At 53.2% G+C, this 101,503-nt stretch overlaps 3 protein-coding genes across 3 annotated transcripts; 2 read left to right on the plus strand and 1 right to left on the minus strand.

The window, feature by feature from the left end:
* The first annotated feature begins 4,374 nt into the window (after positions 1-4,374).
* RHO (rhodopsin) lies at positions 4,375-7,969 on the plus strand. Its single transcript, XM_005443603.4, has 5 exons — positions 4,375-4,867; positions 5,775-5,943; positions 6,061-6,226; positions 6,452-6,691; positions 7,038-7,969. The coding sequence occupies exons 1-5, from the start codon at positions 4,507-4,509 to the stop codon at positions 7,155-7,157; spliced, it is 1,056 nt and encodes a 351-aa protein (XP_005443660.2). The 5' UTR covers positions 4,375-4,506; the 3' UTR covers positions 7,158-7,969.
* A 1,893-nt stretch (positions 7,970-9,862) lies between these two features.
* Positions 9,863-11,112, plus strand: LOC106631450 (histone H1.8). Its single transcript, XM_055706547.1, is given in 4 exon segments — positions 9,863-9,878; positions 10,052-10,495; positions 10,719-10,843; positions 10,845-11,112. Coding segments are annotated over 4 exon segments (798 nt in total). The 3' UTR covers positions 11,058-11,112.
* Positions 11,113-12,840: 1,728 nt separating this feature from the next.
* On the minus strand, positions 12,841-96,666 carry PLXND1 (plexin D1). Its single transcript, XM_055707346.1, has 36 exons — positions 95,194-96,666; positions 75,967-76,143; positions 72,975-73,106; positions 71,056-71,156; positions 70,292-70,421; positions 68,789-68,963; positions 67,197-67,305; positions 66,148-66,250; positions 61,125-61,229; positions 59,176-59,265; positions 58,204-58,297; positions 55,582-55,745; positions 53,707-53,858; positions 53,313-53,412; positions 49,911-50,050; positions 48,953-49,120; positions 46,579-46,669; positions 46,121-46,396; positions 45,050-45,199; positions 41,122-41,236; positions 39,957-40,064; positions 39,158-39,270; positions 37,834-37,941; positions 36,611-36,741; positions 35,991-36,189; positions 30,053-30,199; positions 27,861-28,017; positions 26,685-26,788; positions 25,578-25,641; positions 24,667-24,701; positions 22,904-23,008; positions 21,915-22,078; positions 20,300-20,447; positions 17,313-17,453; positions 16,280-16,354; positions 12,841-15,639 (listed from the first exon to the last, which is right to left on the minus strand). Exons 1-36 carry the CDS (start codon positions 96,520-96,522, stop codon positions 15,523-15,525), a joined length of 5,817 nt encoding a protein of 1,938 aa, XP_055563321.1. The 5' UTR covers positions 96,523-96,666; the 3' UTR covers positions 12,841-15,522.
* Positions 96,667-101,503: the final 4,837 nt, after the last annotated feature.

The raw sequence follows: 101,503 nt of genomic DNA on the forward strand, positions 1-101,503 counted from the left end.
TGTACATTTCATGTAAACCAAGCTACCCTGACAGAAGTACCTCAACTGCCTGCTGCCACGTATGTAATCCTGGTAATGTTGGCATGTTCACCACTGACAAAAGAAACACCACTGAGTTGATGGGCTAAACTTGAGTATATTTGCATAGTTAAAAATATGCCAGGGTGCCAGGCAGGAATACCAAAGCAGCTGATGGCTTGTAGTCAGGCAGTGGTTTCCCACAGCACCTCCTCTGTACCCAGGCTGGGAGAGTTCTGCACTGTTGTCAAGAGACAGCTGTAGCTGATGTAAATTGCTGTGATGCTAATATCATGGGATAGTTCCCATGACTCCTGGTATCCTGTTGATTCTCGTGGCATTTGTGATCTCAGTGTACCTTTGTGGTGTAGGTATGTACAGCTGCCTGAGCTCGTGCAGGCCCCTTGGCTGTCGTGATGACCAGAGGTGATGTACTGAAGGAGCATTTCTGAGCAGTATTGCCCTAGAGCCATGGGCAGACAATGTGAGAGGAGATGACCTGCCGCCTTCTACTGCAGCCTCTTGCTGAGGGGATTGTCATGATGCAGCTGCTTGACCAGACATAGTGGGTCGGTCCCAGGCAGCAACTAAGCCTCCATGCACTCACTCCCTGCCTACCTCCCCACAGGACTGGGAGAAAATCAGAAGAGCAAAAGCAAAGAAGCTTATGGGTTGAAATAAAGACAGTTTAAGTGTAGCAAAGCCGTGCACGCAAGCAAAGCAATAAGGAATTTATTCACTGCTTCCCAGTGGCAGGCACATGTCCAGCTTGCTTCCTGGGGAGCAGTGCCTTGCCATGAATAATGTTACTTGGGAAGGCAAATGCCACAAACACAACATCCTCCCTTCTTCCTCCTTTCCCTGTGCTTTTATTTCTGAGCATGACATTCTCTGGTGTGGAATAGTCCTTTAGCCAGCTGTCCCAGTGCTGTCCCCTCCCCACTTCTTGCCTAGCTCTGGCCTGTTGCTGGGGTTGGGGCAGGAAGAACCTCAGTGCTGTGCAAGCACTGCTCAGCTGTAGCTATGACACTGGTGTGTAACCAATACTGCTTTAGACACAGCTCCAAAACACAGCACCAGGTGCCTTCTATGAGGAAAGTTAACTCTGTCCCAGCCAGACCCCCATGCCAACATACTCCCAGATGGTTGAATCTCCTGAGGGTGGTCACTGAGTGGTTCTCTGGCAATGGGAGCATTTGTGTAGGTAACCAGCTAGGCTGGATTGGAGCTGGGAAGCGATAGGTCTGTTGACTTTAATTGTGCCCATGTTCCCTTGAGTTCTATTGTTGTTATGACAGCCCATCTGTCACAGCCTCCCTTTGTTTTGAGTGGGAAATGATATTCTACTTCCCTGTCTTAAGCTATTGGCTGAGGCTGTTGGGTGCTGGTAAAGCAGCTAGCGTGTTAAACAGCGCTTTGCACATGAAGCCAGTGATGTCTCTGTGTCTGCTCGAGTTCCTCTTGAAAGTGATGCCCTGCAATGGCACTACAGGGTTTCTGGGTCCCTCAATGGTTCCTGACCAAGTTTGCTTAATTTACCACTTCAAAAACATTCTGTTTTAATTACCACTTGTCTGCTTTTGACTCATCTGTCACTGTTTGCAATGAAGACTTTGCTATTGACATGGATAAACAATGCTGTTTGAGATGTGAGCCAGAGAATGGAATTCGGCTCGTTCTCCCGGAACTGAGCTGGCTTCGTAGAGCTGGGGGAAATGAAAAATTATAGAAATAAATAGATCGGGTTTGCTGTGACACAGAATCAAAAAGCCACCTTCTTTTAAACAACTCTGTGAATACAGTGTAGATTTGAAAAGTGTAATGGGGATTTTCCAGGCAAAACCATACTTGACACATCTCATACATTGGGAAGACGTTCTGGTTCCAGACCGCCCTGTGCCTCTGAAACTCTCAGGTAACCTTATCATAAGGAGTCCTGGAGTCCCACCACAGCACCTTTGTCTGAAACTGTTGTGAGTGACTGACCAATGGTTTTCTTTGATTTGCACTGTTCTACCCCATTACTGCTTGCCTGTCTCACTGCTGTGCTCCAGTGGTGACGCATGCTGGGCCCTAAGCTCTGAGCAGCAGCTGCTAACCTCAGCAGTGGCTTATTGCATCACAGCTTAAGGTGTCACATTTGTGTATTGGGAAGATAAACCTCTAATCCTTCTTGTATGCCCAGGTACAAGTATGAAGAGCTGCTTTTGCAATTAGGTAGTGGTACTGTGCTGGCCTTGGCAACACGTGTGAAAAGTTAATTGAGAGGGACTTTGGATGAGTGGAATGTGGTGAGGACTTTTCACGTGGTATTTTCACGTTAATATGAAAGACGACCTTTGGGACTGTCCGGAGTGATCACAGCTTGCCTTTGGCTGCAGCCAGCCAGGTCTTCCTTTGTCTGTGCTGCCAGCACTTCAGTTCTTTCAGACCTTCCCCACTCAGAGTGAAGGTTTCCCAGCTTGGTCTCTTCTTTAAAGAGAGTGCAGTGCTTTGTGCTTTTGTCCTTTAAACTTTTTGTACGTGCTAAACTAACCCATAAGGAACACTGATTAAAACTAGGCCAGGACCAAAGGAAGTTTACCGAGGCCAAGAGGATGTGAGCTTCTGCCCACCGTGAACTCCAGTGGCTCTGGAACATGCTCCTGTGTGGATGAGGCACTCGCAGTTACCTGCTCCTATCCGCAAGGAATGCTCAGCTCAGCCCCCAGCTGCTGGCAAGACAGCAAGGGGAGGGGAGTGTCAGGTCCCCTACCTAGGGGCAGAGCAGGCAGTCCTTGCCTAGCCTCTGCAGGGGAGCCAGCTCGTACCTGCCTGTCAGCTGCAGTGTTACTGACTGCTAATGAGAAAGGTGGGAAATGGTGGTGGGGGGGGAAAAACTGAAGAGGAGATGGGAAAATAGTTTTGGTGTTTAAAAGATGAATCATGATGGTATGAACTGTAAAGGGACCACCTTCTCCAGAAGATAGATCCTCTGCAGTTGGCTTCGTTGTGCTTATTCTGCTGTATGTGTTGTCCCATTGCCTCTGAAAAATTAAGAAAGTATGTCTAACTCAGTCGCTATTCCAAGCACAAGGAACGTTTCAAGCGCAACTGAGTGGGGAGGCAGAGAGACAGGACATGGGAGGCCCAAGCGACGGATTCCCCTGTGGAATTTGATGATCCTGCAAGGTTTCAGGAACACCAAAGGTGTCTGTTAACCAGCATATGAAGCTGAGTGTTGGCTTCAGCTCAGAACCTCCCCTCAGTGCCCTTGTCCAGCAGCCTTCTCAGCACCAGTGCAGAATGCTGCCTCTCCAGGACAGATGGACTAGGTTATTTATTAGGTGTTGCCAATGTAATTGTCATGACCCCAACCAAATGCAAAGCCAGGCACAGAGGAGATGGTACAACTGGAAGCCTGCCAGTGGAGTCAGTGTTTCAATGTGGCGTTCAAACCTCCTCAGTCAAATCCCGCAGCAGAGAAAGAGGTGGCTGAGAGCATGTGGGAGAAGGACTGGTGATGCTCATGGTGCCTGAGAGCACCCTTCTGCAGCCTCCCACAGGGAATGGCAGTCACAGTGGGGATGGCCCTCCAGTGGGGAGTAGCTGGCATCATGGATCCACTTTCCCCTTGTAAGAACAGGCCTGAGACACCCCTCTGTCACTGATAGGCCACACCTGTCCAGCACAGCAACCATCTGCAGCCCCCAAACCCGCAGCTGTGGGGTTCAGAACTGCAAACTTCCCTCCTGTTAGTGCTGGATGGAAAGGAGCTCCTGTTTGTTAGCGAGCCAAAAGCTCAGCCCGGGAGCTTTGAGAAAGCGCAGCCAAGAGAAGGATCTCCATGTGCCTTGTCTTCTCTTGGCAACCTGATGGTAACGCACCCCATTCCCAGTACCTCTCTGGGGAAACCAAGGGAGGTGTTTCACATGGCTGGGCAGCGCACCCCTGAGTGCCCATGGAGGGCGGACTGGGGGTCTTGGGGGGCAAGTGCCTCCCCGGGGTGACAGCAGCATGAGCTGTGGATGTCCAGCTCTGGATTGTGTGGTGCACAGGCTGCCACGGGTGCAGGGCCCAACCCAAACCCTTGCTCCCACACACCGTGCTGAGGAGCGAGGCTGTGCAAGTGGAGCTGCTGTCTGATTTGGGCCCCCCCAAATGAAAGGTGTGTTGCAGAGCTACCTCTTTATATATGACCATGAGCAGTGGTCTCCAACAATGACAGTGTGGGCCAGAAACAGGTGTCACCTTAACGCCTTCCCAGGAAAGCCAATTACCCCTAGATGATTATGATTAATAATTACCTAAGCCCTAATCGCGCTGACACCAATGCCTGGAGCTTACCCCAGGGGGCACTTTAAAAGAGGTGCCCTGTGGAGGTGAGCAAAGCCACCTCTCCTCGGGGCGAAGGCTGAGACGTGGTGGAAGCCCCACTTCAGAGGCAATCCCCCTGCGTGCAAAAGAAACACCTGAGTAAGAGCAAAAGGCACCTCACAAACCACAGCCATGAACGGGACAGAAGGCCAAGACTTCTACGTGCCCATGTCCAACAAGACTGGGGTGGTGCGGAGCCCCTTTGAGTATCCTCAGTACTACCTGGCTGAGCCCTGGAAGTTCTCGGCACTGGCTGCCTACATGTTCATGCTGATCCTGCTTGGCTTCCCCATCAACTTCCTCACTCTGTACGTCACCATCCAGCACAAGAAGCTCCGGACGCCTCTAAACTACATCCTTCTGAACCTGGCAGTCGCCGATCTTTTCATGGTCTTTGGAGGCTTCACGACCACCATGTACACTTCAATGAATGGGTACTTTGTCTTTGGAGTAACAGGGTGCTACATTGAAGGATTCTTTGCTACACTGGGTGGTGAGTTTTCCAAATATTCAAAAATCTTCTGGCAGGAATTGCCCCAGCTTTTATGAGGGGGAGGGAAGACACCCAGATGATCTTGGAGAAGCGTGGTATCTCAAAGGTCCTTGGTGTGCTGCTGATGTGGGCCAAGGCAGTTGCAGTGTTTCAGGGTGGGAAGTGAAGAAAGTGACAAATGACACCTTTTTTTTCTTTTTTTGACCTTATTTTGGTAGCCACCTGCTCAGTATCCTGAGAACAACAGTGCAGCAGTGAAAAACAACCAGTAGCAGATTTTGCAGTTGCTGGATTTGCACATCTTTTTGGCTTGCTTTCTGACTTGAGAGATGACAAATTTGTTCTTCCTGTTTCGTGCGTCTGTCATTCGCTCCGATGTGGTGCATGGTGGCGCAGGCTAGCAAAGCTGGCTCTCCTCCCTGTGCCAGCCAGGCTCTGACCGAAACAGATGTTAAATTGTGTGTCTAAAAATGCTCTCCTCCATTCAGCTCAGCTTTCAGCCACAGGCAGCCATTTTACTGGTGCGGTCCTTGTGGCACAAGTTTCCTGGGAAGCTGTGGGTAATGAGTGGAAATCTTGGGATGATGGGCACTCACTCACTGCACCTAAAAGAGGGACCATAGACTTGCAGGTGCAGGTGATGTCTGGGATGAGTGGTAGGATCCAGCCATGGATCTCAAAATGCAGCAGCAAAGTGGTCACTGCGGGTCAGCATTGCACTGGGGAGGTGTCTTCTCATGCCTTCCTGCTGCACTTGGCAGATGAACCCTTGGTTGAGATTCACCTGCTGCCAGGGGTCTTCCTCAGGAACAACAGTCTGAGGAGGTCTCATGCTGCCATCAGTGTGTTTTTCTCCTCCTGATGCTCAAAGTCCCTGTGTCCCTATCCATCTTTCTCCGTGGCGCAGGTGAAATTGCTCTCTGGTCGCTGGTTGTCCTGGCTATCGAAAGATACGTAGTGGTCTGCAAGCCCATGAGCAACTTCCGCTTTGGGGAGAACCATGCCATCATGGGTGTTGCCTTCTCCTGGATCATGGCCTTGGCATGTGCTGCTCCCCCGCTGTTTGGCTGGTCCAGGTAGGGAGGGTGCCGTGCCCAGCGTGGGGGCTGCGGGAGCCTGGCTGGCTGTGGCCCCACTGGGGCTTCCAGCCGATCTCCTCTGCTAGGCGCTGACCTGCCTGGCTCACCTTGCAGGTACATCCCCGAGGGCATGCAGTGCTCGTGCGGGATCGACTATTACACTCTGAAGCCAGAGGTCAACAACGAATCTTTCGTCATCTACATGTTTGTGGTTCACTTCACCATCCCGCTGTTGGTCATTTTCTTCTGCTACGGGAACCTGGTTTGCACTGTCAAGGAGGTGGGTACCTGTCAGTGGTGGTGGGCTGGGGGCCACCCCGATCCCCAGTGCTGGGAAGGGGCCCATGCCAGGCTCCAGACTGGTGACAGAAAGGCTGGCTTTCTGCAAAGGGGGAAACGGCAAACTCCAGATGTGCAGCTCAACTACCCCGAGCCCTGACCCCATGTCCCACGCGGGTGCAACCCTCCCCAGCTCCATCATGTTTCTGTTCCCTTCTGCCCGCAGGCTGCCGCCCAGCAGCAGGAGTCTGCCACTACCCAGAAGGCAGAGAAGGAAGTGACCCGCATGGTCATCATCATGGTCATCGCCTTCCTGATCTGCTGGGTCCCCTATGCCAGCGTTGCTTTCTACATCTTCACCAACCAGGGGTCAGACTTCGGGCCCATCTTCATGACCATCCCGGCTTTCTTTGCCAAGAGCTCTGCCATCTACAACCCTGTGATTTACATCGTAATGAACAAACAGGTAACCGGCAGGGGGGCGGCCGGCTCCTTGTTGGGGTTTTCCATTGTACCCGCTTGCCGAGTGGTGTGGCACTTTGAGGTGCCAGTGGGCTGGGAGGGGGGCGTGTGTCCAGGTGATCCTGTTCTGATGCCCAGGAGGGCAACTGTGCAGCTCGTCCTGGCACTGCGTAACTCTTAAATGCAAGATGCACTACCGCATAGCCCGAAATGGCCCTGCCGCTGGTTGGTGGAGGAGCTGGGGCTGTGCCCGCCCCGGCCCGGCTGGTGGCCTGGGGCAGGGACCCCAGGGGCAGGGGCGCACGCAGCTCTGCCGGGCCCGCCGCCTCACCGGGACCCCTCCCTTCCAGTTCCGTAACTGCATGATCACGACCCTCTGCTGCGGCAAGAACCCGCTGGGCGACGAGGACACGTCCGCCGGCAAGACGGAGACCTCCTCCGTCTCCACCAGCCAGGTCTCCCCCGCGTAGGCCCCGGGCCGGGGCGCCGGCAGCTGGGCCCGGCCCCGCAGCGCCCGCGCCGTCCCAGGGCGCTGCCGCAGGCCCCGCCGCCCCCCGCCGCCCCCCCTCCGGGCTCTGCCCCGGGGCCGGGCCGGCTGCTGCGGGGCAGCCCCCGCCCGGTCCCCCGCCGGCGTGTCGGCCGCACCGTGGCCCCCCGGGGGACGGGTGGCCCCCCGGTGCCGCAGAGGCGACGGCCGCAGGAAGCCCGGCACGGGGTGCGGAGCGGCCGCCGACGGGGGGGGCTCGATGCCGCCTGCCGCACCTGGCGCACCGCACGCACCCGGAGCCGGCACCCGCAGCGGGCCGCCCCCCGCCCCTCGTAGTCCCACCGCTCATCCTCACGCCCCCCCGGCTCCGCGGGCCGTGCCCCCGCCGCGCCCCCCCCGCGCCCCCCGGCTCAGCTGCCGTCCGCCTGGCATCAGCCCCGGCGGGGGGGCTCGGCCCGCGCTGTGCTTTCGAGGCCGCTCGGCGCATCGCTCAGCTTCCCTCCGCGCTGCAGCAGGCAAGACATGGGAGCATATGGCTCAGAGATGTCGGCATATGTTTTAAGCACTACAAGATGGCATATTGCAATTGTAGCAGTGTTCTTCATTTTTATTTTTAGCTCGGTTATACAAATAAGATGTTTTTCTCGCTGTTCAGTGTTATCAACATTTGAAACTATTTTTGTACATTATTATCCCCTCTGATTTCTAATCCTATGCGGCTTTGCAAGGTCTAATAGGGAACATACAGAACCCATGCAAGTTAAACCTTTAATAAAGAGCAATTTGCAAGTACAATTCTCTCATTATTTTTTTTTATCGATACTTCTGCATATTCAGTGAAATCTAAAGATTGGAGGTTTATGAATAATTCAGTGTTTAGGCTGATGTCTGATTCATGTACTTCAAATCTGGGAGCTGATTTTGGAGGGAAGAGGAGGAAGGATTTGGTGTTTATTTGCTGCCCACGAGGCTGCAATCCATGGGAGCCCTGCGATGCTGTGGTTTCCCTGCACGGGCAGGACTGGCCCCAGCACATGCTGGCCATGATCTGGCCCCAAGCTAGCAGGTGGCCACCCCACAAAGCGCCCAGAACTACAACTGCTGCTGGCAGTGGCAGGGGCAAGCAAGGCTTTGGGACCCTCCTCGCCAGCCCAGGCGGGTGCCAGAAGCATCAATGGAGCTGCTGGAGAGGGGATGGCCTGATCCAGGAGGAGGAGATGGTTGGGGGACATGCACCCAACCCTGCTGTGGTGCCAGCCTCTGCAGCTCTCCAGTGTCCCCACCATCCCCTTCCTGGGGAATTCGGAAATGGACTGGAAATGGAGCAGGGAATGGGCTGACTGCGCTGGTCTGGGGATAGCCAGGCATGCAGGGCCCTGAGGCACCGGGTGCCTCTCCCAGCTCCTGGCTCCAGACCCAGCTTCTGCCGGCACTGCAGTCTCCTGCCAAGATCCATCCCATGGGCCTAGCTGGTGGGCACAGACCTCGACAAAGGTCTTTCTGGGCAGCACTTTGCACATACATTGGCATGGTAACATGTCTGCTGAGCCGGGCCATGAACCAGCCCTACCATCATGTAATCCCGGCTTTTCCTTGGGCTTGCAGCTTCCCCACGTCTTTGAGGGATGATGCATACGAAAGCCCTGTGACTCATGTAAAGAGGAAGGGACTGACTTGGCATGCTGTGAAGAACGACGGTGGTCCCCATGGTGGGGACATCCACACTGTTCCTGTGACAAAGAGCAGCTGGTTACTCAGGCTCGCCTCATGAGCACAAGCACAACAGAAAGTAGCACAAATATCCTACCTTGCTGGAACAGCAGGGAAAGTATCCATAGGATCACAGCAGGAGTTATTTTTAAGGTGGCTGTGACACAGAAGCACCCTGGGTGTGTTGGGGACCCCAGATGGTCAAGGGCTTAGCTCACACCTGACCCATGGGATCATGCTGTCCTCAACACGGGGTGGTTGCTGTACCAAGAGCCAACATGGAGGGGCTGCCTGCATGTGGGGCTGGGAGCGCTATCCCCCGAGCACGGTGGGATTCAGTGGGCAGGGACAAGCGGGGGTCCTGCTCATGGGTACACACCTGGGGCTACTGTGGGAGAGTCACTTCTCCTGCCCTCGCTGGCCAACGAAGCAGCTTTCCATTTTCCTCTTCTCATTTGTTTTCTTGTTTCCTTTTTCCTTGTCATTTTCCAGGCTCCCCTGGCAATGCAGCCCCCCATTTCCCAGTGGGGCTGTCCCAGGCAAAGGGAGCCAGCCATCACCCAGTGCGCAGAAACTGGTCCCCACGCCACCAGCTGGCTCCCTGTCTGCCCCACAGCAAATACCACCAGCAAGCTGCAATGCCAGCACCCCACCACCCACCAAGCAGCAGGCAGATGCCTTTCCCGTACGTGTTCAGGGTGATCACTCCACGACCCCTTATGTCTCCTCCCTCTCCAAACCCACTGCTTGGACAAGCTCCTTCTCCCTCCAGCCCCTCACAAAGCTTTGGCAAAGGGCACTCAACTCCCCAACCCCCTGCTCTCACCTGGGTGGCAACCAGAGCAATTAGCAGCTGCTAACCAGCTCCTGCAATTAGGGTGCTGATCGGATAAATTAGCTGCAGGTGAGCAGAGCTTGTGAGCAAGGGTAGTGGTGCTGTGAGCAGAGCTGGGATTGCAGGCTGGTGTGTGTGCTGCTATGGAGCCCGAGCTGGGTAAGGGTTTGCCAGGTGCTGGCAGCACTGTGGCTCCCATGGGTCTGGGGTTCTGGTGGGTCCCTGTGAGGAGAAGGGTTGTGGCTGCTTGGCTTCTGGGGGGCTCTGCAGCCATCAGGGGTGTGAGTGCCTTGGGGCTGGGCCCACATCCCAAGGGGTGCCTCTTCCAGGAGCTGAAGCTGCTGGCACAGCCCAGCTTCCACATCTGCCAGCCCAGGGCCGGCAGCCCCGGCGCCCCTCAACCCTGCACATGGTCACTGAGGCGCTGCAGGCCCAGGACGAGAGGAAGGGTGCCTCCATTGTTGCCACCAAGCGGTTCATCCTGGCCAAGTACCCCACTGTGGACCCTGGCCACCTCGGGGACCTGCTGAAGCAGGCACTGAGCAAGGGGCTGAGCTGTGGGGACCTGGTGCGGCCCCACAACTCCTCCGCCATGGGGGCCACTGGCCTGGGGCTGGGGGCTGAGGTGCCGCCTCCACTGGCCCCACTTCCACCCCTCCTTCACCCCCAGCTGGCCCCTGAGAAGCTGTGGCAGAAGCAGACAATGGACCAGGTGGATCCCATCAGAGGACAGGTGCCGAAGGTGGGACGGAAGGGGACCCCCGGCATGCACAGCAGTGAGGTAAAGGGTTGGCAGTGCCCTGGGCTGCCCCAGTCCCATGGAGAGGCCACTGCCCAGGCTGGCACGCCGCCCCTTCTCCCGCAGGCGCCGTGGGGGGTAGCCTGGCCACAGCGAAGCAGAAGCCAAGGACAAAGCCCGTGGACGTGAGTAGCAGGGCTGCATGGCGTGGCTGGGTGGCTCGGGCGTGGCAGGAGCCTGAGGTGCTCTCTCCCCTCCAGGCCCCACCAGGAGCGATGGAGCAAAGCCCCCAGGAGCTGCCTGCCAGCCCCGGGCCCCCAGCAAAGGGCACTCAGGGTCCCCTGTGGCTCTGAAGGTGCGGGGGGGGGGGGGGGGGGGGGGGGAGTGGCAGCCCTGGGGGTGCTGGGGCGAAGGGGTCCCGCGCGGCTCTGGTTGGAAAGAGCAGGGCTAAGGCGCCCCGGGGGGCACGGCAGGACACCCCCAAGGCGAAGGGGGACCAGGGCAAGGCAAGGAAGCCCCGGGGCACCCCAGAAACCGGCCAGGGCAGGCCAGGCTGCAGGGTGGTAGCCACCCCTCTGGAGGGCAGGCAGGGCCTGTAGCGGGGTCCGGGCAGCCCTGCTCCCTGGCAGCCCAGCCCTGCTTCCAGCCTGCCCTGAGCCCTCCCAGTCTGTGTTGATTTTAGTCCCCAGGACAGGTTTTAAATCTGTGTTCACCTTGTAATAATAAAGCTGTGCACTCGCCTCATGAAATGCTGTGGGTGCTGCCCTGCTCGTGGTCTCTGTCCCTGCACTCCCCTAGCCCTGTCCTGTGTGGCATGGTGGTGAGCCGGTGCTGTGGGCAGCTGTCTGCCTTCACGGGGAGCTGGCCTGTCTGTCCCCACATGTCCCCAGACACAGTAGCACACGGGCCAAGTGCTGGGGTGGCTGGGCTCTGGGGGCTGCATGTGTGCCAGCTGGCAGCAAGTCCCGGTGCCAGCCGATGGCACAGGGTGCAGGGGCCCTGGCACCATGGCACACAGTGTAGGGGCACCCCTGGGCACTGCAAAGCCAGGGCCTGGCTGGCCCTAGCAGTGTGGGCCGTGGTGCCCACAGCCCCAGTGTGGGGCAGCATCCAGGCCCCCTGCCCTCCTGGCTGCCCTTGGGCTAATGCCCGGCTGAGCTGGGATTACCCAACATGCTGCTGCGGCATTCCTGTATGTGTCATGGGTGAGGGTCCCTGGTGCTGGGGAGCTGCCTGTGCTCTAGCCATGGTAAGAGGAAGACAGATGTGTTTTACGGCTCAAAAAAGGAGTTTGGGGGGTTTGCTGTAGACTGTAGCATTGCTTGTGCTCTTGTTGCTTATCTGGGGTGCAGTTCCCACTTCTAAACCTGTCTTGCTAGCTCCTGTGGGTCAGTGTGTGAACGCTTTCATTTAATAGTTTCAAATGCCTGAATTTTTCTTGCTCTGTGCACAACAGACCTTCTGAAGGTCAGCCTGATAATGCAACGGGTTACAGTCCTCCTGGACAGGAGAAAATAAGTGGAAGTAAAACTCTTCCTAAAGAGGATTTTGCTAATCTTCAGCTGGCCTTGGCAATGCCCTCCACAGCTCCTGGCCTTGCTCCAGGGCTTAAGCAAGAGCTGAGCAAACTAACTTCTCTTTAAACTTCAGCCTCAGACATGTTGATCCATCTTTAATGGAGCTGGAACTCTTTCTTCCCCCAGGGACAGGGTGGGGGATGCTGCAGTGGTAAGGACCACAGCTCTCCTAACCCTTTGGTGATGGTTAGCCTCACATAGACCTGCTCGCTCGTGTGGGAGTGTCCTGGAACAGGACCAGGCAGGGGCTGTGCCCTCTCCCACCTGGCACTTGGTGTGAAAAGTGAGGTTCCCTTTGATAGAGGCCAAATCATTTAATGGCTGGGTTTAGTTCTGTGAAGAATAAACTTTCTGGTGGGAAAAGAAAATCCCTCTTGTGTCTGGGAAGAGCAGCATTTACTGGGGGAGGTGGAAGAGAGAGGATTTAGCAATGCCATGGTTATTAAGACCAGTGGGCTGCAGCTGTGTCACGGCACCAAAGCTAGAAGCCTTGAGGGCTGGCAGTGGTGCAGAGCTGGTGCTGGGTTTGCTGGGGCTGGGAGGACACAGTCTGGTGGGCAGACAGCACCTGGCAGAGGTAAGGGAGCCCAGCCCTGGGCACTGTTGTGGTGTTACTGGTCTTTGTGTGTGCAGCACAGCGTGCTGTGGGTAAAACCCCATCTCGCACGGAGATGAGGTGCTCATCAGTGGAGCTGCTGACACCGCGTGCAGGCAAAGCTGGTCTCGTCCATGCAAAGCCACAGCTATGTTCCACAGTGTCGTGTGTCCTCTGCATGCACAGGGGCAGGAACTTCGCTACACAGGGTTCAGCACCTTGTTTTATTACAAAGATAGGCTTTTCCAAGAGTTTGCCACTTCCACTACACAGCAGGTAAGGGCACTACACCCACAACATGTGCCAAAGTTTAAAAACATGTTACAAAGGGCTGAGGGGTTCAAGGCAACACTACAAACCCTCAAGCTTCTGCTCTGTTAAAGTTGTTCATTTAAAATGGTTGTAGCAACTACCTTTTTTTTCTTTGGAAAAAATTAAATAATAAAGCAATAGGCCCCAATACATGGCCCAGTCACATCACCTGGAGGCAAACTATACTCACTATTGGCTCACTTCTATCCTTTCCTTGTAACAACATGGGGCTATTGCTCCATGGCCCTTTCCCCACCTCCAGCCAAGCTCAACGTTCTCTGCTACCTTGGTCCTTATCACCCTCACCTTCCCTGTGCTGGGCCTGCCTGTGTATCTGGCAGCTATTCACAGTTTCTAAAAGAAAAAAAAAATATTCAAGATTTTTTTTTTTTGTGAAATCACTTTTAAAATAAAATGTAGCCCAGCTACATTCTTAAGAGTTTCTATTCTGAAGCCACATCCTCAGCAAAGACATTGAAACCTCCACAGTGTATGTACTTTTTCTGTAGTTCTTATAAAAAAGAACAACAACAACAACAAAAAAAAACCAACAAAAAAACCTATTATTCCCCTTTCCCTTCCCACTGTACCCCGTGCCCCCCCCCCCCCCCCTTAACATACTGGATAAAGTCTATAATTTGTTTTAAAATAGATATCTATATACACATACACAATTCTGATGTTCCAATTTCTGACAAATGTGGCATTACTGGAAATGATGGGATGGAGGCCACCTGTCCATGGCAGTAAGTCACCCAGGAGGAGTTTTTGGTGGACCTAAGTCATCTAAAACCAGGTTGCATCCTTGCCAGCTGGATTAGTAACAGAGGCTCACCTTAGACCCTGCCTGGAGTGAGGTAGTAACTTCTATTTGGCCGTTTGAAAATGCAGTGATGACGGCTGGGTTTACCTTTCACGGGCAGGTTGCCTTTACCGACATGTGAATGTTGGCTTCAAGCATGTGGCATTAGCTGTGGTCCAGCTTCTGCAGTGGGGCCTGTGTGATGCTGGAGACCAGAGTAGTCATGGCTGCCCTGGCTGTGGGAAAGACAAAGTTGTCTGCAGAAGGGAGAATAGCTACCAAGGTTGGACAGGGGTTTTGCCCCTGCGTGGCTGCCGCAGGGCAACAGTGAAGTTTCTAGGTCTTGGATGAGCTGTGTTTGTCTGCGCAGTGGGACCCTGCCCACTGACCCCAGCGTTAGCGTGGGACGCATTCTACCTTTGTTTGCAGCTTGCGGTGCTGCAGCTGCTCTGCTGCCCTGCGTGAGTGAGCGCATTGTACTGCCAGGGCGATGGGGTCCAGTCCCTTTGCCTTTGTGGGCCAAAAAATAAAAAGACTGGACATGCAGCAAAACTGCACTCTCTTGGCTGCTCTTGAGTGACAACCATGGCGGGCTGGGTCCACAGTGAGCAGAACGAGCTGCTTTAGGAAGATACCTCAGTAGCACTGACCTTGGTTTCAGTGATGAGGACAGGGAGATGCTGGAGCGTGTGGGGCAGAAGGGGGGACGGTGCTACCTGGTGTTTTGCCCTGTGCGTGGCTCAAGCCTGCTCTGCCAGAGAGCTGTCGGCAGGAGCTGAGCCCCGCTGGCATGAGTGGCGTGACCCGGGGCAGCGCCACAGACATGTGCGCAGCCACCACGGCAGGGAGACCCGAGTGTGAGGTGTGAGTCCTTCCCCTCACCCGCTATACTTGGTCCTCTGGGCAGAAGCCGTGCCTGCCACCAGCTGGCTGGAAGGGGTGTGGGGTATCTGCCTACCCACTGCACCTCCCGCTGGCTGTGCACGCAGAACGGGAGTCCGGGGAAGGGGGAACAGCCCCTCCACGCTGCCTGACACATAACATGCTCCCTCCGGCTCCATAACAGCTGCCGCTGTTAGGGGATGAAGTGCTTCAGGCTAAGGCACCGTGCCTTAGCTGCTGGGGAAGCAACTGCTTTGTCTCAGCCCTGAGTTCCCCATGTTGCCCAAGTCTCAGATGGAGGAGTGGTTATGTTTACACATACAGTACAAAAATTAAAAAAGGCACAAAAATACACAGAATGCAGCAGATAGTGAACAGCTGATAGGAGTCCCTGGTGTTGGAAAAACAAGGATGTCAGAGGGATGGTGTGGAAGGGAGCTCAGACGTTGCTCTGACGGCCTTTGCCATCTCTGCTCGTTACTCCCTGAGGCTACCCTTCTGCTTTGCATCTGGTGTTATGGCTTCTGCAGCCCCATCTCTTGTCCCAAGGAGCCACAGAGAGGGATGCAGGGAGCCGCTGACTGCTCAGGCGCTGATCAGAGGGAAGTGGTGAACTGAGCTTGCCACAAGTGTCATGTCTTTGTTTCTGGCTGGAAACAGCAAATAAATTATGGGTGTCACAGTGCAGACCAGAGGGTTTTTGAGCTGCTCAGAAAGGTGTCTTGTGGCTTCTTGTTTGGTGAGGGAGCCCTTCAGCCGCAGGCCAGGCCCACCCCACCACAAGACTGGTTTGGGAATGACCCTGGTGGAGGCGATACATGGTGTGTCCGTGGCTGAAGGCGGGTTCCCTACGGCACTGCGCTGTGGAGAAGGTCACTTCCAGCGCTGCAGTTGGCCTAGGCTTCGCTGCAGCACTCGTAGATGTTATCCTCCATGAGTGCAATCACTTGCTCAAACTTGTGCTGGAGCTGGGTGCGCTTTGTTGTGGGATTGGCGTCCAGGGCGGCCACGATCTGTGGGGAGACATGGGCAGGTGGGTGGCTGAGGCAGTGTGGGTGCCCACATGCCAGCCCTGTCCAGCCTGAATCCCAGCTGGACCTTGGGTTGGGGAGAGCATGCCCTGCGCGCTCACACACCTCGGTACCCTCTGGCTGTGCTGGGGTGCAGCTGGGTCCCTGGGCAGGGGGTGGGAGCGGAGGGGAATGCAACGGAAAACCATCACAGTAACAAAGCTCATGGTGCAGAGGTAGCCAGCAGCGCAGGCGGTCAGGTGCCAGCTGGGGCCACTGCCTCTGCTGAGGGCGGTGGGTGGCAAGTTATTTTGGGTCTGGACTGCATCAGCGTGCTCTGCCCTCCTGAAAGCATCTGTGGGTCTGCACAGCAGGCAGCTCCGCTTCACTCTGGCCCAGCCCAGCACTATCAAGATCAGCCAGGAATAGCTGGCCTTCTCTTCCAAGAAGTCATCAGCCAAGGGATAGGAGAGCAGGTGCACCTGTGCATGCACATATTACATACGTGTCTGGGATTATGCAAAAAAACATCATCCATTTTCTGTGGGACCGGACACAGGCATCTGACTCCTGGGTTACAACATACTGCCTGCTATTCCCTCTGCAGCTGTGCTGGGGGCCGACTGCGGCTGAATCCGCTTACCTGGGAGCGGTATCTCTTGGCATATTTGTATATCTCAGCCATGGCAACGTTGGTGTTGAATTCATTCCGGTATTTCTTTATAAAAACAGAACAAAGAGGGGTGGAATATTAACGTGGTGCAGCACGCAAATTCAAGCCCTATCAGCAGGCATTAACTAGATTAAAAGGTTTTGCTGGGGTGTTTTTGTTACTGTTGTGTTGATGCAGCTGGACTTTTGCCTTACTCCCTTAAGGAAGGTGCATTTGCTCACATCAGAAATGGTCTCACTCTTTTTAAAGCCAGCTTTAAGTGCCACACTTGGTAGCACTGCTGACCCCTCCTTGTTCAAGTTCAAGCCATTTCATAGGAGGGGGCAGCACAACAGCTGGGCAGAGGAATGCCGGCAGAAAAACCTGCTAGGTGGCCGAAGCTAAAACACTGTGGGAGACGGTTTGATTTTGAGGAAACTGTGGCATATGGCTGGCAGGACTTGGATCCGGAGCGTGGCTGCCAGCTCCTGTAGCTGGTACCGGGGCCGGCATCCCGCGGGCTGGCTGCCAGGGCCGGCTGCCAGCAGGCTGCCTGGGACACGGGGCTGGCCCTGGCAGTTGGTGCCCGGGGGGCCAGCTGGCCGGGGGGGGCTGCGGGGCTGCACCGATCCTTTTCCAAACTTCCTGGCTTTTTGGCACTGATTTTTGCTTTCAACTCCCAGTGGTGCCAAAGCTAGTTTCGTTCAAGCGAACTCGTGGGTGTTTACTGCAGCTCCGGCAGTAATTGAAAGTGCTTGAAATTAGGTCAGATGAAGTTTGTGTGTGGAAGTTTCAGGCAAAATAGCCTTTCTTGTTTGCTCCTTCCAGTATCTAAGCAGTAGCCAATTGCAGCCTAGCTGCGCTCCCTGCCGCTCCCAGGCTCCTGCTGTCAGCCGGAGTGGAGCAGGCTCAGTGCTCCTCGCCGCTGGCCGCACACTGAGCCTGCGGACCCTGGCACGGGGGTGTGCACCGGCCGAGCCCTCCCCCCGCCCCCCCCCCCCTCGTTGCAGCCCAGCAGCCTTACCCGCGACTCCTCCGCAAGGTGGGCGTTCATCTCCTGCTCGCTGAGTGGGGGCATGTCATGGATTTGCTTGTAGTATCGCTGCACAATCTTCCGATACTCTGGGATCTCCTTGGCATACAGTAGTTTATTGGTCGGGGAGTCCTAGAGCAAGGATGAGATACTGAAATTGGATGGCATCACCATGTTGCTCCTGGCTGCAAACTTCTTATCCTGTTTGTCTGACCAAAGTGCTAACCATCATATGCGGACTTCAGCTACAGCTGGGTTCAGAAGAACAGCTATGTCTTTGGTCCTGGGTTTACACAGGCAGGAGTGCGGTAGGACATTAGGTGAGGCACAACACACCTAATGACAGAGGTGCCTGCTTAGCCACATCAAGGTGCTGTGGGTGGGTATCGCTCAGCTGCGGACCCACAGCACTGTCCCTCCACCCTTCTTTCTACCGTGAGCTGAATGTTTGTTAGCCACAATGCCCGTGAAGGTGGTCTATGTGAATGTGTTTGAATTTGCAGCAAGGGCAGGCTAAAAAGCACAAGCAGGGTCAGGCGAGGTGGCTTGCTGCTAGGTGATGCTCTGCAGATGACTGTGGCATGGCTGTGTTAGATAAAACACTTGTGCTCTGTGTGTGTGGAAATTGGTAATAAGGGAAGGGCTTCTGCATGCGTTTACTTGGGTCTCTCAAGCAGCCAGCTTGATTTAAAGTGAAGAACAAAGCTCTCTTACAAGCTGAACTTTGTCAGTCAAAATGTTGGTCTTGGATTTTTCATGTAGCTTTGATTTATTTTGCATTGGCTAACCCAGCCTGCCTGGCTTATATTGAGTGCATGTAAAGTAATTAACAAAAAAACTGAGTTCTCTTGATTAATGTCAGCTTGGACAAAGCAGTTTTAACCTCTCAGCCACAGGATCAGGTTGTACCAGTGAAGGCATAACCCTGCCTGCACTCCTTGCAAACACAAGTATGAATTATTTTAACCTCAAGGCAGTCCTGCCCTGCTGATACCATTACCCTGGGAATGAACCTGGCTGCCTGGCACCGTGTTGCATCCCGAAGGGAAACAGCCCTAGGCCTGGGGGCACAGAGGGGTGTAAGATCAAGCTCCCCAATGTTCTGACAGGTGGAGGGGGAGGGGGAGGACCTTCAGAGGAGACAAGCACGGCAGGGCTTTAGCTGTGGAGGCAGCATCTTCAGCTGCATTGGGCAGTAAATAAGGAAGCCTGGGGTAACTGCAATCTGCTGCTGCAATATGTAGCGTGGCTAATGCTGCAGGAGAAATGGGAAATGGGCACCAGGCTGTGGCACCAGATCCCACAGCAGTTTATTTTCAAACCCAATGACAAGGCATTACAGGAATATAGCCAAGTTACAAAGCCTGCTCACAACATATTTTTTTTTCCTCTTGGAAAAAAAAAACCATGCTGCCTCTCTTTTAAGTTAGTTTTTAATTGCGCTTGATTTGTCTGTATTATGAAGAGATGGGTAGTGGCTTATTAACTGCTTGTGTGCTGTAGATGTACAGAGTCTGGGTCTGCTCTCACATTTGCAGTATCAAGAGCAACATGCTGAAACCAGTGGATGAATGCAGCCCGGAAAACATTCAGTGATATGCTGCGTGCATATGCAAGCTGATTTTTATGCTGAGGATTTATTCTTCCCATGTTACTCAACAATTCCTTCACTTATGCTATTGTATTCCTGAAAAATGTTTCCATCTGCTGTCTGACTCCAGCTGACCCCTCTTCCCCTCATCCACAGCTTGACAAGGACAAACTGTAGGTGTTTTGTAACACATGCAAAAAAACCCCAAAAAACAGACCAACACCCAAACAAACGAAAAACCAAGCACTCATTAGATCTTCCTCCAGTATTGATGTCTCCCAGTGAAGGCTTCCTGTTGCTCTCAGCCCGGGGGACATGGGGCAGCACCTGCCTCTCTCTCCATAGCGTCCCCTCTACATCAGGCACTGTGCTGCTGCCAGCCTCTGGGGTGGGGGGCAGCAGGGGATGGTTTATAGCATTTCTTAATAAAACCTATTTATGTTGGGAAGTTTCAAATGTCAGCACTGCATTCAACCGAGCCACTGAGAGAACAGAAAACATGCGTGCTGGACGCCTTGCTGCCTGCCAGCCCTGTGGGACGGTGCACGGGAGCCCAACGGTGGGAAAGGAGACATGGCCCGTGCAGGCTTGCGTTGGCCCGGGGGAGGCTGAGCCTCCTGGTGCGCCGGGCCCCGACCCCGTGCCAGAGGTGGCCTCGTGTGATGGAGATGCTGCCATGGGAGGGGCGCACCTGTGGCTGTGCTGGCACACCGGCGGCAGTGCCCTCCAAGTGCTGATGGATGGTGTCACCAGGCTGTCCCCTGGCAGGACCTGCACCTCCATGTGAGCTAAGCTGGTATGTGCTGACCGTGTTCATGGCTTGCCCAGGTGAGAGGCTGTGCAGAAACCACTGACAGTGATGATTAAAGCTTCACCTGAAGCTAGGTCATTTTCCAGCCTGCCACTGGGGGTTTACATCATCCCTCTGCTGCTGTTATGGGACTGTTATGCTAATGCTGTCCCCTGCACCAGCCCTGACCAAAGGAGCTGGGCTCCCCTGTGACCACAGGGCAACTCGTACAGCTGCTGGGTAACACCGAGCAGACAAGCCGGTGGCTGGCCCTCCCACCATCCTCTGAGTCTTCCCGGCTGGGGTCTTTGGCCACCCTGGCTGCGACTGCGTGTTCCCACTCCCTGACTGCTGCTTGTGACAGAGAGGGTGCAAATTTCAAGCTCAAGCCTGAATGAAGTGGTGGGAGAGGGAGGGGGAGAACGCCATCCTTGGAGACAGCCAAAACTCCATGGCATGAACCAGAGCAAGTGGCCGCCAGCCAGCCCCACTGCTGGGGGAGGTTGGGCTGGGTGGCCTCCAGCAGCCCCTTCCCACCCAGCCTGGTCTCCGTCTGTGATGCCCGAGCAGGACTGAGGTGTCCTCTCTGGACGATACCTTGCCCAGCTGCAGGTCGGACAGGGAGCAGGCATCAATGAAGGCCTGGGCTATCACAGAGAGACATGCATCGATGTGGTCCGTCTTGTCGATGTCAAAGACGAACTGGGGGTTCTTCAGGATGTTGACCCAAAACCTCAGAGGTAGGCTGTGGAGGAAACAAGCCAGGAATACTTTTGTACTCCAGAGGGAAATGGGAGGAAATGCAGGAAAGATGATGATAGAAAGTGAACAGTAGGGAGGAAAAACCTGAGGAGCCAGGTTCTGCTATTAAGCACACCCTGGTAGTGTACAGCCCTACTGCCTAGCTAGAGGGGCAGGCGCATGTCTTCATCCTGAAGAGACATTTCTTCAGGCTGAAGCACACTGCATGGGCAGGAGACTTCATGCACAGTCTTGTCTAGGCCAGCGTGTACCCTTGCTCTTTCAGCAGCTCCCCGAGACAGCTGTGGTCCAGGATGGACAGTGGCAGGTTTGCCTGCATGGGGCTGCTGAATCAGGCTTCCCCACTTGCTGGCTTTTGTAGTGATGGTGTCAGCTCCTTCTTCTTCCCTGACAGCAACCATCATCTGGTTCTGATGGTAAGCCTGGTCCTATGAAATGCATTTCATGTGTCTTTTTTTCTGCTCTCTCATAATTTTATCCTCCAGTTATTTTTGCTGCTCATTTGGCCACAACACAGTTTCAGTGTATCACTTGCCCTCCCTACCATCCCTCCTCAGCAGCTGAGGAGTCAAAGCTGCTATAAGTCTTTGCTCTACTGGCAATTAAAGGTAATGAAGAGTAGGCAAATCTGTAGCTCAATGGTTGTGTCTGCAGGCCTCCTATCCCAGCCAAATTTGGTTTTTATTTTCACATATGGGGCTGGAAACAGTTACTGTCCCTGCAGTCTCAGAAGCACTGAGCCTCTTCTCACCACTCACCCGGAGCTCCCTGCTCTCCCCAGCTAAATCTTCTGGTCGTTCCCCGCCCTGCTCCATTCCCCCCTTCACTTTGGCTCCCCCCCTGCATTCCTGCTGCTCATCACGTCCCTCAGCACCACTCCTGGCTGGTCCCCAGTGCTGCGCTGCCTGCCAGCACGCTACTGTCACAGCACCAGCTCCTGGAGTCCTGCGAATACCCTGGAGCCTCAGCTTGGTTACAGAGATAAGTTGGGAAAAGTGCCCCCAAGGGCTGAAAAGCCAGAAAGTGAATGAAAAGGAGCCAAATATGCTGTTTTTAAAGTCTCCATGATGTTTTAAGACCTGACATGATATTGGACTCTATCTCAGATACCCAGTGCTTGGAGCTAACACTACTGCTGTCTCCCATTGTCCCATCCCTCTTCTGTTTCTCCTTTAGTTATTTATAGTAGTGTGCCAGTTTGTTCTGCCCTTTATCTGCCTGTGCCTCCTCTTCCAGCTCGCCATTCCTCTGAGCTCTGTGTTCAAAGCTTTCCAAGCCCGTGTTTGGCCTCATCTTTCACCATGCACTCTGCCACTCCTCCTGTTTTCCAAGTCCCTCTTCAACTTTTAGCAATCTAATGATTAGTCCAAGACACCAAGGCTTTGGCAGCTGCTGCTCTGGGGGGATGGATGGAAGGAAGGAAAGAAAGAAGCAATTTCCCCTTCCAAACCTGTTAGTCTTCCAGATGTGCATGGTGTCAGGGTCTGTGATCCCTCTTTTCTCTGCTTGCTCCTCTAGGAAGTCAAAGAAATACTTCACAGCCACAGGTGGCTTATCATCTCGGATACTGAGAATGGCTTTGAACAAGTCGTCCAGGAACTTCTGCAGCGTGCCCTGCAGGACAAGTGCACACAATGACGGAAAACTGGGGAAAGCAGCAGCACCCAAGCCCAGGAAAACAGTGTGAGGGGCTGCCGCTGCTGTGCACAAGGGGAAGGAAGTCTTTGCTGCCAGTTGGGATAAATCAGAAGAGAAAGGGGATGCTGAAGCAGGGAGGGAAAGGTTTGTTTGTGCATAGCAATATAATTAGCTTGCATTTGGGTTTAGTTTCTTTTGGCATTGAGATTTTCTTTCTTGCTGCTAGGATCTCACATCTGTGATTGTTCTGCACAGTAAATACAAAGAAGACTAGAGACTGTTGGCCATTCTTGTGATCTCTGCTCCAGTGAGGCATCATGCTGGGATTAAAGATGGGCTGGGAGCCCAACTGCTGTAGCTGAGCACTTGCAGAGTGGGTAAGTTCAAATCTGAATTAAGATCACACAGATATTCCCCCTGCTCCCAGAGCTGAGCATCTCCATCTGCCTTCCCAGTAGGATCTCTCACTGGGGAGACAGGTTCAGGTCTAAACTGTGCCTCACACACTGAGGTGGTCAGCATCCCTTCCGTGTGCACAGACCCAAGCCCAGCCCGAGGAGATTGTGTAGGGCTTCACGCAGCATTGCTGCTGCTCCGAGGGTGAGCTGGACAGCTGGAGGGAACCCAAGGAGCTGGTGGTGCCCAGCAGCCTCGCTAAACGTGCTCCAGCCGTCCAGGATGGAACTGTCCCACTGCCTCTCAAGAGCGACTGGCCCTGCAGCGCTCCTTCCCTGGAGTAGGCTTCTCGCTACAGACTACAGACAACCCCCCCTGCTGCAAACGAGGCATCCCATCCCCTACCTTTGTGGAGAGCAGTCTGGTCAGGTAGATCTCTGGTAGGACTTTCTTCCGATGGCTCTGTCTGTGGGACTTTTTATGTTCAACGGATTCATCAGTTGGGAGAACCTGGTCCGATATATAACATGGTCAGAGCGCTCCTCTCTGGAAGTGTCACACTGAATTTTCCTTTAAGTATAGAATTTCAACTACATATAAAATTCAATTAAAAAGCAGTTACTGTGTCATAAACACACCCTTATATGGCTTTAAAAAAGTGATTCATAACAGTCAGGTTTTCTGACATTTGTTTCTCTTGTGCTCTTTATTGCCTCTCTCAAGCTAGACAAAGAAAATTAAACAATCAATCTCACTTTGCATGTCAGGCTGTTCGCCTTCCTGGTCTCTGCGCACTACTGCTGTGGGGCTGCAGTTTAGGCTCCTGGAAGCAATGCACAAGGCTTCCACGGAAACCAGCTTTTCTTAGATTTGGAAAAAGTGCAAGAACGATCAGCCAATATTCCTACCCTGGCCTTTTTAAAAACGAAAATAAATATTCCCCTGGTCAGGCCAGTTAACTACTGCTCTGTAATGACCTAGCAAGCCATTTAAGTTCATCTTGGCATTGTTTTGCACGTGCAGATTTGGTTTCCCATCCCCTCTCCCTCCTTGCTGTGTATTGTGTGCATGTACTCTATTTGAGCACAGAGCCTGCAGCCAAGAAAAAAAATAATCAGGCTATAAAATACTGTTATGTCCATAAGACATTTTTTCATAACAGATTTTCACAGCATTTAGCACTTTGTACCTCCAGCGTGGTGCACAAGCAGGAACTTACAAACCCCCCCAGCTTTGGGAAGCAGAAGACGGCATGCTGGGGCTCCCAGTAGGTGACTTGACCAAGGCTGCGCAGGGTGCTACCGGCAGCATTGCACCGTGCTCTGACCGTGCTCCTGAACTCTCTCTGGCTGCTGACAGCTAGATCAGGCACAACAATGACTTTGCTATCCTGGTAATTTTTTATTATGTTCCACAGTACTAAAGCTTGTCTACAGATAACCCTTCTGCGCCTCTCTGAGCCTCTCTGAAGAAAACTAACGAGCCCTAATCCAGCTTGTTCATCACGCCTGACATTCCAGCCCATGGAGATGAATTAAGTTAATATCAGCAAGGCTGGGACGATTTTCTCTTTTATCACATACACTGAAAAAACAGGACCCACAGACTTAAATGCAGGAGGAACGAGGGATCACCGTGTGCAGCCAGCCTGGCTGGTCACCTCATTGCTCCCAGCGCTTTCCAGGCTCTCCTCAACAGCCAGGCTGGCAGCAGAGGACAACCTGGAGCCCTGCCTGGCGGAGGGCTCACCACAGCCCAGGGCCCACCCCAGTGTGACAGGGACCAGCTGCTGCTGGGGATGAAACAGCCTGTTCGGCACCCATTTGCAGGGATGAAAGCAAACAGACAGCCATTGTAAAGGTGAAATACGTCAAAATACATGGGAGGTTAGATGGGCGCCCTTCCACTGCCGCAAGGAGCCCTGCCTCCAGCATCCTGCTGGCACCCTGGGCTGGACTGTGTCGCCTGCCCATGCTCTGCCAGCAGCCTCACTGTCCTGGCAGCAGGAGAGGTCTGGGAGCGCAGTAGCTGCTGTGACCCGTCCCTTCATGTGTTGGTGCCATGCTTCAGAGCAGGTGTCCTCGAGCAATGGCTCTGCTCCCCTGGGAGGGCAGAGCGACCCCCGGCCCCCTGCCACCAGCCTCTGCAGCCAGGAGCAGGATGCTTACCAAGTGGAAGTACTTCTCGGTGTCCAAATCTTTCACTGTGAAGAAGAAGAGACACAGTGGCTCAGTCGGGGGACTCAAACTGAAACCTGCTTCCACAGACACCCTCTGTGCCTTTGCCTTCCACAGGAACTCCAACACTGAGCTGGCATTCCCATCCCAAGTGGCCTCAGCATTTTTCTTTGGTTTGGGGTTGTTTATTGCCTTCTGGGGCACACGGCAAGTACCTCAGATAGTACTTTAAGGAGCAGCTGCGGTCTCCCAAAGGGTGTTTTAAGAGGGACCCAAGAGGGCAGAAGAGCAAGATCAGCACACCGGGTGCTGGCTGTGGTTCAGGCAATGCCACCATGCACCGCAGTCATTAACGTGCTAAGTGCCTCCACTTCGCCTGCCTGTCTTGCTGTCGGTCCTGGGATGGCTGCACCGCCACCACCTGCACGGCAGGACTCCGACCTGCAGTCCCTGCTGGGCGCACAGGCATGTTGCTCAGCTGTAGCAAGGGGGAACGCCGTGGGAAGGACAGCTCTCTCTGCCCCAAATGTATGCCACAGTGTGGGCAAAGGGGTCTGCAGGAGAGCAGTGGAGACCCTGCAGGACCCGGAGGGCTTCCTGGGCATATCCTGGGCTGCTGGCCAGTCAGCTTGCTCGGCCGTGCCAGCCTTGCTCCGTGCACAGCATCTTCCTGGCACAATGGTGGCCCGACCGATGCCCAGCTCTGCACAATGCACCGTGATGAAAGTGTGCTCTGCGAGTGCTGACAACACCGGAGCCAGCCCTGCCCGGGCTAACACCACACCCCAACGTCCAGACAAGGCTGTCGGCAGCCGGCTCTCAGCATCCCTGGCTGGAGACACCCCTCTAAAAACAAAAGTGTTTCTGCCTGGTCACCCGCAACAGGGGAAGTGAGACATTACCTCTGCTCAGCGTGGTGTCTTTCTTGTCTGACAAACTCATGGCCAGTGATGCCCCTTCGGGGATCTGCGGAGGAAGGGAAGAGCAGACTTCGATGACGGGGGCTGTAATGCTGCCTCCTGCAGATCCACAGATCCCGGAGATCCCGGGAGCTGGGAGACGCTGGTGCAGTCGCTGCTCTGCCACGAACATTCTCTGCACCTCCCATGTCCCTGCTCCCCACCTTGGAAATGGGCAGCAATGGCACTGCCCTATGTGGAATGGGTTTCTTAAATGCAAATACAAGATAGTGAGGTTCTCAGATCTGAAGAGAATCAGGCGAATACGTGTATCCAAGATATATTTCTGGATGTCGGCACCAGGTAATTCCAAGAGGAAAGAGTGTATGCTGTGCAGATGTTGTTTTGCTTTTCCCCAGAAGGGGAGAAGGCACCCAGCTGCAGCCCAGACCCCTGGGGCTGGTACTACCTCTCTCTCCTGAGGGGCACCGTGCCTGCAGTGGCGCTCCGCAGCACGGTTGTTACCCAAATAATACTACTAATAAATACTCAGCTCCGGTTTTGATTTTCGATGCAGTGTTACAGAGCAGTGAGGATTATGCTTCCAGGCATACTGGAGAATATGGAAATTACCTAAGAATTTCCGGTTTCATTTAATTTCAAAAGGAAAAATGAGCAAGAAAACAGTCTGATTCACCACATTTCCCCCCACTTTTGGCCCCTGCTCCTCCATGGCATCCCTAGCCCCTGCTCTCAGGGCAGGCAGTGACAATTGCACCAGTGATTTCAGCAGGAGCGCGGATCAAGAGCAGAGTGATATTAATCAGCCAAGCTGGTGGCCGTTGGGAATAGGAGCTTTTTTCCCTTCCGCTTTCTGTTGTCAGTAATAACTTGTTTTGCATGAAGAGTGTTTAATTAGTTTCAGTGTGTTGCAATATTAACGAGCTTCTCGCCAGGGCAGATGTCTATTCCCTGGAAGCTCTTGCGGAGCTATGGCAACCTCCCTGTTTGTTCCCGATGATCCTGTTTTTGGAGGGGGAATGCAGGTTGCCCCTGAGGCCAGGCAGGCTCTGAGGAAGCAAAGCCTTCCTGCAGTGCTGGCAGGTTTACCTTGTAATGTGCTAATGTGTTGAGTTTCTTCCTGCCGTCCTCCACCACTGAGGTGTCATCGAGGTCCCGGAGGATGTAGCTGTCGGTGCTGGTGGCGAACCACTCTGAACACAGAGGAGGGAGAAGTGAGGCACCAGCCTGAAGGAGGCACGTGCAGCAGGGCTGGGGGCTCTGGGCACCAGGTGCACAGCGCTCAGGGGCTGCACAGCCCCACTGCTAAGGCCTCTGGGGTTCTGTGAAACCACAGCAGATGTTCAGCAGTGGCCTCCACGGTTAGCCCCTGGAGTGGATACTTCCAGACCAGAGCGGACCTGGATGGACCTGGGAGAGGTGACTAAGGCTGTGCTCAGAGAGGCGAGGAAGAGCACGCCTCCCCCTTCCCCTCTCCCTGTCTCACCCCTGGGGACCGTGTGGGACCTGCCATGTGGAGCACCAGGCAGGTGAGATGCTGCATGCCTGCACATGGCCACCGAAGGCTGGTGGCAGCTCCTGCAGGGCAGAGCTGGCCACGAGCCTGTGAGCTGGGGACATGCCACACACACCAGCTGGGAGGAGCAAGGCCCTGCCACGGCTCCAGCTGGGGCATTCCTTGGAGACCCTCTGGCACTGAGGACATTCACCTTGCGACCGTGGCCAGCCGGGGCATGTCTCCACAGCCCACTGCACAGCACGGAGGCACCACAAGCAGCATGGGTTTCTCTCACCAGCACTGGGCTTGGGTCCTTCTTAAATTTTGGGAGAAGGAGTTGGCCACCGGGTAGACAAATGACAGACCTGAATCTATGGCCAGACAAGAGTCCATGGGCTCAATTCTAGCTGCATATGGAGAGACATGTACTAACTAGCCATTCACAGGCCCAGGGGGGTTTTGGAGGGTAGCCCTTCTGGAGCTAAGACTATAGGCTTTAAAGGGTGCAAGTCCAAGCATCCCTCTGCTGCACTTGGGCTTTCCTAAAGCTCCTTTGCAGTTACATACCCAGTTATTCCTGCCCACCAGCATCTGGTCCCATTGCTCATTCCCGAAGACCATCCTCAGGAAAAGGCTGCCCTGACATCTGTTCTCTCATCAGTGCCACCTCCCCCACAGCTCTTTGACAGACACCAAGAGCTACCATGCACCATCGAGTGCTTCATCTGATTTTAAGGACTGGCTGGTCCAACGCATCTGGTCCTTACCGAGGTCAACGTCTTCCACCCTTGGCCACTGGGAGTAGGGGACGTTCTTGCAGAAGGCCTCCAAAATCTTCTCCTTCACTTGGCTGAGTGTGTCTGTGTCCATGGCCCTGACGCTCAGGGAATCCATCCCACAGCCTTGGAAGGAGACGTTGAGGTTCTGCAGGCAGAGGCTGTGTTAGGGGTGACCTGCCCATTTCTGCGGGCTCCTGAGGACACACGGAGGCTGCAGCACCTGTCCAGCTCTCCCTGGAGTGCCCTGGGCTCTGTGCTGCTGGAAATCAGGCTGAAATGTGGTCATCTAGGCTTTACCACAAGTGAGAGGTACTGATTTATAGCCGCCTGGAGGCCGAAGACATGTTTGTTGATGGAGCCAGGAGGACACAGGGAGCGACGCTGTAACCTCCTCGCATGCTGCCTTGCTAATGGGCCTTAGCCCTGACACGCAGAGACCACCTTGGGGTGGGAGGAAAGGTCAGCCCCCATGACTAGTCATGTCCTCAGCTTCTTGGCTCCAACCGGTGACTAATAGGACCGCCAAGGCTCATTGCTCAGCCTCTCCCTGATGCAATGGGCTGAGGTCCTTTGTTTAAACAAGCTTTAAGCATGCTGCAGGCTAGGTCTGCTGCAGTGCTGGAGCCCGCCACCAGCACCACCCAATAACCTGCTGGAGAACCTATGGAGCAGTGGGCCAAGCAGCTGTGAGGGGCTGCAGGCTTCCACAAGCACCAGCTCGGACCTCAGGCATGCACAGCCACTGCCACAGTCGCAGCAGAAAGCTGCAGGGCAACAAGAGCGATTCATAAAAAAAAAAATCCTCTCCTCTTTTATGATCAGCCACCACACCAGTCAAGCAAGGAGAGGCAGAGCCCAAGAGCCTCTTCCTCTTGCAAGCCATGCAGACCCAAACACTAGCATGGTGTCTCCCTCCTGCCCAGGGGCTTCGCTCTGGGACAGCCTCAGCTCTGCCTCTGCTTATGCCCTCTGCTCCCTGGTGTGCCCAAACCTGAGAGCAATGCTGCGCCTTTGTTTAGTGGTGAATGCAACCCTGAAGCCATCTCACTGCCTGACTGGCAAGCCCAGGGCGGGAAGCTGCAGGTGCCAGGAGCATTGCTTGGGCATAAGCACAGCTGCCTCTTAGGACAACACCTGGTACATGTGAGTTATGGCTGGGATTTTCACAGCCTAGAGGTTCCTTTACAAACACTGCTTTTCAGTATCAGGATACAGAGACAGCATCCTTGGCCATGAATGCTGTGAATGCATAGGTGAAGTCCCAGTTTTCCCCATAGCATTAAATGAAGATGTTATGTATACTATGCAGGTGCTCTTCAAAGCAGAAGTTCAGTTACCAGCAATGTGGGGGACTGCGGTGAGCAACCTGCAGTTGCTCTCCTCCCTCTGACATGCTCTGTTCATACTATTCTTTTTCTGCAAAGTAGGAAGCAGCCCTGCTTCCCCTGCTCAGACTTATGAAGTTACCATTTCTGCCGGCTAATACTTTGCGCCCTGCTGCTCACCCTTCTCGGTCTGCATTGTAAATTTACAGGTCAATTGGTAACAGGAATCTGCAGAGGATGTGGAGCTCAAACCTGCTCTGAGTTACAGTGATGCACAACTAGGTAACCTACTGACTTCAGTGAAGTTGCTCCAGATTTATGCCAGGTAATTGAAAGCAGGATTTGACCCAGGCTCTGGAAAGGTGTCTGCTGAATTCTGCGTCAGGCGCCGGAGGGAACTGAGCCCTTCACATGCACAGCCCTCGCCTGCTCCATTCCCACAGGAGGCATTTTGCAGAACTGCTTTTCAGATTCACTCCTGTAACAGCCTGGGCAAAGCCTTCACCCTGAGACTCACGTTTACAGGCAGCACCTTCCCACTGCTAGCGAAGATGCTCTTTTGCTGGCAATGGTAAATCTGTTGCTTTAACTCACTGAATATGGCAGAACACATTTCCTTACCCCTCTTCACTCCTAATCTGAGCTACTTAGGTGACCCACCAAGGGACAGAGGTGAAAACAAACAGTCACTACAAGCCTTGTTCTGCAGTTGACAGCTTGGGCAGTGGCAAGTGCCTCTGCGGGTATGTAATTTACATGGTTATCATCACGCCTGCACAGGTACCAAATCAGTCGCTTGCACAGCTACCCCACTGGGGTACACACCCGTCAGAGCCCCGGGGTGTAGGTACTCACCCTCGGCTTTGCCTCGATGTTCTCCCTCAGGAGCCACTCCTCGTTAAGGGTGTACCTCGCTTTCCCCGTAATGGCATCGATAGAACCTTTGTTAATCTGCTGTTTGATGGCACAGATCAAGAGGAAGAAGGGCTCTCCGACCGTCTCCTGGGGAAGGAAAGAAGGCTGAGTGAGCAGATCGGACTTAGTGGTGGTAGCTCCTTCCAGCAGTGTGGAAAGGACAGACTCTGTGCAGACACCGAAGGTGCCCCTGCACATTGCGGAGCAGGACCAGTCCACCCCCGGTGCTGCAAACCCCTGGCAGGTGCTCGGTGCTGTCGCCCCTGCAGCTCCCACCAGCATCTCTCTGAGGCTGCTCAGAAGTTTTCAGACCTGTGGCAATGTGACAGCATAGATGAGGAAGAGGACATAACAGTCGACAACAGCCACAGGCAATTTTCAGGGCGTGGGGGTGGGTGAACTATAACTGTCAGCACCAACATACCCCATCCGACTTCTCCAGCAAGTACCACAGGGCTGAGGGCTGCCACAACAGGCTGCACCAGCATTTGCTGCCTCACGGGCAGAGTGCTCGGGTACTGCTCAGAAGGCAGGGGCATATGTGTAGCTGGGCTGAGTGGGTACATGAATGCACGATGCTCAGCAAACTATAAATGTGCATTAATTTACATGTGAAATTACACATGAACTTCAGGGAGAATCTGGCATACCCTGGTACAGAGATGTTTCTTGCAGTCTGACAGGGCACAGACCACGTAACATACTGCATTCAGCAGGACAAGGATGGGGCTGATGTGCACAAAAATCTGGGTCTACAGAGATATTTGGGTGCCCAGCTTTCTCATGAAGGTATCAGCCGAGCCCCTCTTTGCACTGCCTGGTTTGCCATTGAAATCCATGGAAGTGAGCCCACTGTGTGTGCCTGTGGCTCTGGGAACTCTCGTTCATACTTCTCATACCACAGCAGAGCCCTGATCACAGCAAAACAGAAAGGATCAGGGTCAACAAGCTGTTCCCATGCGACAGCAAGCAAACACACCATTTAACTCCTTACATTCATCAAACTTCATCTTACAGGAGAGAGGCAAATTGTGACACTGCTGCAATGAAAACAAAAAAGAGAACAGGGCCAGCTATTTGCGATGCGGTTCAGCTACACGGTTTAATGTCAGATTTCTGATCCACTTCTACCTGCTACGCTGATGTGCAAGTAAAACATAAGATAATTTCTTAAGAAACTTTTCAGTACTGGAGTACATCCCATTCTCCCTATTGTTCATGTGCAATTTCCTTCCAATGACCCAAGTGCAAATTACTGCACATTTATGTACTTTCTGAGCCTCACACACACCCTGCACAAACACTCCTGCCATCTGAAATCCTACTCAAGATAACAGATATCGGATGATTTTGATATTTATCAGCTAGGAGCTGCTAAATCCTGTTCAATCTGCTTCTTAATTAGGAGCTGGTGATTCTTTTATTCTAATTGCCCTATAATTGCTAAAGCAATTAGTTTGATGTCAGTTTTGATTCGGCTGCATTCAGCGCAGTTGACGGTAAGACACTACGGCAGGGCTGTAGGTGGGCATGCACCATCTGTGCCAATGGTGCACCCACTTTCTTTTCTGAGGGCAACTTTTTTCATGAACACTGGGAAGCTCCTTGGGCCTTCTGCTGGAGTTTGATGACCTCCTGCAATGCTCCTTCTGAGCATGCAGCATGGAACGGGCTCAAGCAACAGAGCTGCCAGCATGGAAAGTGGAAGGAGGCACAGCTTCCAGCAAGCAGAGAAAGATGTGAAGTCTTGAGGACATGGAGAAGCTGAGGACCACAAACAGAGCACAGAAAGTGTCAGAAGACACAAAAAATAGTTAGTTTCTGAGGGAAAAGGTGGGCATACAAGGTAACAAGCAAGGAGGTGACACTGGCACAGAGACACCCCCAGGCTGCAGCACCTGCTTGCCCCACAAAGTGATCTGTGGAGTACTGCCAAGCTGACCCTACACAAGAAGTCCCAGCAGCTCCTGATGATGGCCCTGCTACAAAGAGGAACCGTTCATATCGCATGGGCGTGAGCACACAGTGGGGATGAACCCAAGGCTAAATTCAGCACTGGGTTTTGGAGCCTGCCCCGTCCCTGCCGTGGGAAGCTCTGGCCCTGGCCACAGAGGGACACGATAGGACTGCCAATGGCCATGCAGCTGGCTGCCTCCAAAAACATTTAAAAAGTGCGAGTCCTGCTGATACAGGAGCCCTTTATGGCTTGAAACCAGCACAGGCTGCACGGGAAGGGGCTGACGATGTGGCACCTTCCTGCAGATGTAAAGGTGTGCTGGAAGGGGCAGCCGGGGGAAGTGGAGGAGCTTCAGACCTGCCACAGCATGCACGAGCAGGACAGCCCCGGGGCTGGCCACGTGGGAAATAATGACAGTGCTCCGCGGGTGAGATACTATTTCTGTTTGGCTTTTAGGCTCAGGAACTGTGGGATGATATGGAAATCTGCAAAAGTGTTAATCAGAGAGCAAATTTCAAAGAGAGGAAAGAAGGTCTGGCAGGCAGGGACTAGAGATAAAATGGCAAACTTGGAAACCTCAAGCATTGTTTGGAAAACTTGTCTGGAAACAAATCAAAACTGTCTTTGGACTTGGCTAGTTGGGAGAGAGGAAGTTTAACTAGAAGAGATCAGTGCTGATTCAGGACAAAAAAAATACTTAAAACACAGTCTGGGGCCTTTTTTCCTCCTATTGTGAATGTATTTTAATGAGACTTCATTTTCGTTTTTGACTGAACTGTTATGGGCTCTTAAAGCTACCCAGGGCACTGAAATAACTTTGCAGTAATGGAAAGCATAGTTCAGGCTGGCACTACTTGAACTGTTTCACGCACGATGAGCGTGGGAGGGCTTGTTTTTTATATGCTGGGGAAGAAAAAAAAAAAAAAGGTTTAGAGCACAGACTGGATTCACATGTTGCTGCCCTATTAACAAGGCTGACAAGCCATCAGAGATGTCCTCCCAGGAACATATTACAGCCATTTCCAAAAGGTCTTGGTGAGACTGGGGTGGGAAAAGCACAGAAAACAGCTGCTTACCCCAAGTGCCTGCTAATTTTTGCATGATTATCTATTTATTTGTGTTCTGTGAAGAACCAAACCTCAGATCCATCCCACATGCAAAACGTTAGGAAGCTCGGACCCAGACCTAAAAGCTGAATTCCAGGACCTGAATTTTCCTTTAACTCCCTGTCTGTCCCCTGATCCTGCTAGGAGCCAGGCACAATGACACCACGGTATCTCGTGGGGGAGGCTTTTCTTCCAGCATTTTCCACCAAAGCTGGAGCAGAAGGTAGGGACATGGACCGCTTTATCTACAATTCTCACTCAGTTCTGCAGAAACGGAGGTCTGCATCAATTGTGCAAATGCCGCAAGATTCCTCTGAATCCAGTCCCAAGCAGCAAGACTCCTGCTAGCTCTCCGTCGTATCTCCTGCATGCAGGGAGCCAAACCTCCCGCTGCCAGTGGTGACTCCATTGCCTTCAGGTGCCCTCCACATGTTCAGACCACTAGCAACTGTGGCCTGCAACTCCTTCCCAGTTGAAGACAGCTCCTTCAAATCATTTTCCCCCAAAACACAAATGGATGGACTGTTAGGCAGAGCATTAACGAGAAACAAATGTTTCAAGCATGTAGCGTTGACTTACAAGGGAAAATACAAGCGCTTGGAACCTTTCCACTGCACAACGGCAGGGACCTTTGCAGCAGCTGTTTCGAATAGACGTTGTGATTAATGGGGATAATTCAGGAATGAAAACCAGACCCATCGTCACACGTCTGACAGACCAATGCTAGAGGCAGGCAGGCAGCCTTTTTTTTTAACCAAGAAATGCCTCTCTGAAGGCAACAGAGCCTGATCCAGAGGAACGCAAGGCACAGGGGAGGCATTTGACTATGGCTAGTATTTAAATCACAGCTCTGAGCTGAACCCGGCCCCGTGTGAGGGGGTGCCACCTGCCTGACTGCAGCCGCTCCCTGCTCACCTGCGCGGTGGGGAGGGTCCCGGCTCTGCTGACCCAGAGCCAGACCCCTGTCCCTCTGCAGAGCCAGCTCGTGTCCGCCTGGGACAGTCAAAGGGCTCTCGGGACGCTGCTGTCTGAGTAATTCTCTTCCTCCTCTGTGCTTCAGCAGGCAGCACAGCTTCTCCTCTGATTGGGTCCCTCTGCCCTCACCATGGAGCACACGTGATGTGAACATCTCTTGGACATCAACTCTGTGCTGCGCTCTAGTATGGAACTGTGCTTTTCAGCAATGGGCGATTGGCCGCGGCGGGCGGTGCTGTGATGGTCCCCGTGGCCATGGTTTCAGGCTGAGCATGTGGACCAGAGAGGGGACTGCAAACCCAACTGCGGTGTTAGCCCTGCTGAGGAACGGTCTGCAGGCAGGCAGCAACGCGGGTTCAGCTGATGGCCTCTCTGCTCTGCAGAGGCCACCGCCGCAGACCCCTGCCCATCCCTACCCCGTCCTGCCTCCTGCAGACAGCTCACACCAGCGCGGCCCCGGCCGCAGCCACAGCCCCCAGCCCCACCACAGCCCCCAGCCAAGCCTGCGGTGATGGGCACCTCCCCACCAGGCGCCCAGGGCAGGGCAGCACGCCGGCCCTCGGCAGCTCCTCGCCACTAATTAGCTGCACAACATGCCCAAGTCTTCAGGTCCATGTGATAAGACTCAACTTTCTTCTTTTTTCTTTTTTTCCCCTGAGAAAGCCTTCTTGCACAATGTCCATTTTTAGCACAAACTGGAGTTGGATCAGATGCCTTACATGTGGTCTCCACTCTCCAAAAGGAGAGATCAGCACTTTTTTCCTGCAATCGTTTAACTACAGGCACAAAAACTGAAGATTAAAAAAAAATCACTGTCACTCCTTTTTGCTCTTACAGGCTGGATAGCTGCGCTGCATCGGAACAGCCATCCTTATTTGCTCCTGTAACTTTTCTTGCATTCTACTGGCTAATTATGTGAGCTAAAATGAAAGATTATGAACTACAAAACCACGCGCTTTAGGACAAAAAGTGATCATCAGCTGGGATCAGAAGTCATTACAATATGTATGAGGACAATACAGTATTGCTTCTGCGGCTATAGCAAACACATTGGGAAAAGAGATTTTTCAAAGGCTTTTTCAAGGCTCTCCCCTGTGGGTATAATGGGGTGTCCTCCAATTAACTGCCATGGAATCAATTAAGTTATTGCTCAATTCTTCTGGGAAATTCCAACAAGAACTGGCAAACGTTGGAGATAAAGCACTGAGCAGATGGACTGTTGATGTGCTCTTGAGATGCCAAATATATTCCTTTTCCCTACCATAAGAAGACAGTCAAGGCTGCTGGGACAGACATTCCACCTCTCCTGCCTGGCCTGTGTGGAAGCAGAGGATGCCTCCCACACGAGAAGCCCCCCACACCAACAGGCACCGACATGGAGCATCCCCTGCCCCAGCACCCTCCCGACAGCTGGGGCTTGAGGCAGACAGTGCTGAACTGGCTGGTGATCATCAGCACGGCTGCATGAGCTGGTCAGGGAAAAAAACAACAAACAACTGGAACCATTTCCAAAACCTCAAGCCATTCTGGTTATTTTTCAACTCTGCTAGGTGAAAGGGTGAACACCTGAAAGCATGGTGAAAATGTTAGTTCGTGCTCTGGCCTTGGGAAGGGTCTGCTGAGAAGTCTGATCTCACCAAATCCCTGGGCAGAAGTGGAGAAGCAACTGAATTTAAGGTTGCTTTTCTACACTTGAACCTTTCAATACACTGGAGTTTGTCAACCATTAGTGACCGTTCAAGCGGCAATGCTGGCAGGTATTTAGGTCCTCAGCTGTCTCATGCCTCCCACATGCAGCGCAGGACTCGCACCCACAACAGCAGCCATCTGGTTCTCTTACTCTGAGATAGCTGTACATGCAGATGGACATCCAGTTGGTGAGCATCTTCTCCACCACGGATTCCGTTCTCCTTAGCATCAGCTTGGGGTTTTTGGAAGCTGAAGCATCTATTAGATCCACCAAGAGGTCCTTCATGATGCTGGTGTAATACTCCAGTTTCCCATGCAACGCAATAGTAAGCAGGGAAGCCAGGTTACATCTGGAACACAAAATTGTGGATGACTCAAGCACCAACCCAACAAGACTAAACTGCTGACTGGCATAAAAAGCCCCCAAAACAGGAAGGCAGTATTTCACACAATTTTCACGAGCCTTCTCAATGGCATTAAAACTTCAAACCCTCTTTCAGTGCTGCTGGATCTTGGGCTGACACGCACCCTCTTACTGGTGAACCAAGTGTTCAGGGACACAAAACATGAGCGAGTCGCTCGTTGTACCTTTTGGTGCTCTTCAGAATAATGGAGGTTTATGGCCATCTGTTTCTAACAGAAAAGCAGGAGGCAAGTGTAACCCAACCTTCAAACTGAAATGCATGGCACGAGACACAGCCTGGATCGCTTACAGGGAAGGAATAAATCAGTATCCTCCAGCTGCCAAGTCTTTAGCTCTGAATCTCATACCTGTCTCTAACAGCAAAGTCCTTCTGTTGCTCGAGAGCATGGACAAACACGATGAGAAAGTGCTTGTTGTTGAGTAAGGTGGAGAACAGCGAGATCCCTTCTTCCATATTGGGTCTGCAGTTTTCAGGGATCTAAGGAAAAATATAAGAGAGCAGAGTGAGAGAGACCCTGCTTGTTCTTTTCCTCCAGCTTTTATCCTTCCTGACGGCAAGGATGTCTCTGCTGAAGGTGGAGGCACTGAGCTGAAGACCCCTTCCTCCCTCTGCTCAACAGAAGTCAGCAGCACGCCTTCCCGGCGAGGGCATGACTGCGTGCACCACACGGCTGTATCAGAAGCAGCCTGGCCTGCTGGGCGGTGGCAGTGGCCACTCCTCTCTGTTTGGCACTTGTGAGGCTACCTGGAGTGCCGTGGCCAGTTTGGGGCTCCCTGCTATGAGAAAAACAGTGGCAAACCAGAACAAGTGCAGCCGAGAGCTGCCAAAACAGCCAGTGGGCACAGGCGGAGAGGGCTGGGTTTGGTCAGCCTTAAGAAGAAGCTGTAAAGGGAGATCTTGCTGCAACCTTCAGCTGCCTTGTGGGAGGGCAAAGAAAACAGACCCAGGCTCTGCCTCCCGTGCTCCACGGGACAGTGCTGAGGCAAGGGACACCAGATGGAGCATGGGACACTGATTAAATATAAGGAAGGAAGTTTCCACCTTTAAGGTGGTCGGGCACTGGAACAGGGCCCCAAGAGGCTGTGGGATTTCCATCCTTGAAGATGTTTGACACAGCTGGACAAGGCCTTCAGCAATGCCACCTAGTTGGAGCTGCTTTCAGCAAATCTCCCTTCCAACCTAGAGTGATTCTCTGGTTCTTTGACTCCTACTTCTTGTCCGCATGAAATGCAGCTATGGGACAATAACAGCTTTTACAAAGTCCCTGGTTGGGAGGAATCTAATTTATGATGAGCTGCGTATGGGACTGAAGTGACATATAATACAGTAACACCCAGGAAGAAGAGCCTGCAACAGAGCCAGGGAGGCTCTCAGGACAATGCTCCTTCATGTGAGAGCAGATCCACAGATCTGCCTTCTCCATTCAGCCAAAGCTGAGCTGACGGTGGTGTTAATTGTTTTCTGTGACCGAGCACCCCCACGCACCACAACAAAACGCATGGCACTTAACACACACGAGCATAGTTAGCAACCACTCAAAAGCATTTGTTTTGTTAGCGGGTTACTCACTTTCCATTCCCCCACCAGGAGCGGATGAGTTTCCTGGACCTGGGAGCCCACCTGGGAGCTGAGCTGCTGGGACGGCAGGATGTAGCACTCCTCGTAGAGCGAGGAACACTGCAACCAAGCACAGTGTTAGGGAAGGGTGGCTGCACCCGGCCGGGGACCTCCTCATTTGCCGTGCACCACAAGGGAACAAGACGGAGAGACATGTCATCGGGACTGAAGACCACCCATTATGAAGAAATGCATTGGTAGGGTTTACAAAGCTGTTAAACACTTCGCAAGAGCCTCTTGAATGAAAAAACACCACAAGAATGGGGGGAGGCAGATGTCTGCACAGACACAAGGCTGTTAGGGTGGGGAGACTGCAAATAGACTAATTTGACAGCTAGAAAAATCCCAGAAGAGAAAGCATTATAGAAGACTAAGTCAAAATAGAGGAGTACTGGGTGTTTTAACATATGTAACTTTTGAAACAGATGGGAAAAATGTTTAAATCTCTAACATTCTTATAGCAGCCTGAATCTTAAAGACTCCAGTGTGCAGATATATAGACACTGGATAACTTAAAAACCCGATTAGTAACTACTAATGAAACACTCCACAGTCATAAATCATCATCTCACTCCTCACCACTGAAATGCAACTGCCTCAGGGGTGAAATACGGCTGCTGTTGAGGGCGCACAGTGACACAGCGGAGCAGCCAGTGATGGGAATTACGGCACCGGTGTGTCTGGTGTGGCCCTGCAGGAGGACCCTGGGTCTGGGCGCCCACAGGACATCTTACTGGGAGCACCGTGCACCCAGCCTTTGACAGAGAGGAGAAAAAACAGGGGGAGACAGACCTCTAATGAGGTCCTGAGGACTGGCACAGCAGCTGGGAATGCTCGGTGGCACGCTGTGTGCAAAAAGCCCCCTCTCCCTGAATGCCAAGGGCAGATGTGCTCTTCAGCCACCCTCCAGCCTCCGCTGAGCAGAGCGGGGTGACGCTGCAGTCCCTGGGGAGCCCCCAGCAATCTCTGCTCAAGCTTTCAGAGTGTGAGTGTGCTTTCAGAGGAGGAGTGGCTGTGAGCCAGAGCAGCTCCCAGGACGGTATCGCCACCAGACTCCCATCGTGTGCCAGCAAGCCCAACCTTACTTCACACCCCAGCAGCTGCGCTTCCACTTTTGACGATAATTGAGGCTGAAATACGTGACAACTGAATATATAACAGCGGAATGATTTTGTTACACTGTAATAACCCTTGAGCAGAGGGAAAGCAGAGCCCTGATCTGGTTAGGACAGACCTGGGAGCGATTAGGTGCCTGTGAAACGCGGTATCGCCTTACTTTGGGGAAGAACGTTCGGGTGACAAAGTGCTTGTACTCCAGGAACGGGATCCCCTGGCTGCGGTTTAACTCCTTGGTCAGGTCTGTCATGTCTGTCTGCAGTTCCGCAAAACCTTACACAGAGAGACCCACAGATGGTAAGACCGCCAATACTCTACCAGCTGAGACAGTAAGCAGGCTGGCACTGAAAAGTGTGGCACGCCTCATCTCTGCCTCCTCGAGCCTCTCCCTCGAGTGGGCTAAAGCAGGGGTTTCTCGACAAGCAGCACATTACTGCCAGGGTTCAACTGTCAGCACTGAACATGATGCCCCGCCGCGCCGGTGGAGAGGACATCCCCCGCCGCAAGTAGAGCCGCCTCCACGGGAGCAGGACCTCAGCCTGCGCTGCAGCCACCTACCGTGGGGACAGCAGATGCAGACGCTGGGACTGCTTCTCCCATTGCTCTAGCAGGAGCATGCTGCAGTCTTTGTTGCACCCTTGTAAAACACACTACAGACCAGTGGGGCCTTCAAGCAACCCCCTGACATGGCCATGGGCCATTAACCCTGAGACATGGAAATCAGTGGCACTGACAATCAGTGGCTTGCCCAAGCCAGGCAGCAAGACAGCAGAGGAGATACACCTCCAGCCACTGAGCCTCATTCACAAACCCTGCTGAAGCTCAGCAGCAACGACAGAAATTCTCCTATAAATAATTCTACAAACTTCTACAGAGCAGAAGGTGAGCAGCCTCAAGCCTGCTATCCCAGCATCTCCTAGTTCTGGCTCCCCCTCGGTGCCCGGCGCAGAGTGGCTTACCTTTGCGGATTTCCTCCCGGATCTGCGACTCCATCTCCTCCATCTGGAGCAGGGTTTTCTGCCAGTAGCGCTCTGCTCTGCGGCTCTTTGTGCAAAACACAAAGAGAGCTGGAAAAGAGGAAGGGAACAAGCTTTTTGGACTAGGGCTTAGGAGCAGCTGCAGCTGGGATCAGTATAGTCCTCTGCTGACACGGGTGCAGAAAGCTAAACTCAGTGTTGGTTTAACACCTACAAGACCAGTAACTGATCAGGCAGTTGCTGATTATCTGTAAATAAGTAGAACCAGCTGGAATTTAATGGTCATGTTTTAACTGTCATCTTCAGTTTAGGTCTGGGCTGTCTATATTCAGCTTTACTGTACGTTAATGTATTCCAGCTGATTAATACAGATTTTAAGACATTTACCACCTGTATCACAGTGTTCATGTCTGACAGTCTTCCCATGCCTCCAGGAATATGTTTTAAGGATGGGTGGTGCATTTAATAAATAGCTTGCATTGTAACCTTTATTAAAAATAAATTAAATCCCTACCAGAAACACCTCATTTGCTGTGAGCTGACAGGTTTCTTGCTGCACAGCCCTTCTGGGCATGCAATGAGAAGACACCCTAGCCAGAGGACACGGGTGTGTTGCACGGCTTCCAGCAAGGTTAGCAAACTGTTGTGTCTGCTCCAGATCTGCAGCAAAAGACGCTTGCTCTGTTCTTCATGCTCTTTGCCAGGTGCCTATCACTGGCTGTTACTGATGACAGGACCTTGGGCTAGATGGACCTTTAGGATGCTCTGGGACAGTCATGCCTGTGAGTGAGCCCTGTTCAAGTCAGCACAAGTCCAAGACCAGTTTCTCACACCCTTTACTTTGTATTATAGTAGCTACTAGGTGTTTGGGGAAAAGGGTAAGTTTATAAATAACCACAGGCTCAAGCAACAGAGCTGAATGATGGATTCACCCAGCAAATGCTTCACGCTGCAGGAAGCTTTGATCCTGGCTTCGTCCCCGTACAGAGAGGGCCAGCCACTTGCTGCACCTGGAGCAGTTTCAGATACTGCAGAACTGCAGTACTCAAAGGTTTCCTAATGTATGAGTGAGTCATCTTCACCCCTCTGCACGCAATGGGAAAAAACCCTCGGGACAGCCTGGAAACTCACTGTTCTGTTCCCTTACCTACGACCGAGAGGACCAGCAAGATGCTGCAGATGACAATGGAGACTATGATTGCGGTCTCTCCTCCCCCAAGGTGCAGCATCGCAATTGTGTAGTTGAACTTTCCAACTTGGATCTAGGGAAGGTGGAGAAGCAGCAGCTGATCAGCATATTACCAAGTAGCTCAGAGGTCGAACAAGGAGGGACTGACTACGGGGCAGCACCTGGCAGACCTTCACCCAAGGATGTACAAAGCACGCTGGCTCAGCCCACCAGGCTTGGCAGGGAGGCTGGCTGGGGTACTTTGTGTGTCTCAGTAGAGTCCAATTCCCTTTGTGTGTGCTCTGGTGGAAAGCTGAGGCCGGCTCACAGCAGGCTGCGATACTGCCGCAGTGGCCAGCCTAGGCACCCCTGACAGGGCTTTGGTGGCAGAGCCACAGGCTCCAGCCCACGTCACGGCCCCACCATGCTCACCCAGAGCATGAGACGACCCTTTCTGAGAGAGCTCACCGCACCATACAGTAGTGCCTCTACTACTTTTACTAGAAAACCACTTCCATTAATCATCCAACTCTGTTATGCCTCTGAATGGCCTTTGAATCCCAGCTGCACTCTCCTTTCTCCGCCAAAAGCAGAACTGCTGCCACTCAGGAGAAGGAGCTCTTTCTAAAGAACCTTTAAAGTCTTTGAAATACAAATAAAGTAAGGGAATAAAAATAAATAATAATGAGACCAGAGATGAGTAATCATCTTGTGGCTAAAGCAGTGGACGGGGTGTCAGGAGGTGCTGGCTCTACTCCCAACCTGTACTTCTTGTGACACCAAACATGAACAACTTGAGCTCGGTTCCTCGGTCTCCTGATCGCTATAAGGGGAGAGGCCAACGCACATCACAGGCAGGCTGGTGAGTTTACTCAGCGCTGCTTATGAACAGTGCTTTAGGCCCCTGGGATGAAAGGGTTCAACAGCATCATCTGATAAGGAAAACTCATGACCATGCAAGTCTTTTGCTTCTGGAAATGTGAGTTTCACTTCTCTCAAGGAATGAGAAGCGAGAGGAACTTGAGCAAAAAAACCCCCCCTGAAATGAGGTAGGGAAGAGATGGAATAATCTTATGATTACATCTGTGTCATGGAGCAGCTCTGGGAGAGGTGCATACTGTGGTTAAATGACAGCCAGCTCTCAACAGCTGGGCCAAAGTAGCGCCGCAACCAGGCCCATCCCACCACACATCAAACACCATGCATCAAACACCATGCAGTGCACAGCTCCATGCCTGCTGGGAAATCCAAGCCTTTGCTCTGCGGAGCGCTGGTGGGGAACTGATGCTGCCAGCTGAAGGCATGTGGATAAGCTCCGAGCTCTGCCCCTGCACGGGAGGGCTGCCCTGCCGTGGGCAACACTGGCTGCCTTCACCCAGGCTCAGGGAAACCTTCCGTGCCTCCGACCACTGCTGCTGGACCATGCAGCCTGGCTCCCGTGGCTCTAAGCCCTAGTGTGCCCTTGGACCACCCCTCAGATGGACTCTGGTGCTGGTGATTTCTGGGGTGGTGCCTCCTGGCAGTATCCAACACTAAGAGCTTCAGTCTCATCCCCAATGCATGCTGGCTGGGAGCAGAGATGCTGAATGAGGACGAGAAGCCACAAGCACCACACAAGCATCTATGGAGGTTTGTTTGACAGTCTGTACAGCACCCTGCCTAGCATCAAGATTTCCATCTCTTTCGTCTGAAATACTGCAATGAGGCAAGTCCTGGATGCATTTTGAGTCTTTTTGTTTCCCCACCAACTCAACCTCTTCCATTTTCCAGAGGAGAAATCCCATGCTTGCTGTTTAATTCAGTGTTTAAACAGTTTGGTCATGAACAAAATTGGGTTTGAAGGCCTCTGCAAGCTTGCTCTGATTTATTTGGACAGGTCTATTCAATGCAATTTTTTATAAGGGGAATTAATCAGGCTGCAGGTTAAATGGCGACAGTGCCTGTGACCAGCACCTGGCAGCGGGTGCAGAAGAGGCCAGAACTGGAGGACACCCCGCTCCTGGGAAGAGCTGTTGGGGCCACCTCAGGTGTCACCGGGAACTGTACTCTGGCTTACAGGATGTAGCAGCCTCCCAGGGTGTGAACAGGACCCTCCTAGGACTAAACCAGACCAAAATAAAGCTCCAGCTCACATAAGGCGCTTCCAGAAGCTACTCAAAAGTGACCCCAAAACACAGGGAAGATGAGGAGCCCCATCTTCATCACTGGCTCCTCTCTACAGAAAGCTCTTGCTGCTCTGTGTGACCTGCTAACATGGACCTGGCCTAAGAACACCTCTGAGGAACGGGCATACTCAAAATCACAGTCAGAATTAAGATCAACGTTTTAAAGGGCTGTCTTCCTGCACTCCGATGGGTGCAGATGTGAGCTCTACCATCTAACAAGGACAAACTGGGCAGTCACAACAGCAGGCATCTCAGCTTGCCAGAAGAGAAAACTTGCACCAGCAGGAAAGGCTTCTGCAGCCCTTGGTAACCATCCTTGACACAAATCAGGCAGGGGCCACTGCACAAGTCTGGCCCCGTGTTATCAAAGCTATTACAAGTATGTTATAAAGGCAGCTGTTGCCTATGAAATGTCCAGCAGGCGGTAACTCAAACCACATACAAAGGTTTAACAAGTGTGAACAGGCATGAATACAAGTTGATTATTTAGCTGCACTCTCACTGCTGGTACCCTCTTAACAGGTACGTGATCTTTTAGGGCTGGGTATCATTCTCATGCTTCCTAGGGACCTACTAGGGCACTGCCCTGAATGTTTTATGTCAAACCAAGACTAGCAAACTCATAAATTCCTTTTCTTCCCCAAAGGGATTTCCCTGTTTCTTAGTTCTTACTAAAAGCAAAATTACCCTATTCAAAATTTCCATTAAAATCACTTGGGAAATTCTGCTACTTCTGCATTTCGCATTTCCATGTTTGCAACAGAATTTCACGCACCACAGACCGTAACCGGTAAACTGGATAGCCCTGTCAATGAATTGCTGGGGCATCTTCCTGCCTTTCTTCCAAGCAGTGCCAAGTCCACAACCTCCTCAACTCCCTTCGCAGCCTTCCTCCTCCTCCCTGCCCATGCTGCAGGCTCCCACCCATTCACTGTTACAGCACACAGACTGGGAGGGGGCTGCAGGGTCTCAGACCATGGAGACGGAGGCATTTGCTCTCCAGATATGCAGAGCCACAGTCACATCCCTGTGTGGCAACAGGCTGCATAGGACATGAGGGAAACTGAGGGCGAGCAGAACAGTTAAACCAAGCCCTTTGTGGAAAAAAGGACAGTAACAGTCTTGGAATCTTGCAGACACAAAGCAAGAACAGCAGCCTTGAACATCGACCTCTTTGCAGTGACAAAACAGCAGCCCCTGGGAAGCACCACAAAACTTCCCAGCCCTGCATGCTCCTCCTGCCCACCTGGTCACACAGAGGGACCCATCTCCAGTGGGTTCCTGCAGCGCAGTGCAGGCCAAATTCTCACGTCCACTGGTAGCTCTTCCACTGGCAGTGGGAGGCCAGCTGACTGAAATCTGCATGGAAATCCCCAAACCGACTGCAAATGACTAAAACTCACATGCTTGGGATTTCACAGTGCCTTACAAGAACTGACAAAACCTTCCCCTGCCAGCTTACGGCACAGTTAACCCAGCAGGCAGCTGCCGGTGCCCCCTGGTTCAGAGGGTGGCAGCCCCTCGCCGTGACTCGGGGCAGCCATAGCCTGTGCCCCACCAGCGAGCTGCCCTGGGGACAGCCACAGGGGCAGCCAGTGTTGTCCACCCTTCCATCCCTGTGGCGCTGTGTGAAGTGCCCGCCAGCGCGCCCGGTGCTGCCCTCCCATGCCACCTGCACGCAGGGTCAGCAAGAGGGACCCTGCCTGCCCCGCGCTCCAAGCCTGTGGGTTCCTGGGACTCACCGTCACCGGCAACTGTCTTTCCGAGGTGCTCAGCGACTCATTGACAGAGCAGTGGATGACTTTGTCTGAAACAATCTGTATCTCACACGAGATAAGGCCAATTTTCACTTGGTACTCATTGCTTTCCAGGCCCAGGCTGTCAGGCTCTTTCTAATGACAAAAATAGAATCAGGATGTCAGTCTTTAGAGTAGCAGTCAGAATTGCAATGGATCTTCCTGCTTTGCTTTTCTTATTCCCTGCAGTTTTTGAGACCCGGAAGGACTCTCTCCCTCACCAAGGACATTTTTCCAGCACTCCATAGGAAACGCAGAACCGGGCCATTCCCCATTTTCCTGTTTCCCATTCCTCACTCAGCATGGGGCAGGGGACGAGCAAGCCCCTCATGGAACCTGGAAAAATCTGCTTTTGATCTGCCCTGCTGTGCACTGCAGATAAGGATCTAAGCGCCCACCTGGGAGGGTGGAAGGATGTACAACAGAGGAGATAGCCCGGGGATGCGTCTGCAGAGCCTGAGAAAGGGGGAGTGCATTTCTGAAGCACGTTGCAGCCAGTGAGGATATCCTGCAGTGAACAATGGCCTTTGAATTACTATTGCGCATTGTCCAAGCCACTCAATGGCTGCACCCCAACTTCCTTGTTAACTGAGCTGAATTCAGTGGCCAGAAGGGAAGAATGCACAACCTGTTTCTGCAGGAACAAATATCTATTGTCAGGACCTTCTGGAGTACCTGCCTGATTTCAGGCCAGTGCATTATCATTCTTTTTCATATGTCCAGTATTTTATTTAGCTCTTGCTATTACATCCTTCAAACACAGCTCTCTGTCGTCATGCCTCAAAGGGCATCCTCAGGTCAGGCTGCCTCTCCTGGTCAAGGAAGATGCAGGTGCAGCAGGCTGAGCAAGAACTGCCTGCTCCTGTGTGGCTCCTGCCTCCTCCAGCCTCCCCCAACCCACTTCTCTCCCCTGTGTGTGGGGACAGTTGCTGTGCTCATACTTGGGACTGAAGAGCTTCCCAGCGGGGCGCAGGCCAGACCCCAAAAGAAGGAGAGCTGTGAGAACTGCTTTCTTACGTGTATAACCAGAGTTAAAGGCTCGCCAGGATGGTGCTTGATCCACTTCTCCTTCTTGGCTGTGAAGAACTGGGGGTCAGTATAGTACTCCAGGCTGAACTTGCTGACGTGCAGAGCCTCCTCAGGGTACATCTCCTCATCCAGGGCCAGATGGTCGTCTGCATACAGGCGACCGTTGAGATAGAAATCGACGGGTGCGGGTTTGCTCCCCACAGTGATGTTGGAGGCAGCCGGAGAGGGGCAGGTGATTGTGGTGTCGGTGTGAACCTTACACCTCTGAAAGCAGGAGAGAGCATGCATATCAAACAACGGACATGCCAAGCGCTCCCACCCAGCCTTGCTCCCAGCCTCATGCGTAGCATGGGCTACAGCCTCAGCTTCACACCCTGAACGCCTTCAGGCACCAGGCACGCAGCCCTGCTCCCAGTTACCGGGCGACAGCCCACCCAGACACTCACCGTTTGCTCTCTGCCAATGCCACGCACGACCATGGACACGTTCTGGACCAGCTCAAAGCCTCTTCCTTCCAGGGTGATGGTCCTGCCCCCGCTTTGAGGAGAAGGGAAGAAAGAGAGGGTGACTGCAGAGGACAACACAGCAGTGAGGTGCAAGGGCTGGGTCTCCCTACTGTCATTTTCCCAGGGATGCTTCCCAGCTGCTTGAGCAGAAAACGTAGCCCAGCAGCCAAAGTCGCCTTCCCACTTACAGCAAGCATCCACACTGCTACCAAGACATCAGGGAAGGAAGGAGGAGCAGCAGCTGCTGTAGTGGGAAGGGGGGACCTCTCCCAGCAGCACAGTGTCCCCCTTGCTGCCACCCCCCAGCAGAACAGCCTGCCTCTGCATGCCAGGGTACACAGCAGGTTGCCCAGGCCACCGGCCGTGTACAAGGCTGGCCTCCAGCCAGCAAGGGCCAGGAGATATTCCCTGCCCCACAGAGACTGTAAGCCTTGGAGAGGGAAGAGACCCCTTTAAGGTTGACAGGGATCCTGCATCTGCCAGACACTTCTAATTTAGATCAAAATGTGAAAGTTGTTTTGTGTTTTGGATCCAGTGCCTAGGGAATGTGGAATGTGGGCCTCTCAATGTGCAGTCAATTAACGACAGAAACGAGAAGGCCCTGATGCACACAATACTGCTGGGCAGCACACAGGGTGGAGAACTGGCACCACCTGTCTGTTCTGGACAGCAGAAGCTACACCCCAGATTTACCTTCTCCTTCCTCTGCATCACATCTGATGTGTTTGGCATATCTGCCAGGCAACAGTCAGGACGTACAGATGCTGTTACCTAAAGACCACTCCAGACACCGTGACTTGGGCCCAAGACCCTGCGAGTCAGATTTCCTGAAATCGGTGGCTATTGCCACACAGTTATGATCCAAGTTTCTAAGAGCCTGTCACATCTGTGGACTAGTTTACAACTTCTGTTTTCTTTTAAACTTTGCTTACACAAATTATTTTAGCACTATGGCAAGATAAATCAGATCCAGCTAAGTTTCCACACGAGTTATGGACCCCTAATGGTCAACAGCCCAGCAAAGTGCCGGAGCAGTCAGACTACACGAGCTACTGAGCAGTCTGAAGAGAGAGGCGGCTGTCACGTTCTCAGTGGTCTGAAATTTGGAAACTGCTGTAAATACTAAGAAAGCAGACTAAGGTGATGGAGAAATACCCTGGTGGTTTCCCTTGTGAATACGGGCAGTGGCATTCTTCCATTGTCTCTGCGTTTGGATACCGTTTACACCACTTGGGACAGTTCGCCAGCCTGCTAGGAGCTGAGGTTGGCTGAGTCACTGCTGTGCCTTGTCATTAGCGTTCCCACAGCCTGCATCTCTGGCGCTGTGTTTGGGAATGCCGAGACACGGCTTTGCTCCAAGGGGACCGGATCATCAGAGCCTGCTGCATCCCTTGTACCCTAAGCGTGCCGCTTTCACCGTGGTCCTGCAGGCACAAGAACTAGACTCTTAGATTTGTTGGTCAGCCCTGGGTTTTCCAGGCTCTGCAGCTGAGGAAGGTGGGATTTCACCATGGTATCCAAAGGAACAGAAGTCTGAGAGCTCCACGAAGAGACATGAAATTAAAAGCAACACGCTTTAATAATGAAATACCGTGACCTCGAGGAAGGCTGAAATCCAAAATTACATATCTCAGCTTATCCTCCAGCAGTTTTACTGCCAAGAAAAATCCTCAGGGTCTCACAGAGTAACCCCCACCTGAACCTCCCTAAAGCACCCACCACGTGTACACAACACGTTACCAAGGCTAACTTTTTCCCATGTCCTAAAGGCACTGAAATGAGCTAGGGACAGTCCTGGTGTGTGAGACCTCCTCAACTCCAGTGCTGGGGCACCCCCAGAGCACGCTGGGTGCCCTTCTGTACCTGTCTGCAAGGCAATGTGTCAAACCCAGGGCTGAGAGAGCCCCTTTGTCCTTGCAGGACCCTCTCACACCAACCTGGAGCTGACCCTCCCTTTTGCAGGCAGATGCAGACATGTGCCAGCTCCGAAATGAAGTCAGGATGCTACAACAGCCTGGCACGGGGCCATGAAACTGTACCCTGCCTCCTGGCTGTGCTTCACTGACGCCTGGGGCTCCTGACGGGGTGTGCACAGGACCTTCTGCATCTAGGTGGCTTCAAGCACAGACAGGGTGAGCTCGCCTTGCCTGCAGCAGGCTACACCAGAGTACTCTTATTAGCCCTGCACTTTGATGGGAGAGCACTGTTCACTTCTGCATTCAGCAAAAATTAAGAGGCTGATCTCAACAAAGGCCACAAAAGGAAGGACAAAACCTGGTGGACTTAGCTGTCTCTGCTGGGGGAGAGAACTCACCTGATCTGGCTCTTCTTGGGGTTGATGTCTGATATAATCGGGTTCTTCTCATACTTGAACGTGATGTTGTAGCTGGCACAAGACTTGTTCTCAAACTGGACGCAGATTCGCACGGCCATGGTGAGCTCCGCAGACGGCATGGTGCAGGTGATGGTGCTGTCATTGCGACTGCGCCGGGAAAGGCAGAGTAAGCTGCAGAAAGCCGTGGCAGACAAAGCAGCCAGAGCCACGCACCGCGGCCCTGAGCACCACCTCAGAAGCGAGGCAGATGGCAGACACAGGCAAGGAGCTTCCAGTCACATGCCCGTTGCCCATTAACTGCATGGCCTACTAACGAGCACTTCTCAGCACATACCACCCCAGCCTGCCAGACTGATCTCCCATACAGCCGAAGGGAAAGGGCAGGCTCCTACTTCTTCCCACTGGTCAGACAGGAACATACAGGAGGAGGGGATTCTTCTGACCAGCAAGCTGTTGTGGGAGCGGGACCCTAGGCGTGCAGGTGCCTTCTGCCTCCAGCAGATATGGGAACAGAGCCCACGTCTGCTTTGCTCCCAGTGTTTTGGTCCTGGTCCCAGACCACCCAAAGGGCCCGGCTGCGTGCTGCGCACGGTGCGTGAGAAGCACTTGGTCTGCTGCTGGTTGCTGCCACCATGTCATGGCAACACCAGCAGAGTCACTTTGCCAAAGAACCTCCCCCCACCCTGTGTCAGACACCCACGCCACAGCTCTGCCTCGCCGCTCCGGCGGCACTGGGCTGATGGGGTGCTGGGAAGGGCAGGCAGCAGCCAAACAGGCGGATGGGGATGCTATGCAGGCTCCCAGGCATAGCGGCAGCGTGTGCTGGTGCCCCCCACCAAAACCCCAGCTCTTCCTGATCTCCTAGGGGACAGTATCCCCTGCCTAATGCTTTGGCTCTTGTCCCTAGTTCAGCGCGAGCCCCCAAACTCAGTCCCACCTGAGGTCAGTGCACTGCTTGGAGGTATTGACGAGGACACGGAGCTCAGAGCCAACGTCCAGCCTGCTGCCTCTGATGGTCACTCTGGTTCCTCCTGCCTTTGGGCCATTCACAGGAGCTATGGATTGCACCACAGGAAGCTAAAAACAAAGGGGAAATCTGTTTTCTAGCCTGGTAATTCCACAGTTGGATACTCCACGTTGCACATGGAAATTGCCTCAGTAAATTTAAATATCTGGTATTGTGAGGCTCTGAAACAGCAGCATAGCAAAAGCTTTCACTGGCAAGGTTTCAGAACAAGGGGAGAGGTACAACCACTGAGGAGTAAGTTCATATAAAACCTCTGTGACTCTGCAATCTCTATATACAGTAGATGAGACATGAGTCCAAATGGGAATCCAGGGTCCCACCAGTCCCTTCATATCCAAGGGAGGGTCCAGAGCTAGCAACAGCTCAGGGTTGGTCAACAACAGGAAATTTCTCATTCATTCCAGCTCCCACCATCCCTGCCATTCCAGACCCATCCTCCTGAATGTGAAGATAATGCTAAAGCTCTGCTGGATGATGGCCTTGAGATCTGTGAAAAGAGCCACCTGGGTCTAGATAAATGAATATCAAACTCCTTAAAGGAAGCTTCAAATCTGAAACTCTTGAGGTGACAGGATCCAAGGGAGAAGTTACCTTGCCCCTCGCCATTTTCAGCAGAAATCAGCATGTATGTTATCTGCATTTGCAGGCCCTGGAAATCTTCCTGAGATTCATGAGCTTGAGGCTTTGATAACTAATGCAGCGCTGAACCCTCATGTCTGCTACACAGAGTGCCCCAGGAGAGTCTGTTGGGCAACTTCCCTGCTCTGGTTTGAACAGGACACCAAGGGCAGAGCAAATAATTATTTCAAGATGCTTTCGTAAGGCACTTGGTAATTCCCCATATCAAACCCCACAAACCCTGGAGGCACGAGACCTGCTGGGCTGTGGAGTGTGGCTGAAGCCTGCTTGCTGCTGCAGCCCGTCCTTCGCCGCAGCTGCAGTGCCAAACCCCACCAGGGCAGGCTGAGGAACACGGGCTAAGCTGCTTTGTACTGCCTGGTGCCAGCGTCCTTCCCACTCCATCCCAGCCACACAAACATGCTTATCAATGCCTATCCTTGCCCTGGTCCTACACCCAGAACTACTTTACTCCTCTACAGCCATTTCCTCTGTTGTTTCTGATCATTACCCATTTCCACAGGATTAATTTTGTTAATTTGTATTTCTCTGAGTGTCTGCAGGCAGCTGTCTCCTGCCCTTGGCCCCTAACATATGCATCGAAATGTGCAGTTACAACAGCAGAGAGGATTATTCACGTTCCCCAAAGCCCTCCAGCTCTTCCCCTCAGCAAGAGCCAGTGGCTGCTGCTCTCGGTGCAATGCCAGCACCAATTGCCTCCACTGCAACTTTTGCAAATTCAGCTCATCTGTAGCCTGCTATAATGTCCTGGAAAAGCCTCTCGATCACGTTTCTCCCTCCACCTCAGCAAAATTACAGCTGAATCCTGTCTCTTCTAGGTAAGTCTAACAGGGACTTTGAAAGATGTAGCATACAAACAGTATTTGGGATTTTACAAAGGACCTTCTTTGGAAGGGCGGATCTAAAGGGCTTTTAAAGTTTTTCAGGTAAACTGCTATCATCAGTGCTCAAGCACAGGTCGCACCGAGACCAGCCTTGCATGGTGTACTCTACTCCATCTTCATGCCATCATCTGTGAGAGAATCAAGAAAACTAAAGACCATTGCTTAGTTTGCAAATGGTGCAGAAGCCACTGTCAGTGTGGAACACACCACCAGCTACACATCTTGCACCTTCACTCCCTGACACACGTATGCACAAAGCAGAGCACTCTCTCATCTCTTCCCCAAGCCTGGCTGAGATAAACAGCCACAAGACAGCTTTCTGCCGCATCGCTTGAGTGGAAAACAGCTCCTCTCTGCCTCCTGGGAGGATAGCCTTCTCCCTAAGCCTGCCCAGGAGCTGCCAGCACAGAGCTGTCATGGACCCAGTCTGAGCTCAGCAACTGGCTTTTGCTCCTCTGGCTTTGTTTAGCACTGGTGCTTTTACAGGTGTTTCCTGACAGGGCTTTTCCTTGCACGCTGAAGGCCAACAAAGAAGCCACCCAGCCCTTTCCCACTCTTCGGGCCCTTGTCAATGCCAACCAGACCACCAGCCCAGCAGTGAGCCAGCGTACACATCCTGATGGCAACTTGCCAGAAATCCCAAACCCAGCGCCTGTTACTGGGTCGTACCCCTGCGGTACCCTGCCCCACTCTGGACTGCTGGATCTCTAAGATGTTTTGGGTGTGCACATGGGTGCCTGGAAACAATGGAGATGGGTCCCACAGCAAGCATCCTCCTGGGAACTACCGCTGAGCCAAGCCTGGCAGCCCTCGCCGCACCATTGCCCTCCATGTGCGCTGCCAGACCTGGCTCTGCTACAGGGCGCCGGGATGTGCCAAGCCCGTGCTGGCTGCACCCTGTGTAAACCTCCCTGAACTAAATGCCTAACATGCGAGTGGGGATGGGGTGGTGGACTGCACCCCACGATCCTGCCCTAAATTCCTCACAATGGCTACCAGGAATCAAATATTGTTTCCGAGGGCTCAAGTCTTTCAAGCCACTAGACTGCAGCACAGTCTATTCTCCAGCTAAAGCAACAGCAGAAGCACAAAGGCTCGGAGTAAACAGCATACCCTTGGCACCCAGCCTGTTGTGCTTGCCCTGGACACATGGGGCTGCCTGTGAATAGCGTCTAGCCAGAGACAAGGGTGCTTGTAGGAAAGAGAAGAAATGCATGGGTTCGTTTCAGGTTTACAGAGATGAAAGTTATCTTTATGAGATGGTACAGTATAAAGCTATAAAGGGCTTTTCTTTGTATAATGACACAGGGTTAGCTCAAGTCTAATCCCTACACATTATTCTCATGCAAAAAATGAGACTATCTGCAGCAGAAAATACCCATTCTAAATAATGTGAGTGTGTGGTATGTAACTTACTTAGCACAAAGAGACATTGCAAGCCTCAAAAAAATCTCACAGGTTCTAATGGCACGTTAGCAACAGAGGAGGAAGAAAAACTAGCTCCTTTTTATAGCAGGAGAGGCAGCGATACAGCCAGGACGAGTGATGAACCACTGCAGGAGCTGAGACGGGAGCAAGGCTGTGCCCGACGAGAACCTGGCTGGCATCCTGCCCCTTATGCTCAAACCCGGGTTTGCCAGCCCTCACTCAGGAAACCACAGGTGAGGAGACACATCAGCTGCTCCTCAAGGACCCCAACACGCTCGGTCATACATCGTCTTTCTAAGGCAGCTGGGAGTGCAGGGACTGCAGGTGTCACCAATGGAACGCCCAGCAAGCAGCTACTCACCACGTAGGCGTACCGCTCCCTGGACTTCCCTTCCCGGCTCACGTTAACCGTCACCACATCTGAAAATGCCTCCTGCGCCTCTCCAGTCTGGCACACAATCCTGCGGATGGGAAAGAGGAGGTTGGCAGCAGGAGCTGGGGGTGGAGGGGCTGCTCCACCAGAGCAGAGGGGCAGAGACCATGGCCTCCTCCTCCTCCTCTTCCTCTGTGCCCTGCCTGGCACCTGCTGTGCGCGGGCACCCGCTGCCCCGTGCATGGCTGAGGGCACCCGTGTCCCACCTGGGTGCGGTGCCAGGCAGCCTGAAGCTGGCAGGCAGGAACGGGGCAAGTGATGGGGACAGGGAGGGACAGGATGGGGACAGAGACTTCCCCTGCCCGGCTCCTCCGACACTCACGCCTCAGAGACGACGTATCTGTTGGGCAGCGGGGCGCACTGCACGCTGCCTATCCTGACGGCATCGAGGACATCGCTGAAGCGGCGGCCCAGGTTCCTCCCACGGATGGTCAGCAGGGTGCCCCCCTCCAGTGGTCCACGCAGAGGCTCAATCTGTGGCACCGAGGGAAAGGTTGGAGGGCGACCACCAGGAAGCTTCTTGCCTTCCATCCCTGAGCCTGCGTCTATGTCCCGCTTGGCCCCCCATGAAGAAAACAGAATTGCTCCTTGTGCTCCTGCTCCCCCCACAGCGTGCCCGCCGCCACGCTCCCCTTGCTGCAGCTTCGCAAACAAGAAGACATCACACTTCTGTGCTGGGTTTGGTCACAGATTACTCCAGCTGAAAACACATCTGGGGTGAACCATCACTCCTTCCGCACCACAGATTTGAATGGCATTGGGGTAGGGACAAGCCCAGAGGAGGGATGCTAGTGTACTGGGAGGAGAGAGTCCTGCCACCACATTTTCAAGCTGTCCTGAACACAGCAGGACCCTTCATGACAAAAACGAGACAGGAAGTGTCCTGATGCGTGGAGCGTGGCCAAGACACGCACAGGATGAGTCCAGCCCCGTGGGACAAGGCTGCTCCCCACCCATCTCCCATGCCACTGGTTCTTCACCTGGCAGCTGCTGACCCCACCACTGTAAGGGGACGAGGTGCTGGGCGTGATGCCATTCCACCACGCGAGGGGCTTCCCCAGACAGGGCAACTGCATCATTCACCTGGTGAGAAAACTCCTCCAATTCAGAAACGGCTCTCTGCCCTTTGCCGAGGCAATGGCACGCAAAGCCAGCACAATGTGCCTACTGGCACCAGCTGGCCAGGGCTGGCCAGGACCCAGCACCCACTTTCACCTGCTGTTGCCCCTCCCCCGCCGGAGGGCTCTGTGCAGGCTTGTCTGCTTGCATGACTCCAGAGGATTTGGATTTACCAGCTACTATTTGCGAAGGAAATAGCGACAGAGCCCTGTGACGCTCTGCAACCTGAACTGTAGTTTCCTTCCATTATTTTCTGGCGAGGTGCTGATAACACTTGACGTGTGCTGGGGAAGGACAGGCTCGGGGGGAGCTCCCCTCTGCCACAGTGACGAGAGGGAAGAGGCAGGCGATGGGGATCCTGCAGTCCCTTCATGCAGTTACAGCACCCAAATTTCAAGCAGCTATCGCTACATGCCTCCCTAAGTACAGAAATCCCACATCCTTGCTGGTTTTGATGTTGACATCAGCTGTTTTGCCTCTCTAGCTTCTCCTTTCCTAGGGAGCTCATTTTAAGGTTTGTTCTATATACTTTCTTTGCTACTTGTCAGGGACGCACACCTCTAGACAGAACCCCAGATCCAAATACCCCCAACAAACATTCATTCAACTACAATTTAAATAAATCTCATTTCAAAATGCGTAAATGCCAAAAGGTCCCTCTGCCACAATTAATCTCAGCAGAACTGCAGAGCACATGTGCCTGGAGATAGGGCTCACATTCACATTTCAGCTATGCTCCATTAAACGCTATTCCTGATAAGAATCCTTCAGCCGACCCTGCAAATCTTTCTCGCTTTTACCAATCCCAGGAACTCTGGGACATTTTGATCGTGCTGCTGTTGTTTTTCCAACTAACATGATGAAGACTGAATCTTGTCACCAGCAAAATGTCCTTGGCATCAGGTGACTCAACACCACAGAAACCCAGTGAATAATTCAGTGCTGGTCTTGACCCTGTCCTATGCCAGGGGCAAAGCATGGTTCCTCCTTTGCCCCCAGCTGGGGAGAAGGCAGCGGCTTTTGGCCCTCTGCTCCCTGCCACACCATGCGTGCCCTCCACGTTGCATTTGGGTCTTACCTTCTTAATCTCTGGTGCTGGGCAGACATCCGAGACCTGTGGGGGCTCACTGTGCAGCCTGCAGCTGGAGCTGCTCTCACTCCAGATGCAGCGGTGCCCCAGGTCCTCCCTCCCCAGGCACTGAGAACAGTCAGCACTCCCAGTCGCACAGTTGTACACCTCCACTAAACCACCAGAGACAACAGAAAATGTGAGCTCCTGGGCCTGAGACTTTCACAGCTTTGCTTAGCGTGAGGTAAACAGCCCCCACCACCCCCCACCACCCCCTCCCCGGCTATATTAATCCAAGGAACATCTGAAATCCAGTGGATGAGCAGAGCATCTTGCACATACAGCAAAATAAGGGAGCGCTTGGCTGCCATCCCAAAGATTTCCCAGAAGGACTAGGTGCTTGTTCTCACTGCAATGTAATTTAGCACTTTCTTTTCCTTTTTCTTCCCCTCTAAACACAAACAACACTCAAACTCGGAACCTTTTGTCGATTTATGCTACATGTTTCCAACTCTCAGCATCCACACGGGAAGCTGCTTGGCAAAGCTGGCTCCATCCTGTTAGCAAAGCAATCACATTGCCTCCACACACTGACAAAAATCGGATGGTTACAGTGCTTTGTACAGTGTTTACAGTTCCTTTCCTTCCCCCGGGTGACCACAGGCCCCTTTCGTTGACTTTTCCCTTCAGATCTGCTCAGCTCAGCTTCCACATCTTTCTCCTACACCGCTTTCACCTCTTCATTAGCTGGTGCCCTAGGTTACATTTCCTCTCCAGCCTAAAGACTCCTGCTGCTAGAGTGTGGGTATCCGCTGAGATAAACAGCCAGAAACACTCAGGAAACATTGCTTTCACACCCTTTTCCCCAGAGGAGACTGCAGGAGAACATAAAACAAAGAAACAGTCACATTTTGCACTTCTGTTCATGGAACGATCTCATGGTGCTTCATAAGCAACTAATGAATCCCCCAGCCTTCAGCAGTCTGCCTGTGCCTGTGCTAAGGAAACATCATCAGCATGGGGTGGGAGGGGGGGGGGGGGGGGGCAGTCCCCCATTATCCACCAAAAAATGAGCTTACTTTACCTCGTGTTGAGTCCACCCAGTGAGTTACACTGGTTGGTTTTCCACTCAACAGCAAAGAGCTGGGATTTTTTTCAGCAGACTACCAAAATGCAGTTTACAATAAAAGCTAATAAACATGGAAATAATGAACACTAATAACAGCAATTCCATTAAAGACAGTATAAAAGATGCACAGATTTATAATTGGCCAGGCAGATCTCTCTCTCTGCTTGCAAGTCAGCCTCTCCAATTTAACTTGCACCGATCTGATCAAGGCGAGGAGGAGCCAGAGCAGTCTAAGGGTCCCGCGGGAACTCCAAATATTCTGGCAAATTCAGATCGACGCACACAGTCTGTGTAAGCGAGATCCTCCACGCAGGAGGAGGGGGCATTCCACCACGGTCTTTCCGCTGTCATTCCTGCTCCCAGCACCACCCACGCTGAGAACTAAGAGCCTTCTCTTGCACATCAAAATAGTCTGAGCTCAGACCTCCCACCCCTCTCCTCCGGGTCACCTCTGTATCTCACAAATATCGATGCTCTCTTCTTTCTGCAAGGGAGTCATGCCTCATGCCTACCCGTGCTGGTGTTTCAAAGGTTATTTCACCAATATGGAATGCTTTGCAAGATAAGCCTCCTTTATACACTGGGATTTACTGTGGGGAAACCTTTTTATCCTGGGTCTGATAGTGTTAATGTTTCTCTGCCTCCAAAGAAAAATATCACTTCAGGCATCCAGTTCTCATTTGTATCTAGGGTGAATCAGTTCCTTCCATTCCTTCTACTACAACTGCTGACCCTACCGAGAGGGAGGAGAGCCCAGACCTGCTGACCCCTGCGAGGGCACATGGCCGGGTGCAACCATGGAGCTCCGGCCAGGCAGGGAGAGGCGGCTGCTGTGCAAACACCGGCTCTCTTGGCTGACTGCTTGGGCTTGTCCTATCTAAATGCCTTGTCTGAGTGCACTCCTAATCTGACTCTTTGCCTGCCTGCCTTAGTCTGCTGATGTAGCAAGGGCTTTTTTTGGGAATCCGAGCATTCTTCCCAGAGACAGAGAGCAGGCCAAGGGTGAAATGTGTTTACACATTTTATTCCTTCTCAGCACAGGAGAAAGAAAAAAAGAAAGGACTCAATGTTTACAGCATGCTGAACCTTGATGCCACACTCCTGTAAGAGGGCAGGGCAGAGCCCACCCCCATCCCTTATCTCCCCCCACCCACCCACCCCCACCCGAGGAATGCCCCACATCTCTGCAGTGACCCAGAGCACTGCCATGCCCCGTCCCGGGGCAGGCAAGACCTCAGCCGCTGCCTGTGCTCAAGGACAGAGCTTGCCTTTCCCTGAGTCTAAGGGGATGGATGTTTGCAGGCACCCGCCTGGTCCCTGGGCACATGTTCACACGGCTGCCACTCCGTGGAAACACGGTTTTTGCGTGTGCCCAAGGGAAGGAACCAAGCTGTGCCCGCCTGAGCCATGGTGTCTCTCCTGAACCCATAAACTTTGCCAGCATTTGAGAGTCATTCAAGCTGACCAGATGAGAGCAGAATAAAAATATTTTCAACTCAGACCTGTCATCATCTCTGGGCTGTCGATAAATCTGTCTGGTCTGTCCTTCAGCTGAAGGTTCACTGGGAAGAGATGGCTTTTTTCTGATGTGTGGAGCTGCACACAAAAAACAAATAAACAAAAGCTTAGGAAATGTAGTAAAATACAAGGTTCCATACACAGACTTACATGGATTAACATTCCTCGTGAGACTTCTCTGACCACTGCTTCTCAGTACAGGAGGGTCTCATCTTTAGCAGAGAGAAGAGAGGGAAGGCTCATTTTTTGTTTTAATTATTTTGCTGAGGTCCCGACGAAGGGCACTGGGGCATGGCGCACACCGCAGCAAGAGCAGAACCCTGGCTTGCTGCTATTTTTAGAGGAAGTGGACAGGAAAACTAACAGACTGGCCAGTCTGCACATTTTCAGTGCCGGGCTACAATACAGTTTTGCAGGTGACGTGATGGGAAAGTGCTCCTCTCCAGCTTCTACTCACAGTATTCCCATCGGTGGAAACCCAAACGTTTGCTGCATTTCAGAGGTGCAGTTTGCCCCCACCGCTCTTCAGCGAGCGCCTGAGCATTTTCTCAGGCCAGTTCCTAGTTCAGCATAAAAGCTACAGAAATAGCAACACTGAAAGGTAGCCAAATTTTTTGCCTGAACTGAACTCTTCCCATTTAGAAAGGTAAACAAGCAGCTCCTTCCCACACTCCAGCGGACCCCAGTGGAGCAGGGGCTGGAGCCACTGCAGACACCCACGGAGCAGACACCGCAGTATGAGCAACTCGTGAACGCCCTACCAGCACAGGCAAAAAGCTTCTTGCTGGAGGGGAGAACCCAGTTTGCACTTTTTTCAGCTGGAAGTGGGAGGCAGGCAGGAGAGGGGGCAGCATCCCAGCTGCTGGGTGGGAGGTTGGGAGCAAGACCCTCTCACCCTCGGACCTGCACCATGCTGCAGGGGGAGCAGGGGCTGGCAGCCTTACCCCCTGACTCACCAGCACGTGTACGCACTCCACAGCGGAGGAGTTCACCCACCGGGCTTCAAACGTCCTGTCTGTCCCAAAATGGCACTCCAGAGCTGTCTCCTGGGAGAGGGAAGACAAGCGTAGGATGGCTGCAACAACCGTTTCTGCAGTTCTCTAGCTCAGTCAGCTGATATGGCAGGCACCAGTGTCTCACCTTCTTTCTGCCATCAGCACCTGACTGCATTCAAGCCAAACAGGAGATCAGAACTCAACACTGTAAATGGGACTGTGGTCTGTGCCTCATTAACCCTGCTCTGCCACACACCTACACATAAAACTGCTGCGGGCTGAGCATCGCATGTGGAGCCAAGCCCTGTCCCTGTCTCGCCCAACATGCTGCTGTGAAGTGTGACGACCAGGCATGGGGCAGCCACCTGCAGTCGGGAACATGGTGCATGCACAGACCAGGAGACGTGCCTGACCCACGGCACGCACAGACCAGGAGATGTGCCTGGCTCGGCTATGCTCTTGTAGCCCCTACCAGCAGGGTACCTGGCTTCCTCGGGACCGGGGGCGTTTTGCAGCTCATGCTGCAATGCAGACCAAGAGCAAATGTGGTCCGAAGCTGCCTCACCCAAATCAGACCAAACCAGTCCATGAACCGAGCTCAAAGCCACCTTTCTCCTCCTCCCAACAACTGCAGAGAGCAAATCTAATTCAAATGAGGACCCAGCCAGGAGTACGTTCAAAGGCAGGTCTTCTGTGCTGCTTTCCTGATAACAGAAGCATGATATCCTGCCCCGAGTTACTGCTGTGCCCCCATCCTGCAGGAAAAACTCCTATCTCCAAGCAGGTTGATGCTCCACCACTACTGAGGTCTAACTATCCTTTGAAAACTGACAGATCTGATAAAAGACATGAAAGAAAGCACCAGACTCCTGGCAGGCAGCTGCTGGCTCAGTGAACACACACGTGGCTGTGAGGGGAAAACTGGAATTTCCTCCAGTGCATCACCTGCACCCAGGCAGCTTCTGTTCTGTGGGCTGGCCCATGCCCCTCAACCCTCGCCCCATGCCCGGGCAGTGCCCCGCAGCAGCGAAGGTGTCGGGGCACGCAGCGGCTCTGATGCCCCGAGCTCTGGCAGCAGGGGAAGGAACCCTGCCTGGTGCCCTGGGACAGCTTGCGGGTGGCAGCGGGAGGAAGCCGGACTGCCGGAGCCCCCGCAAGCACAGTGCCTTGGCCCCTTTCCTGCTGACTTCATTTCCTATTGGGTTACACACGGTATTGCTTCCTCTTCAGCCACCTCCAGCATCCACAGAGGAAGAAGGGTTTCTCGTCCTGTTTTGCTGATTGCAGAGGGCACATCCCCCTTCACAGCAGCCAGGCTGGTGCGGGAAGTGGCAGCCCCAGCCAGGCGGGGAGAGCTCCCTTCTGCCCCGTGCAAAAGGGCAGGAGGTCCGGTGGAAGTGGTACCTGCGTGACACCCCGGCAGCACCCCCCGTGCAGCAAGCCGGGCAGCTCCACAGCATTCCCAGCCTTCTCCTTTCCCTGCAAAAAGAGGAGCTGCCAGCGCGCAGGTATTCTTGGCAGGGGCACGGCCAGCCAGGCCCCACAGGCACTGCTGAGGTCTTGACCCAAAGTGACACAGGGCAGCTTTCTACAAATACCAGTACACTACAAATACAATACTTTCCCAGTGCCCAGCCTCTCTGCCCCAAATTCCTCTGGTTCCTGCTGGCGTGCAACGCATCTCCAAAAGCACCATTTGATGTCCACTCCTGGTTTTTGCCCTATGACAATTTTCATTCCATAAAATTTCACAGAAGTTTTTTTCACCAAAAAAACAGCTCTGCAGTGACAACCAGAAGTTAAGTTAAAACATATTTCCATGCTGTACTCCAAGTAGTGGCTTAGCCAACACAGGACGCTCGGCCCTAGGCTCATCTGAGCCTTCCCAGTCTCTCTAGGAACTCATTTACCTTAGAGAAAGTCGCATTAGCCACTGAGATCGTGATGTCCCGAGATACTCCCGTGGGCATTGGGTCCAAAGAGGCAGGTACAATTCGTGGACAGTCAATTTTCCTCTGTTAGGTACAAAACAAGAAAAAAAAAAAAAGAAAAAAAAAAAGAGAGATTAGCTGGGTGCACACTGAGCATCCTCAACAATGAGGCAAGGTGACACATCAGGGCCCTTGCTAAGATTAATTTCACTACATCTGTAAAGTCAGATCACACTGTAACCCCAGAAAGTGAAATATCAAAATGGCACCATGATGCAGAGTGGTAATGCCACGTGCAACTTTCCTCCCTGTGAGGAAGGCTTCAAGTCCAGCCCAGCGTGGCACTGCCTTAAAATCCACCCCTCCTCTAGCTGCCAGATTGCCACAGCACGGTGGTGGCCAGGTCTCCAGGAGGGCTTGCGGGCAGCAGTGGGGCTGGCAGCCATGGCCAGGCACAGGCAGGAGCACAGCAGGAACAGCAGCAATTCCCCTCTCGCTGTGCTGCCAGGCTTCACCGCCAGCTTGGGGACATCGGCAGCTCCTGGCCCCTGGGCAGTGGGGCTGCCAAGCCTGCACTTTCATCTTCCTGCACTGGATTACTCACAGGTAAAAAGCAAATGCATACACACTCCTCAGCTGCCACTCTGGGCAGCTTCCTCACTACATGCACTTAAACCTTAGAAGACGGGGCTGTAGTGACACTGAAAAGAGGCACTGCAGCCTACAACAGCAAATCTGCCCGTGTGTCCCCCCTCCTGCCAGCTGGAAGCTGATGTCTCATACATCTCAACGTGCATTTCTGCAAGCCCCTGCAGAGATTTCGCTTTCCAGCGGTCTCCCTCCTGCTCAATGCCATTTCAGAAGTGTGCAGGGGTTTGTGTGTGCATGCGTCTGCACGCAGAGGAGAGGGTATAATGAGCTACGGGGGCTTCAGCAAGGGGACTGCAGCAGTAGGACAGCTGAAATGAGAGGCCTAAATAAAGCTGAAAAATGATCTTAAAAGGTCATCTGTCCCTCTGCTTTTGTCCTCACTTTAAATTGATGGCTCAGATACTGGAGCTGACTCAGAATTCAAGTCTGTATGACAAGCCCATCCTGTTCTCTCATGAGATGTAAATCACACTGCAAAACTACAGCAAAAATGAAGCCAGATTCTCCGTTGCCCCAGGGTACATCCAGATTAATGCCTTTGACAGTGGAGCCATTGGGGTAAAAGACAACAAAATATTTGGTCCATTATGCAGAATAATTTGCAGCAGGCAAGATTTCCTTCTCACTTGCATTAAGGGTTACCCCACTGTGACTCCACTGATGACAATGCTGCTGCTGCGCTGATGAGAGGTAGAGCCTGCCCTCCTAGAGCTGAGACGCCTGGCAGGACACATCCTTGGTGCTGTACATGCAGTGAGCATAAGGTGTATTTCTTGCCTTCCCCAGACCTAGCTAGTGGTCAGGGAACTATCTGGAAGTGTCTGTTTGACTGTGGAAAACACGCTTCATTGTTATCAGGACACTCATCTTAACCAAGCACAGTTGGTGCTGCCTAAACAAGGGGATTAAATAACAGAGATGCACATGATAAGAGAAGTAAAACAACAAAGCAAAGCACTGGAGAGAGATTTCAGTCCCAAGCCTCTTCTAGGTGACTCAAAAGAGTTAAAATAAAACCAGCAGGGCTACAACTGAAAATTCATGCAAAAGCTCCTATGGCCTGGTGCGTCCTTGCATGTCACAGCAGCTGGCATAGCTTGCTAGATAAATACACTTTAGAGGACTGATTAACTTGTCGTCTTGCAGCCCCTTCTCCTGCTGTTCATCAGCAGCTAGAAATAGAGATTTCCAGCTGATTGTATCATTCACGTCCGCATCAGGGCAAAGGGTCTGAATGTTTAAAATGCTGCGGATGAAGCCAGTATGATGCTGGCTTCCCAGTGGACCAGTTTTCAGGTGCAGCCATGCCAGCAATTGTTTGTTTACTGAAAACTCAGGGTGTAGGATGAGACATCATGTTTCCAGAGCTACAGAGCACCTCGTCCTGCAGGTTGCTCGCTGAAATCAGCGGGAAGAGCTAAGGAAGACAGAGATAAAATGGAAATGTGACCAAACCAGGCCCAGCAGCCAACAGAACTTCACCTCTGGAGTAAGAGATCAGAGGCAAGAAAGCAAGGACAGGCATGGTTACCGTTAAGGAAGGATAAGCACAGTTATCCCTGCCAGAGGACTTGCTGTCTGCTTGAGGCAATGGGAGCAGAGTGGGAAGAGTGGGTGCAGCTCTCCCTAACAGGTAGGCGAGGCTTCTCAAGACCCGTGTCCACAACCCTAATTTCCTCTCTCCAGGCAGAAGAGCAGCTGTTCCCAGTGACGACACACAAGCACCCAAGTGCCATGCTGTCCCGCACGGTCCCTGTGGCCATGGAGGCAGATCAGACGCTGGGCTGCCAGGGTCCAGCTGCCCCAGCACCTGTGTGTTCCCCGTCCACAGCGGCACTGGTGCCTAGGAGCAGAACAATGTCTCTGCTGGGTTTGGTTGCGTGGCTGCACAGGTGCTGGGTGCCAGCAGGCACGCCAGGGAAAGAGCAAGCTCAGACAGGGCAGGGATGCCCTACCAGCTCAGAGGGACCATGGCAGGTACGTGGTCCCTGCACTCCTGGCTCGGACTGCTCCCTGTTTGCTGTGCCACAACTGCCACCCTCACCTTGCTCACCGCTTGCTCCTGTGCCCTGGGACATCCCATGCAGACCCGTGAGACCCAACGGCTGGCATGCCAGGTCCCACAGCAACTCCAGCGCCGTGGCAGGCATCACTGGTCAGCAGCACCACCTCGGGTTTGGGTTTACAAGGCATTGCTTGGGTCTGGCCCCAGGAGGCTCCATGCGAGAAGCCTGGTGCTCTCCCACCATCAGCACAGGCACTGTAGCAGGGTCTTACCCCCACAACCTCAGTTTCATGGCTTGTCCCCCCTCCAGCAGCCCTGGGGGGGGGGGGGGGGGGGGGTCAGGGACAGGGAATGAGGGAGCAGCCAGACTCGGCACGACCTGGTGCTCAAACACTCCCTGGCATCTCCCCAGATGCAGGCTGGGAGGGACACCTGGGCTGAGCCAGGATAACACAAGGCTCCCTGCTCCGCCGAGTAACTGCTCTTCCCCTGCCTTTCAAGCAGCAGCTACACTTGAGCCAAAGGACACAAATTATCTCAGGCAACTTTTGTGTTTGCCAGCTAAGTCACAAGCTACACGGCGCTTTGTCAAGGAAAAAGTCAATTCAGTAATGCAGAACCTTCTTCAGAAGTCCTCTCGCAGCCCAAGCTCTTCCTCTACATTTAATGAGAAACAGAACGCCTACCAGCCATGACTAAAAACACTGACTGAGGACTCATCCGTGGCGGTCCCCAGCCATCCCCACAGCCCTGACATCACCCAGTGCTGCAGGCAGGCAGTGCCCCAGCCCTGAGCGGCAACCCAGCACGTGGGTGCCACACCAGGAGCAGCCATCGGTGATGGCTTTCCCGTGCCCTCCACCCATCCAGACAGCAAGAGAAAAACTCCAGATATTTTCTGAATCCTGGGAAGTTGACAAAGTGGAGGGTGCTTCCTCACGCCGCCTGGTTCGAGCTGCCTGTGTGCACCAAGGGAAGCACAACCGATCCAGACACGCTTCACAAGCCAGAGGACTGACCAGCACTGTCTTACACTGCCAGGAGCCCTTGCCCAGCTGCCACCCAGCAGGGACGGGAAACGTTTCCTGGGGTTTTACACCAGACATGACCGCATGGAGCTGTGGTGTGGTGGCCCCATCTCCATCCCTGTCCCCTGCGCTTGCAGCCACCCACCTCCTCCCTGCTGGAGGGGAGCAGATGGCAGGGCCAGCCTGGGGTCAGCCCAGGGGGTGAGGGTGGGATGTCTGACACAGGGACCGACTCCTGCCGGCAATAAGCATGGGTAACGCTGGAAGAGCTGAGATGAGAGCAGAGCACCCGTGCTAAAGGGATATTCAATCTACAGTGTAAAAGCTTGGCTTGGAAATATGGCAGATTGATTGCTAAAAAGCCAATTTTATTTAAATTAACTTCAATTTAAATTTCAGAAGCAGGAACACACTGAGCCTCTGGGTTATTAAAGCTATAATTTGGAAAGGGGCTATTTTCTCCTTTTGACAAGCACCACCAGCAGTGCTCCAGCAAATTATTAACATACTGCAACAGCCTAGCCAAAGCTAAATGAATTGTAAAGTATTGCTGTATTTATTGTATTACTCAAACCCAGGCGTCCCAGGATGTGGAGAGGCAGCGGCATTGCTCCAGACATGAGAGGTGGTGAAGAGCCAAGGGATAGAACCTGCTGAGGGCACCGGGACAGCCGAATGCTTTAGCCAGGCTGCCACCCTCCTCACACACGCATGCCTCTGGGCGCAGCACGGCATGGTGCAGCATGGCATGGCACAGCTGCAGCTCATCTGCCCTGCAAGCTCCTGGACACCAGAAGAGGAGGGTGCCCCACCTCCAGCCTGGGACCAGCCCTGGCCAGCAAGTGCCAGCCACTGGTGGAGGAGACTCAGAGCTTGCCAGGAGGAGCGGCTGAGACCTGCTGAGCACCAGTGCCTGAAGACCCCGCAGGGTCACTAAATAAAGTGAGGCTCAGCCTGGAGACCTCAAGGCAAGATGGTCTAAGCTTGGCCTCAGCCTCAAGCTCACTCGTGCTGCTGGGGAATGCTGCAAACATGACGCACACAGAGCAGTGCTCCAGGGCGGCCCTCCAGCTCCCCATCTGCAAAGCCTTTGGAAGTGAGACACTTATCACTGCATTTTGGGCTGCAGAGACTCCCCAAGGCCAGGCAGCACGTCAGCGGTGCCAAGCAGTGCCACCCTTGGAGCTGCCCGCCAAGCACTGGGGCAGTGCTGCCAAATCCCAGCCACCTGCCTCCAACCCCAGGAGAAGGGAAACAACAACCACAGCACCACGACATGGGAAGGTAGCCCGAAGCAGCAAAGTTTGACAGGCTTTACCTTCATCTGCAGAGCATCATCACACTGTGAGTGGTTGGAGACGCAGGTGTAGGTGGAGGGGCACCAGTGACACTTCCACCTGGTCGAGAGGCAGCTGGTGCAGCTGAAATTGCAAAGGTGAGAAATGGAGTGGTGAGAAAACGAGCTTTCAGGCTGCTCAGGGGAGCCAAACCTCTGCAGTGCAATCAATCTTCTCACATTGTGCTCAGTCTTCAACGGTGCCCAGAAAAACCCGTGGCAATTGCTGGGTTTTCCTCTCCTCCTCTCCCAGCGAGCTGGTGGGGGATGCAGGCAGAGCCCATTCTCCCCTGTGCCACTCCAAGAGCAGCTCTGGGGTGTCACCACCTGCGGTGCCAGTGCCTGGCCCCAGGCCCCAGCAGACCAGGAGTCACCCTCTCATCCTTAATGAAAAACACTCTTTTCCCCCAAAATGCTCTTCCCCCGCCCCCCCCCACCTATCTCTCTCTCTCCGGGGAGGCAGGCACGCTCACACCTGCCTCCATGGTTTGCACAGGGCATGGGGATCCCTGTGTCAGGCTCCACTGCTGTGCTCCTGAAAAGCAGATGAATTTCTGTGGGTGGCACCAGAGCCCCCCTCCAGCCCACCGTGCTAGTGAGGGGTAGGCAACTGCTCCCACCCAGGGCTGGAAGGGGCAAGAGAGCAGAGGGAGTGTGCCCCTCCCTCACCGCCCCACAGACCCCCTCCAGGGATTGCTGGAGCGGCCAGCTCCACTGAGTAAGGGTTAACAGAACAAGCTTCATATAAAAATATTATTCATGTTTAAAAAAAACCCCAACATGTCCAGATGGCTCGAGACGGCGCAAGGACCCTCCTTTGTAAATCCCTGGCAGCGCACCCCCCTAGCTCCTGCCAAATCCTGCCCAGGCCCCCCGCACCCCGCTGGCGGGGATGCTGTGCCCCCCATCAGCCTGCGCAGGGGGACCCTCCGGCCACATGCATGCACCCCCCGGTTTCCAGCCACCCCACCTGCCTCCCGCCCCCCAGCCCTGCCTGCCGCACCCTGCTGCCTGCACACCGGGTCACTTACGCTCTTTTCGGGTAAATGTTTCCAGTTCTTTTGCAATCGTAGATGGTGAAATTGGCCCGGATAATGTTTTTGCTGTTGACCCGGAGAGCAGTTTCGACAACCACGTGGTCTGAGAGAATCAAGCCAAAGAATATTGAGAGCCCCTTGCTCGCACTCGCGCTTAGAAGGCAAGACAGACCCTTGGGAAAACAAGGGCTAAATCTGATTTGTTTTCTCCAAGGCTTCCTCCAAGCTGCATTTCAGAGCTTGGACCATTCGTCTTTTGCCCTCTGACTTTCAGCTCTTCCCTCTTAAATCAACGCTTTACATCACCCTCACCAGAAAAGAACATTGCGACTTTCAGCAGAAAATTCCAGTGTGTTGTGCAAGTGTTAATTAGCACAGTTAATTATTATCTTCGTTTACAGTTGGTGCTAAATGATATTTTAAAAAGATGTGGTAATTAAAACATGTTAGTTATCATGTTTTAAAACCCCACTCACTTTCCCCATGACAACAAACTCTCAGAGAAGAGTGGAAATCCCTTTTCTGGCGACTTAATACACTACACAGACTCCCCCTCCCCCAGAATTGCCTTTTTTTTTTTCTTTGCAATTCTGCCATATAAGCACCAGGGACAAGAGACAATGCCTCTTTCAGAATATGTACAATAAATCAGTGCACTGGATTCCAGAAATTCATTTGGACATTGCCATAACCAACAATACAGAACAGTTTATGATCTCCATTCTTTGGATAGCTACGGAGAAAAACAATGCAGCTTTACAAACTTGCCTATGAAAAGTGGGATTTTCAAAAGGACTGGCTAATTCTTCTCCTACTGAAGTCAGCCATCTTCAATAGAGCATTCACTCCAGGCTTGAAAGATGAAAATTTAACAAGCACTCAAGTCTGGAATGAAGCATCGACCTCTTCAGAAGGAGCTACAAAATGGGGCATCTCCACCGCTCAGTGGCCAGGATCAGATCTGGTCAGCTTGGCCGTCAAGGCTCGGCTGACTTCCAGCAGATCTGCAGGCGCTTGTCCCCTCCGGAACGCAGCTCTGTGGAGCCTGGGGATTGGCGCCCTGCCTGGTGCCATCTGAAAACAGGGGGATACGAGAACACCTCGGCCTGGCTTTTGATCGCATAAATGGGATGAAGAGCTTCTAAGCTGACTTCAGGTATGCACTTGCTCTTCTTCCAGAGCTCCTCCTGAAAAGTAGCACATCTTTTTAAAAAAAAGCAATTGAAAATATCAATATAAGTAGCAACATTATTCCTCCAGGGCTAAAATATTTTTCTTTTTGTGCTTGCTATGTCTAAAGCAGAAGCTCTAACCAGATAAATCAAAATAAAATAAGTACATGAACTGGCTTGTAAATTCTGATGTTTAAAACAAAAATTGATAGACTTGAAATACTGTCGATTCACATTAAGATGGTGGAACTCCTACGCTTTAAAGTCATATGCCCTATAAAACAGAAGCAGCTTGGGTCTTTTTATTCCTGTATGCGTTATCTGCACATACTACTGGAAAAACAAAAAAAGCTTATGAAAAATTATGCCCACAAAAGCAGTTAGAATGAGCCCAGCTTGTTTTCCTCTACATACCTTGGTCATCTGGAAATGCTGGATATTTCTCACGTGGAAGTAAACCACAATAAATAAATTGGTTTACATAATCTCCAGCAACTCTGGCTACCGTGTGGATATCATTTCCATAGTCACATGAAATATTTGTTCCATTCAGGTTTGGGATAGTCCCATTTATTTGTATTATCAGGGCCTATATTAGACAAAAAAGTAAATCGGTTATTATCACAGAAAATTCTATTTAGAAATTGTCAATGTTTTACAAGTTTTTCCTAGGCAAGTGACTCCAAAACAAGTTCACAGATAAGACAGGCGTTTTCTTTCACTTTATGCACTTTGAACTCTAAAAGCCATCTGTGCGCAAAACCTTGCTTCAGGAGGGAGAGCTCTGTCACCACGAACTCCAACTGCAGCTGGCATGAAAGCCCAGCCAGGGCTTCCCTGGGAGAGCACTCAGAGGAAGCAGGAGGCAAAGGCTAAGCCCTCCCCAGCTGCCCAGGCTGTCCTGGACCCACACTGCCTGCACAAGCCCTGTCTGTCCCCAACCCCTGCCCCCCAAAGCTCTGGGGAGGGAGGAGGAGGAAGAGCAGAACAAAATTAACCCCCGCTTCTGAGTGCCAGAACCTCCCAGCTTGCACCAGCGTGTGACAGGTACTGGTGATGGGAGGTGTGGAGCTGGCAGGAGCCTGCTGGGAGGACTGTGGGGAGCCGGTCGCCAGCCAGCATCCTCCGCTGGCACACCAGGGCCGAGCCGGCTGCAGGGGCTGCTTTTTGCCGTCAGCCTCCGAGGGGAAGGGACGGGAAGTTTTGCAGAAAGGGAACGCTTTTGAGGAGGGTGACTCAGGAAAACACACAGCCCATGTGCTCGGCTGGCTTCCCCCACCATTAGCGGGGTGACTCCCTGGGGACCCCAGCCCACTGCTCCTGCACGGCAGAAATGGAGCCAGACCAGTGCTAGGGTCCTGTGGGACCCCTCTCGCCGGCCTCGCTCCATGCTCTGCCCCAACCAGCGCATGTTTACGAGCGATTTCCCCATGTTAGGGCTGGTGGCACAGACAGATTTTTGCCATTGCGAGAGGGTCTGTCTTTAAACAAAAAATATTTTGATGAAAACATTGAAAATATAATTAAACTACTGTTAAATATAGCAACAATAGAAATCTGGAAAACGAGTTGATTCAGCTGTCTGCAGCTGATCTTCTGTATTTTGAAATTTTGCAGATCTCTCCAGCATGTTTAGTGTAGCAGCTTCAGAAGTCCTGTTCACCTACAGGCTCAGCAGCTGGGGTCCTGCTGGCTTCCAGGGCATCGAGGCGCAGGAGGTCACCTCCAGGTGCTTTTGAGAGCCTCGGCCTGAGCTGGTAGCATACAACAGAGCTCAGCATCCCCACGACCCATATCCAAGCTGCATGGAGCCGTGCTGCTGTGCTACAGGAGCACGGACATTTATCAGCCCTGAGAACAGGTAATGACTCTGCAGGATGCTGCATGTGATTAATTTGGTATTCAAGTCAAACACACCGGGTTCTCTTTGTCGATATTAATCTCGGGCTCCAAGATGGTCATGGAAGGGCACTGCTGCACTCCTTCACTTGCACTTGCCCAGAAGTTGGCCCCTGTGAAGTTTGTGCACTCATGCTGCAGAGAACACCTGCAACAAACAGGGGGACAATTCGCAGTTGATTATTTTTAAAACGGGTGATAAAAACGTTGACTTCCTTGTGAGGGAAGGTCACGAGAAAATCCTGTGCCTACTTCCATGCAGCTAAGCCTTAAACTTTGCTGCTATATTTAGTGTCTCGTTGCCACGATAAGAGCATATACTCCCACCAGCACCAACAGAGCACCGTGATTCAGGGGAGGCGAAAGCAGGCCGGGCTGAACCCAGAACTGAAGAGCAGAAGGTGACATTTTGTCCAGCTTCTTCAATTTGTAAATGCAGAGTCTAATTCTGTAAATCCCTTCTTGAGTGTTGTCTCCTACTCATATATTATAATTGCAAGGGCAAAAGACACTCTCTAGCAGGGTATTGGCTCTCAGTCCCATGGTGGATGCCTGCAAGATAGACTTTGCACTGGCAGCTGACTGCAGCATAACAATGCACCTACAGTTAAATCCTGGCTCTGAAAAGCATCCCAACCATTTGAGACCAGATGTGATTGTTTTTAAAAGGACGTGTTTCGTAAGGGATGGGCAACAACTAATGGTAGTGCAACTGTACGGAAATATAAAAGGCAGCAGAAATAAGAACACACCAAAGCGCACCGGGACGCAACCAGTCCTACCTGGTCTCCATCGTGCACCACCCGCAGTAAGCATCAGCGGCGGCCAAGCACTCCATGCACGTCAAGTACTGGTTGCAGGCAGCCACCTTCACCCGCATCATCTGCATGACAACAGCACAACTGCTTCCAAATGTTTTACACCACCACAGAAACACTCAACTTGAGCGGGTTGTGCCGCCGTGGCCATACGTAGCCAGGAACAAGACACCACAGTTTTGGGCTGCTGTACCCGATAGTCTGGACCGAACCTTACAGAACAGACGACCCTGGCACTGTCACCCCCTACGCACACCGCTCAGAGGCTGGCACTCTGTGTACAACCCGCTGCATAGGGACCAGCGCAGGCAGCTGCCTGCTGCCCTGCTGGTGCCCCCAGAAAAGCCCATCCCAGCCTGAGGGCTGTGTGCCCCAGGGCAGGTAAGGACACCCAAGGGATGGGGCGTGCTGCCGCTGGTGCAGTTGCCCCATGGGGTGTGCAGCAGCACCGAGCTGAGCTGCTCCTTTTCAGCCGGCACCTTGGCAATAGATGTGTGATGGCCAGGCTACGGAGAGCAACACCACACCTTTCCGATGCATCAGATGGAGATGGTTTCACAGCTTAGCCCCTCCCTGTGAAAAGCTCTCACTCAGACCTGCAGAAAGCTCCTTTCTAGAGAGTGCTGAAGGCTATCTGGGTATTTACAAAATTACCAGAAAGCAACACCTCTCTGGAAACCTTGATTTGTAAAGAAATCAAAGTACCTCTGGGGACTTGCTCAGCGGGAGCAGTTGGAGGGAAAGCATGTGTCAGTTTGTGCTTTTGCCTCTGTCAATCTCTAAACATTTGGGAAGGAAAGCTGAGTCGTTTGGTACAGTGGTGACTGACAATGTGAGATGCTGGAGCCCTGAGCTTCCCACCAGGCGAGTGCACCCTGGACCATGGGCTCCTTGGCCTGACCCCTGCTTTACTCACAGAACTTCAGCACTCCCCAGCCCTGCAGTGCTCAGCATCCCTCCACCCCAGCCCTGCCGAGCTCCTGGGGAGATTCCCAGAATGCTAATTCCACCGAAGAGAAATTAACTCATTTGGTTTATTGAAAAAGAAACAGACAGAGGAGAGCATCACGAGTGCTGCACTGGCTGTTTGATCAAGCCTGAGTGAGGTGCACAGCCCAGCCTGGGAGCTGAGACGAGACAGTCTGAAACATCAGCTAAAGAGGCATCCCGGGAGGGTTCTGTGAAATGATAATGACCAATCTGCAGGGAATTAGGACTTGGAAAATATAAAAGCAACATATAACATTTGTGGTTGTGCATCTGTTTTGACAGATTAAAATGTAATTCAGGACAAACCACCAGCGCCTGGAGCACTCAGCTCTTGTCTTCCTCCTCTGCTCACATGATGGAGATGAGATTGTCTGTTTCTACCTGCTGCAGCATTCCTTCCCTATGCAGAGCCCCCCTCCCATCCAGCCCTTCTGCTGGCCAGGCTGAACAGAAACCTTCCCCAAGGACCACTTCTGACAGGCAGACCTCTTGTCTGTCTTTTTCCTAAAAGCCTCCTTAAAGTGTACCGTAGTTTTGGGGTTCCTATACAGGAACAGCCTCTGCTTATTCCTGCACTCCCGTAAGTGGGATGGGTTTCAGTATCTTTCACTCTCCTTTTTACCTGGCCACCACAAAGACAAGAAAGCCTGACAAGCTGATCTGCTGGGTGTGACCCCCACCCCACAGAGGAGAACGGACAGGCACAGGTAACCCCCTGGAAAGCCCCTGGACACCCCAGCCAAAGCTCTGAACCCCTTGGCTCTACCCATTAGCAGATTTTATTGCCCCAAAGCAAATTTTATCGTCCCTTCCTGCTCCCGGCTCAGTGCTTGAATGCCAAATCAAATGCACAATGCTCAAAGGACTATTTTGCTGAAGACTAAAGGTCTCACCTGATAGGAGGTCATCAGATAGAGGTAGGTGGAATCAGAAGGGTCGAACTGCATGATGGGGTGGACAGGCTCTCCATAAGCAACTGAAATGGATCTCCTGCTAATAACCTTCATGGTACTGTCCAGATTAATCTGTAGTGAGAAGAAGCCACTCGCTGAGACCATTTTTCAAACGCTATGGGGAGATGATTATTTTTCCCCAGTTATAAACAAGAATCAAAGTGGTATCTAATGGTGTTCCACATTTTCAAGCGCTGTAAGTCTCTACACAGTTTGCAGGCTGCACACACAAAGCTTTACTGCAAAGCCAGCTCTGTGCTACAGGCTGAGGCACTAAGTGGTCCAGAAAGCCCAGGCCGTGGCCAAGGAGCCCTGCTCGGTGATGAACAGCCCTCACAGCCCTTGGTCCCTCTGCTGAAAAGGCTACCTTGAAAACTTTGAGTCTAAGGCTCTACCCACTACACTGCTGTTTCTAGGTGGCCACAGCAGTGTTACTCTTGCTTTACTCTAATTTAAGTGGCACCAGCCTTCAGCCCTTGCCACATACATATGTGCACTTCTGTTCATATGGCATTTCCAGAGCTTAATGAAAAAACAGTGAAAATCAGCAACAGGACTGTACAATATGGCATCCCCTGCTCCTCGCATATTTGAAAAATAAGTGTTGTCACTCCCAGCCAAAACAGCTTTTATCCCTGCTAACTGCAGAAGACCATGGCAGCTGCCACAAGAAAGCCGAATCCTACCTTGCCTCATGAATCACCAGCTGAAGCACTGGCAGTGATGGAAGAGGCTGCAAAGCATCAGCCTGCCTTTCAGATCTCAGAATGTCTTGGCATTTGACTTGAAGACTCAGCAAATTAAATGTGGCATTGCTGAGAGGAAGTAACAATAGGGCTACCCAATTCTGCGTGACAGTCACTTTTCAGCTTAAAACAGAAAGGGAGCAAGGAAAATTCCCACCTCCTTACTAGCAAAGAAGGGCAATAATTGTAAGGACCAAGCGTGCCTCTGCTCTCTCAAGTCTGCATTAATTAATTAACATAGGATTAATTAATTCTTACACTAGAGCAGCACTGACACGTCCTAGTAAGATAGCACCAGCTCAAAGCAGAGGGCTTCTCTCTCCTAAGAATGATATGCAAGCACTGCAAGCCACTGTGCAGGAAAAGAAAATTATAATTACCCCCATTTTAAAAGCTGGCTATCTAAAAGCTAAATAATTTGCCTGGGATCACCCAAGACGTCCATGAACTAAGTCCCAACACCCTCCACTTTAGCTTTGCGACCATCCCCTCTCCCTTCTTGCTGAGATTCGCTCTACGCTTAGCTGTTTCTAGGTGCCTGTCTCCAGGTCCCTCTGCCTACTGGGCTCATTTACCCTGTGCTCTCACTGGGCAGGCACTTTCTCTGGATCCCCATGAGCTGGGGGCCCATGGGGGAGAGCCCCCGCAGCAGCAAAGAGGGGAAGAGACCACCTGTCCCCTTGCTGCAGCAGGGTCAGGATGTGCCAGAGGACATGTGCTGCACCAGTGCTGTCAAGAGCAGAGTGGGCTGAAGTTCTGGGTAACTGTGTCTGCAGACTTCCAGACCTGGATACACAGGGACTGGCCAGAACAGACCCTTCTCACGTCCCATCTCCTTCGAGGGCACTGCACCCCAGCACCCCTTGCCCAGGCCACCACTTTCCGAGTGCTGGTTTTCCTCTTAACGACTGGTGGACGAGGCACTGATAACTGCCCTCACGAAATGCCCGTCCGCAGCCTATCTGATTAATTTCCCATACCTACCCCTGGCAGCCACACTCGCTGCTGGCAGGAGCTGGTCGAGCACTATTTGTGCCCCTTTGCTGTCTTTTCTCAGGCAGAAAATCTGAATGATAACTCACACAAAGTATCTTGTATCCTGTGCCAAATAACAAGGAGCCCCAAAGGTAAAAAGGCTTCTGGTTATGCAGCTGTGTTGTAGAATTAGATTAGAGCTATCTGAGCAAATTATCCCAGCAAAGGGTAGCCAGGAGCCTCTCCCTAATGGAAGCACAGCAGATAAGGCTGCTTTCTCCAAGATGATAATGGAAGAAGAGCTGTTAATACTGTGTGAACAGGGGCTGCGCTGAGTGTGGCATGTGCCTCTGCAGCTTGGTGCACCTGGCCGGGCTGCCAGCTTCCTCCCACCCTCATCAGTTACCTGCCCCTGTGGGCAAAAATCAAAGCAGTGAGTTTCTTTGTGGTTGTTCCCACATTTTTTCCAGGAGCACTTGGACGCAAGGGAAGAGGCTGGATCAGTCTTCTTCTCTCCAAGCATTTTGATTCAATATTCCACATTATGCACACTCACCCCAGGCTGATGAGACAAATCAGGTACCAGCCTTCCAGGGCTTTTTTTCCCCCCTCTCCTCTAGGCACTTCTGATGCTGAGAGTGCACCAAACTGCTGTGGCTGGCTGGCATCAAAACTAACTTTGGCAAACTCCAAGCACCAAAGTTACTGAAACCTTGGCCTTGCACCTTGGCTCTGGAGCCAGGGTATTGCATTGCCTTTGGCACGTTATTTAAAAGATATTCCATCAGACGCATGGATTCACACCTGCTTCGGACTCAGCTGTGATGAAGCATCTCTTGGTGATTCCCCTGTGTACATGGAGCCTTCAAAAGCCATCAACTCAGAGGGAGAATTTATTAGAAGAGCCGTTAATAATTAAATGCTGCACAATAATGTTTCCAGGCGCAGGGTTCATCAAGAACATCCTGCTCACATGGCAGCCTTGAACAGTAATTAACGGCCACCAGTCGCTGGGCAGCATGTATCATTGCACAGATTACAGCGGCATCCAATTACTTCTTCATTGCCAAATGAAAGCAGGTGCTCAGACAAACCCGACAGCAGACGCTGTCCTCCATGCAAACCAGAGGTGCTGGAAGGGGAAGACCCACTGCCCTGCTCGGCCCCCCCAGCCCTGCCTCCCCGTGCTGGTGCTGCCGATCTCCACTTGCCTTCAGGAGTCCTCCGCTGGCGGTGCCCAGGAACACAACAGTGTAGTTATTGACGCTGGCCACTGCCACGGCGGTCAGGCCGCTGTAGGTGAACACGGGGGTGGCCGTGACGGGGTTCACGATGGCTAGCGGGTGCTGAAGGTGCGCGGCTCCACAGTCCAGCTGCTCTGGCTGCAGCTGCAGAGAGACACGCACATCAGTGGCGGCAGCAGACACGACAGCACCCCCTCACCCCCCCCGCCATCACCACCTCGGGCTCAGCCTGGCCGAGCTGACGGCCCTGTTGTGCCCTGGGAAAGCTCCTCACTGCCGAGCCATGGAACAGGAAAGTGTAACTGGTTAATACAAGAGCAGAGAGCTGTAATAGAGCCTCCTTCATGCCTGCCAGACCTACCCTCAGAGTCAAATCCAGACCAGACTTGGCTGGAGATGAGCTCTCGGTGGAGCTCTGCTATGGTGCTATGGCACAGGTGGGATCAGGGCAGCACCAGCGCTGCTGCTGGAGCCATCCTGGCGCAGGGTATCCCAGGATGGGGTCCCAGAGGTCCTGGCAGGGAGTCCTCCAGCTGAAGGCCCATTTACTGTAGCAGCACCCTCACCTCTACACAAAAATCTGGTGTGACGGTAAAAGGGGACAAGGGCTCTCCCTGTCTCCCTCTCCCAGCAAAGTGGTCAGAGGTTCCTTCTCCAGCACGATGCTGGAAGCCCCTCACTGCTGGGGGCTGCATGCAGGGAAGGCTTCTTAGCCCGCCAAAGATGAGCCCTCCCCAGCAGCCACCTGCCCTTGCAGAGGGCTGGTCCCAACACACCGCCCCAGTGCTGCGATGGGTCCCCTTCCCACGAGCTGGCACTCAGGATCGGCACTCAGGAACGCACAGGGCCACACTCAGCTGTGACAGCTGCAAGCCCAGCAGCCATCTCCCACTCCTCTGTTCTCAAACAAAAGGTGAAGCAAAAAAGTTTCTCCAATAAAAGAACTCAAAATATTATTTCCATGCTAGTAAGTCAGGAAGTGACTAAGAGAGCCAAAGGGTGTGGGGGGGAAACTTGTTGGCGACTCTCAGGACTGTAAATCCTGGCTCTGATCTTGCTGCTACTGCAGTCAGCAGCAAAATTTCCATTGATCTTCCACTGGGATGGGATGTGATGGAGGAGCTACTGAGCAGGAGGAGGAGCTGCTAAGCAGGAGGAGGCACCGTGCTGCAGGACACAGAGGGAAGAGCCGCGGCTGCAAACCTCTGCCCAGAATGGCTGGAGCCAGCGACCCGTCCAGCCTCAGCCCACAGCCACTCACTGTGCCCTGGGGAGCAAGCACAGCTGTGCCCTGTGCCCAAGACCACAAGATGCTTGTTATCTGCCTACGGCTTCTGCTCTCAAGCTGTTCCTCGAAGCTCTGGGGGAGCAGGAACTGCCTTTGCTACAGAAAAATTGAGACAGCAGGACGGCAGGTGCTGCAGCTCAAGCAGGTGCCTGGCTCCAGCAGAACCACCCCAGTGAGTGGCACCGCCAGGGTTGGCCCCAGCAAGCAAGCTGCCCGGCACAAGGGCCAGCGACCAGGGGCACAGGGCCAGTATCAAGGCTCCCGTGTCAATTCATGATCAGGTGCCAAGGGGCAAAGGCAGGGTACAACTGTTAAGGACTCCTCACCTTGAGCCTTGTCCACAAGCATGCATTTGGCTCATCTGGCCCAAAGCAAGACAACAGACTTCACTATCCTGTGCTAAATTAATTAACACAGTTGCTGCGTGACAGCAGCATTTGAAAACAGGACCGATGCCTCATTCCTCTTGCCCTGTCGAGACACGCCCAAGATTTATGACCGCTCTCACCCCCAATCCTCTGAGGATTTCCTTACAATTTCTGCTCAGACAATGTGGATGGATTCAACAATGTCTGAACATCACAACAGTCTCACTGCTGACAATTCACATCCTGCAGCAGCTTTTATGAAGTGCTGTGGGTGCAGCTGAAGTCGTTCAAGTGATGGGCATGTTTCAAGGGCCATTACCACATCATCTAAAGTGTCATTTCAGGCTCATCTTAAGAGAAGCTACAATTCTACCACTGCACCGTCACCCCTCTGGGGGCAGGGGCTGGCGCTGCGGGGCAGGTACAAAACTCTAGGCAAAGGACTGACGGTGGACTGCAGCCCACACCCCTAGAACTAAGCACATTTTACACCTTACAGAACTCAGCCATAACGTGGATATTCCTTCCAAAATAATCATCAGGAGTGCTAATTTAAGCAGAACAAATGCAAGGATTTGAGGCCATGCCTGTTAAGAAACTGGACCACGTGCTTCCAGTAGGCAAGAGAAGTTGACAACCAGCCTGTTCAGCAGTCCCTCCTCCCTGGGCTCAGTGTGCCGGGGCCTGTATTTTAATTCCGTTATTATCGTTATTATTTCATTAATGGAACCAAACTAAATCTTCAGCTCTCCCCTTTCTCCAGACGGTTTAGAAGATTAAGCAAATCTTCAGGCTTTGCAGCGAGAGCATGAGACCTGGGCAGGACCACCCCTCCACTCTGGCCCCAGTGTGGGATGCACCTCCCGCCTGGTGCCTGGCCACCGGTCTTGGGTTGGTGCCACAAGAGAACAACACATCCCTGGACAGAAACGGTGAAGAAACTTGTTCAAGCCCACAATGTATGTGAAGCAGCTGGGTTGTGTCTCCAGGAGCAAGGGACAACACCCCCCAACAGGGTTGGCAGACCCCCACCCCACACCCCAGGGCCAGTGACCGCTCTGCAGTGGCCGGGGCTGGCCCATGGAGTGGCAGCCAGTGTGGGGACTGCAGGACATGGCACTGCCACTCCTCCTCTTCGCATGGGAGAAGGCAGCAGCAAACCTTACCAGGCTGGGTGGAACTGCAATGCCAGCCCGCGCTCTGTCTCTTGCAGCAGCCGGTCGGCACTGGCCTCCCAAGTACCCGGTGCCATCACAGACCCACAGCACCCCCTGCACAACGGCACCCACAGCAGGCAATCCCCCCGTTCTGCGGATACCAGGCTCACACCCCTGCCCAGAGGGAGCGCGCCACTGAGACCATCCAGAGCTCGTTTCCCTGCTGCTGGAGCAGCACAAGCACACTGCCACCAATGGTAGACTGGGTCCTCTCCATGAAACCACCCTGACCTCAGGCCCCTGCGCCCCAGCAGACACCAGACCTTGCGTCCACTGCTGCCGCTGGGCGCATCAGATGTGCAGTAACAAAGACTGGTTTGAAAAACTTCCTCTGCTGAAGCAGGTGCCAAGCAGGAGGCAACACACTCAGAGCTGCAGCCCAGTTCACATGGGACCGAGACGAAAGGATCAAGTGTTGTGGATGCAAGTGACTTGTTGCTAAAGGCATTTTGCAGTTTTACAGAATTTCATTTTATTAAAAAATAAAATTGCAGCCCAAATTCTTAAGCGTGTGTGCTCCCCACCACCCCGCAACGGGGCAACATACCTTTTTAAAACCATACAGAGGAAACAGCAGGCCGTTTACCTTTCTGATTTAATGGTCCCTTCCATTCACAGCCAGACCTTTAAAGATGCACTTGGGTTTACTTATTTGTCTTGGGGATGATTATCTCTAGCCCCTCCTCATTACTCTTTACCATATTAATCATTTGAAGCTCACAAGGCTCCTTCCTGCTGGGAAACTGAGGCACAGAGGAACCTCAGGACACCCGGGAGCCTGAGGGATGCTCAGGACCTCGCCCCCACAGCAGCTGCCCACAGAGCCAGTACCGGCATTTGTCTGCCAGCAGCTTCACCACCCCCCAGCCCAAAGGACACAGCCCTTTCTTCTCACAGGTGGCCAAAATCACGGGAAGTTCCTTATCTGCTCCCCTGCCCGCTTATAAATCACACATTTCAGAGCTAATATCAGCGCAAAGTGTTTTCCACGGTAAACAGGATATTGTAACGCAGGCCAAGCTTTATTTTGGCCCCACACATCCTTCCTCCGAAACACCTTTCTTTACATGACATCAGCTCTTCCAACAGACGGGCAGGAGGAGACATACGGTGTTTCCCTCTCTCAGGTCCCAGCATGGGGTGACACACTGTGCTGCTGCTGTCTGTATGCCACAGCACCAAGGGGACATCTTAACTCTGTCACGTTACAGTAAACAGGATACGATGAAGTCACATCCTTCTGCAGGCACCAGGCAATCACTGCAGCTGGGGAAACCGCACTTAAAGGTTGGGCTAAAAGGCTTTCACCATGCAGAATGGGTTAAATCTCACTCAGTCTTAAATCAAACTGCCCTACCCTGAAGCAGACAAAGCACAAAAGTTTTCTTCCAAATCTGATCCCCTTCTATCACCTGCATTTTAAAACAACCCCATGGTCATTTTCTATACTGCCACCATTCTTCTTGCTACGCGCCCCGGATACCCAGTAACCCATGGGCACCTCTAGGTTCGAATCCTTCTGCACCCAAAACATTTGACTCTGCCACTTTGCCCCGGGTGCAAGCTGGAGACAACCCACAGCCAGCACCAGCCCAGCAGCGCCGCTCTCACCCTGCGCACTTGCGAGGAGGGCATACTCAGTATTTCTTCAAATTTCACACGTGATATAAATTAGTTCAAACCAAGGAGCCACATCTAAGAGGAGGGTTACTCAGATTAACCCCTGAGCGTGATTGCAAAAACAAAGCGGGACAGAGATAAAAGATTTCCAGCCACATCAGAGCTCAAGTTTCAGCTATTTTCACGGTGCAAGTTCAGTTCTTTATCCCAGGCCTAAAAGGAGCAGAAAAAGCGATTTCCCAGAATTTCCATTACAACTCCCCAGCCCTGGGCACTGCACCCCAGAGGCAGGCGTGCAGGATGTCCCTTCAGGAAGGAAGTCAGCTGGAAACAGAAGGAGGAAGAGGAGTGGTGAGACAGCACTCAGGAAAACCATGAAACGTACAGATTTCTGCATCCTGTGTTTGTGACTTTAAAAATAGTTCTTAAGCAAAGATGGAGTTTATTTCTGAATCAAAAGCAGGCTGCAGTTCAGAAAAAAAGCCCTGCAGCTTTTGCTTTCAGCCAGGCTTTTCTGACTCCACTGCAGCGGGTTGGAAAGCTTCGCCCAGCAGCAGTCAGTGGGAAGGGACTCCGGCCCCTTTCATGCATCCTATCAGAGTGGATTAAAGTGTCGGCTTCTAGCAGGCCTGGAGTCCTGGGAAAATGACACAGCCAGCATCCGATAATCCGCTCCAAACTTGTTGATTTGTGGGACTTAGCCATCGTCTTCATAGGCTCAAAATTTGGCAGTTGCTCCCACACAACTGACATTTTCAGGCCATTAAAGTCTGTGATAAAAGGGCTCTAGTTTTATCTCTCTCCTTCCTTAACATAAACCATTAGGCTTTTATTAACATTTAGGTATGACTCAGGGAAATCTCTGACTGCAGAGGGAATATGCAAAATAATTTGGATGCTGTCCAAAGAGAACAGCAGGACACGGACTTAAAAGTTGAACAGTAGGGAGAGGCTAAAAAACCAATGTGGAAATACTGCACAGACACCGTAGGGAAACGGGCAGAGAGATGGTGGCAAGCCAGCCCGGCTGCATTACGATAACATAAAGTACAAGCTCTTCTCTGTGTCAAGCAGAACCCAGACTGGCCACGCAACCCCTCCCAGGCAGAGCCCATTCATCCCGGAGCCCCCCACCCCCTGTGCTGCCAGCAGTTTGTACACACAATCACGCGTTTATCTGCTGGAGCGTCGCAACCAGAGCTGTCAAAACCAGGCTTTTTGGGATGCCTGGAAGAAAATGTCATCCTCAGAAGAGGACTCTACTGTTAAGGCACTTGAGACGTAAGCAGTCTCTAATTGTAGTGCTGCTGTAAGGGCAGCCATTATAAGAGAGCCTCTCTAACTTCCCATCCTATTTCTTTGGCAACAGGAGGCAAATCAACGTGCACTCTTGGCCAGTCGAGGCACTCGGGCTGAGAACCTCTGATAAAATGAATCTTGCTGAATTTTTCTCGAGAATCATCCACACTAAGCAATCAGCACCCCCACAGCACAGCAGATGTCTTAAAAAAAAAAAAGCTTAAAATGAGATTTGCACCCTGGTTTCACTGTTTGCTTAGACTACAAGTTTCTTGAGCAAGGCAGCGGTGATTTTGCAGCGTTTCGCACGTTTGCACAGTGTCAACCTGGTTCACAGTGCTCTGCAAGCCAGCAGTGTGACACCAGTACCAGGCTGCCCAAACACCCATCTGACTGCTCTTAGGAGCCACCTGGACCATGTCCTGCCTGCAGGGAGCCCTGGCCCCAGCTCCATCAAGCCACCAGCTTTTCCAGCCAGATGGCATTGAGACATGGCAGCAGACAGTGCCCCAGGGGGTAAATCAGCACTGCCCAAGTAATGCCAGGGGCCTGTCCACATCTGCAGGACCTGCCCAGATGCTCCCCTGAGCACAAGAGCCACGCGGCAGCAGCCCTTGGGACCCCTCCTGCAGACCTGTGTGTTGGGTCGTTCCCTGGGAGACCAAAACGATCCACATGCAGCCCTGCATGCCTCGCCCCGGCACAGACAACACCTGGGACAACTATTGCCTCCAGCCCCAAACTGGGAAAGTCAATGTCTTGCTGAAGAGGAGTAATTGCTAATGAAAAACTACCACCAGCTTCCCTCTGTCAAAAGCGCCAGGAAGCACCACTTCCCGGCCAAACGCGCGTCCGCCACACCACAGCCAGCGGCACCAGCAGCAGAGCTGCATCGGCCGCTTGGAGAGAAAAATGACCATGTCAGCGCACCCGCTCCTCCCTCCACCGCAGACAAATGCCACCCCATGCCGGAAAGCATTCCTTTGGCTTCTGCTGAGCTCCTGATGCCTGGCAGTTTTTCAGCTTCTTATCTTAATTTTTATTTTAGAGGAAAGCTTTTTTCCCCCCCATCTTATAAAACTCATTCTTCCCTCTCTCTACTCTCAACTTCAACCCTTTTCTTTCCTGCCAGCTCCTAACATTCACTCTCGGCAGTTTCACATGGGACATGCACCTGATTAAAACGACTGAAGAATTCAGGCTTGTGTCCCTTGTGTGAAGGCAGCAGAGCAAGCTGGGAAGGATGCTCAGCAAGCACAGGACCGGCAGCCGTTGGGGAAGGCAGGGCGCAGCAAGCACTCTGCAGGCAAGCGGTTCTCTTGGACTCTGCATCTCCTTAGACCTGTTCTGTGCTGCGCAAGAATTACTTGGGAACCCGCACAATCAGAGGCACAAGATGCCTGGCAGCCCCGGGTGCCCATGTCACTTGTCCTGCCCTTCACCACTTTCTGAGTTTTTGGTAATGGTCGAGGTGCTTGCCCGTTGGAAGGTGACGGGCTTGGCAGACCGTGTGCCTGAAGCCAGACTCGGGACCAGAGCTGACCCGACAGGCTGAGCCCACCAGCCCCCCTGAAAGCAAAGGAGAAACCGTTTTAGGCGAGTCTGCAAAGAGACAGGCCTGCAGCGAGCTCAAGGCCAAGCCTGGGTCTGGCCCAACCATTGCATCTAAGTGGCAGCAGCCACATTTGCTCCTGCCGTGACCGCAGACCTCAAACCACCAGAGGTGAGGGGGTTGGAAATGCCGCAAGATGCTCCCAGCACTGTCTCTCATCTCAGAGGGCAAATGACAAGCTCTGGCTGCTGTTCCAGCAGTGGCAACCCTCACATACACCTGCTCGGCTGCTGCCTGCAAGAACCCGCCTCGGAGGGAAGATGCAGGTGAGCCCAAAGGCTGGGACAGGACCAGGGAAGAGGTGGGCTGTAGGCAAAGCCAGTCAGCCTGCTTACAGTGAGGCCAAAGCCTGACAACCGCTGGGACAAGCGCAGACTTCCTGCGGCCATCCAGCCTCTGCTGCATCACTGCAGGTGCAGGAGGAAAGGACAGGGGGTGTCTACAATGTGAGCCCTCCTTGGGGTGTTAGGGAGGATGTAAGAGCCCTGAGGAGTCCCCAGAGGCTCCAGTCTCAGCTCCAGTGGTGGCACTGAGGCCGGACGCGTGCAGCTAGACAGTGTGATCACCCCCTTGGTCTCCTCTGCCGCATCCTCCAGCAGGAACTGGCTAGACTTGTGGCCATCCACCACCCCAGCAGCCCCAGCCCCATCGTGCTGACCCTGAGGCTGAACAACTGGTAAAGAACACTGAGGGCAATGTGGACAGGAGCCTGGCAGGACCTGCTCTGCACACCCATCCCCTGGGACACCTCCGGCCAGCCCAGGCAGTCCAAGCACGGGTCTCCTTCCTTGCTCCACACGAGCCGGGGGTCTGGCACACACCGGTACTTCATGCTGCAGGGAGCTGAAGCAGCACATGCAACTGCACGGGGAGCTCATAAAAAAGTAGCACTCTTTTAACTGAAATTACACATCCTTCATGCCACCAGGAAGACCAGTCAAGCTTATTATGTTAGCTTTCATCCTGCATTAAATACAATACTTCAGATTATACAATCAAATCCCTCAGGAATGGGCAAGCAGAGGGATTAACGAACAACAGGCTCCAAAGGGGTTGTCATAGCCAAAATAACATGCATTTAAGCAGCAAGAGTTTGTATGTCCTTTAAATTCCCCCCTGTTGGAAACATGGCTCCTCTGCCCCGCTCCCCAGGGACAAGGAGCAGAGCAGATCAGACAAGCGTGCCTTGTCCCAAGGACACCCACACCGCTCTCAAAGCCAAACTAACATGTCACCCTCAAAACTGTTTGCAGTAAGACAGCTGATTTATTCAGGCTGTATTTTCTTAGCTGCTCTTCCCTTGGGAGAGCCCCCCTTTCCACCACTCAAGCTGTGTTTCTCATTTATGTTGAGCTTTGGCTTCAGCAACCAATCTCAAACTATTCAAACTCCTTCTCACAGGGAGGAGAGTCCTGGGTGAACTGTGAGTTCGGTTCCTCAGTCTTTGGGGGTTATTTTTTTACTATTGCTACTACTAACACTTAGCACTTTACATGCTCTGAAGGCATATCTGTGTGACTCAGGGCTGAAAAAATCATCCATTAAAGTAACAACTTCTTACCTAACACAACTGGTCTTTTGCATGTGTCAGTTCAAATCTGCATTTAGCAACAGTTTATAGGAAATGTTTTCCTGTATCTTCCTCATTACCTCTGCCAAAATCATTTAAGCTCAGATATAACGAGCAGAACTCTATTTTTATGCATCCTCAGTAAAACCTGCCCCTGAACGGTAGCGCTGCCCCACACCGCCATGCCGCAGAGGCATCCTCCACGGGTACCACTGTGCGCTTCGCCTGCTCAGCAGCCTTGGCACCGGCGTCCAGAAACAAAACAACACTGCTTGCTCCAGCACCCAGCCAGCTGCGGTAGCTTGGCATGGCAAGGTTGAAAAAAGCCTTTTTGCTCATTAACCAAGCACTCCAAATGCAGAAGTAACCAAGGCATAAAGATATGGTCTACGGCAGATGCACTGCTTCCCCAGCTCACAGCTGTACCCTTCCTACACCCTTAACACACGAGACAGAGACCTCCACCCTCATTTTCGGGACTGAGAAAATTCAGGTAAACAGGTTAAAAGGATGGTTATGGGAAGTGTGAAGAATTAAGGCCCTCTAACCTGCGGCCAGCCCCTGGACTCACAGAGACACAGCCTCCTCTCACAGGCGGCGCTTGTATGAAGCCGAAGACATTCTCCAGACACCTCACTGAAAGCACTGTGCCTGTTGACTTTCCAGTATTGCATCTCTCCCCACCTGTCCCTCCCAGCTAGGAAATTAGAATCAGCAGAATAATTTCAAAGTGTGTTAAAAATCAGTGGTCCTACTGGATTCAGCAACTGAGCACCTCTCTTCCTTGGTTGATGTATGGAAGGCTTTCCTTTTCTCTACCATTTTTTATCTTGTCTTCAAGATTTACAGGTGCTTCCAAAACTGTTTGGAAAGATCCACTGAGCTCTGTAGCTTGCCATGACAGCAAATCTCAGCAAAAAATGACACTACAGTTAGCAGATCCCAGGAATATAACACTGCAACCCCAGCTCTTCCCTGAAACTTTAAACCTTTCTTCAGCAGCTTATTTGACAGTGGCCAAGGAGCATTTCCAGTCAGGGAGCCCCAGTGTGCTGAGAGGCCAGCGCTCTCCTGGCAGGGGGAATCCCAGGAGGAATGCATGGGAACACCCATCCCAGCCTTCTGCTGTGTGGCTCACCCCAGGGATGCGCGCGATTCAAACCAAATGAAAAAGTGCGGGGAAGAAATCATCTGCATCAGTTGCTCTCCAGACATGGATATCTGTCCCCTCAAGCAGAGATTCAGCCACAATTTCCTTCCCACATAATGACCTGCCACACTGATTGCTGAAAGCCCAACCAGAGCCCACTCCTTGCAAGAGCCAGCTCCCAGATTTGGGTCCACCACTCTCCGAAGAACAGCATGCAGCAGCACGCCAGTCCTGGTGCCTTGGTACCGCTTGCAGTTCCTGTCTGGATCCACGAAATGTACTGAAGGATGGCAGGGACTCACGCATCTAACTTGGAAAATGCTATTTTATTTTACATTAAAACCCCCTCATCTTTCACATCTCCTCTTCTTCATCAACTGCTATCATTGTACTGCAAACATTTCCCAACTATTCCTAAAAAGTTCACTCTACACACAACTGTTTTCTAGAACATGCCAGGTTTTCAATGGCCCCTTTTAATTAGGCAATCCACCAGCGATGGCTTTTGGCCACTAGCAACTCAGAACCCACTGAATGTTGGCAGCAGTCAGCAGACGGTGGGATACAAATCTAATAGCTGAAGGGCTTTGCTCCAGAAGGGAGCAGTACGAAGCAGCAAAATACTTTAAACAGAGATGAGACAAAAACGGGAGAACAAGTTCCAAATTTCCTTCAAATAATAGAGGTACATATCTGCAAAATCCAGACTTTCAGGCATCTTTGCTTCTGGGTTAGAATGAAAATATTTGTATTCCAGCACCACTATGCGATGCATAAGCCACAGACATCTTGTCAGAGCAATGATGACCCTCCAGTGGTTCAGATTCAAAAAATGGGCAGCCTTGCTCCCACAGCTGGTCCTGCCTGGCCAGGCTGCTGCTGCTTCCCGCTGTCGGTGGCACAGCAGCTGGCACAGGTTTGGTGGCTGCAGATCCAAACACAAGTCTGCAGCTTCACCGAGACCTGAGACTCAAATTGTGCTTTGCGCCCTGGACTCAACCAGCCTCACCAGGAGCCCTGAGCTCGCTCTGGGTCTCGCAGCTCTTGTGGCCCCGCTCACCCATGCAGCAGCACCCTTGGGAGCAAGGCAGAAAACTCAGGGACTGCCACTCTGGCCAGGCCACCTTCAGAGGAGGGCACAGCAGAATGACAGTCCCAGTATGGAAAAAGCCTGGAGATCCAAGTTAACTCCTGTCCCACTGCCCACTGAAGAAACACCCCAAGCCAACACACGCCCTGTCCCACCCACCCCTCACCTGCAAAAGCTGTGCTTATCTGTAATTCACTCCCTTCAAACATCAATGCATCCTGAACTGGAGGGAGGCACAGGGGCTGGCAACAGCAGATCAGCTCTGCTCACACCACAGGCCATCACTGCTGCACCACGGTTGCTGCAGGATGCCACGGCCCCTGTGGCCATCCTGGTCCCAGTCTCAGCACAGATCTGTGTGAGGAGCCAGTGTACGCTCCCCACACTGGACAAGCCCCACTGACACTCAGTGGGTAACGAGGCCAAATCATCTCACAGGCTTTGATACCAGCCGCGCTCATCAGTGTGCCACAACTAACAGGGGCTCATCCAGGCTCTGTTTGATCGGGGCCTTCTCGGGAGTGAGCTGTCCCACGCCCCCGCCAGCCCCACTCTGCCGGAGTGGCAGCTGCCAGCAGAGCTGCTATCCAGATGTTAGAAATTAGTACTGCTCCCTCTGCTCAAAAATGTCAATAAATTCTACCAGTCTCCCAAAGTGGGAGATTGCCATCGACAGCCTGCCACCTCCTCCACTTGCTGCAACGTGTTAGAGCCAACTTGAAAAGAAAATATGGACTTGCAGTCACTTCTTTAACAACCCAACAAGAAAACAAAACAATAAAGAAATAGAAAAGCAAAGTGGATCCCTCCTGCAGCTGCAGGGGTTGGCTCACCCCGCCTGCTGCGCCATGCCCATGCCGGCTATGTTGCTGGGGGGACGGTGGCACTGCAGCACCCCAGCACTCAGGACCTCAATTCAAACCCTGACACAGCCACCCATCATCAATGACAAGGCATCGGCCAGGTGGCTCTGACCACCTACTTCCCCCTGTGAAAAGTGGGCAGTAACGCTCCCCCAGCACGGACTGGTGCACTGTGCTGAGGCTGCGCAACGACAAACGGATCTGGGAGCGCACAGGGCTGCAGCCACACCACAGGCACAGCCCTGTCGCTCCTTGCACAAGGTGCACAGCATGGGCAGTCACGCCTCCGGGCATCAGCTGCATGCCCCGGGGCACGGAGCAGTTTCTTCCTCCCGGTCAAGAACGCTGACCCCTGTCCTTCACCTCCTTGGTGCAAACAAGCAGTCAGGTGCCTGCGCGTGCCATCCCTGTCACTGAGGAGCTGCCAGCCACGACCGGCGACCCGTCGCACGTGCCACGCATGAGCCTGAGCCGGGAGGCACAGCCACGCTGCTGTAGGTAGTGCATGGTGGCACTCAGGTGGTTATAATTGATTGTTTCCAACAGCTGCTCGTTCTAGCTTGCCTAGGTGTTTGCATTCAATTACCATAGCCAGGGGCTCAGACCTATTATGTTTCCAACAACTTGCTGGAAGAGGTCATCAGGCCAGAATATCACAACAGTGCCATTGCCTGCGAGTTCGAATAGGCACCTGTTGGGATTTACAAGGTGTAGCGATGTGTTTTTACAGCATTCCCAGGCACCCATCCACATCTCTAGGTGCCTTATTCACGCCTCCAGGTGCCCGCAGCCCCACCAATCTTCTCTCTCAATCACTATAAAGTAGACTTTGAAAAATCAGAAAAGAGATGGCAAATTCCTTCATCTCCACCCACGGAGGACCCAGAGCCAAGCTAGGACCAGTCAGAGCTCCTAGCGAGCAGGCTCATGATCACACGTGGGAACCAAACACTTGCCCTGGAGAACACCTGGGGCTACACAGACAGGGTTGAGAACCCGTGAATGAAGAGACTGCTGTCGAGGTATGATCACCACCTCCATACGGTCATGTGAGCACCTCTCCGGAGTGCTCCAGTGTCCTCCCAGCTGTGATGTACCTTCCACACGCAACACTGGACTTGGCCAAAATGGTCCCTTCCCTGTTCCTCACCTAAACCACTATTTAGTTACAGGAAATGTAATGAGCTCAATGGATCAGTTAGTCTGAGTGCCAAGCTCCCAAGAAGGACAAGGTCTGCGCAGCTGGCTGTGGTTCCAGCTCTCCAGAAACCCGTGGAACAGCTCTGATCCCCCTCTGCCAAGGGACCTGGCATCAGCCAGCACCATGGTCCCAAGGCTCCATCTGCCACAGCCAGGAGCTGCTTTCTGTTCTCTCACCTAAAGCAGCGCAACTCCTGGCTTCCAGGCAAAGAAAATTCTGCCACCCCAACCGAATTTCCCTTTGCAATTTGGGATCTGTTTGAGCTTCACATGCAAAGCAGGGGTGAGCCCCAGGGCTCCCGGGTGGTGTGTTCCCACCACCCACCTTTGTCTTGGGGGCACAGACCCGCTCCCTGGGAGACTCCCCTGTGCCAGGGCTGCGCCAGGCCCCGGCAGCAGGAAAGCCCCCGGGCACAGGCAGCCCACAAAGCTGAGCCTGCCTTCCCAAGAAGGAAAAGATTCACATGGCTCCGGCTCTGCCTGTGAGTGCTTGGACTGCGAGCAGAAGGTCATACTTCCACAGAAATTCCCAAGGAAACATACCCAACAGTTGCCCACAGCTGGCTAATACCAGGTGAGAGACAGAGCCGGTACACAGTACTCGGGTCTGTGTCTGAAGTCTTGCAAAGCCCGGCAAAGCTCAGGCTGTGGCATGAACCTCTCATCTCGGGCATCTCAGGTCCTGCCAGCCCTTCCATGGGCAGACCGGCCCCTCACCACCCAGCCCTCGGACAGCGTGTTGGAGGGACACCAACTTCCCACTGCTTGTAAAACGACATCCAGAAGCAAAACAAATTACAGTGATATAACAGCACAGTGCAGCTTGGCAGTAACAGGGTATTTGCATTTTCAGGTGCGTGCTAGCAACTCCAAACACAACGCGTTCCGTGAAAAGCAGAAATTAAGCCTGATACAAGAACTCCTGCCTCGTTTTTAATGTAGAAATTAAGTGTAAATTCCCAGTTTCTTTTCTGTGGGTAATCCTCCGGATTTATTTGAGTAGATGTAAGGTTAGAGCACATTTATTTTCATGTTTGGAATTTCTAAATTAGTATAAACCAGCACTTCAAAGTAACTCAGCTCCTATAAAACCCAATCCCATGGAGATGCCACAGTCTATTTGGACAGTAAGTAGATGCTTTGTCATATTCCCACGTGTATATGAGGTTTTTTTTTCTTTGGGAACATTTTCTAACTGGTTTCAAACCACATTTCCATGCCCAGGCATACATATATACTGAGACTGTTTATACAGTCTAGCCAAGGAGTTCGTTTTATTTAACAACCCGCTATAGTAAAGCTCACTGGTGGGTGTCTCATCATTACACCACAAAACACTGTGCTCAATGAGCATGCAGGATCTGACACAAAGCCACAAGAGCCAGAAACTTGAGAATTAATGCTGAAACGCATCATTATCCCATGCCGTCGTGCCTATGTTTTCCAGCACAGAAAACAAACCGGATTTTCAGCCTTTTTTGAGTTGCAGACCCCGAAACATTTCCCAGGAGAGACACAGATCCCTGGCTAGCAAATCTAAGCCTAACAAATACAAGCCTGCTTTCCCCCATTACCTCTCTGGGAGTTTTTAGGAGAGCATGGGGCTCGGCGCAGAAACCACAGAAGACAAGGAGTCCAGCACAGCTGGGAGCGTGGGATGGGGTTACCAGCTCAGCTTTTCCTCAAGTGTGCTTGTTTGTCACGCAGTGCATTTTACTTTGTGTTAAACTCAGACCCCCAAGTCAGCCGCCACTTGGACACCCAGAGCGGGAAGGTTTGCAGAGATGCCTGGAAACCCACTCGCTTGCCCTTCTGCTGTGGCCACGTCCAGGAGAGCAGGGCTCGGACTGCCTGGCAGCCGTCCTCATTTCCCTGGCCAAAAAGACAGTTGCCAGCTGGAGGAGCACGAAGGTACCCGACCGTGTCTCCCTGCCTCAAACACCAGACTGAGAGACAGGGCAGTGGAGAGGGGATGCCATGGAGGCTTCACTCTGCTGAGACGTAGCGATGAGACAGCATATGGCCACCCGTGCCACAGGAATGGACGTACTTCTATTTTCAGTGGTGTTGAGGCGGGAGGTGCTGGGACACCCCACACAGCTCCTCTCGGGCCAGTGGGAAGCCAGGGTCAGGGTCTAACTAGCTCTGCTTTCGCAAGGGCTCTGGCATGCCACATCTGCGCCATGCTCCAGCCACACAGCCAGTGTGACCTTCAAGCCTACTGGGCAGCAATCCTGCTCGGGCAGAACAGTGCAAACATGAACTAAACCTACTCAGTGGCCTCAGGATTTGATAAGCTCTGTCAGTGCATCAAGCTGCAAATGATGTTAAAGACAGTCTGCTACAGACAGCTCATACTCCTCTTCTCTCCTGGGGTCTCAGGTCCAAATTCCACCCAGGCTTCGAGTGGGCAAAATGCAGCAGCGACTCTATGCGAGTATTTCATTTTAACTGCATGCATTACAAAGATAGCCCAGTATTTGACACAAAATTCATTATAAAAAGCTATTTCTGTTGAGGGAAAGCAATCCTAGAGCTCACCCACTCACTCTGAGTACAAGAACCAAATCAAACTAAATCCTTCCCTAATACATCCTCCTTCCCCTAAGCTGCCGCTGCAAATTCACCTCCTTGGTAAATGACTTTACAGGAGGACTCACCGAGAACAACCAACCAGCCTCCACCCTTGACCCACACTATCCTCGTCTGCACATTTTCTCCACGTCTCACAAAGTCGTTAAGCATGTGTTTAATTGCAAGTTAGCTCCTCCATCAAAGCAGCAGGCCCGCTCCCGGGCCAAGCTGGTGACTCCCCATGCCCAGCCTGGGAGATGCAGGCTAAGGGGTCAGCGGGGCTCCCCTGCCAGCCACCAGAGACATGCAATCCCCAGGTCCACCCATCCCCTCTCCGCAGCCCCCCACGTGGCCAGTCCCAGGCAGTCAGTGAGAGCTGAACAAGGAGCTCCCACCATGCCAGCCACAATTGCTGGAGAGCGCTCCCCTGCACAGGAACGAAGCCCCTCTGTGCAGTGCCAGCCTCCCATCAGACCTCTCCTCACGATGCTGAGGGGTAACGAGCCTGGCCCCTCATCGGTGAGCGCTGCTGCAGCAGTGCAGTGGGGACAGCCAAGGGATGGCCGATGTGCAGAGGGCCCGCTCCAAAACCCCATCACTGGCAGCAGAGTGTTGCAGCTCCCCGGCTGAGTCACAGCCGAGTGCTGAAGAGGAGCATTCAATTAGACAGAAGAGCACACAAGGGTGCAATGATTTTCCTTTCACACCGCATTACACCTAACAGCCCATGCTCCATATTTGTAACAAGCCACTACCTCAGCCGAACGCGCGCTCAGAATGAATCAGGCCATCATTAGGTTTTCATTTTTTCTTCCAGAAGGAGCTTAAAACCCAACCACCTAGTCCACATGAAGAACTAATGAACCACACTTTTGATAATACCGAAGCACCTATCAGGCAAAAGAAAACCTGGAAACCCACTAACGTGGAGACTAACTAAGGTGGAGACGTGGAGCTCATAATGGGAAAGCAGCTAGATGCTGATCTGCTTTGCCAAACCAGCTGCTGCTTTAATACATTTTCCTGCTGCGTTCCCAGGGCTGGGACAAAATTATTAGAGTATTTCATTGTCTTGAAGGTGGAAATTGATGTTCGGTTTTTGCAGCACAAAGAAACACAGTATTACAACTCTTCTCTTGACACTGCCACTCTGGGACTTGAAAACAGCTTGTTAACTTGTTGGCAATTCTAATGATTAAGTAAAAGGCAAAAAATCATGAAAGGCTCTCCTTCTGACTGGTAGGAAGGCTTCCCAGCAGGCTTGGTCAGCGGTTTTAGAGGAATACGATTCAAGTAAATGGAAAGTGTAGAAATATTAGGCATGAACGAATATTAATGGTATGCTTCATTTATATCCTGCTGTACTTAACATCAAAGGATCTCAAAGCAGCTTTACAAATGCAATCTCATGCTATGTGTGAGTTAGGTTTCTGAATAATAGTAATAACTACAGGATCATGCGGCAAATCAGGAAACTGAGGCACTTAGGTTAAATGACTGGTTCAAGGTCAGCGACACAGCACTGTCAGTAGGGACTAAAACCCGATTTTCCCTATCCACACTATATAACCGCCAGCCATACCGCTGTCTCCACGTAAACAAATGTTTTCGCAGCCTGATCTCACCACAATGGTAAACATGGAGGGTTTCTGCTAACTTCTATGGAATCAGCGAGGCTCAGCGATTTCTGTCTTCCTCCTCTCAACCTCACACCCTCAATGCCTAACCCCTTCAAGAACACCGCCATCCTTCACAGGCTGCCTTTGTGGCATCAACTGACAACGTGCTCCTAGCCGCCTGCCTCACCGAATGCTCGGAAAGAAGTACCGCTACCAGGAGCACACTTTACAGCAGACAGCATCAGGGGCCAGACCCAAAGACGGAGTGAAATCTCATTCCTGCGCTGGGTGTCTTGGAATCACCAGGGAATTTGCTGTCCAAATACCTCACTGGATACTGTCCTTGATATTTTCAACATTATTAGAGGAGTGTTAGGCCATTATTACTTTCTTTACTGAGCAAAAGTCAGAAAAAACATTATCTTCCCAAGAGTCCTGGAGCACTGAGGAAGCTCAAGGGAAGCGGGTGTCTTTCTGCCTTCCAGTGACAGCTAGGCTGGCAAACTCTCTGAGCACCCTCCACAAGTCTCAGCCTCAATGCATCCTCCTGACCCACCTGGCAGAGACAGTTCAATCCTGCTAGGGGCTGAGGGGCTGATTCGCCGCTATGCTGAGCTTCAGCCACAGCCAACAAGCACTGTGGGTGCCTTCTCATCCTGTAAATAGGATTCCTGACTCCCAGTGACTCCCCTGAGAGCTGTGACCTTGCCAAGGCTTCATGACTGTGCTCCCAGCGTTTAAGACACCCAGTCTTTGTGGAATTAACTCAAAAGCCAGGACAACTACCACATTTCCCGGCTGTCAAGCAGCCTGTACTTTGCCACCAGGGAAAAACTATTCAACTTTGCTAAAGTAGGTCTATGAACCAGTGCATTAAGACTACATATTTTAACACAGCATGGAGATGCCACACTAAACACTCCGGTTACCATGGGAAACCTTTCTCTCCTTGCCACTGGCATTGCACAGGGAAGCCCAAGCCCAAACGCTCTATCTTACCTTGGAAATCACACAGATGTTTTTACGATCTTTGATGGAGCTGAGTTATGCATCCTTCCCAGAGGAAGGGAAAAATGCAGTCTTAAAGCAGTCCTTCTTTCTTTCTGCCTTTCCCAAGCATCACATATCTTCGGTGAGAGGGAAAACAGGCGTCTTTATCTGGCGTCAATATTTACAGCCGCTTGGTAGCAAACCGCGACCATGGCAAACTCCCCTGAAGGCGAGGAGACAAGGCAGCCTGTGCGCGGCCCCTGGCAGGGCCGGCCGGCCGCAGGACGGGACACGGGAAGGGTCGGGACGGCGCTGCGCCCTCCCCCCCCTCCCCCGCCGTGCGGGGCACCCACGGGGGAGCGAGGAGCTGCGCGCCCGCGAGCCGCCGGGAGAGGGGCGTGGGAAGAGCGGCGGACCCCGACAGACGGGGGGTCCCGTCCCGTCCCCCCCGACAAACACACTGCCCAGTGCGAGCCCCGCCGCAGGCTTTGGCTGCGGGGGGAAGCAGCCGGGACCCAACCGGCGCGGGACGCGGGGGAGAGAGCAGCGCACCCGCCCGCCCGCAGCGCCTGCGGCCACGGGACGCCCGAGCGAGGCGACGCGGCAGCAGCGGCGGGACGGGACGGGGCTGCCTCCCGCCGGCCACCGGCTCCCCGCGCCCGTCCTGCGCCGGGACGCCCCGTCCCCGCTCCCCGCCGCCAGGGCGCCGGCAGGTGCCCGCCGCCCGCCCGTACCTGTATGTTCCGCTTCTCGCAGGCCGGGCCGGTGCCCTGCACCACGCTGTCCAGCACGGTGACCATGCCGGCGGCCGGGCTGACGAAGCAGGAGTTGCGGGCGGCCCGGATCGTCTCCTCGATCTCGGCGAAGCGGAAGACGCAGAGCGCGGACTGCGGCCGCCCCCCGCCGCCGCCGGCCCCGGCCCGCTCGAAGACGCCGAAGAGCAGCTCCTCGGGGGGCGGCGAGGCCGGGCCGGGGACCGCGGGGCTGCGCCAGGCCGCCCGCGCCGGGAAGACGGAGACGAGGCGGGTGAAGGCGTCGGCGGCGCCGCCGCAGCGCAGCCCCAGCTGGATGTAGGACTCTGTCAGCTTCTTGGTCTCGCCGCTGCCGTTGAGGGTGGCCTCGGCCGCCTCGCCCAGGCAGATGCGGGCCAGCAGGCTGTGCGAGGGGCTCTCCTTGTCGCCCGCGTTGGCCTCGCTGTTGAGCGCCAGGTAAGCGTAGGGGCGGCGGGCGGGCGGCGCGGCCCCGCGCTGCAGGAAGGCGCGGACGAAGTTGAGCTTGTGCCGCGCCTTGGCGCCCTGCTTGATCTTGAAGATGTTGTCGTCGGAGGGATTGATGTCGAAGGTAAAGAGCTTGGCCAGGTCGCCGCGGGCGTTGAGGGCACGGATGGCGATCTCGGGCGTGTTCTCGAAGCGGTGGTCCTCCAGGCTGCGGTTGCGGGGGAAGAAGGGGCTGCCGAAGCCGGTGTAGGTGGCGGCCACCAGCAGCCGCGCGCCGCCGCCGCCGCGGCGCAGCACCAGCCCCACGGTGGAGGCGTTGGGGTGGTTGGCCGCCACGTTCAGCATGCTGGGGAAGACGGTGACCGGGTCGCTGCCGCCCGGCGGGAAGCGCACGGCCACGGCCGAGATGTTGGCCATGCTGCGCAGCTGGCAGAGGCCCTGGTAGATGGAGCCGCAGACGACGAGGACGCCCTGCTCGGGGTCGGGCTGCAGGATCTTGTTGTAGTTGTTGGTGAGCACCTTGGGGTGCTCGCAGGAGGCCTGCGGCAGCTGCGGCGCGTGGCACAGCGGGCTGTCTAGCACCGGCCCCACCGCCGCCTCCGCCTCCAGCGCCAGCTCACCCCCCGACAGCTGGAAGAGCCGGTTGACGGCCGCCAGGTAGACGCGGGACCCGGGGCCGTCCAGGGCGAAGTTGTTGGTGGGGGTGGGCGAGAGGAACTTGCGCTGCACCTCTAGGCCGGCGGCGCGGCCGGGCAGCAGCAGCAGCAGCAGCAGCGACGGCAGCAGCGGCAGCAGCAGCAGCGCGGGGGGCCGCAGCTCAGCGCCCGCCGCCGCCGCCGGAGCCATCCCGCCGCCCGCGCCGCCGCGCCGCAGAGTGCATGAGCCCGCCGAGCGGCGGGAGGGGCCGGGCCGCAGGGCCGCTTCCTGCGGAGGCAGCGCACCCGCCGCCGAGCGACGCCCGCGGGAAGTGGCGGCCGCGGCGGGTGCGCGGCGGGGGGCGGCGGGGCGCGCTCACGGCCGCGCCTCCCTCCCTCCGCCCGCCCCCGCCCCGCCCCGCTGGCAGTGCTCCCAGGTCCCGGTGCGGGCCCGTCATGTGAGCGGGATGAAGTTACCGACGTTCCCCGCGCCGCCGGCCGGCCGCGCACCGGGCGGTCCCGGGCAGGGCGGCGGCCCCCCGGCCTCGGGAGCGGCGGCTCCGGGCGCTCAGCCTTTCCCTACGCTGTCTCCGCGTTTTCGAGCGGAGCGGGCCGGGGTGGGGGAAGGCGGGGGAAGAATCGCTTTTCCCTGCTGCGGAACAGCGCGGCGAGCCGGAGCGGGCCGCCCCCGCCCCCCCGTGAGCCGGCCCCGGGGCAGGGACGCGGGGAAGCGGCGGTCGGGCTGGCCGGCGCCGCGGCAGGCGGCGCGTGGAGCAGTCAAATAGGCTAAGCACGTAATTGGGGGGGCTCCACCGGGGGGTCCCCCCACCTCCCCCGCAGCACGGACACCGCGCCGGGGGCTGCCGGGCCCGCCCCGCCCCATCCGAGCGGCCGCGCTCGCTGCGGGCTGCGCGCCTCAGGGGAGCGCGGGGGGGCGGCGGTGTCGGCGCAGCCCTGGGACCCTGCTGCCGCCCGCCCGGCGGGACAGCTCCCCGGGGAACGGGGCGGGGGCGAGGCGCGGGCTCCGCCCCCGGGGAAGCTCGGCTTGCCGAGAGCGGAGTTCCGAGTGGACCGTGCATCTCCTCTGCCCTCCAACGGGCTTTTTTTTAACTGTGGAGGAGAAAAAGCCACAGAGGAAGAAGTGATGATATTCCCAATATCCTGATGAGATTCCCGAATTCCACCCGCTGGAATCCACAGCGGGGGGAATGGCCCCGAAGCAGCACTGCCTCTGACCCACCCACCCTTACCGGCGTGGGAACACGCTACCTGCGTGGGCGGAGGGGTGGGCTCACGCCCACAGCAGCGCTTCCCGCGTCTCCGGCACGTGAAACCCCGCCCGCCCGCCGCGCAGGGGAACGGCCCCGCCACCGAGCACCGCTGCCGCGCGAGCCCCGTCCCAGGACGGGACACTGCCCGGGGCCGCGCGCTCCGCACCAGGTGCTTTGCCTGCCCGCGTAGCTCGTGTCCCTGCGGTCTGAGTTGGAGAGCCCTGAGCGGTTGCCCAGGCCAGCACGCTCACCTCCTGCTGCACTGTCGTGACAGAAGGCACAGCCATAGCCTCAGAAGGGACCCAACTCCCTGGGTAGCCCACCCAGGCCCCCATGCAAGAGGGGGGCACGAGTGGGCTCCAGCACACGGCAGATACCCTGGTCGCGGCACTCAGCACTGCATGGGTGCTCCAAGCCGAAGCAGTGGCAGAGCTGACAGCCACGTGGAGCGGCTATAGGGTGGGGGCTCAGCACCCTTATCTCAAGCCTGAGTTTCCACTAAGAGCAGAGACCTAGCTGGAGCACCTGCACGGTGGAGGAAAGCAAAGGGGAAGCTTGTTGGCTTGGTTTCACCATGCAGCTGCAGCAGTACCTCAGTATAACAGCACAGGTCCCCTTGTAAGGATTGAGCGTCGAGGCACCTTGCCATGCACAAATAGCCAGCAGCATTTAAAGCAAGGGTGTGGAAATCAAGGCTGATATTTGGTCACTACCACCTGGAAATGCACCGCAGGCAAGCCCTGGGAAGCTGTCCTTGCTCTCCCTGTCCCCAAGCTGTGCTTTCCTACCCTGCCCATTCCTGTAGCATGTATCTTCATTTATACAAAATGTGTTAGCGAGGCTGATGAGGATTCTGTACGACTTCTGTTCTGAAAAGAAAAATCCTCTGTAGTTGTCTAATCTCATTTCTACACCTGCCAATTTCCCTCTCCCCCTCCCTGTCCTCCTCACCCTCTTCAGAGCACTAATTAATACACAACTGCCTTGGCCACGCCATGTCAACCGAAAATGTGTGTTGCATTAAATGCTATGCTTTCGTGCTATCTAACTCATTGTCTCTGCTAATCATAGCCTTCATTAATAGAGTTATTAGCTGTTTTTAAATGTGGTACTCCCAGTTGTTGGTTGGTAGATGTTTGGGTTTTTTTTAACTACAAGTTAGCAGTTTTTAAATGTGATCATTTCTTTAATTGCATAGAAATAAAACCCTGTGATCCCAAACCCTTAATCTGCCTATTTTAGGATTTCTTATGGCTGCTTACCCTGACAGTAGAGCATCTTCCATGTGAAATCAGCCTTTTAAGGCATATCAAATTAGGTTCCAGATTACAGTCAGTTAAAAAAAAAAATTAGGCCAAAGAACATTGAAAAATGTGTGACTTACCCAGAGGTATCCAGTACTGGTTTTGTCAGAAAAAAATCCCCTAGGAGCTCTGACTCCCATTTCCTATGGCAAGCAGTTACCTACACTGATTCTATTACACCCAAAATATTTGTGGTGTTGAAGGATTATTTGACAAAGATTTTATTGTCGTTGTTAGGAAACAATCCTCTGGTAAGATGCTTTGAGGGGAATATTTTCCAGAAACTATTTCCCACCCCTATTATCTGGGCTGTTAGAAGCTCCAGTGAGTATTTCAGGGTAATGCTCCTAATGGAGTAGTAGAGGTTTTTCAATCTCTCATACACAGATCTCGCCATTATTTTTTGTTCAGGAAGAAAAAAAAAGGTCAACATTAAACCACATGCCTCCTGCCATAGACCATCACGCCCCTGCCAAAATCCCTTCCCATTTGACTCCTGCGCAGGTTTAAAGATAACAGCCTTTCAGACATCTCTGTGGGGGAGAGGGGCTGTGTGCACAAGAACTCAAAAACACTTTAATTATTAATAAATATATTTACACGAGAACAGTTTCCCTTTAGGGGAAACATGAGTTACTCATGCAATTACTCAGGTTGTATTGACTCAACACTGTCAAAACCCAGGATCTAATCACTTTAATACAGGGAGTATAAACATCTATTTATTTAGCGGGTTTATCCACAAGGTACCCATGAAGCGCTCTGTGGATTTGGGAAGAAAGTTCACCCTTGCACACCAGAGATGGCCGGGTTCGGCTCGGCAGCTCCCAGCTGACACCGGCGGCCTGCGGCAGGGTGTGCGGGACCCCGGGGGCCGTGTGTCCGCAGGGGCCTGGCTCAGGGAGAAGCGCAACGGGCTCTGTGTCTTTGCTCGGGACGCTGGGTGCAGCGGGGAGGCCTGACTGGGGCGGCCATCCCTCATCTGCCCTGCATGGCCCCCTGCAGAGACGAGCCCTGGGGAGCTCGCTGCCGCAGCGGGCCGCCTGGCACCCTGGCAGAAGAAAGCCGAGGCATGGCCTCAGCCACCCTGGAGCTGCTGCGGGGAGAGCCCAGCTGCCGTTGCACAGCAGGCCAGGCAGTGCATCTGCTCTGACCCAGGCAGCCAGTCCTCTCTTATTTTTTTCTCATCTCCTTCACTCTTTGCCGCTAAGTGTGCTATTTGGGTCATTTTTCTATGTGATTGCAGGGCAGGTTGGCAGGAGACCACAAGGTGCATTCACAAACACTTAGCTGACACGTGTTTTGAATCCTTCTGGCCACTCGCTTTCCCTCTTGGAAACCCATGCTGATGGAAAATGGACATTGAATAGCTGCACTGGATCGGAGCAGGGGTGCAGCTCCTGCCTTTTCCCCATCCTGAGAAAGGCTGCTAGCAGTTTTCCAAGAGAAGAGGGTCAGAGGCAGGTGAGAGCGGAGCAGTCATGCTCGCCCAGCCCAGAGCCGGCCGGGACAGGGCTCTCCCTGGAGCGGTGCTTCCAGCGGAGAGGAGCCATGCACCGGGGAAACGCAAGGGGAGCTGAGGAGGAGCTGAGAAGCACTTGGACACAGAGAAATCATCGCCTGAACAAGAGCTGTTCCCTGATCACCACACTCATCTGATGCTCCACAGTCCTGCCTGCCACCCTGCCTTTGTCCAGTCAGTCGTCAGTGTCTGGTGTCATCAGGCTGGATGCATCAGCAAAGTGCTTAGCAGCTAAGACACTTCAGGGCACTCAGAAATAACAGAGAGCTTGGAAATAGACTGCTTAGCTATCCTCGGTATAATTTTGGATAAGCGTGGACCGAGTCCCTGTTTTATTGTTATTAATCTGTATTGCAGGCACTGCTCATGGGGAAGGAGGCCAGATTGTCATTACTGTTATTATTAATGATTTAGCACACTGGAGGGAGTCTGCTAGGTGCTTAGCAGAAAGATTAAGACAAGATCACTTCCCAAACGTCCTTTAATCTAAACACATGCTCTGGTGTGGTCTCAGGCTTCTCCGCAAATAGCTACAGCCATGCTCCACTGCCACCCTGCTGCCGGCATCCAGACCCAGTCTAAGCAAGGGGGAGAGGGATTTATGGGGATCTGAGGCACTTTCTGAGTAAAATCATGCTTTTTTTCCCCCCAAGCCTCTTTGTTTTCAGCAATGAACCTTTCCCCGTGTAATAGAGAGCACTGCTTCCTTCACAGTATGTGAAGCAGTCATAACCTTGTCTGCAGCATGCAGCCGGCTGACGTGTTCACCGTGAGGGATTTGCCTCCAGAGAGGAGCTGTGCAGACAGAGGTTGTGAGCATGAAAAGGTCTCCTTCTAGGTTAATGACAGATACGGTGCTGGTGAAAGTTCACACACGCAATAATGGCAAGATTTTCCAGAGCAGGAGGTTTATCACAAGGCAATAAAAAACCATGAGTCTTTTGTAGCCTGAGCTGGGGTTTGACCCAGGTGCTGTGGGTGGAAAGGAGTGCTTTCACCATTTGGGTCCTCAGCCAGGATGCAAAAGCAGCCTGTTCCCTGGTTTCCCACATGTCTCCTTGGTGACCTGTTGCTTTTGCTTTCCTTAGAGGCTTA

Source organism: Falco cherrug, chromosome 4, assembly GCF_023634085.1.
Source record: "Falco cherrug isolate bFalChe1 chromosome 4, bFalChe1.pri, whole genome shotgun sequence".
In the NCBI taxonomy this organism is placed as follows: Eukaryota; Metazoa; Chordata; class Aves; order Falconiformes; family Falconidae; genus Falco; species Falco cherrug.

Bases quoted from the DNA above. Each gene is read 5' to 3' on its own strand.
- RHO (XM_005443603.4), top strand. From the start codon at position 4,507: ATGAACGGGACAGAAGGCCAAGACTTCTACGTGCCCATGTCCAACAAG. The intron at 5,944-6,060 runs GTAGGGAGGGTG...CTCACCTTGCAG, and splicing joins CCGCTGTTTGGCTGGTCCAG to GTACATCCCCGAGGGCATGC. The intron at 6,692-7,037 runs GTAACCGGCAGG...CCTCCCTTCCAG, and splicing joins ACATCGTAATGAACAAACAG to TTCCGTAACTGCATGATCAC.
- PLXND1 (XM_055707346.1), bottom strand. From the start codon at position 96,522: ATGGCTCCGGCGGCGGCGGCGGGCGCTGAGCTGCGGCCCCCCGCGCTG. The intron at 37,942-39,157 runs GTAAGGCGATAC...GCTTGGTTGCAG, and splicing joins CCCGAACGTTCTTCCCCAAA to TGTTCCTCGCTCTACGAGGA. The intron at 20,448-21,914 runs GTTTGGAAGGGG...TTTCCTCCACAG, and splicing joins CACATCTGGAAGACTAACAG to CCTACCTCTGAGGTTTTGGG.